The sequence below is a fragment of the Apteryx mantelli genome, chromosome 1 (genome assembly GCF_036417845.1).
Source record: "Apteryx mantelli isolate bAptMan1 chromosome 1, bAptMan1.hap1, whole genome shotgun sequence".
Classification (NCBI taxonomy): domain Eukaryota; kingdom Metazoa; phylum Chordata; class Aves; order Apterygiformes; family Apterygidae; genus Apteryx; species Apteryx mantelli.
The window spans coordinates 204,967,485-205,101,829 of NC_089978.1; the positions used below are offsets into that span (position 1 = coordinate 204,967,485).

Consider the following 134,345-nt stretch of genomic DNA (forward strand, 5'->3'; position numbering starts at 1 on the left):
TCTTGAAAATCTTTTACTTTAATGGATTGGAACCTACACTTGAAATTTGCTAATAGTGTCACCCTGGTGGCAAGAAAGTGCCCTGTAATTGTCTAAAAGCCCCTTCAGGCAGAGTTACAAAGCTGTAAAAAGTCTTACTTTTCTTAAACTCAATAAATACAAGAGTTAGTATAATAGTATACATGTTAGAGTTTACTGTTTAACTTGATACTTAAGTTTGATGATAGTTTGATACCTGAACTATCAAAAATTGTCTGCCTGCCCAGGCAGTTACCGCCTCCTAGAGCTCTTCTTAAGAATTAGACTGTTTGTGTACTTTTGCAAAAAAGCACATGGGCATGCTCCAGCCAAGGTCTGCATGGGCCTAGTAAAAAGCAGTGTTTCTGCAGCTTTGGTAGACTGGAGATATCAGCAAAGCACAGTTTGCAGAAAGAAATATTTTATAACAAATGATATGGTTGAGGGGTGGAGAGAAGAGAGAAACCTTTGGATGTTCCCAGCATTTTCTCAGTTCTGCCTCTTCACAGTTATCTTTGTCTACAATTATGGCAGGGAAAGACCCACTTTTTCAGTCATTTTTAACGGAGCAAACATTTCCTATACACCCACCACACACACCTTGTCGCACTCAAGGCCATCAAGAAGGTAATAAATCTCAGATTCCTGCATTGGTCTCTTAAACTAAGAGGAAAATGGTTTCCAACCATTTATCAACCTAAGACCAAAGCTGCCCACTGCCAGAAACCTTTATCATTCTTCCAGATATGAAACTTCTAATTTCTTTGTTCCTTAGATGGAAGCAGATGGATGAGAGGGGGGTCTCATCCCTCACTGAGGATCATAATTAAAACAGGAATAAGGAACTAATCAAAGAAATACAGATAATCAAATAAGTATTTGAGTATACATATAAGTATATGTGTATCTGTAGGTGAGAGTCACAGCTATAACAGCTTGAAACAAATCATGTTTAGAATTTTTCACAGTTACAGGTAGTTTATGCAGAGAATATGGAGACAGATTCCATCCCTTGAGGAGTACAATATAAAGTTCTTGCTATATTTTTAATAAGGCCTCTAATCCTGCCACTTTTGGTTCTCTAAATTTCCGTGGATCAGGAATAGTAGGAAATGTTTCCCTTCTCAAGAAAACAAATAATCTTCTGGATCCATTCCCACACCCTCCAGTATATCAATAACTTTGCCTCAATTACCTTTTAGTTCAAATTAAAAAAGGCTGCATTCATCCTTGTTGACAAGCTTTTAGAACTGTTTTCTCCAGACCGTTTCCAATAATAACTGTAATCAATACTTTTATGATATAAGCATAAAAGTGCTGTAAAATAGCTTAGGTATTTTTCTAAAGAAAATGATGTCATTCTTTCCATAAGCTGCAATAATATTCCACTCACTATTTTGTCTTTGTTTGATGATGGGCAGAAACATTAGAACACAGTCAGTATTTTGATGTTAAAATGAGCTATTTCCCTCTGTTCATTATCTTTGTCTCTTAGTTTCCATTTTCCAAAACTATTTCAGACAAATTTGGCCTTCAGGCTTATTCACGCAGTTATAATGGGAGCTGCATGTGTGTACTTAAGGACAAAATTTGGTTCAAAGGTAAGCACTTCAATCTTCCTGAGATGCACTACGATTGAAATCTTTGAAAATTCCCAAGCAGTTGTTTAGAAACTTTCTTAAGCTGTTCTGTCTACGGAAGAGAAGAAATATTCTTAGTTATCAATGAACAGTGAAAAATATGCAAAGCAAAAAGTTCATCTTGATGTTGGATCCAGTTTTAAATTCCTAAGTGATTAGATTAAAATTTCAATTCCACACCAACTGTCCTTCTAGCTGCCATTTGGACAACACTGAGTTGGTTCTCACGTAAGTGGTCAAGGGGAAATACAAGAACCACCTTTATGGATCTTGAACATCCTTCTCTTCCCTCAGTGGGATTGAGCACCATTGCAGATGTTTCTTGAGCTACTGAGAGGTGTCATAGGGCTTGGAGCCATCTCGCTGTGTCTCAGCTGATAGAAGGGCCTGGCTCTGTTGGAAGCACATGGGGTACTGTCTCAGTGGTATAGCTGCAGAGCTCCATAACATGCTTGTAAGTAGCTATGTTTTCTGAAGTTCTTGATAAAAAAAATTGTGATTCCCTCTTACTTCCAACACTAGTGGAAAAATTACAGTGGATTGTGATTCTTATTTGATCTCTGGTGCAATTTTGTGGGTATTATCCAGCTTTCATTTTGGTTAAGACATTTTATATTTTATGTTTTTTCACTTTAGAGCTCTCTTAGATAATGTTGGATACACAATGCTTTCTGCTTCTGCCAAGGGCATACTTGATTTTCACTGTAAAAAAAACAGTTGCAAGGTCGTAAGGAAGAAGTAAACCTCCAGAAGAGTTGGAAGAGAGCCACATTATTATTTTGACAATGGCTGAACTCATTTGATCCTTCTCAAGATAAACACAGGACTACTTTGCAATTTGACGCAAGTTTGTAATGATTTAAATCAGTATTTTGTTAATGCAGATTATACTGAAGAACATCTGTCTGCTCCTCTTGATTAAAAAGATGTACCTGCTTAGAAGTACTCCTTAATTGATTGCACACATTTTCATGTAATGATCCTGTTCAGTACAACATAAAGTTTCTCAGAGTAACTACTTTTATAGAGATGAATGACCTATTATAAAATCAGACACTGGGGAGAGAAAGGTGGCTTTAAAAGTTATGTTGTTTGCTATATATAAAATAAATGGGTCATAGAGATGTTATAAACCTTGTAAATTGTGATACCTTCCTGGACTTTTTTTTTCATTTGACATTGTGAATTATACTTGTTATACAGTATATTATTGTTCCCAAGTTAACTACAGTTGTAACCTTTCTTGTGGCCTCTTTTAGACCTGTGAACAAAGTGATGTGCTCTTGAAACCATCTCATTTCTTGGGGTGGAACCCTGGGATCAGCTGTCTTCAGACCAAGAGTTTAGGCTATAAATCCTGCAGTTAACTAGCATCTCTGCATCTGCACTTCTGTCCCCTCAGTGGTAGTTAAAGGCTTATGTAATAACCAATAAAACAATAATTGACATACACATGCTTTAGTATACCAGGTAGTCAGTCATTCTGTAGAAATTCTTTCTTACAGTCAGGAAAGAGAATCATAAAATGCTAAAACTGGGGGAAAAAAAAAGACTCTGTTGGCTCAAAGTCGACCTTTGCTTTTTAAGGACAGAAGCAAATTTTTACATTCAGAGGGCTATAAGAGAGTGCCAGAGCAGATCAACACACTGTTAAGAATTCCTGCAAGACATTCCTGTAGCAGTGCAGAGGAGCCCATATCATATAGCAAAACCCTATTATGCTAAAATGTTGTGCAAGCAAGGAATAAAGGGACTTCTTACATAAATGACAAATAGGAAATGTCAATGCAAAATGCTAGAGAAACTGGTAGTGACTCTTAGTAGACTTTCAGTAGGTCATAAAATGTTATCAATTCTATGTTTTAACAATATAAGGCTTTAGCCTTAGCTAAGTCAAAAGGGTTGTCAAGAAAATAAGCATTAAAGGAAGTGGTTGTATGTAAGGGCAGTAGAAAGAATGAACCTTTTACCTCTTCAGCTAGCATTGAGCACACTATAAGAATACTGATTCAGGTGACTATAGACAATAAAAGATTAAGAGGAAAAAATGATAAATAAGTACCTCCACTTACTGTTTTTAATAACACAGCTTTATATTAGCGATCTCTTGGCTCCTGGAGTATGCCTGAGGGAGTCAACACTGAGTCTCTGTTGTACTGCGAGTATTAGCATTAGACTGTGATTTTCAAGCAGCTGTTCTGCCTTGTGCAAAGGGTTACAAATAGTGGAAATGGAGTGTGTTAGGTGTGGTACAACCCAAAACAAAAACGATTCCTGGCCCAAGGATTTTACAGTCCAAATGTAAGAGACATGATAACGTGATGTAGGTGGCAAAATACGAAGAACCAAGGAGAAAACATTAATGACTGATAAGCAGTGGGTTTAGCAGTGGGTTTTGTTAACAATAGACTAATTTAATTTGAGCCTCAGTACAAAGAACTTTTAAGGCAAAGAACTTCAGAGGTGTTGGGGGGGGGACTCAAAAATGTAAAAGGCAACATACTTGACAAAGCGCTCCCCTGAAAATGTGGAAGACATCTTAAAAAATAAAGCAGACCACATCATGTTTTTCAAGGCCAAAAGAAAGGATGTTGCGATAATAAAGTATAAGATGACAAGTATGTATGGAACAGAAAGACTGTCTTTACCAGGTAACTTGGATGATAGTGCCTAGCTCATTTGTTTTCAGAAAATGAAATGCGAGTACAAGTTCAGAGCAGAGCTCAAGTGCAGAGAGAGGCTTTTTAGACCTGTGCTGGCTCTAAGCAAGCCAGGTGGTGTGCCTGCATCATGCTCTCAGAGCTGCAAAGTGATGGGCTGGTTCAGGATAGGACCTGCTCCTTGCAGAAACCAGCAGCAAGTCGCAGCAGTGGCAGAAGTGAAAAGGGTTGTGACAGGCCCTAAGTTGTAGGGGCAAGGAGCTGGACCCAAATAAGAACAGACCATCGATTTTTTTCTCAAAGAAAAATCCTCTGTGGAAAATATTGGGAGCCAGTAGGTTTAGGGTAAGTTCTGAGGCAGAGCAGTTGCCTATCTCTCTTGGCCAGTATTTTTGGTAGGATGATGATGTTGTCTAAAGTGATAAGGTCCAGGAACACTTGAAGGGGAGCAAAGAATTAAGAGCTTAATCATACTGAATTATTGTCAACATACTTAAGGCAAACCCCAAATTTGGGCTTCTTTAGGAAAAAAAAAAAAGCAAGATTAGACTGAGTGGTCTGTGGGCTCATCCAGACAAATACAGTCATTACATTTTCGTTGTCTTGCTAAGTTCAGTAGTAGTGATAGTTGTTTGGATGCTCCAACAACATGCATGAAAGAACGTGGAAACTTCAGTGTTTGTGTAGAAATAAGTTTCTCTGCATCGAATCATTCTTTTGAAACTGCTATTTTCCCTGATGGCAGGAATTCGCATGGCTGGCGTTTACGACGTGGATTAGAGAGCAGCAGTTGCTGCTGCAGGAGAATCCAAGCGGGGCGCAGACAAAGCGGCCCCGCAGCCGGCGGGCGGGCCCGGCGCTCCGCGCCCGCGGCTCTGCGCCGCCAGACGCCGCCGCGAGGCCGAGCCCAGGCGCCCGCCTCGGCCCCCCACCCCGCCCGTTCCCCCGGGAGCCGCGCGGCGCCCCGGGCCCGAGAGCTCCGCAGGCCCCGCCCGCCCGCGGAGGCCGGGCCGGGCCGGCAGCGCCGGCCTACGCGCTGACGCCGGCGCCCCGCCTCGGGCGCAGGGCGGCTAGCGGCGGACGCGGGGCGCCGTCAGCTGCCGCGCTCGCCCCGTCGCGGCCGGCGCTCGTCCGGCGGCGGCGCGCAGCCTGCGCGGGCCATGCGGTAGCGGGCTTCGCCGGGCCCGGGCTGGCGCGGCCATGGAGCAGCCGCCGGGCGGCCGGCGGCGCGGGCTGGTTTCCTCGCTGGCGCTGGGGCAGCGCTCCTGCGAGGTCACCCTGGACGAGGAGCGGGGGCTGCTGGCCTGGCGCGGCGGCGGCGGTGAGTGGGACCGCGGCGCGGCGGGGGAGGGGGAGGGGAGGGTGGGGGTGGGGCGCGGCGGCCGTTAGCGCACCTGCCGCGCCTCGCGCCGGGCCCGGCGGCCTGGGGGGGAGCGGCGGCGGCGGCGGCGGCCCCGCGCGGCTGCGGAGGAGCGGTTGGCCTGCGCTGTCCCGCAGCGGCTCTGCGCGTGCGAGTGCTCTCAGCACCGCTCAGAAGCAAGTGTTGACTGAGGGCGCGGGCCGCGGCTCCTTTCCTGACATTGGGAAGGACGTGGCTGCGGTCGGGTTTCGCACATGCTGCCGGTGCGCGGCCGCTTTCCTTCAGGTCGCCCGCCGGGTGCTTTCAGCAGGGCTCCGGTGCCCTTTTCCCTCCCGAGGGAGAGGTGGCGATTAGTCAGCGCGAGCGGAGGCCCGTTGGCGGGAGGTCGGAGCGCGGCGCGGCGGGGTGAGGGAGCGGAGCGCGCCTGAGGGCCCCACCGGCCCGGGGAGAGCCGCGCCCGCACCCGGCAGCCCGGCCTGCGTGGGAAGGATGGCGTGAAGAACAGGGCAAAATAACGACAAAACTATCGCCTGTGGGCAGCTGGCTGCGTTGAGCATATCGACCGATTAATCAGCTTGTGCATTTCAAAACAAAGCTGAAAAACCAGTCATGAGGCGCTTAGACGTTACACGTGAGCGCAGTAAGTTCCTTATTTTTCAGAGAATGTCATTTAAGTATCCAGTCTAAGAATGTGCTTTTGATAACAAAGGGAGAAAATCTGTCCCCGTAGTTGGATGACAAAAGCACTGGTTAGTGTAATTTAACCCTCTTGCTTCCTGGCAATGTTAGTATGTAGAAGCATAAAGCTTTTAATGCTGTATTTAGGTTAGTTTTAGCAGGACATGATACACTTCTGCAACTTTAAAAGTGACTTTTTAAATTACATGACGGAATTATGGTTTAAAAACCACTTTCATGCTAAGGTAGTGTTTCAGGCATTTATTATCTTTTAAAATAAGTTATTTTTGAAGCTCTTTGCTTACTGAAAGACCTCATATAGCTTTCCAAAGAAAGTTTAACTTTTGTGAGATCCTAGTTTAGAAAGGTTAAACATAGGCTAATGGTTTATTATGTGGTAACAAAATTGTTTATAGTTCCCCATTTGAGCAATCTGAAAAGTGCTTACTTACAAAACTGCAAATGGGAGAGAGTGCTGTTGAAAGGAAAGTACCTCACAAAATTTCCGAATAACTTCTGGGAACTTGTGTACATGAAATATGCAAGCTTTAAGTGTTATTTTGTCAGATTCTCTGAATCTGTGGATTTTTAAATAGCTATTCTTTCTGTTATTTATATAGCCTTATCAGTATGATATGTGAACATCTGAAAATGTTTAATGTCCTTCTTTTCACAGCAGCTGCTGTAGAGTGAGAAATTGCTGTCATCTCCATTTTAGAGGTGGAGGAACTGAGGCAGAGAAAGAAAAACTAAGTGAATGATAGAAAGGTTGGCTAGAAGTTTATTTGAAAAAGGTTGACTGTAGATGTCTCCAGTCCCAGGCAAGTTCCCAGACAGTTAAATAGCCCTTCCGTTCTTATCACTTACTTTTCTTAAATATTTTTCTGTTTTTATTAGAATATCTTAATGACTTGAGGCATTTTGAAAAAGGGGAGGGAGTGAAAGAGAAAAGACCCCAGAACACATGTAAGAATTTGATGTTGCAGTTTACATAACTAAAAATTGGTCATGTTTTAAATAATTCTTTAAATAATTATCTTCTAATTCCTGAAAACATAGAACACTGTATTTTATTATCCTTCCCTTGCTATTGTGTGTATACATTCTGATGTACTCTAATTCTTTTCATCGGTACTGCTGAAAATTATTTTAAAATTCCAAACTTTAGTTGCCCAACTAACTGAACTTAAGACTCCAAAGAATTAGCTTTTTAATTCTGCTGAGCTTAATGTATTGTTCTGAAGAATAAGCTGTATGCTTCTGTAAATAAATGAGTCTAGGGAAATCTATCTGAATGTTGAATTTAAAATATGAAATTTCAAAGCCTTTTTGCAAGAGTTGCTCCCATTAGGTAAAGTAAACCTTGCTTTGGAGAGAATACTGTTGAATTTTGGAAAGTCTTTCTAAAAATGGCTTTGCAGAGTTACTAATCGACTGACATGTGGGTCAGACCGAGCTCAGTGGCAGCTTCATTTTACTATACAATAGTTCTTCAGACCCTGAAATGCTGCCATAAGATCCCACTGGCCCTATTGCTAGTGCTACAGCTGCTTATGAATAAGTTTTCTCAATTTATTCCCCGTTGACCAAACTGAGTAGGAGCCTGACCTGAAGGCTGTTCCAAAGTGAATGTGCATGGTGGTAATGGTAGAAAAGAAGAGGGACCCATTCTGTAGCAATACCCACCAGGTTGGAGCTTCCTGAGATGACAAGCCTGGTTACTGAGTATGGCCACTGTCCTGTAATGTAGCTATTTACAAGACTTTAGAAAATATGAATTGGAATCAGAAGAGAAATGAGAGGGTGGGAGAAGAAAGAGAAATGCCTGAGTGTTTTGGAGGCAAAAATACAATTTATCTAGAGAACAATACGACAATGCATATCTTCTTCTTAACTTCCTGATTTAATGTTGTGTTTCCTGCACTGGTGCTTTAATACCATCTCAGTTTTATATTGTTACTGCCTTGTTGTCTGTCAGCTTTTTTGAGACCTGGAAAAGTTCATTGTGTTCTCTACAAATATTTTGGAAATATGAGCAGCATACATGATGGTATATAAATAAACTTTATAATATAGAAGATGGTAAGTTAGAAGCATATAATTTAAGAGGTGTAGCCTGACCAAGATTGATATCTTTCTACCATTTAGCCTTTGACTGTGTGACTGCTGTGCATTATGCCTAAATACGCTTAATTATGCAGTATAAAAATTCTATATTTTTTGCTTAATATGTAGTCATTGCAGTGAAACAGTCTTTTTTGAACTGCACAACTTGGTGAGAGTTGTTTATCTTCTATGTATTCATTACTGTCTGGCATTTAGGCACATGGGAAAAGATGTTTTGGTGTATTATTATTGTCAAGGTTTTCAGACTTGCACAGATAAGAAACTGGAGCTATAGTGGGTTATTATAAAAGTGATGAAATATCTGACTTTCCCTGTTGCATCCAAATTCAAGAACAGACAGGAAACAGTAGGGACTTTGCTGTCCAGAAAAATGTAGTTATGTGGAGTATGGGGAGATTCCTATGGTTTCTCATCTTTGCACAAAAATATTAAAATATTTTTTGGAAAATCCGTTCTGTCAGAATGCTTTTGTGAAGAAAAGTGTTAATTCAGTGGAATTATTTTTAATGCAAACCTTGGAAGAATGCCAACAATAACCAAATTTTAGCAGGTTTGTTCAAGTCATGGTATGTTTATAAAACCTTAAATCCTAAGTATTGTTTATTTCCCTTCCTCCTGCTGGATCTCATTTAACAGAATCGTATTTTCAAGTGCTCTCTTCAATGTAATGAGGTTCCCACTTCCCTGAGAGACTTTTCTTTTCTGTTAAACTTGTCTGAACTTTCAGGGAAAAACTTTGTCTTAAATTCTTCGTGTTTTCTCCATTACTTTTAGCTATACACCTTTCCTTTTTAGATGTGTCTTTATTTTCAAGTATTCTAAAGAACATTCTTCTTCAGCCTTGAAACACAGGTCATGAGATTTAGTTGTTAATCATAAATAGCTTATGCAAAGCTGGGCTAATCAGTTCTATTTTATCCTCCTATTGATGTCACAATCAGTTTTTCTGGAGTAACCCCTTGAAAAACTTGCATGCCAAATTTGGTAGAAGATTATGTACTGCACATATGTATTTATGGGTACTTAGAAGTCTTGGCAAAGATTGTATGATGTCTAGCACTAAGAGATCACAAACACCAAATGGGCTTCTCTGTCATTTTTCTGGTTTTTAATTGTGAAGTGAAAGCATGAAGGGAATGGCTGAACTAGGCACTGCTCAGTAAACCTTCACTTATTCTGTGTGCTTTCTTTTAACCCTTCTATTTCTCCCTTCAGTCTCCTCCTTCAACCCCTCTTCTCAAGCTTCCACCCCCCCACCCCCCCCCAAAAAAAACCCCAGCCACTTAAGGGAGTATGCAGTTTTGCGCACTTGGCCATCCAGCTTCTCTTGTAACACTTCTTTGGGACTGCTGCTACCACTCCTTTACCCCAGTGGCTCGTTGCCTAGTCCCTAGTCTCAGCACTAGTACTAACAAGGCTGTCTGATGCAATTCCCATGTTGTGGATTCTAAACAATGCTTGATTTGAAATATTGTGCAGAGGCAGAAAAGGTGTGCCTGCTTGGAAGCAAGGTCTGTGCAGCACCTGCAGTATGTTGCCACATCTTTAGTTAAAGAGTATCTTGCATCAGTTGTTCCCAGTTGGCAAGCTTGTATAGAAATCTGAACCAGGTTCTTCTCTAGGCCATTCTGATGATTACACTAAGCTGGTAGGATGTGGAGGATAACAGCTCTAGAATTCATTGTTTCTTTCACTGGAAAACATATTATTTAAATATAGATGCATACAACATTAACAAATGCATGGTTTTCTAAATACACTTTTTTCTTTCTTTTATGGTGAGCATGTGCATCTTAAGTAACTTTTTGCTTTACTATTGAAATACTTATAGCTGAGTTGAAAAGATTTAATTTGGAAATTAAAAACAAGCAGGAAAACATCTAATACTTAATATGTGAAATGCAGTAGCAACTGTGTGTCTGATCTGGTTCATGAAGTATTTGAGGGTTCATTTAAAAAAAGAAAAAAAGTTCATATATCATGCTTGGTTGTATTTTGTGAGATCATGGCCTTCAGCTGTTTGTGTGTCCCCTCCGCCCCCCAGTTTTGAATGAAATCATTTAGTCTCATGACTCTTTTTTTTTTTTTCCCCCTAGTTTTTTTTCTAAGGATGTGAATTCTATGAAATTGTGCTCTGTTTTATTATGCACCATCTTCTTTCATTCTGGTTTTTATTAGACTCGTCTTTCCCTACTGTATAGTCAATATAATGCAATGTACCTTCTGATGGAAAGCTTTTTTTTTTTTTTCCTTCTCTTAGATGAGGGAAAGCTTAAACTTAAGATAACTTACTATTCCTGAAGTCTGCAAAAGTAAGTTAATTCTTACTGACTGAAAAAGAATTCACTTGACACTTGTATTTGTTTTTAAAAATACCTTTTCTTTAAATCTGCACCCAAGCTTTTTAATCATTCGTATTTTTAGTTACAAGATTAGGCTAATAATTAATTTAATTCTGAATGTCAGTGTATCCATGGGGCTGAGAATGAACTAAACTTCTCCACCTGCCATGATCAGAGGTGTTTTTGTGCTACTGCACATTGAACTAGTACCTTTTTGAGGGGGGAATTTGGCTTGTAGGATAAGTGGCTGGCAGTGATGAATGAACAAGGCTAAACAAATCTTGACTTTGGTTCTGAGTAAGTTTGTTTGTAAACTTGGGAAATGTTCTGTGGGAACATGCAGACATGATGCACCAAAAAGCCTCTGTTGGACATAAAAAGACACTTCACACCTGCCAATTCCTCTTTTCACAAGGAAGATCCATTGTTAGTGTGCTTACCTTGTATTTGCGTGGTGTTCCCCCTCCCCCCCCCACCCTGCTTGGGAAAGCAAGTGGGGGAGGGAATAGTATTATGCATCTAACACAATATTTTGCTAATCTGTCAGTTTGCACTTCAAGAAAAGTGTGAAGACACTGTAAGACACTGTAAACCTGTAAAGCGTTGTGAGCTGGACCTTCAGTTAGTGATGACTGGCAGAGCCAATGTACTGGGAGGATTGTCACCTGCCCACTGTGGTTCGTCTGGATTTTTTTTCTTCTGCCATTCCTCTCCATTCAACTGCTCCGGCTTTACAGCTCACTGTTCTATTTAGCATGTCATTTATGTTAGACATTGAACATGGTGAGACATGAAAACATTTGTCAGATGTGTATAGTTCTTTGAGGAGATTGTCTGAGAAATTTGAACTGTACTTCAGCATTTCTGAGCTTGAAACTTGGTCTCTTGAATCTAGGGCTGTATATTGGAGCAAAGTTGTGTTTTGCCTGGAGTTTTGCCTAGGATTCTGCTGTGTGATATGTGGTTGGGTGTATCATACTGAGCCAAGTAAAATTGTTAGTTTATTTGGTATGGCTTGTGCTCATAGTTCAACTTCTTTCATTAATATTGATCAAGTAGTGCTGGTGTCAGTATAGTTCTTCGTAAAAGTAGCAATAAGGTTCTTCATATTTTGGGAGAAACTCATAAAGGCGAACACCAGATATGCTAAAAAAATGAAAGAAATGGTTCATGCTACTTGATAATAGGGTCAGTGCTGGGGGGAATAGGTGTGGGAAAAGGATTATAATCAGTACAGTACATTAAGCTTGCCAGCTTCTCAAGAGAGGGAGGGATGGACCTTTCTGGTTATTGTTATGGGGTTGGTTTTGGCAATTATACCACGTGACAGTTGGCAGATAAGGGCATGGTGTTTATTGGAGCAGGATTTTGCTGCTTGTATTGTGGATCTGTATTTGATTTCCTGATGGGGGGAACTTCTCCCTTTTGGGGGTGAGGGAGAGGAAGGCACTAAACAGTTTGCTTGCCAATAAAACAATATATTGTATAACTTTTAAGTCAAATTGTAGAAGGCATATTTAGGTTGCTGGAAATTCTTAAGCTCCATCCAAACACAAATGCCATTACATCCAAGTTTAGTTTTTGTAGGCTGTAGGGAATGTTAAAAATAACATTCTCCTATTTTAGATAGCTTTGCATATTTTCAGCCCCATGCGATTACTGTATTATGGAGTGTGAGATTTTTTGACTAGCTTAAGATTGAAGAACTCTGTCAGGGCAGTGGAGTTGCTTGATGTTTGTAAAGTGTCAGGTAGTACTGAGGGGCCTTATGGCTGGCATTCATAGAAAAGAAGTATCTCAAAGACTTTCCCCAAACCCTTAAGATTTATGGAGGGAAGAAGAGATCCCACTTCTCATGTTCAGGAATTTTTCTTTTTTTTTCCAGGACATGTAACTCACATGGCTTAAGATTAAAAAAAAAAAAAAAAAAGCATGTATTTAACTAAATCCATGTATTTAACTTTGCTTTTTTGCTGCATCTATGAAGAGATTACCTGGAAGAATAGGAATTTCATAATGATGTGTTTCTGAGAGAGAGAGAACATACCTGAAGAACTAGGAGAGCTTAGTAAAACTGTCGCTGGCTTCAAGGTCTAAGGTTGTTAGTGTAAGCTGTGTAATATGTGCACCAAATAAATGCTTTCAGTGATACTGATTTGAAAGTGTGTTTTAACGTATTTGCAGGTTTGGACAGCTATCTCTTTATTATATAGAAAATGCATAATAAAACAATGACTTCTATTGCTGCTCCTAGCATGAGTGCTAATAAGTATCCAATACATAAAACTGTTTCCCAAAATGTTCATTACAACACTGTCATTTAAATTTTGATTTAAATGTAATTTCTTACTTTCATATCATATCTGTGAGCAATATCAAAATGATTTATCATTAAAGTGCAATCTTTATAAATGCAACAAAGCTTTCTTTCATATTCTGACATATGGATAGGTGGCATAGCCAATAGAAAAATAAGAACCAAAAGCAGTTCTAGAAAAGAAAGGTTAAACAGACTTCACCCTTCTCTTAGTTTTACATTCCTTCTCTGTTCTGCATTTTTTCCTTGGATAAATGGATAAGTGGATAAGCATGCTGAGATCCCATAAAATAAGCAGATCTTTTCTCTATATGTCAGGAAGTTCAGTTAATTGTTACTGTCCAATATTAAATACTTGATGTAGTCATACATATGTATGAAATGTGTGTGTGCATGTATGTAAAACTTTTAGTGAGTTAGTCTCTGCTCTTGGATCTTTATCAAGAGATGCTGTAACTGCTGCATCTCCTCATCATGCTTTAAATATAGTAAATGCAACTATTACAAGCTGAAATTTGTTTCACGAGTAATTAACAGCATTTGAATACAGCCATATTCCTAAAAGGAGGTAGTCATAAATGAGGTCAGTGTAAAGCTGGGAGACTGCTAAGATTGGGAGATTTCTTTAGAATCAAGCTTAAAAAATCTTGGAAGATAAAATTAATAAAGGAATGTGCATTGAGTAAAATAGTAAAACACCTGTAAAGGAAAAAGACATGCTTGTTTAGTCTGACTGTCAATAGAATATGCTGTTACATAACAGCTAAGTGTGTTTATTGACTAAAACTAATAAATTGGAAGGGGAAAAACAATTTGAACTAGTAACAAATGAATTGTATTCATCACTGTGAAGAGGTCATGAAAAAATCTTGCTTATTTTACATTCCTCACCACCAGCGTGGTACTTTTGCAGTGGTGAGAAAGATGAAATGTAGGATAGAACAAAAGTAACAAAAGTATTACTGTTTGGTTTTAATGTATCTCTAATATAAAAATACTGTGTGTGTACATGTGCTAACTTGTATGTAAATACATGGCATATGTTTTCAGGTTCACTTCCTTTTTTGAGATCAGGTGACCAGAGTATTTAACGTGGAAACAGAGAAATTTTGAAGTCAGTAGTGAAAATGAGGGGGAAAAAAGCTCAGTTTGAGAAGGATTGAGAAGACAGTGTGTTGAGGGACAATGAAGGGAAAAAAGATTGAGGATGGAGGTAATTCTTTCAAAATATAAGAGGCCTTTAATACTGAGAAACAAAAGTTCTTAAGTTGACTCAAAGGAAATACTTCTAACAGTACATTATCATAATGTCTAGAATTGGATTTAAAAGCTTAGTAGAACTTACAAATTTAAATGAATGCCTTTCTTTCATCAGCCAGCTGGGAATAACAAATAGCTTCTATAGTCACTCTGCCACTAGATTTAGCTGCACCTTCTTTGAAAAAGCTTGTGCTATTCACTATCAAATATCTGGATTAGGGGGGCACTGTAGGGGCAATCTTCTTATTCTGAAATCGGTGTTCCTGGATTTTGACTTCATTCAGAAAAGTTCTCATACTCACAATACCTAGCTTTCTCAGAAATCATAGACATTTTAAACAGTAACTGAAGTAGTTCATAGGTGGTTATGGATAATGTGCTTTGAGTAAAGGCAAAAGAAAATTGGAAATATTCAGCAAATTTCTTTTTATGCTCTTGGTTGTGCTTAATAAGCAGCTGCTCTGATTGCATGTCTATATTATGTTATATGTAGAAATAAGCATTCTGATGCTATTTTAAGATATTAATGTGTAGGATCTTGTGTTCATACAGAAAACTGTTTTGTACCAACATCTGAGATAATTGCTGTAGAAGAAACCGATCTTAACAAGAAACAGCATAATAGTGGCAAATGGCAAAAAATGGCAAAGCCACATGCTTTCACAGGTAAGGCAGTTACAGTTTCAGGATGCTTGTGCTAATTACTTTGTTGGAGATATTTTTGTGTAGACTTGTATGCAAAAGGAATCTTTAGAAATAGTTTTTTGGGTTTTTTTTAAGAGAACTGACACATAAAAAATATCAGTTTACTATATAAGGCTCTTTAGTTTAAAAAAAAAAAACTTGCTTTCAGAACACATGCTGTGTTTGGTTATATAATTATGTGCTAACCTGTCTCTATGTTTCTGCTGCTAAATGAATCTAGAGTAGGATAATTATTTTCTACTGCTTAACTAGAAAATCAGAAAAGAGAGACTGGAAAAATGAGTCCCTTTTGTTATTATTATTATTTTCTTCTTATCCCTATCCATCAGAATGTGTATATGTGAATGTTCTTTGTGTTGTTGATCGCGTTCTTACAAAAAAGTGCCAAAAAATATTGTTCTGGTTGTTTTTGTGAAAAAATCATGACCTTCTGTGCTGCAAAACTTGGAAAAAATGAATGCTCTTATGCCAAAGGTTTATGCTGTAGAGTACTTTCATCACATTTGGTCCTTCCAGTTATGATGACTGGTGATACTTCAGATGGAAAAGTAAGAGTTCTTGTCTCATCAGCCTAGTTGTTAAGAGAGATTTGGAATTTTCTTTTGCATTCTCAAATTTCAGCTTCATGAAGTTAAGTTCACCCAGGTCTGTAGGTTACATGGGAGCTGTTGCAAGGGCTTGGCTTGTCCTCCAAGCTCATGGTCTTTTATATAATGTAGACATTGCAGATTTTATTTAATATGGTTAAAGAAATATATAAGCTCAGTTAGCTTTTGCATATCTCTGTCTGTGATCAGTTTAAGGATGATGGATTGTATTTCGTTTAAAATGAAATGTTTATGTATTTGCTATAAGGTTAAAAAAGGTGAAGCAAGTGCTTTCATTTATGTTTTAATTTTTGTTATTTACAAATGTTGTCCTATTCATCCTATTCGTGCTCTGAATGCTTCTGTCATTTGCAGAAATGTGTAGTGGGGGTTAACTTACCCCCCCCGATCATTTTGAAATGTATTTGTCAATTCACAGAAAATACAGAAAATATGGCATTCTCATTCTCCTCCTATTATTTTATTTTGTTTTTTTTAATAGTGTATTACGTGAAAAAAGCCCGAAATCATCGCTGGCGGTGTAGTGACGTGACATTTTGGTGTGTTGATGAGCAGTTGTGTAACCAGTGGATACAGGCACTGAAAGAATTACTTGAATTGCAGAGTAAGTTTGAGTAAGTTACTAAAATTTGCAGCATAATTTTCCAGGCATGTACATCAGTTAAGATTGTTTTGATATATCTGCTTTTTTGAACTCTTAAGACCAGCTCATGCTCAAAAGGTGAGGAAGCTGGGAGTTGAAGTGTCTCATTTTTGTTGCCACTATTTTGCATTTTTATAATCTTTAACCTGTACTAAGTGTTTTACTCCAGTCAGGGCTATAGGTTTCTTGTACATTTTTTCCCAGAGATAAATTACTCTCACAAAATAAGGACACACTAGAAGCTTAGCAGAGGTTTTAATGAATTTTAGTTTTGGAGGAAGTAAAGAGCAGATGTAAGCTCAGAGATCTGAGGTCCTCTAGAGATCGAAAGATTGTAGTATTTGTAAGATAAGTGCACAGGTTTTTTTGTGTGTCTGCATCCCTTGTCCAGTCTCTCCTGTCAATAGTATGCTTATGTAATAAATGTTTCCATTATCTGCTTTTGGGACTCTCATCTGCGAAAGCTAAAAGGAGTTTTGCAGGAGTTCTTCCTGAAAGAAATATCCTGACACATGTTAGGGAAGAGCGGGAGCAGGGCAACTGCTCGAGGGAAGGCGAGCTGAGGGTGAGGACAGCGCAGGTGGTGCCCTTGCCAGTCGAGGAGCAGTCCCACTGTATCTGAGCAGGGCAGGCAGAGCAGGCATGTGGACAGCAAAAGGTCACTTTGAAAGCGTAGACGAGGTACAGTAATTGAGTGCAGGGAGGCCAGTCAGGAGCAGCTGGAGACAGGACTAGAGACAAGCTACCTACAACACAGGTCTGAGGCCCATCCGAGAGACAGCGCCAGAAACAGGACTGGAGGCAGATACACCTACAACATAGCTCAGGCAAGGACTGAAGCCCAGGCCTAATCTTAAATGGAGGCCCCAGACCTATGGGCAGTGTGTGCATGGATGGAGGTCTCACCTGACACCGGTCAGGGTAATTAAGGCCTATTGGTACACTCAGGGCCCTGTCAACAATACATACATAAATTTCATAAGTTAGCAAGGTGTAATGCAATTTAAAATAGTCTTTTCCTCTGTTTCTGCCCACTCTTCCAGATATCACAAATTTAAGCAGCAAAGAACTTGGCAACAGTTCCTATTTCCCAATTTTTTCCTCTTGTTCACATTTATAGTTAAAAGTGAAATCAGATTTAAAACTGAACTTTTTTTCTGTGGGTGTTTTGTGCAGAAGCTAATACAATACTGGTACTGAAAGGGCCTCTAGATGCAAGCCAGATATAGATATTTAACAAAAAATGTTCTGCTGTACAGGCATTGGAAGCATATATCTTATTAATGTTTTTCTTTTGTATACACTATACATGAAGTAGCTGGCTTCCAGTAAAATCTTCAGCCAAATTCTTTCCTTGAATGCAACTAAAAAAAAGGAGGAAAAAATGCAATCCTGTTCTTGTGCACCCATTCACTGCATAGGAGAGAGATGTGGCCTGGCCAACAGTAGCTGTGGCTGGGGGGTGGGGGGGACTTCACACATGTAACCATTCCTGATTTGCTTTACATGTCTTTATAAGCTTAACACAAAATAACATCAATCTCAGTTTGAGTGCAGATGTTCATTCTGTTGGTAATAAACCCTTTCAGAAAAGGTGTAACAGGTGCTCAGGTGCTCTCGGAAGAGGACAGTGTTTGGATGCGTGGCAGCCTTAAACCATTCAAACAGTGTAGCATGGGTGGATTTCTTGTATGAGTGTGCTGATCTAAACTCTGTTTATTTTTTTTTCTTTTAAAATAATAATTTAGAATGCTCTCTGAGGAGATTCAAATCTTATAGCACATCTTTCTGTTCCACACAAAAAAGGAGGGTCTTTAAGTGTAGCAAGCATTACCATTTCAACTGTTTGTCAGTACGGATATGTAATAATTGTTTTGATTGACACCGCTGATGTAAATCCATAACTGTTTGAACAAAGTTGATAGTAATATCAAAGGTCTTTTCTTGGGGTGGGAGGAGAAGGAGATTAGATGCATAGGGCAAGCTGTTGCTGTACAGCATGTAGTTCTGTGAGGTATTTTTATTACTGCTTTGCCACATGAAGGAACTGTGTTTAACCTATGTTACAAAAGCAGGAACTATTGCTTAAATTTATTTAAGTGTGCCTCAACCACAAGTGCCTTTCCTTTGCTGCCCTTGCTTTGTCTTTTGTTCTTTTGTGATCTTACTGTATGCTTGTGATACTAATTTTATCTAGTGGAAAAGCACTGTGAAAATAATATGCATAAGAATGTGAAAATAGTCACATGAAGTCAGACCAAAGGTCCATATTGGCAAATATCCTGTTTCCAATGGCCAGTGGCAGCTTAGGAAAGAGCATGCGAAGGCTGCAGTGATGCTTCCCCAGCACAATAGTCCCGCTTCCAGAAATCTGTCTGAAAGGCTTCCTGAGCCTGAGATTGATTCAGAATGGTTTTTATCCTGCAAGTTGAGTTTGCTCGTTTTGGTGGCTTTGGGGATTTGGTTTTTTTGTGTGTTTTTTTGTTTGTTTTTGGGCTGATCTAACTTGTAAAACTACAATATTGGGAGGTAGAATTCCACACTTCAATGATGTACTATATGCTTATTCTTTGTTTTAAATTTTCTATCTGATGATATTATTTGAAACCCCTGGTTCTGCTGGTGTGAAAGAATAAGTAATCAACATTACTGATTCTGAATTTCATTTCCCCATTCACTCAGTCCTGAGTATACTCAGTACAATAAACAACTTAGATGAAACGGGTTTCTATAACTCTTTAATAAAGAGTTATTGAATTATAAGAGTTAATAAAGATTATAAAAAGGTTGGGTGCTGTGTTCACTTTAGTGTTTTTCAGGTTTGTTTTTGTATTGCTTGTTTAAATTTTTATCTTGTGTACAGAAGCAATGTATTGCAATTTTTTTTCCGTTTGACAGAAGCTAGACCAAAGCAGTTGCTTGTGTATATTAATCCATATGGAGGAAAACGACAAGGGAAGAGGATTTATGAACAGAAAGTTGCTCCACTATTCAGTCTGGCTTCTATCTCCACTGATGTTTTCAGTGAGTAATGAGCATTTTAGTTTCTTAATAAACATGATATGAGTTCTTTGAAACATCTCCATGTAGCTTAAGTTGTTTCTGTTATTTAGCTTTACTTGCCAAGTGGATGAAAGATGTGGGAGAGAGGGAATGGCTTCTAATTAAAGCATGGGTAGCTAGGAAAATGAAGATGATGCATCAATTCTCTATTTACTAAGTTAAAATTTTATAAGTTGTTATTTCTGAGCTATTTGATTTCTTCATTTATAAGACACTGCTTTTTTCCTCTTTTTAAATTTACTATTTAAATATCAAGATAATATATGCCTAAGCAATTAAAAACAATTGTTTTTATTTGCCCAATTTTTTTAATGAAGTATTTCTTCCATGTATGTGGTAGTACATGCCTCTTTCAGTTCTTTCTTTGGCATAAAATTGTTTGAAACAAATCTTATAGGTAAGCTGTTTTTATGGTCACACTGTAATAGAACCATGGTTATTAATGAATACTGTTCTCTGTGAACTATTTGAGTAAAATTGTTTTATGTGTATATTTCTTCTTAGTAACTGAACGTGCTAACCATGCTAAGGACAACTTATTTGAGGTTAATATTAATAAATATGATGGGTAAGTAATTTCATTTGCTTTTTTTCTTCTTCTCTGCTAGCTGATATATTGTGGCCTGTCCTATTCTTGTCTCTCTTGTCACCTTTATTGATATTACATTCATTGCAACAGACAAAAGTTCTGGAGTGCATTCCTTTCTGTAGGAAGAGCTCCACATTTAGGAGGAGCAAAGGAAAATTGGACTGCTTCAGTAAACCTGTTTAATATACAATATACTGAAATGTAATATAATGATATTTACGTTGTTTGTTTGTTTCTTCACACAAATCTCATGCAAGGTTTTTTTGCTCATTCAGAAATTGAGCATTCTAATATTATGTGGCAGCCCAAAAGATATTCTGAAGTATTTTGAGATACAGGTGAGCTTGACATATGCATGAGTCCAGCACATTGCATCAGTAGTGTTTGGTCAGTGTGTAAAAGCTGTGTGCAGTTTAGAAATAAATAGCTATGTTTGAGTTAGTTCCTCTTGTCATGTAAGGTCATACAAATAATCACTACATCCTTTGGCTTTATTTTTTCCACCTATTTGTTCTGTTGTAGAATTACTGTTTTAAAAGTACAGTAAAGACTTAAACAAATGTAATTTCACTGTTCAGATATTAAATTTGCAGTAGAAGCACAATATTTCAGTAAATAGACTAGTCATTCCAGTTCTGTTTCATGACATGAAGAGAGTTACATGACTATGTAGGAAATGATTAAAATGTATGCAGAACCTATGCAAGTAAATTTTCATAACTACAGTATGTTAAGATAGTATGTTGCTGTGCTTGTAGACAGACACATTAAAACTGGAAAACTGCAAAAATAAAATGTTTCATATTTTTTACAAGTACTTATGCTAGAGGAGCATACCTATATGTATGATATTAATCAAGTGAGGGCATGATGTTGACAAATTGTGGTAGAAAGTAACTACACTCACAGATTGAGTTCCTAGACTTCACCTGCTTTAAAATGAGTTGACCTATGTAAACAGTTTTGACCATACTGGGATTTTTCTTAGTTTTACAGAAGTGCAAGGAAAGGAAACGGGGATCCTGAAAGACCTATTTATTTATGTATTTTCTCTTAATGTGACTTATGTGATTTGAAGTAGAATAACACTGAAGCTTGGTGAAATTCCAATACAGAACAGAAAAGGGAAGAAAATGAGTCAATGTCTAGAATTGTCTGTGCTCTAAAGAGATGCCCAAAGTGGTAATAATTCTGGCCTGCAAGGTTCGTCAGGGACTATCAAAACAAGGTACTCTCATGTGAAATAGGGGAAGAACATGTAGCTGAACATTTTGGTGTAGGTGGGAGGATTTTATCTCAACTGTAATATTTCAGCACTTACTGGGCTAAAACTAGAAAACTAAAGTATTGAGAAATAGTTCAGCATGCAATTTCTAAAATTTTATATTGATATAAATTAAATGTGTCATCACAATCTATGCATATCTGTTTTCTCATTAAGTCCCTGTACCATTTCCTCAGAAAACTAAAAATGAATATTTTTCAGGAAATACAGAAAAATAAATCATTAAACAAAGTTTGGGTTTTTTAAGCTATATAATTTTAGGGAGAGGAGCTAAAATATTTAGGAAATGTTATAACATCAAAGTGGGGGGAGGAGAAGAGAATGCTTTCCTCTTTAAAAAATAAAAATAAAAATAAATAAATAAAATTTAACTCTGTAGCTAAAAAAACCCCCCTAATCTCAAGATGCAATATATATATTGCACTGCAGAAGTTGGATGTTCTAAGAAGTCTAGGGATAAGAGAAATAACTTGAAGCTTAGCATTGGCTGTAAGATAGGCTGGTGAGTTAGGTTCCAAACAGAGGTGAATTTACCATCTGATTGAGGCTCTTTGTTAGAATCGACAAAAGGGAGAGAAGCCTTCTCACTTCTAAATATGCCTCTTAAAACACTAAAATTCATTCTGAACAACTTTTTTTTAAAAGGGACATTGACTGAGTGTAGTGGTACCTGAAGCATTTTCTGTAGACTCAAATTATCTCTTCCTGTAGCGTTTTGGTGGTGGTGGTTTTGGTTTGTTTTGGGGGTTTTTTTGTTTGTTTGGTTTTGGGGGGGGTTGAAGTATTAATAGGAGAACTGCTTCAGAAATCCTACCTTTTTAATATAAGATCACCTGGTTATAGGGAAGATTTTAAAAATAGTTGGACAGTGTAACTGTGCTTGTTTTCATGAAGTTTTGTTGACTTTTCTCACATATAAGAAAAGTTTGTTTTGATTCCTTCATCTAATTGTTGTCCACCTGTCCTCTTAGATTAGTTCTGATAATAAAGAGAAAGTCACTTAAATTATGAGATTCTTCATTTAATCTCCAGATTTCCAACTTGGGAATGTCATGATTGCAATTTCAAAGCTAGGTATAGGATTCTTAAAGCTAATCACTTCACTGCCTTCCAAGTGCATACTTGAGACCACTTATTTATACCTGTTGTGAGTTTCCTTTTTGTTCTTCCCATTTCCCCTTGTAAGAATTTCCTTTGGTGTGTGTACTAATCCAACAGCTCATTGACAGAGCAGCTTCCCCTTGAAGACAGCTGCTTAAAGTACTCATAACATACCATATAGCAAGTTCTTGTATATCACTATGCAGAACAACTGCAGTGTGCTGTAATATTGCACGAGTAATGACTGTGTTTAGAATAACTGATAGAGACAAATCACTATACTTCCTTATCCATATGCCAGTTTCACAAGTCTTTAAAAACTAGAAAAAAGAAAACTTTGAAACAATTTGACAGAGTAATTCTAAAACTCATTTGTTTTGTGTACCAGAAGTCCTTTAGTAACAGTAAATTGAATGAAGCATATGTAGTTTACTGTTATTATCTGTGGGATGCTAGTCTGTTAGAAAAAAATGCAAAAAAACACCCTAGCAAAATCTCTTTTATGGTATTTCTTCACTAAGGGTTAAGGCCTTGCACATTGACCATCTGATGTTTGCATTTGATTTGAACATACTAATATTGTATATGTGAATTTCTTTATCTGTCAGCATTTACCCTTGGTAGGCATAGACATCCATTTCATTCTGTCATTTCTGAAACTGAATATACTATTTGTTAAGAACAGAATAGTATTGATTTTTTAATTTCAAACAAGATTGATACAAGATTGCTCTTAAATTGAGGCAGAAATTTGTGCACCCTTAGTATCTTTCTTAGAATCTGCGCAGAAAGATGAAACAGGCTACTCAAGTTGAGGAATAATGTAGCTAAGCTTTGAAAAGAGAAACTCATTATAAAAATGAAAAACAAACGCCCTCTTCTCTCGCAGTCTCTTAGGCCTTGACTGAGAGATGGACAGTGTATATTATATGACTGTCCTCTTCATTCATTAAACAAATGGCTGTTTTTTTCAGAATTCCTTTATGCTGAAGATAAAACAAAGATAGCTAAATTTAAATCAGCAGTACTTAAAAGATAAAATCAACTGACCTGTCCTATGGAACAAGTGCTCGTTCTGCAATATATATTGCTGACTGTGTGAAAGAGTAAGTGTTAGATTATGCATTGGAAAAGATTGCTAAACAGTAAACTTTCCTAATCATGTATGCTGGGGACTATATGCATAATTTTGGATTTGTCATGTGTTCCTTCAAAGTGTATTTGAATTACAGCTTTTCAGTTAAAGATGTTATGCTTTTAGAGTACAGAGTGTGTATTTGATTATTGTGCATGCAATTTATACTGCTGTAAAATAGTCTTTTACTTAGTATTTGCTTGACTGTGGACTTTCTGCTGAACTTTAACATGTTGAGGATCTGTGTAGCTGCTGCACCAGCTATGACTCGAATCAGTTTTACAAAACAAAGTTTTTGCTGGTAATGTTTAGAACTGTGTTTCATTATGAGTGGCTCTGTAAGTCACATGCCTTCTGTCTGTTTTATGGGCTTCTGAAGTTCAGCATGTTCAAAAGAGCATGCAAGCATGCACTTGTCTGTTTTTGACTTTTGTATAACTTATGGCCCTGTTAAATGGATAGTGCCAAATATCACACTTCTGTCTGAAGCTACAAATACTAACTTAACTTTCCTTTTTTTAGTAAAGGTACCATATTTACATTTTGTTTACCTAATATACTTACAAAGCTGTATGTACAGTCCTGTTCTGTGTTTTCCTTGTATAATGAGTTTCCACTGATATTTGTCGTCTGCACATAGCAAAAGAGAATAGAGAATTATTTTTTTGGTTGCATTCCAACATTTTTCTAACATTACAGAAATGTCTAGGTACATTTGCAGTTGAGTAGCTTGAATTTGTTTTTTCTCCTTTTTGTTTCATTCCAAGTTGACTGTGTGCTCCTATAATCTGTAAAGATGGAGAAGGAGAATAGAACAACTTTCTCTGATGTGCAGTGCATGCCCTACGTAGGATACTTGCTGTGTTGTTTATTGACTGTTAGTGTGCATTCTAATTTGTGTTTCCTGGCAGTGTTGTCTGTGTTGGTGGGGACGGCATGTTCAGTGAAGTGATGCATGGTCTCATTGGAAGAATGCAGAAGGACTCTGGCATAGACCAAAATAATCCCAAAGCACCGTTAGTCCAGTGCAATATAAGGATTGGCATAATTCCTGCTGGTAAGAAAGGGTTAACTTTCAGTTTACTTTATTCATTTCTTTAACTTCTTGATAGTAGGCCTAAATGTAAAATATGAGCAATATTATTCCATAAAGATTCCTAATTAAAACTGTTGGTATCCCAGTATAATTACTGATCATATGCAATCCTATTTGGAAAGGATGCTAGAAAGCAAGTCTAAAATGTGCAGTTTTAGAATTTTTAATAATGAAGTAGCTAGTTGCTTCTTTTTTGTTTTTATTTTATGGCTTATTTTGTAGTAATGCAAGATAAGATATTGACAGTAATACCTTAGCCCATCTGAAAACATTAATGAGTGAACTTTACTGAACAGACACTTAACTGATAAACACTTTTCCAGTTCAAAATTCTCTGCAAATTTAGTTAAAATTGCAATGAGAACCTCCCATAAACCTGGTAAATTCATATAAATGCTAAAATTCCTTCCCCTAACCTCCAGCTGTCATTGCAAGAAGCACAGAGCAACTACAGCTGAGGAACAGTTCGCAGGTTCCAGAGTTGCCCTTGCTGCTTTTTAGAGGTGCTATACCTTCACACTTTTAAATGACAGTCACTTTTTTAGGAAATCCTGACTACTGGTGTTGGGAGGCATTGATGAGAACTCTTTCTCAGAATTGAGTTCTCTGATAAACTGTGTGGTGTAGGGGTGTGTGTGTGTGTGTGTGTGTGTGTGTGTGTGTGTGTGTTTTAGTCACCACAGGCACTCTTTGGATCAGTCTTGCAGTTCAGTTGAATGGCCCAGGTGTTACCTCACCTCTCCAAGTAAAAGACTTGATTCCTAACATTCCTTCAAAAGTGTAATTATGAGATGATTTCCTCTCTCAGAATTGAATTCAAAGTTGCAGCTCTTTAATAGCATCTACAGTTTTAAAGTCTGGATGAAAAGACAAATGGACTAGTCAGTGTCTCTTCTATGCTGTGTTTTTTTTGTTTGTTTGTTTTTTTATCAGATGGTTGAGATTTGAATTAAACTGATATGAGATGACCATTATGAGTTGCTGACTAAAACACAGATTTTGAGAGCATTTGACACAGGTTACAAGAATATACCAACTTGAAGTAAAATATTTTTAACCTTATCTTTAGGTGACTGATTTTATGTTTCTTATATCTTTGAAAAGAATGTATCCAAACCTAAATTGTCTGAATTGCTGCTTGGAAAAAGCTTAACCCTTTCCATTTGTATTACACCAAAGGTTAGATACATAAAAGTTGTGATGTGAATACATTTTTATATTTTTTTAATTGCCTCTCTTTCATTCCCGTGGTTAGCTAGTATATAATTACTATATATAGAATTAAACTCTGATTTTATTTGTTAAAGCATTATATTAAAATCAATTTGTGTATTAAACTTACAAAAATAGAATTGGAAGTGCTCTGCCATTCCTTTCCCTTATTCAGGCAAATTTCTTCAAATAAGGGCTTTTGTTTACATAGTTTGCTTTCAGAAGAATTTGTCTGCAGGTGATATTCATGACGGTTAGAAGATACAATTAAAATACCAGAACCTCAGTATTAAGAGCTATTTCTTTGCCCTGAGGAAAAGGAAACGAACGATAAGCATCATGAAAGATTAATCTTGCTTTTTCAACAATTTTTTAACACATTTTTTCCAGTTGCACCTAAATACTATGAGCTTCACTCATATTAAAGTATTTCTAAAATGTATCAAGTCACTTTCTTCTCTTACAATGTTTTGGGTTTTGTGTTTCATTGTAGTGAGTTGCTACTCGAATGTATACTGCATGCTCTATGCCTGAACTAACATGAGGTGCAACGTTGTAATCAGTGCTATAATATAAATATTTTTCTTCAAGTCATTCAGATCCTTTAAAAATTCTTTATAACAGCATCTAAGGAAGCTGGCCTTGAAGTTCTAACTAGCATTTAAGAAGTCCAGAGGATAGTACACATCTTGGTCTGTCCGTATGCTGTACAATATTCAAAATGGTCCCATTTTAAAAGTATAGGAAGGTTCTTCTAGGAATATAGTTTTGGTGAATTTACCAAAAAAGAGAATCTACTTGCTGAATAAATCTTACCCTTTCTTAACATATCTGGCTGTCCCAGTGACCTGGAATCGTGTATGAAATGACCAAACCCGTGTATTGCAGGGTGGTGGGGAAGGCAGCATGAATTTTTTCCAGCCATTAGTGATGCAGTTCTCTCTGGTAACCATAGTGCTTACCTGACTGCCACATGATCATTACCTTTTCTGTAGTCTAGGTTGATGTGATGGAGCTCTGACCATATATTAACCCCAGGGGATCCCCTGGTTCCCAGACTAGTGCAAGGGGCTTGTTCCAAAAGAAGTGAAATTCTTAAAAAGAATTGAATTTTTCCTGAACTTTTCACTGACAATCCTAACAATACGACAAGTAGAAAAGAATAATGCAGTAGAAATCATGCATATAGGAAGACTTTGTGCATAACTCTTTAGTTCAGGATTTTAAGAAAACATTCGTTATACTAAGAACACACTGATGGAGACTAAAAGCAAACATTACTCAGGTTTCAGAGGTTAAGTTCTAAAGCTCTGTATGTATTCTTGTCTTCTGATAGATGCAGACAGTTAACTCGGTGAGGACAGGAGCCTAGAGTAAGGTAACACCATCTTAGGGACTTCAGCTTTTTTATTATTTAGCCCCTAACTGCAAGCTGTGTTAGCCTGAACAAAGGAAATTGTTGCGCTTTTGTTGCTGTGATTAAACTACATCTTGCTGGTTGAGCTGAAACGTGTGCCTACTTGAGGTTGGGTTGTCCCCCCCCCCCCCCCCCCCAATTCCACTGACACTTTTCTCTAGTCTTTTTTCCTTGCTGAGCTCACTCTAGCTTACCCCTCCAAGAAGGCCCCTAAATGGCCTACTCACAGAGATGCCAGGTGCTGTCATGTTAAACACATCTTCTTGTTGATTTCTTAGTTTGCTACATTCACAGTTCATTTCTCTAACATAGTTTTATACTAAAGAGTTCACAGCTTTACTGTAATAACTTATCTACCTCAGTGCAGTTTAAGATAGAATTAAAATCTAAAACCAGAAAATAGTGGTTTCAGTCTTGAATCATCACGTGTCCACAGGATTTCTGTTAAGAAGTCTGTTCCTTGCAGATGTTTTTCATAAATGTGTTCTTTCCTTTCCCTTAAGATGAAATGAAAACATGGCAGCTCACTCCTGCTTTTTTTTCTTCTATCTCTTCAGTAGTAGAGTTCTCTACTCTTGCTGAAACTGAAGCTACTTGAGAACTGGGTAAAGGAAAATTGTGGCCCAGAACCAGTATCTCAGTTGGGCTTGGTTCTTACATAGAAAATTCTTCCTCTTGAAGACCTATTCTTTCCCATCTCCATCCAAGTTCACATACCCTGTTCTCCTTTTCCAACTGGACTTAAGAAAGGGAGGGAAAACCAAACTTTCACATAAATGCAGCCCAACAATCCCTATTTTTCATGTGTCTCAATTTCACTATTACCTGTTCTGCTTTTCTTGAAGGGAGGATATAGATGAGCCACTGTACTTGTACAGCCCATACTGTTTAAAGCATGTTGTGGAGGAATCCTCTTACTTGTGTAAATTCCTCATGGGTCACAATTTTTATTTTTCTTTCTCCCTCATTTCTCCTCCCTGCTTTCCATTTTTGAATCGATACCTGTAAACATAGCACTCTTTAATTTTTCTTTTTTTGCTGCTTAAACCTTACCTCATTTCTTCTAGTCTGCCTTAGTCTTCAAGTAGTAATAAGACACACTTAACCTCTTCATCACTTAGGAGGTATCTCTGTTGTGTAATCAAGAACTGACCATAAAACCAATGTATGAAGCATAGCATTTCATTCAGGTTTCATCTAGCATCTGCATTCAAACTAATGCTCAATTCAGCAGGCTTAATTTTTGCTCAGAAATTGTCAATTTAATTGCACAAACATTTGAAACTAAAAGTGAAAGAAAGATTTAATACTAAAACACTTTCACCTGTATGACTTTTTTTTTGAAGAATTAGCTTTATTTCATAAACAGAAATCTTCAGGCTCTTTTTAAATATTAATGCTGCTTCTAAACCATGATTTGTGCTCTCCAGAGCAAGGACTTATCGTGATCGATGTGTGTCTAGCTAGTCTATTTCCTTAGTGTGACTTCTGGTTAAAATATCAACAATTCTTATACTTCATTGTACTTTGCTTTATTAAATAACTTGTATTTTAATTAGCATAAATAAAGGCTTCTACTCAAGTGGCCATTTCTGACTGCTGAACTTCTGTATTAGCTGCAGCCATTCTTCAAATATGCCAGTGTAAATTGAGATAAATTAGACTGATTGGTGTTGCAAACAGATTTGTTGTTAAGAGTACTTAGAGGCTGTGGCAACTTGAACAAGTTTTGCACTGTAGTGTGGAAATTACAAGTCAGTGCACCTACAAAAACTTTGAGTTATTACTTCTTGCTAATGCCATCTAGCCTTAAAGCACATCCAGCTGTGGTTTCTTACTACATTCAGGGTGGTAGTATACTGCCATAGAACTTAAAGAAATGATTTTCTCTGGTGTTAACATACAGCATTGAAGTTTCATCTTGTTGCTTTAATATTAAAACTGTAGTCACTAGAGAAAACCCAAATAGCTTTGTCCAGCTGTTCTATGCCAGGTTTAGTAATAAGAATGAGTTGTCACTGTTGTCAGAAGCACCTTTAGTAAAAGAGAACTGATTATATTAAATGCCCCTATGATCTCAGCAGCTGGAAGAAAAATACTACTGCACTCCGTGCTATGGACTAATATTAATGCAATCATTCTCTTTCCAAAAACCAAGTCTGCTAGTCTCCCCTGGGAATAGGGAAAAAATCTTCCAAGCACTAGGGAAGATTGAGGAAAAGCAGAAAAGAAGTGTTAATTGCTATAGTAATTTAGACTTCTAGTGTTTCCAGCTCCCTCTCATTGTATAATCTTTTGTTGCAGTCAAGGATATGATCTCTGTAATGTGAAGTATTGAAACATGCATTGTGATTTATAATCAGAATGTTAACATGTGGTTGTAAAAGTTGAGAATACTGAAGATGACACCACCAATTTGTTGTGTGAAGGCTAGGTAGAAAAATAGTTGGGGATTCATTAACACATTTCAAAACGAGAAAGAAGAAAGATCATGAAGCATGACTCAACTCCTATTCTAGCTTTCTCTAGGCTGTAAAATTTTTCTCGGAAAACGTGTTAAAGCATACTATAAACAGCTTTTTTTTTTTTTAAGGACTGAATGATGTGTCCACAACCTTTCTTGTCACAAGGTTTGTAATATTTAATGATCTTTGTAGTTTAATTAGCGTTTCATTTTAAGGTTGTCCAAGGTACGTCCAATTTCAATCCTTAGGTCTGATATTTTATGTTTCTTCTTTAGCATTTTAAATCAATTATACTTCTGGAAATGAGAGTCTTAGAGCATTCAGTATTGTGGAGCTACTATAAAGACAACTGAATCAAGATTACTTTTACCTGTATTGATAACTTCTCCTTTTAAATTTATCAGCATTGCATTAGCCATTTTTTGTTGTACTGTGGTACTGAACTTTGCTGAAGTGATTATGTACCAAAAAAAGTAAAATAAACAGCCCAAAGTCCTTCTGAACTGTTTCTTTTTAAGCAAGTCTGACATTCTGAAGACATTAAACTGCTTTCTTGGTTTCTGGATGCTAAAAGGAAGGTGTGTAAAACTTTAAGTAGAAGCACAACTGTATGCACAGGCCATTTATCTCTTCCTCTAAAAATAATTTAATACCCTCACTTTTGAATGTGTCAGTTTCTTGTCATTTGAAAATTGCTTCCCAGAAAAGATGCCATCTAGACTTTCAAAATACTAAATGGTGCTGGACTAAGAATAATTCTATATGCAGTTACTCTGACAGTAGCATGACTCAGCTGATATTTCTTCACTGGGGTAACTGCATGAACTGTGTGACTTTGCAAAAATAATCAAAATGGACAGAACCCCCATTGAAGCTATTAATTTTACATATTTACAGTACAGAATTCTGTTGCCATGCTAATTTGCCCCTGAGGAGTCTGAATATGCTAAAGGAGCACCTGCTCCATAACCAGACGTGTCAGAAGTATCTCACATAGAGCAAATGCTCATGAACACTAAGAGTATTTCTATTTCTTTACTAAATTTGCTATTTGTTCTAGGATCAACATCTAATTGGCTATTGCTTCTGTCATCCCTCTAACCTTTAGTAGTTGGAACTACAGTGGCAGTCTTTCAGTTCTCTGGAATTTGTTTATTTTTGTATTTAGTCATTAAAAGCAAAAAAAAAAAAAAAATAGTCCAAATAGCATGTGTATGTTTTGTTTTAAGAAAACTTTTTTGTGAGTTAGTCATTCTAAGCATTTTTCAAAGGATTAATTTTAGCACTTTGCCTGTCCTCGTTTGTTACAGATGGTAATCTTTACATTTTTTGTCCACAGTATCGTATGGTATGAACTCTTCCATGCAACCAGTAAGAATGGTCTTGCATGTCACTTTAGTGGCTTAATGGCCAATTTAAAGCTGGTGAGATGCTTGTCTGAGCACCTGTCTGCACGACTTACCTACTTGCTGTAGTTCAACAATATTTGCATGCACAGAGAGGGGTGTGGGGAAATGACTGATTTACCTTAGTTGTACCTTACTCTATGCAGTCTCATCCCTTTGCTTTCTTAAATCTTGCTGTGGCAAAAACATGTTTGAGGAGTATGTACTCTTTTTAATATTTTAAATACATATCTTGACCATTTCTCTCTGTAATTAGTTAAAAGGAAGAATTACCTTGATTAATTTTTAAATCATTTTTAATACAAATTTTGGGAGGAAAAGAAAAAGCATAGAAGAACTTACCTATGTAGGAACTGTGTGGCTACATGATACCTTCTAATAACAGACTTTGGGGAAATAGAGTAATAATGAAACAGGGCTCTAGTCTACATAAATGTATGGTAAGGATTCAAAACGACTGTATTTGTTCTACCAAGGATTAGCTACTGTGGCAGCTGTTGTGCCCTTTACACACTTACTGATCTCAATAGGCTCTTAAGATATCTGAGACAGGAGTTCTTAGTTGGGAGACTTCAGACGTTTAGTTTGGGATTTAGCTATCTACATGTGGCTGCTTAGTGCCCTTTGAGCTGTACTAGCACTATGCAAGACATGTTTTATACTAGAATAGCATTTGGAAGCAGAGCAGAGTACTCTACAGCACTTGAACATTGGTGGTTGGTGTCATTTTTAGGGGAGTTACCCTACTTACAGTAGGTTTCAATTTGAAATTCACACACACATTTTAATGCCTACATTTAGGTATCTGCATGTAAGACAGGTATCTAAACTCATGTTATAGCTTGGGGATCTGGTCAGTACAGCCCGTAGGTCCTGTGTGCATCTGCCCTTCTTGTGCAGATGTCCTGCTTCCTGAGGCACCTCAAATGGTGTGAGATGCCTGTGTGTGGGCACCCTGAATCAACCTCAGGCTGCCATCAACCCTCCTGACAAGATCTCATTGACCAAAATGGGAGCTTAGACATACAATCACATGTCCATGTACACATGTAACTACTTTTAGGTGTGTTCGCCTGAAACTCAGTCCTGCCCTTGCATACTGTTTTTTACCCTTCCAGTACACCAAAGCAAAATGTAGTTTGCATACAGAAGACCTTTCTTTTTTAATGAGTTAGGGTTCAGTTAACATGTGGATCAACTGCTTTCTTCACACTTTCCTCTGAAGGGCTGCATACCTCTGTACAATCCATGGAAGCCTCTTTTATTTTTCTCCACTCTCTTATGCTGTTGCCCTTGAAATACACAAAAATTCTAGCAGGATGTATTATCACATTTTCTCTTAGTTTAGCCAGAACAAATAACATCCATCACCTAACATTAGCCAAGAATCACACTTTGTGTAAGCTTCTTGCCCAGACTGAGTGCTCTGGCAACCCTAAGCTGTTAATCATTCCAGAGAATAGAAGGGATGTAAGACAAATTCTAGATTTACATTCTAATCTCATTTTCCAAATTAGATATATATGGATGAAATTATCTAGATTTTGGTGCATTTTGCATGTGCCTCTACTGTGAGTGCTGTTTGGGAAGTAGTAGATTCCAAATCTATTCAAGACTGTTCTAATTTAAAACTAAGAAGAAAAACATGTTTTGTCCAAAATGATGTAGAATTTCTATTTAGTTATGAAGTGTTCAAAGAGATTCAAATCCTTATGCCTTATGATATATTTCAGATACTGGTTGAACATTTTTGTGACCTTGAAACTAGCACTGTTAGGTTCATACTTGGTGTGATGTGGTGTTATGACCACTTTTATTCTCTTGGAATGTGTGTAAGGAAAAGGACTGGTTTTGTTGCTCTGTGCTACCAGATCTGACAGAGCAAAAAACCTGATATTTTACTGTTTGTAGCTAAGTTAACATTTTATATTCCACTGGCATGTCTAAGAAATAGGGATAATTTGACTGTTGGTAAACATTGATGGTATCTTTCCCCAGCCTACCATTTTAGAATCTTTGAATTAATTTCAGACTTTGGATCTAATTTTAGGTATTGGCTAGTTTCTCTGGCCTCCCTCTATAGTTAATTAATAGAAATGAACAGGAGTTCTAGAAATTGTCCAATGGATAAATCAGCTTTTTAAAATGACTACAGAAGAGTATAGGGAGACAAGCCTCCTGTGTTTAAATGCTTGTGTGAATTCCCCTCTTCTCCTCCCACCTAGTGTTTAAGACTACCTGGAAGCTCTGTCTGTATACATCTGGAATTAAGGTGAATTGGAGGTAATTCTAGCAGCAGGCTACAGGTTGATCTTGAAGAAATGAAAAATGTTGGTTGAAACATTAGGCTAGTATATTTAGCAGTAAAAGTTCAGGCCAGATCACTCAGTAACTAATTTTTTTGGTTTTTCTTTTTGAGAGCACTGAGAATTTTCTTTTCTGCTTAACTGAAATTCATGAGTGTAGGAGGCAAAATGAAATTGGCAAAATTGACAGTAACGCAGAGCTTCGGTATCTGAACTCTGATTGCTACTTTCTGCTATAAAACTCCAAATCTGGCATGATAGCATCTTCTGTATACCACGTCTGGTATGATACTGAGAGAGAGTGGAGTCCTGTTTTCTATGCAATAGCCTATACAGATAATGATACACTTGCACTATCATGTACCTTTGTCTTGTAGAGAGAGCGCTCTTTCTTTTGGTTTGCAGTTCTGTTGTATTTGTCTTTTCTTTAATTGGTTACTGGGGCTTCTTGTTCACTGTGACTCTCTTCTGCATGGTGTTTACCTGATAGTAGCTTCTTCTGTGCCCTTCATTGATAGGGGAAATTATGTCTATTTCCTGAGAAGCAAGATGGAGGGGGAAGGATTTTCCTTGCCTTTAGTGTATGCCCTGACTGCCTTCAAAGTGAGAAAGAACCAAAAGTGGATTTTAAATGATGATTGTCATTCTTCCATTTTTAGTTTTATATTTTAATTTGAATAGGCCTCAAAAAACTTTATATCTGAGGTATTCAACCTAGTGATAGCCAGTGTATCAATAGCAAATCTGAAAGCAGATACATGGAATTGCCAGCACTGACTTTAAATGAATTAGTTTTGAGGGCAGGGAAAGGAGAAATTTGATCTGGAGTTAGGTGTTGTAACAAATTATGTTCTTTGATATATCTGGCCCTGACTTCCAAGTCCCTGCTGCAGAGTAGAATTTAGAATTTAGAACTATATGTTAGATACTCTGGTTCTTCATGGTATTGGAGAGAGTTGGCTATCTCTAAATGGCACTTAACATAGCCAGCGTACTGAGTGTAGAGCGACCTAAAGCTAGTTAGTAGTGATGACTGAAAATATAGGTGAAACCTAAATCTTCCCCCTGTCTGCTTTTGGGTATTTTGCTCAAGACTGTAAAGACACAGCTCTATCCACTTTGCTTCCATATCTATAAACTAATTCCTGAAAGCAAGTATCTACTAATTTTCAAATAATAGAGTTAAGCAGGAGTCTGTGTTTTAAAATGCAGCTGGAGAAGGTGGGTATATTGACAGCCTGGAATTTACAGCACTTCCCCAGAAAGTGGGAGACTGGTCATAATATCCTCTTTTTATGAGATCTCAATGAGTAAGAAATCTTAAGCAGAGGAGAATCAGTGTATGCCTTTCTTCTCCTCCATCCATAATTGATTTAAAAAAGCTGTAATGTAATCCTGAAATCTTTCCTGTGAACTAACAACTTATTTCCCCTCACCAGCTGCTATACATTTATTGCATCGAATGAAAGTCTTTGTACTTTATATGGAGAGAGGTAAATTTTACTCATTGGAAAAAAGTTATTGTTCCAATTTAGATCATAATATTTGTATCTGTATAGACCAGATAGTGTTCTATAAAGTAAAAGGGAGCAGGATGAGAGAACATAATGCTTTTGTTTGGAGGAAGTATGACAGTAATACTTATTTTGAAAGGTATAAGTTAATTTCTAGTTCTTCATTTTTCAGGGTCAACAGATTGCATATGCTATTCGACAGTTGGCATTTCTGATCCAGTAACATCAGCTCTACATATTATTGTAGGTAGGTAGTTGCAGTTCACTGTTTTGTTATGAAAATAATTAAAATATCCCAAAATAGTAATTTTATTCAGGTCTTTCTTTTTACATGTCTGTGAAATATTATTTTAATATAATGGATAAATTAAAATATGAACTCTTTGTCCGGGATTAGGACTCTTTATGATATGAAATACAGGGAGGTTAAAAATGAATTGCTCACTGTACTGTAATTCCCTGTTTTCAGGGGATCATAACTTTATGAAACTTTGTATCTAGTGCTTAAGTTCTCATGGACTCTGACATGCATAAAGAATAGCAGCAAAATAAAGCAAGCAGTGTAAGTTATTGGAGTATATCTCTCTCTTAGAGAAGGTTATCATACATGCATGTACTTTTGAATAGTAATATTCTGTACTAATTGCCTACTTGTCCTGTGCATTTTCATGTTTCCATGCCGAGTTAGAAATGTGTCTTCTGCTTGACTGGAGTTAGCTGATAACTCAGCTGAAAGGAACTGGGGGGGGGGAAACAACTACTCTTCAGTAAGAAATGCTTCCTGACATGCTGTCAGTAGGGATGCTGACAGCCACCCTTCATTGCCACTTCTCAAGGTCCTCTGGTAATGGAGAGCTTGAATTGCACAGGGACTGAAAGAGACAGCTTCTTATATTCAGTGCATTGTGAATGGTGTCTTCCATTCTATTTGTCACATATTGAACAATCATAGTCACCGTGTTCTTATACTGAATTTGAAAAATTGTACAAGATGGTACAGTTTTTTCCAGACTTCTCAGTGGTGTCCAGTGACAGGACAAGAGGCAATGGGCACAAACTGAAACACAGGAAATTCCGTCTGAATATAAGAAAAAAATGGGAGGGTGGTTGAACACTGGAACTGGTTGCCCAGAGAAGTTGTGAAGTATCCATCCTTGGAGAAATTGGAAATTTGACCCGACACAGTCCTGAGCAACCTGCTCTAGCTGATCCTGCCTTTAGCAGGTTGGATGGATTAGGTCATCTCCAGAGGTCTCTTCCATCCTCTACTACTCTGTGATTCTATGCTTTTCAGCATAATAATGTTGTGTAAACATAAAGGACAGAATTTCTAGATGATTATTTCATTATCACTTGCTTTTTGAGTGCTTAACAGGTGCAATTTAGAAGCAAAGACTTGCAAACATGCTTCTCTGTTACTAATCTGTGATTCAATCTGTTCAGCATATGTAAAGTTTAGCTCAATGGACTAAGTTTAAACATCTGGATTCTAATATGTACATAGTATATCATAATATCTTAGCTGGATTATTAAATGTATAGATATATTTAGATTTTTAAAACAGTGTTTCTCCACTTATGTAAAAAGGCTAAAGATATTTAACATTTGTAATAGTTATGAGGAGGTTATCAAGAAGATGGACCCACACTCTTCACAGTGATAGGAGCATGATGGCAGGATGAGAGACAATGAGGTGAAACAAGAGATGTTCAAACTGATTCAGATAAAAAGAAAAACCTTTCACCAGAGGATGTCAAGCAGTGGCTTGACAGTGGTGCCAACCAGGTGGCTGTCCACAGAAGGCTGTGCAGTCTCTGTTCTTGAAGGTTTTCAAGACCTGGCTGGATAAAGCCCTGAGTAACCCGGTCTGATCGCAGAGCTGACCCTTCTCTGAGCATGATATTGGACTAGAGACCACCTGAGGCTCCTTCCAGCTTGAGTTTTCCTCTGATTCAATGAAATGTAGGATTCAGGAATACTCAAAAATTGTGCAGATGTGGTTTTGACCTCTTCTCCTATCAAATTCGCTACTACTACTACTGCATGGTTAATGAGTATGAATTCTTCATTATATATTTTTAGTATAACAATCCTTCTTTTCACTTATTTAATCCTTTTTAAGTATTAAATGTTACTAGTCTTCAAAAATATTTTTCCCTTTCTACATGTATGTTATAAGGGAACCGTCAGGAAAAGAAATCTATAACATTAAAGTTACTATGTCCTGTTTGCAGTTTGAAACAAAATTAGCCTTAATAGAAACTTCTAACCTTTATAGGTGACTCTCAGCCTTTGGATGTCTCCTCTGTACATCATAACAACACATTTTTGAAGTACACCGTGTCATTGTTGGGTTATGGTTTTTATGGAGACATATTAAAAGATAGTGAAAAAAAGCGGTGGATGGGTCCGATGAGATATGACTATTCAGGTAATTTGTGTAATTAATACAACCTTTTGTTTGCATGTAAGCATATTAGAACAGTTGATACCCTCTTTCTAAATCATGCTTCTCTGCCTCTCTGAAGCTTTTAAACATAAAAGTCAGACAGAACATGATTTTACACTCCTCCTTGCACCAAGCACATTGAATCACATAATGTAAAACTCTGTATCCTGGGGATAACATTAGTAGTGTGCTCATTAAAGTTATGTTGAAATTGACTGTTTCTATTAATAAATTAACTGTTAGTTAATATTTTCAGTGTTATATGAGCTTTATAAAGAATTAAAAAACTTATGTTGAACTGTAATAAATGATAGTTACTGCAATTTTCATATTGTTGGGGAAAGAACCTTCATTTTAACCCTTGAGGTTGTTGGAAGCAACCCTAATCCAAATTTGGTTAATTAGCTTTTCTTTAATGAATATAATTGCTAGCACTGTTCTATATTGCTAAAAGAAATGTGTTGGTAGATCTTACCTAATAATAGCTGCCAAAAAAGTAACAGCTTTTCTGTGCTAATCAGTTGAAGAGAGGTAGGCACTCCTCTGTCTTAGATGTTCAGCTGATGGGATGAATTATGTTATTAATGTCCTTCTTTTTTTACTGATTTTAGAGAGAGCTGACTGGTTTCATCTAGTTAGCTAATATTTAGATAAGTCCTATACTACTGGAAAATATTTTTTATCTTTGCTTTTTTGCTTTGTTTTGTGTTAGGAAAAAAAGTTACAAAAGCAGATTTTAACCAGTGTAGGCCAATTTTAAGATTCAACAGAGATGTATAGCTGAATTTTTTTAGTTGGCTTTTAAAGATATCAATCAAAGTAAAGGCACTGTAGGCCAGTTTTTAAAAGTCTTAGGTTTGGGGAGTTTTACTTCCTTTTCCTCTCCAATCTAAACATCAGAAAACAGAGAGCTATAAGCTTGAGAACAGCCGCTATTGTTTTGCAGCCCTTAGGGAAAGGGAGGAACAACAGAGAGATGTATGTAGTGATGTTTGCAGTGTGGATATATAATAACTAAATTCTACTTAATACCTTTTTTATGTAGGCTTCAAGACTTTTCTTTCTCATCATTGCTATGAAGGAACAATTTCTTTTCAACCAGCAAAACACACACTGGGATCTCCACGAGATAAAGATAGCTGCAGAACAGGGTAGGCCAATGTTTATCTCTGGATATTTGACATGAACTCTGTGGAAAGGCCCATAAGTAAGAGGTTACAGCAATTTTGTTTTTCTAATATCAAAGCGTTTGTCCTGGAAGAGACAAGCTTTTAAAAAAGAAGTGAAGTTTCTTGACTGATTAAAGAGAACACCTTATTTTAGCAGGGCAGTTTAAAAAAAAAAAAAAAAAGTAACTCCTCCCCCACTCCCTCCCACTGAATTTTAAATGAAGCAATATAACAGCACAGTGCTCAATTGCCAGATGCTGAAGATTTGGTACTATGTTACTGCTAATAAATGAGAAGTCTGGATGCCTTATAGCTTCAACAAATAGAAATAATTATTCAAAATTGCTCAAATGTTGACATTTTAATTGGGTCAGCAATTTCAGTAATTGTTTTAGTGTCATGACAACAGCTTGTTGTCCTGAGGGTAAATCCTTTCAGGAATCACTCCCTATTTAGTCTTTTTTATGGACTACCAATATCCTGTGCAAATCATGTGTGATAATCTTCGCCTGTTTCTCCAATTGGGTGGCCTGATTGAATCTCCTAGCCTTTCTTCCTTTCTCTTTGCTTTCAATTCCTTGAAGTTATGCACTAGTATTTATTCTTCTTCTTTATATGAATGAAGCTGACAGAGAGGTAGCAGTTGTCACAGCAGTGAACAGCAGGATACAGAGAGGCCCAGAAACTCTGCTGAAGACTGTATGGAACTTCTTGAGCCTGTGCAGTGCTGGTGCAGTGACATACTGCAGAATATGCTCTCCAGCACCAACTGGAGCAACTGCCCTGACACATCAGGTGCTTTGATGCAGGTGGAGCTCCAGAAGGAGGATGACACCATCCAGGTCCCGGGCCGGGAGTAGGGAGTGCCTGGTGCCTCTCCCTGAAGCTGGGCCTGAGGGTAGTGGTGGCCTTACCTGTAGAAGGCGTGTTTTGGTCAAGACACAAGAATTGCCAGGTGAAGAAAGGAGGTGAGCAGGCTGCATAGCATCAGAGGGGATGAACAGTAGATTGAAAGAGTCTTTGCAGAGACCCTGCAGAGGTGAGAGCCCCAATCCTGCAATGGAAGGGAAGACAGCTAGAAATTTTGCAGAAAGGTGGAGACCAGCAAGATGGGAGAGACGGGAAACCTGTTCCTTCTGCCAAAAGAAGGAAGGCTCCTTCTCCACGTGTAGGTCTGAAATTACAGAACAGACGCATCCTGTGGGAAAAAGTGAGGAGAAACAAAACTGATCAGGGGAGGCAAACGAGCCTGAACCAAAAGGCCACATCAGCAGGGAGAGGCAGGTGATAAAGGAAACCATCTGTCAACCTGACGTGATGTCTCAGGAAGTTTGTTGTTTGCCAGGGGCCTGAATGTTAAGGAGAGACTGTGAAGGCCTGTCAGCCCTTGGATTGTTACTCCTTGCTGCTTATCCACATGAGCACCAATGATTCTTTCAACCCTGAGCATATCAAGAGTGACTCTAGAGCTCTGAGGACATGGGGACTATGTGGTATTCTCCTCAATCCTTCCCGGGAGGGAAAAGGTTCAGGAAGAAGGGGTTGCATCCTGCCAGTCAACACCTGGCTGCCAACATTAGGTGTCAAAGACAGGGTTTTTGCTTTTTTAACCATGGCATACTCTTAGAGGAACAAGGACTGCTGGGGAGGAATAGGACCCATCTGGCAGAGTAGGACAGCCTTTGCAAATAGGCTTTGTAACCTGGTGAGGAGGGCTTCAGACTGCTTACATTAAGGAAGGGTTACCATACCATGAAGAGAAGAAAATGATAGAGAACACTGAGAAAGTATCTAGTAACAAAAAGGCAGGAGGCTCTTACGCTCCCCTTGTGAAAGCAGCATGACTGAGGGTCCATCTCAAGTGTCTGAACGCATGCAACATAGGAAATGAAAAAGAATTATAAGTCCATGTGCAGTTGCAGAGCTATGATCTCATTGAGATGGCATAGATGTGAAAGGATTGCTCACATGCTGTTTGGATACAGGCTGTTTAGGGGGAGAAAGGAGGTTGCACTTTGTGCAAAGAAGCAGCACCAATGCATGCAGCTTTGCATTGGAATTGGGGAAGAGCTTGCTAGGAGCTTATGGGTAAGGATCAGGGAACGGACCAACACAGATGACTGTGGCTGGCATCTGCTACAGACCCCTGATCAAAAGGAGGAAGTAGATGAAGATGCCTTTAGGCAGCTAGAGGAAGCATCATGAGTGCAGGCTCTAGTACTCATGGGGAATTTTATCCACTCTGATAATTGCTGGAAGGACAATAGGACTAGGCACAAACAATCTAGGAGATTTCTGGACTGTGTTGATGATAGTCATCGCACAAATGATTGACAAGCTGGAGAAATGCTCTTCTGGACTTGTTCCAAACAGGGAAACTGGGGGATGTGGCGGTCAAGGGCAGCCTTGGCAGCAGTGACTGTGAGATGATGGATTTTAAAATCCTGAGAGAAGTGAGTAAGACAAATAGTAGAGTTGCTACCATGAACTTCAGGAGAACAGATTTTGGCTTATCCAGGGATCTGCTTGGCAAGATCCCATAGGAGACTGCCCTGGAGGGCAAAGAGGCTCAGGACACCTGGTTGATCTTCAAGGATGATCTTCTCAGACCACGAGAACTGTCCATTCTGACATGAAGAAAGTTGAGCAAGCATGGCAGAAAGCCGACATGGATGAACAAGGATCTCCTGACTGAAGCCAAACGCAACTGAGAAGTAAACAGAAGGTGGAAGCTGGAGTGGGCTGCTTGGGGGGAACACCGAGACATTGCCCAAACATGAAGGGATAGAATTGGGAAAACTAAAGCTCAGGTGGAGCTGAAATCAGAGAGGGATGTGAAGGGCAATAAGAAGGAATTTTGTAAGTATATTGGTTGTAAAAGAAGGCTAAAGAAAATGTGAGCCTGCTGCTTAGTGGGGGAGGAGACCTAGTGACAAAGAACATGGAAAGGACTGAGAAGCTCAATGCCTTCTTTGCCCCAGTTTTCACTGGTATAGTCTGCCCCCAGGCCTTACATGTCCCCAAGCCTGTGGACAAGGGGAAACATACACTACACTGTACTATGTACTACATACACTACATACACTGACTTTAGCAAGGACTATGATACTGTCTCCTGTACTATTCTTATAACCAAATCAGTAAGGTGGGAACTGGATAAATTGGCTGGTTCTTGTAGTTGGAGGTGTTGTGAGTACCCAGTCCAACTGGCAGCCAATTAATAATGGCATCCCTCAGGGATCAATACTGGGCCAGTCTTTTTTAACGACCTGGAGGATGGCATAGAGTGCACTCTCAGCAGATTTATGGATGGTACCAAACTGGGAGAAGTGGTTGATATGCTGGAAGTCAGGACTGCTATTCAGAGGGACCTTGAGAGGCTGGGGAAATGGGCTGACATGAACCTTGGGAAGTCCAGGAGAGGCAAATGCAAAGTCCTTTATTTGAGATGGAATAGCCCCATGCAACAGCACCAACTGGCTGGAAGGCAGCTGCGAACAACAGGTAGTACATGAGTCAGCAATGCACCCTTGCAGCAAGGAAGGCCAACCACATTCTGGGCTTTATTAGCAAGAGTGTAGCCAACAGGTGAGAAGAAGTGATTCTTCCCCTCCATTCAGCACTTGTGAGGCCACATCTGCAGCAGTTGTCCACTTTGGGGCTCCCCAGTGTAAGAAAGACATTGGCAAGTCCAGCAGAGGGTTGCCAAGAGGGTTGGATGGCTGGAGCATGTGACATTCGAGGAGAAGCTGACAGACTAGGTGTGTTCAGCCTTAAGAGAAGGCAAAGGATAGATCTTAGTGCTGTTTACAGCTACTTGATGAGACATTGTAGAAGATGGAGCCAGGCTCTTCTTGAAGGTGCGCAGTGGAATGCTGAGAGGCAATAGACACAAGTTGCAATGTAAAAAATAAGAATATGAAGATAAAAGAAGAAATTTTTTCACCAGTAGGGTAATCAGATATTGGAACAGGTTGCTCAGAGAACTTTTAGACTCTTCATCCTTGGAGATATTCAAAACTTGACCAAACAAGACGCTGAGCAACTTCATCTATTCGGACCTGCTTTGAACAGTTTTGGACCTCCAAACTGCATGATTTTATGACTCTGTGACATGTTATTTCTCATCTCCAGTAATCTTAAGCACAGCACTCTACTTAATTATCTATACTGCTTTCAGGGCTATCATGATTAGTGCCATGTCAGGGTCATCAGTGCCATGCTCCATCTTGTGGTGTAGGAGTGTCTTGTAATGATTAAGTAAAACACTGTATACTTAAACTGAGTATGTTTGTTTTCAGATGTCACATTTGCAGACAAAGTGAGCAACAGCTGGCAGAACAGCGCAAGAAATGTGGATTAAAACATGAAGGTAATTTATGATAAAAAGTAAGAGGGTGTAGTATTATATGACTTACTTGTTATACAAGTTTTTAATATATATTGGTTCAAGTGTGAGGATTTATGTTTTTTTTCCCCCAAACTTTGTGAATTACCAGATAATCCAGCATTTCTTTAAGTTTAAGAAAAATATGTAGGTAAAAAACAGTAATAGCATCAGTGTCTCCTCCACCCTAATCCCATAAAATTCTAGTAATATTGTACTAATTATATTTATAGTTCAATAGGTGAGGCTTCTTTTCTTGAAGACAAATATGTTCTGTGAGCTATGACTTTTTAGTCTTCTTTTTGAGAGTAGGACTCAACTGATATACTGTGAGCTAGTATAGAAGGAAGCAGTTCATTTAGCTTTTGGAACAGATCGGGATTAAGATTTTTATTCGTTAGCACAAAAGTCACACAATAAAGTTGTTTATTAAATAAATATGAGGCATTAACCTTGGACAACTAATAACCTATTTAGTGGATTTAATGTTTCTGTGCAACACCCTTCCATTACTCAGTATAAATAGTAAATGAGGTTTTTTTCCTCCTTTTCTAGTTACACTATCTTTATCCTCCTTCTCCTATTCCAACCCTTACACTTCTGTGAATTTTTGTATGGACATAACTTTTCCTTCCTCATGTTAAGCCACTGTGTATATACTGGATTCTGCACAGTGGTTCTCCTAGCTATATCTCTACATGTCTTACTACTGCTTCCTAACTAGAAGCACAAGTCTTGATACGTTTGTAGCCCAACAGTTAAAATGCAGCTTCAGTTGGCAGTTTAGCATCTCATTTCAGTTTGTGTTCTCGGATAAACCTTCTTAAACAGCAGTCAGCCTTCCCATGCTTACCTCTGCTCTAATTCTCTTTTTTTCTTTTAGAGCCCAATGCATAAACCCTGATTTTCATGATTCAAGCATGTCCTTATGACCTAGATTGCCTTGTAATTGCAGTTATTTTGTACAGCATCTGTGATCAGTTCTAGCCATTTGTTAGGGAAAAAAAGAGTATCATCATTCCATGGATACTCTTTGGTAGCATAAATCCTGTATGTAGATTTCTATATTAACTTTAATTCTTGTTACATGTGCTTTTTGAATTTCATTCCAGCTAGTGTTTTCAGCTCTTTGATATAGCTAACAGATGGCCAGATTAGAGTGTTTCTTGAGTTGCTTTAATTTATGCCCAAATTCAGCTAAAGAGATTACTTTAAATAATACTTCTTCAGGAGCTAAATCTAATAGCGGGATTTTTGTAAGAAAGAAATTGTATTGTATTTTGAGAAATAACTATAGTTACAAATTGCCAGCCTTTTTTCTTTTGTTTTATTGATTTTTATTTTTATTTGGAAATCTGCCTTTGTGTTACTTTTGATCCAGTAAAAGAGCAAAGGCTGAAGAAAGCGAGCTACAGGTTGGTGAGCAATCGAGACTATTCTGTTCAGCATATCACAAGACATCAAGAAGCTGATTGTGTAGGACACTGTTTACTTAAATCCATTTTTCTTTCAGTAGCTGGTTCTCTTTCCAGCCTCATCTCCATGCAGTACTGGAAAGCAGACGATAGTAATCCACTACTCTTTATTTGCAATGAAAAGGATTTTAAATTGCCTCCTCAGATAAGCTTTTTACTCACCAGATTGTGTTGGCTAAACCCTTCATCATGCCTACTTACTTTGTGTACAATTCTGATATGTTTAGAAGGATGCTTGCATTGACTGTCACTAAACATATTTCTTTGTACTGTGCAGAAATCTTTATGCCTGCACTGAGCAAACTTTGGGTGCTAGCACTTCAGGCTGATTTCAGCAACTTGCAGTATATACACAATAGACAGTTGAAATGAGTGCTCTACATCCTCTCCTTGTTTATTATTGCTCCATTGTTTGAAAGATATTTTGGGTGAACAATTTGTGGCATAAAAGTGTGATGCAGCGTGCAGAATGGTTATGCAAACAGTTGGTCAAGTAACATATGATAGATACTCTAACTTTGTTCTTACTGAAAAGTGAAGCCTTTTGCTGTGATATGCTGAGATTTATACTGGATAGTACCTTTCCACCAGGTGAAAACTAATCTATTATAGTAATGTATATAGGCATTCTACTTTATGTACATTGAGACTTAGTTATGACAATGAGCATACCTGAAAAGTTAATACATAGGTAGGCACACTATAGACTGACTATTAATACTGATCAGATAAACAGCAAAAGAATTTAGCAGTAAAGGGTCTTGTTTTCATTTTGGTGTTTGTGTATCAGAGCAAATTCTTATAAATTTCTTGTAAATATTTTGTAAGTAAGCATATTTATAGTTCTGGACACAGATGTCCGCTAAGCATTGTGTGTGAAGTAGAATTTAGTATTACAGTTAGTTGAGATTCCCATTTGATGAATTTGGCCCATTAAGTCTGCTAAAGGTAGCAGAATCCAGTGGACTTTAAGACTCAGAGGGATCCCTCCCCTTCTCATCCCAGCTGGATACAAGATTGCAGCTTTTCCTGTTTCCAAGTCCAGCCAGTAGCAAGGCTGAGTGTGTTTTCCTAGTAGACACACAGATACACAGTACAGACATGGCTGGCCTCAAAGACATCAGCCCAGACAGGAGATCAGTACCTTTACAAGCACCCCCATAAACACAAACAGCATCGACATAAAACATGGACACTACAGCTAGCCCAGTCTTGTTCCTCCTGTGCTCCTGATGAGGATTGAAGTTTGCTGGTGGAACATGCATACGCCCTCACTCTCTTGATTCAGAAGCACACTCATATTCGGGGATACATTGGATATTAGCATGGATTTTAAGTCTGTCCAGTATCCATGTCCATATCCATGGGCCTTTTACCCAATCTCCAGTTCAGACCTTGGGTTTTTCCAGGTGCTGGTCTCCTCCTAGTTTTCAGCTGGTCTAATCTGAAGTTTGCTAGCAGAACACGCACCCAGTTTTTCATCTTGTATGCCCACTCACATGTGTAGGTCCTTCAAACTCTGGCCTGGACTAGAAATCAATCTAGAATCCATGTCCAGACACCAGGCCCTGTTAGCTAGTCTCCAGCATCCAACCTTTGATCTCTACAGATTCTGGTCTCCTATTTGCTGGCTATTCCAGCACTAGCAGATCACACACATTGAGTAGAGAGCAAAGGAACACAGTTTAATAAGAAGATGGAATAAACTACAGTGGTCAGGTGCAGGGCTTGGCCAGACAAGCGTACTGACCAGCAGCTTGCTTACATTCCACCAACCCCTTTTATCACCCCATTTTCCATGCTTGTCCTTCCTCGATCCACCTTGATCCTTCCTTTATTTCACCTTTGTCCCCTCCCAAATAAACAACTGCCCCTAACTATGTTTTCTTCATTGGCTTCAGTTTTGCTACATCTATACCCAAATTTGATATTTCTGATACCATTACCTAGGTAATTCCAGCCTTATGTGATAGTACTGATACAGTTACATGGGAGCTGCTAGTCTTGCAAGATTCAACTCCCCAGGAGATCCTCAGTGCTTTCCTTTTGTTCTCTGCACAGTTTGACTGTCTCCTCCTTAACCACCTATGAAATCCAGGCATCTATAGCTTTTGTCAGCTTCTCTAACTGTTATCTGTCGTGTCCAAAAATTTCCCATGTTACATCCAGTTGTTTCTCATGTTCTGTTCAGTTAGCTTAATCTCAGAGCAGGACCTTGTCATTTGCCTGCAGCCTGAGCAAAGTCCTTTTGCAGGTTGACATATAAATCTGCTTTCTGCCCTCTTACAATACATCTTTTAATCTGAGCAGTGATTTCTTTCTGTAATGTCCTGTTCAAAAGCAACATGAAAGAAGATCAGCATTGAAGCAAGAATAATTGATATTAAAACCACTTTGGTAAATGATGCAAAAAGTTGAATTCAACAAAGCTGTATTTCCCTTTGATTTATTACTGATCTGTTTTTTCAGGAGATAGAAGAGGATATCTCTAGATGGAAAAAGAATAAAGTTTTCTAATCTCCTTTGTCTTCTGTCACATTGTAATACTACTCTACTGTTCCTTGCATTCCATCTTTCATAGTTCTGTTGCTGAAGAGTGAGTGGGTAAGAGGCTGCAATAAATAAAAAATTCAAGGATACTAGAAAAGTTCAAAGAGCAAAGAAGAGCTACAGAATATTTTCCAGACTTTTTTTTTCCTGATGTGTAGCTTGGAAAAATCACCTCAGAATGAACGCAGCATAGAATATATATCTAACTTTAAAATTATCTAGGCAACTATAATAATAATTCTCTAAAGTAAATGTGAAGTTTCCAGAACTAAGACAGTAAAGATTATCAGAATTTCAGGACATACGAAATATATAGCATATATGTCATATGTAGTCTCATTGAAGAACCCCTTTGAAAACATAATGTTAGATTTTTAAGACCCTGTTAGTTAATATGCCTCAAACCCTCTGCCTTACCATAGTTCGATGAAACTTGTTAAACAAGTTTATATAAATAAACTTTGTCTTTTTTTTGTTTGTTAATTTTGCCTTCATCATCTGTAATGGAACTTCACTCCTTAGCGCTAGTCTTAGAACCGTGTGCATCACCATAGACTATTCTGAAATCATTAGTTCAGTGGAATTGTTCATTTTAAATATCTGAGTCCACTTACATATAGAGGAGAAAAGGAGTGTTATGGCTGCTTTTTGACTTTTTTATTGTAGTGAGGAAGGAAAATGTGTGTAATCCAAAAATGCAAAGGCTTTTTTTATCTGTTTTTACCCCATACAAGAAAAGAAATTTTAGACGATAACTCTGTGCAGGGCCTGACAGTGTAACAGATCTTTCTTCCAGAAAATCTCTCTGCCTCTTGGTAGTATTCATGCCATTGCACATTTAAGCTTGGTCTTGGTGGAATCTCCAACAGCATAGTTTAAACTCGTTGAAAATAGTCTTCTGTATTGTTTTCCAGGAATCTTCAAGGATTTAAGCACAGACAAGTTCAACTCTTTGTTAATACTTTCCATCTGCAGAAATTAGGGTGAAAAAAAAACAAAAATAACACCAAAAACCAAAAATGGACTCCTGATCTGCTACATTCTGGTTCTTACTGAACCCTGAGTCATATCCTCCCTTTCTACCACTCTTTTTTAAATATAGCTTGTGGCATTGAAGAAAAATAGGGATACTGGTCTAGAAAGCAAATGCTAAGCCACTATGTCCACGTCATTATTTATTTAAGATTAACATGTTGAAGAGCAAGATTAAAATTTAAAATCCCCTCAACTTTTAGCTGCAAAAGTTATGACCTGTCTCTGTCTTGTCCCTGCCTGAAGTTTTATAGGTTTACTCAAATAGCTTTGGTCCCAAATTTGACATGCATATGGCAGAAATGGTCAGAAGTTTTAGTAGATAAGCATGATCTCTGAAAGGAGGAAGCAACTTCTTCTGTCAATATATGAAAAATTGATTTTTATTTTTATTTTTTTTAAGTAACTTAGCTATGTATTGACAATGCAGGAACATGCCCAGTAAAAACTTAACTTGCCAAGAATGATTGCTTCTTACTGTTCTTGTGAGTAAATCAAATAACCTATTTGCTTGCTTTCATTTATGTGTTTCAGAAGATGAAGAAGAATGGAAGGTTATTAAAGGAAAATTTCTAGCTATCAATGTGGTAAATATGAGCTGTGCCTGTCCACGAAGTCCAAAAGGTCTTTCACCAGCAGCTCATTTGGCAGATGGTTCAGCTGACCTCATTCTAGTTCGTAAATGCTCCAGATTTGATTTTCTAAGGTATCTTGTCAGACATACAAACCAAGATGATCAGGTGTGTTTTCCGTTTGACTATGAAATCTTCAGAGGCTGTATAAGTTGTAAATACTGACATTTTTATATGACAGAAAAAACATCTGCAATACAGATTTTAAAAAATGCTCATATATTTTGCCTGAGATAATCTTATCATGTGTACCATAAAAAGAAAATCCCAGGACATTTTAGCTAACTCAGAACTTTAGCCATAGTGTCATAGCCAAATTCCACCTTTGCTAATTGAACTTTATCTTATAACATTTTCCAAATAATTGCTGTTTGGATGCTATTTAAAATGAGTTTATCACTTATATGCACTTGTATTTGGCGTGAAAAACACAGCAAAATGATGCGGCTGAGGTAGTGAGGAATAATAATTCACTCTTTGTAAACTGTGGTTTAGAATATTGTTACCAGAACTGCAGTTTGATCATAAACTGCAGGCTTTCTGCAGTATTTTAATACATATAGGTGACCATGACATGAGTTCTATGCATTCAGCTTCAAAATTCTTCCTCACATATGTTGTTACAGCTGTTAGGATTAATGACAAGGGAAGGTTCATCAGTGGTTTTAAGTGTAGTATCAGTTGAAAACATAGCTATGGCTATCAGTGATATGTGTATGCATAGCTATGGGAATGCGCACATTTAATATTTGTCACAACTTGATATTATTAACATGTTCTGGTGATTGTCTGAACAGTGGAATAATGGCATATCTAGTTATAAAAGGAATAATTAAACTCACTTGTTCATGTTACTACCTTCATCCTCCATAGAAGAGTTGCTATAGAATCTCTTTCCTGTATTTCCTCATACCATACCCTAGGACATTGTGTATGCCTGTATATCTGTGTATGCCTGTGTATTTGAGCCGCTGCTCCAAAGTGTGGAGTTTTGATAACTTCAGGTGTTTGCTCGTGGTTAACTACAGATGATACTTACTGACATAGGAGATCCCTTCAACTCTGATGTTTATACTACAGCCACAGTGGCAATCCCAAAAACCAGACAAGGGAAATTCCCATTCCAGTGCTTCCCCACTGTTTGGTCTAGTCCAAGCCTTTTTGACTTTATGATTTCATCTTAAAATAATATACCCGTTTACTCATAATCTCAGAACCTGTTGCCTGATTATGTATAAAGTGGCAATGTTGTAGCTACTTAAAAAGTATCATTGAAAAGTCAGGTTGCAGTTTCACATAATTTTCTTTGACTTGTTGCGTAGTCTTTTAAAACAAATCACTGTATATCTCAAGGAAGCTTCTCTAGAAAATTGGAGTGGACAGACTTTCTTGAATACAAAATGCTGCTTGCTGAGTTGTTCTATGCATCAAATATATCCAGCTAGTTGTAATTGCTTGTGTTGATTTTTACTTTTTCTTTGTAGTTTGACTTCTCATTTGTAGATGTTTATCGGGTGAAGAGTTTTCAATTTACATCAAAGCTTTTGGAAGACAATGAAAGTGATGTCACGGACATAGGAAAGAAACATTTTGGCCGGTTCTGCAGAGATCATCCAGCCTGTTGCTGCAATATTGCTAATAGCACCTGGAATTGTGATGGAGAAACTCTGGATAGCTCAGCAATTGAAGTGAGGTGAGCATCTGTTTTTCTCTGTGTGTACCAGAAGAGATATTAAGCCTTTTTGGATTTGGAGGTAAAAGAGAGAGATATACTGATGAAGGTGCCCCTGCATAGCAAATACAAGTCTACTGTAAAATTACTTTTTTGTAACTTTTTTAAAAGAATATATCAACCGTATATTGAAAATGATCACCCTGAGATATCTATTTATACATACATATGCATACACATGCATGCATGCATACATATATATATATATATACACACACACACGCACATACATATATACATGGTCCTACTTACTTCTTAGAAATTGACATTGCATGTTTGAAGTGCTGAAGTTATTAAGGAGTTATTGTTGGGAAGATTTTTTTAATGAATGGAATACCTCATTACTCTGAGAACTAGTTTCTCGTATTAAACCAATTATTATTCTTCACTTTTTAAAATGCATATAAAAGCCACCTGATGGATGCTTCTGTAATGGGATAATCATCTGGAAGGCCTGCTTGACTACTCAGTAAAACTCAGTGCAAATATTTGTGGATATGAACATTTAGAAAGAACACTAATTCAAATTTTACATTTCTGTATTAAACTTGCACAGCTTTGAGCAAATTCCACATGAAGTTACACTGGAGCGTTTACAGCTTTCTCTTTGGATAGGGTGATATTAATCCTACTCAAAAATTTGCAGACTTCTGGATAAGGTCTGTAAGAGATGTCAGTATTCCCAATAATGCTTTCAGTTTTCCTATATAAAATATTTAAAAATATGTTATTAAAAAACTAAAATAAAGGTAAAAAAATTTTTAAAATTAAAATATTATCCTTAAGCTAGACGACACCTTAAAATATACAATTGGCTCTGAAACAGTACTTTTCAAATGGTTCTTACTTTGAGATCATCATTCATATTCTTCCTAAAACTAACAAAAATCATCCAGTTTTGATGTTTACTTCTATTCCTAGGAATTGTTTTAATCAGAGATGAAGGATCACAGATTTGATTATTAAAAAAAAAAAGTCTCTGGAGAACTGAAGTTATTGTTTTTTTTAAAACAATCTACTAGCAGAAATTTTGGGTGTGACACATACTTTGAATATTTTGTTACGCACAGAGTCTTACTTCTAACCTTGGCATGTGAAGAAAGAAGTCTACAATTGTGCAAAAAATCAAATCAAATCAGAAGGAAATAGTAGTTTGTGAAATTTTAAGGATGTTTTAAGCACGAAAAAAAAATACAACACAAGATATTTACATCCAAGAGTGTTCGGTTAAAACATAATCTCTTAGCAGTCCAAAGTGAGATTTATAAACACAGTGTATATAGTATAAGACCTGTTTATCAAAGCGTCCGTAGAACTTTCTGTGTGGAGAAGAGGAGTAACAGGAGTGATGAATGTATGAAGTATCCAGCCTTCTTTACAGGGGAGGATTGTATCAAGAATAAGAAAATGTTTTTGCAGTCTGAAGCAAGGAGCTTTGCCCAATTGCTAGAAATGCATGGATTATTTGAATTAAATATATAGTACACATTTACTTCTTAATAAAAAATACTCTGATTATTTGATTTCCTTGTTTTTCAGGGTTCACTGTCAGCTAATGAAGCTATTTGCAAGGGGTATCGAGGAAAACTGTAAAGAAGCTTCCAGAAACCAGAGTAGAGTTGAACAATTACTATAGATACTGTTCCTCAAATGAGGAGAAGAAAAAATAAAAGCTCAAGGAAATTGAGTAAATATGCATTTTAGTCAAATTGACAAGTATTTTAAAATTTGAATTTTTTTTGATGGATTCAGTATAATTTTAGACATTTTATTTCATCTGTGTACTTTTTTAAAAAAAAAGATTCTGAATCATTAAAATACATCTTGGAGTAATGTAATCTAAGTTATGTATGTTAGAGAAGAGAGGATTGGTGTATGTATATATTCACAATAACAAATACTTTATGCTTTTCTAGAAAGCTAATTTAGCAGTTGTATTGCAATAATATCTAAATGCTATAAAATACTGGATTTCCCATTGACATCAAGACAAGATATTATTGGTGTCCAAGATGATGTTCTCTGCTGAGAGTGTTCTGTAGTTGCATATGACTTAAATTCTGGAAGTTAGTATTGTCATTTACATCATTTTATTCTCAGTTTTTTGAGTAAAGTCTTTCATTTTGTAATTCTGTCTATACCTTGCAACTTATCAATGCAATTCAAAGATACATTCCTGGCTTTAAGAAATAATTATAAGAGTTTAGAAATATTTTGAAAAACAAAAAGCACACCTGTATATACATCATACCTTATATACCCTATTTATAAATGCTTCCTTGCATGCTACTTTTGGGGTTATAAAGGGTTTTTATGACTGTTTGGATGATACCGAATACCACACACTGCAACTGAAATATCTTGCAAGCAGCTCACAGGGATACCTACAGTACCAGGAAAGAATAGGCAAGGGAAAAATATAAATATATTATAAAACACCAGCAAGTTTTACATTAAAAAAAAAAAAAAAAGTTTATCATATGAAAAGTTTCCCTCTTCAGTGCATAGTTCTTTGGAGATTATACTACATACTTTAAATTGTCTTTGTAAAATAAGATGTTGGAATTTTAAGTTTAAAAATATGATTTAATGATTCAAAGTTTTTTAAATAATGTTTTATTTAACTAAATATGAAACAAAATAATTCACATTGTGAAGTCAAGGGAAGAACCTGGAATCTGACAAATCACCTTTACTATGCTGATTTGTTTTTATAGCAAAACCAGATTATCCTGTACAGCTGTGGAGTGATTAAGTTGTATGTTAATTTGTGTACTGTGACGTGTTCTGTGTACAGGCTTGGGGCTAAATTTTGCTCTGCTTCTACAGATTTATGCCTGCTTGGTGAGGATCAGAAGTTAGCCCCTGCTCTCTTCTAACTTTTTTTTAAGTATGTACATCTCTCTAAAACCCACTACGTCTTCCTTTTTGCGTCTGAACAGCTACTGATTCACTATTCATGTATATTTATTGACACTTCTGTCATTCAGCTTGTATTAGTTTCTTGTCTCCTATATATTTCTCTGTGTAAGCCTTGATGATTGGTCAGTTTATTACTAAAGCACTTAAAAGTACAGTTGATGTAAAAGGCTATTTTTTTTCCACTGAAAAGATTTACATTCCAGTCTTGCATAATATCAAAATGGTGTGCTGTCATTGCTACAAAGTGTTCATACTGCTGTATATGATAAAACACATGCACATGATTTTTGCTTAAAGTACAGTAATACAAAGTTTAGGATCTGTTTTTCATTATATATAGTATTTCAGGAAAATACTTGAATACTTTTCCAAAAGTAGCACTGTTTACTCTCTTCTTTAATGCAATGAGCTGAAATGTTGATGAATCCAGTGTTTTTCAGACAACATAAAAATGTTATTTATGCTATATTTTTAAAGCCATGTTTAGTAAATGAAACCTTTTTTGAACTAAGAACCCCACTGAAAATGAAATTATGCAGTTCTAAAAATGGAAATATTTTGTAAAACTGTCATCTGTTTAAAAAGTTCTACAGTTAGCTTGATCTATCAGTGAGTATTGGGGAAAAAAAACAGATTTCAAGCTATTTTAATTCTTGGTAGGATATGTAGGGCACATTAGATGTGTGCTTAGCTCACCAACAGATGACATTTATGAAGCACTACAGCTATCCAGGTCATTTTCTCATTTCTGAGATCAGAAATAACTACTAACCAGCTGTTCTGGTTGGTTTACTAGCAAATTATGAGGCTCTTATTTGGAAATTGGAGGATGAATCTAATTGTGAATGAATACAGAAAAGCTTTGAAGACCTTTAATACCTGAAACTGTGTGCTTGGTATTTCCAAAGAAACCCACAATGAAGGCCCTCGTTCTGAGAAACAAGCCACCAGAAGAGAAGGAAAAGGGGGTTCTGTAGTATGGTAATGAAGTGTAAAGAAAATAATAAGTGTGTTGCAACATAAGAATAAAATGTTTTAGACAGTAGACAAGGTGCATAGTTGTATTTGAATAATTCTAGCTAGCATGATAATGAAGTGTAAAGTAAATAGTAAGGATGTTGCAACATAGGAATAAAATGTCTTAGTAGACAAGCTACATAGTTGCATTTGAATAATTCTATCTGTAGCATATTATACCAACAAAGCACCATATGTGAGTTGTATGATATGTCCGGTTTATTTTTAAGAGAGCTGCATAAGTAGTGTCTGCTTATGTTTTAAGTCTTGGTTTATTCTCTGAATGTAGTCTCAGTATGGAAACTATTTATGGGAACACTAAGTTTGATTTTCCTTTTTTCCCCCAATCTTGCTGGCTTCAAGATTAGAAAATGTGTTTTGTTTTATGAGGCTAAATGAATTCATTGAAAAAATAAAATTATGTGGTACAGTAATTCTGTGTTTTTCTTCTTTTCACAAGTTGATTTGAAGCAATGTCTGTCACTAGATATCTTCCTAATAAGGATATCAAGCTCAGTATAATCAAAAAGGGCAGATTAGACCAGACAGAGAAGTAATTCATAAGCTTCCATTTGGGTTGACTAAACTTGGTAGCAAGTGTGAGTGTGAACAAATACCAAGAGTGAAGAAAAGCAACTAGTGAGGTTAGACTTCTAGTAAAATTAGCCAAAAATTTAAGTAACTAACTATATAAGATGAAGATCGAAGGGGGAGAAGAAAAATTAGTTATAATGCAAGAATTTAGTTTTATTGATTATGTAAAACTCTAAACTATAAAAAGTCAGAGAAAACTACCATTCTTAGGAGCATGAAAAATATAAATAGTACCTGTTACATGCCAAAAAGGTGTATTCTTAAAATGTCACTTTAATAATTATTATTAAGTGCATTTGCTACTAAGAAGTGAAATGTTCTTTGTAGATGAACAGTGGGCACAGTATGAGAATATGCTTTTCAGCACTCGAGATACTTATTCTCCTTTTGAAGTTATGTAACAAGCCAGTGTTTGCAGGGATGTTGTACAGCTTTATAAGAAATTTGCATTTATTCATCTACTGGAAGATGGTATGTAGAATCAGAAATGTCTCTGAGTACTTCTGTCTTGCAATTCAGATATGAACTTCAAGATCAAGTATTATTTCCTTAGAACTCCTCCCTTAATCCATATGAAGTAAAAGAGTAATAGGAATTCATCATTTTATTCTCATTAGTCACACTGCTATTATTTCAAATTTACTGCAGGATAGTTAAGTCCATTTAACAGATTTTTAACTGGAATTTAAGTTGCAGCAAATTAATTCTGTCCATAATGAAGTCACAGTCACCCCAGACTTCTGTCTTATCCTCTGACACACACGCAGCGTACACCTTGCAAAGGTTTAGGCATGTTCTTAATTAGTGTATGACTGGTCCTATTAATTTGAAGGGGGGGGGTGGTTTCCTGCAATCAGTTATGCCTTTCAGATGCTCTGAAATTACAGGACTAACAATTTTTCATTTCCTACTTTATAGAAATAATTCTTAAGTGTAGAACAGGAAAAACAGGAAAGAATTATTCATAAAGGAAAAATAGTGGAAAAATAACAAAAGTCACACCCACACACATGCATATGCACACAAAAACATGGAGACCAGAAATCAAATCCTGGAAAGAATGAAGATAAACAGTGCAAAAGAAATTTTAGAAAGAGGAAAAGTACAAAAAAAGAAGAAATAAGAAAACAAAGTAAAAGAAATGTTTGGGTTTTTTTGTTTTTGTTTTTAATTTTGCTGGAGAGCATTACCTGGTCATGTGTACTTTAAGTGTGCAGTAAAGCTGGCACTAAAGGTTTGAGTAGGTTGCCTGAAGTTTGACTATTACAGTTGGTAGGCAAAATAAAAGCTTTATCTCTGTTGTGAAGACACATTGCTAAAAATAATAATGGTTATGCTTTATACCTCTGCTCACAAACTTTAGGAAAATAGGTAGCATCACTAGAACAGGCATTAAAGGAGAATGGCAGAAGCAATTTCTTGTAGTGATGTGCAGTATTCTGAAATGGCTATTGTATTTAATCTGCCAAATATTTATTTTTCATGTTAATATTTAGCAACTATATTTCCGGAAGGGGTGATTGGGCAGCAAGAGGAAAGGTTAGTACGTCAATACTGAAGTTAAGGCTGTGTGATAGCAATTCACACCAGCTAAGCATCTGCCCATAAACCTTGTAACTTCAGGGATGGAGGATCTGAAGTCATGTAGACCATCCTTCCCCACAATGCCCAATTACACACATACATACCTATGCCATTCCTGGTAGCTGTTTGTGAGCTTTCAGAGATGTGGATTTTGTGAAGTAGTTTAACTATCAGAACAGATTGCTTTAAAGATCTTTAAAGTTAGAGTTACTAGAGTTACTCTGTTACTATCTTAACTGAATCTCCCTTCCTGTATTTAAGCTTGCTTGTTCTATTCACAGTGGGCACTAAGAACAGTTCCCTTCAGGGAAATTCCCTTACCTATGTTATTGTGTTCCCTCTCAGTCTTTTGTTCTTTGCCTATACAGTATTAATATTCAGACAGGCAAGGAAAAAGACAACAGAATATTGATATCAAGAAAAACTGCTCAAAGCTGATTTCTATTTGCCATCAAAGAGGTGACTCTAGACAGAAAGCTGGTATTGACAGGTATTGATTGCTTCAGAAAAAGGTTTACATATCTGCATAAGGTCTTCAATCAGATCAGGTATCGTGTTTTCATAGAGTGGTGTCTGAAACTCTGATGGATGTATTGAGAATAGATATCTCACATTAGTGATACCTATCAAACAAGTAACAACTCTGAGGGTTACAGTTTTGGTAGAGTCTGTCATGCCCCATCCCAGAAAGAAACAACCCAATAAAATAAGCAGCTCTTAGATGGTTGAAGGGGGCATCTTTGGAATGCCATTTCTTCTCACAGTGCTGGAATCTTGGTGGAAAATGGGCAAAGTCTGAACACCCTAGTGTTGCTTTAGCTGCAAGTTCCTATTAGTTTCTCAGAAACTCCTCAACATATTGGTAGCAGAATAAGGAAACAGTAAACATAGGCCTATTCCCTCACCAGAATGGGCTGATGGGCTGATTTTGCCATTTGTTCTCTTCTGTTTGGAGGCAAAGCTGTAGGCCAACAACAAAATTTGAGTCTCAGTTAGTGCAATTTTTCCTAGATAAAAGATTTTACAGACTCAGTGGAGGAAAAGTGAGCCCAGGGAGAAACACAGGCCTACTGCTATCTGTCCTTGGAGGAGTCCACCCTGAGGCTATTAAAGTGAGAACAGCAGGCAGAGGCTATGCCTCATTTTAATGCTTCCTCTGAATGGACTAGTGCAGAAGAGGGATGAGACGAGCAGGAATATCAAAAGATCTGTGGCTATGCAGACTCAGCAGTCCAAAAAAGTCACCAAAAAGTTGCACTGCACCTCTATAAATTGCTTGAATTTTTGGACTGAAGGCCATTGCTGTCTACTCCGCCTTATTTTTTGGAGGAAACTTCACTGGTCTAGGACAAATCTGTCCTGTAACACTGCTCAGAAAAAGCACAGGAGAAATTTATTAGCAAAGTAGACTGTGCTCATTTTCTTCATGAGAACTTATAGAGAAAAAAGGTGAGGAAAGGTTTGCTGACTAGCCCAATCCCTTATGAAAGACTCTAACACAGTACATCTTACACATGCGAGGGGAGTAGGAGACTGCAGTTCCTTGTTCTGATTTCTGCCAAGGTCCTAACAAAGGCTACTGAGATATCAGAACCTTTTCCTCTGCTTGACATGGTTGGGGACTAAGGAAATGAATGTTGGCCAGCTGTAGATGCATTCTTGGGCATGTTCTGAGACCTGTAAATAATTTCAGGTATTGTGCTGTAACCTTATCTTCCTCTGACAAGATCTTGTTTTTCAGTCTTCCCTATGGTGTCTCTATGGTTCCCTGTGGAGAAGACTAACTTACACTGAGGGCTATTAAACATCTGTAAATGGCGCAGTGTTTCAAGTGTTGTTAACTGGCCTATGTTGTCAGAGCTGTCTCAAGAGAAAAAATGCTCAGTGAATTCTGAGTCTAAAAGATAAAGTGACACATCTATGGAAAATTGCACATGCAGAAGATTTGCTTTTAGGCAGAAGCAGATTATTTTGCACACAAATATAACAGGATGGAAGACAGCATAGATAACTGTGCCTATTGTTCTCTGAAATGCGAGTTATTTGAATCTCTGAACCTACAGTCTAAAGTTACCTATTGCAAATATTGCCACTAACTTTCAAAAAAGAAAGAAATATAGCTTTGTTTTCTTTTCATAAACTCCTTTGTTATCTCCTTATCCTAAGTGGAAGTGGAGACTTCTAGAGTTAAATCATTTTATGGTAATAAACTCTCTAGTACAGTTTAATAATTCTATGTGTTAATGTAAATACTTATTTTCCCACCTTACTGCAATGACTGTTTTTCTGTATTTAAGTCTCACTTAGTCCTGCAGCTCCCTCTACTGAACATTATTTCTCTTGAAAATAATTCCACATTTAAAAAATACAGCATTCATTTTTAAGGTAGTCTGGCAAATCCATTTCTTATAGGTTCCCTCCTGATGAGATGTGCCATCATATGCTTCAATTCAAATTATATCTATTTCAAAATGAGATTTTCAACTTTTAATTTTCTTTGCAAAATTCACTGTGTTCAAGCAATGATAGATGCTGCACCATTGTTTTTTGTCCCAAACAACTGAATGATTTGAACAACGTCTTCATTAAAAAGGATAGAAGCATAGCTCAAATCAGGGAAAAATATAACTGTAAATCTCAGTATCTGGGATCCTTAAATTCTTGTTCAGGTACCAACCTTCTCAGCTCCTGGAGAATTTGCCTGTGTTGTAAGTATGTCTGGCACACTGGTAAATGCATCTTAAATCTTCCTTTCCTTCAGATCTTATGTAGTTCTAGTCCCTGGTTAATGAGGGTTTCACTATGCTCTGCACTAAGGCAGAGTAAAAGAATCTCATAATACAGCATAAATATGGAAAATAAGCCTATATTCTGCAAGATCACATGCAGGAAATCACTCCCTCACTGTATCATATATTATTTTCGGTCAGTGCCATGTAGCATATGGGAAGCTGGAGCAAAACTTACTAGATCTGGTGTTGCTTTTCCTCTTCATGATAATTCCTGGGTCTAGGCTCAGCCCCATTTGCTTCTTTATGCTTTAACATCATTTCTGAGTGCCGCTGTTCTCCCCCAGCTTTTCCTATTGCTTAGCCAGCTTACCCTGACATGTATGCTCTCAGCTTTTCCAGTTTTTCACTTTTTCCCTTCCCCATTGCTATCTTGTTCTTTTACTATTCCCATTGCCTTCTTTTACTGGTTCCTCCTTGTGTGAAAACAGGGTTCCTGTAGTACCCGTCTGATTACATTTCTCTCATCCTTTCATCTCTTTTGGTCCATCTTTGATGCTCCTCTGGTCTAGCTGCCTATTGCTCTGGCAAACTGTGTATCAAGGCCTTCTCGATGTTGTCTCTGTTCTGGAACTTTTCTCCTTGATTTTGGGATGCAGACTTAAATCTGAAACAAGGGGTCTGCTTGTATGCCACTGACATGAGATGAGAAAATTGTTTGGCATCTGGACATGTCCCTGACCACCAAAGTGTTTATGTTAGAGTATATACAAGACATACTGATTGGCTTTTGATTTGTAGGTTTGTGAATGTTTTTTGTCCGAGTGCTTGAAAATTATTCAAAACTACTTTCATCAAAGGGAAATATTGAGTGTATAATAAATGAATGACTAGCAATATGAAATTGTTATTAGTTATATGGGATTCAGTGTACAAATAAGTGTATATTCTCAAAGGAAGTATTTAAATACTGAACATCACTGACGTGAGGTTGCATAACATCACCATTGGGATAACACATTGGCATATTCATACTTCTTTTCTGTTTAAAAGTGTGAGTTAAGAAAAACACATCACTATGAATGGTGAGTTTTCCTTACTTATTTCTACATTAAAAGGAATCTCCAAGGAAACAGAAGTACAGTGTGGTGCTGCTAAGATGTTTGTTCCCACTCTTAACCTTCCAACAGCCATTCTTTATTGAAAGCCATTAAAAATAATGATTTCTTTAGCATGTGCAAGTATGGACAATATAAATGTCAATATTTATGCTCTACATATTTTCTCCTGTATAGTAGAGCAATGATATATGTGTAAAAGCAATTTTGCAGAAAATGGGACAGTGTGATTTCAGTGCAAATGTTCCTAACATTTATTGCTATGAGCTGTCTTGTTTACAATGGGATCCAAAATCCACACAGCACTTGATTGAAGTGCATCCTAATGTTTGTAACTGGATTTCATCAGAAACCATAAACTCTAAAAGGAAAATGGCTGTTTCTACTGTCAAAAGGGTTGTGTATTCTGTGCTGAACATGGACATTTTTTAAATTCAGCAGTATTAAGATCCCTGGAGCCCATAGTGGAAAATGATAAGAGAGAACACAACACTATCAAAAAGGTAGAAGGAGAAGTACTGTTCCTTCTGCCCTTGGGGGAGCAGTGGGGAACACACATAACAGAGAAAAGTACGGATCACAGCCAGGCCTCCACAAGCATATCCCGGTTTGTATTCAAGGCTCAGCCAGTGGCATATTGATTACAAAATCACAGAATCATAGAATCGCTGAGGTTGGAAGGGACCTCTGGAGATCATCTAGTCCAACCCCCCTGCTCAAGCAGGGTCACCTAGAGCACATTGCACAGGATTGCATCCAGGCGCGTTTTGAATATCTCCAGAGAAGGAGACTCCACCACCTCTTGGGGCAACCTGTTCCAGTGCTCTGTCACCCTCACAGTGAAAAAGTTTTTCCTCATGTTCAGATGGAAGTGTCTGTGTTTCAGTTTGTGCCCATTGCCTCGCGTCCTGTCGCTCGGCACCACTGAAAAGAGTCTGGTCCCATCCTCTCGACACCCTCCCTTCAGATACTTGTACACGTTGATAAGATCTCCTCTCAGCCTTCTCTTCTCCAAGCTAAACAGGCCCAGCTCTCTCAGCCTTTCCTCATAAGAGAGATGCTCCAGTCCCCTAATCATCTCTGTAGCCCTTCGCTGGACTTGCTCCACTAGTGCCACATCCCTCTTGTACTGGGGAGCCCAGAACTGGACGCAGTACTCCAGATGTGGCCTCACCAGGGCTGAGTAGAGGGGGAGAATCACCTCCCTCGACCTGCTGGCAACACTCTTCCTGATGCAGCCCAGGATACCATTGGCCTTCTTGGCCACAAGGGCACATTGCTGCCTCATGCTTAACTTGGTGTCCACCAGCACTCCCAGGTCCTTCTCCGCAGAGCTGCTTTCCAGCAGGTCAACTCCCAACCTGTACTGGTGCATGGGGTTATTCCTCCCCAGGTGCAGGACTCTGCACTTGCCTTTGTTGAACTTCATGAGGTTCCTCTCTGCCCACCTCTCCAGCCTGTCCAAGTCTCTCTGAATGGCAGCACAGCCCTCTGGCGTATCAGCCACTCCTCCCAGTTTGGTATTGTCGGCAAGCTTGCTGAGGGTGCACTCTGTCCCTTCTTCCAGGTCATTGATGAAGAAGTTGAACAAGACTGGACCCAGTACTGACCCCTGGGGGACACCGCTAGCTACAGGCCTCCAACTAGACTGTGTGCCACTGATCACAACTCTCTGAGCTCTGCCATTCAGCCAGGTCTCAATCCACATCACTGTCCACTCATCTAACCCACACTTCCTGAGCTTGTCTATGAGGATGCTATGGGAGACAGTGTCAAAAGCCTTGCTGAAGTCTAGGTAGACAACATCCACTGCTCTCCTCTCATCTACCCAGCCAGTCATTCCATCATAGAAGGCTATCAGATTGGTTAGGCATGATTTCCCCTTGGTGAAGCCATGCTGACTACTCCTGATCACCTTCTTGTCCTCCACATGCTTGGAGATGGCTTCCAGGATGAGCTGCTCTATCACCTTTCCAGGGATGGAGGTGAGGCTGACTGGCCTGTAGTTCCCTGGGTCCTCCTTCTTGCCCTTTTTGAAGACTGGGGTGACATTGGCTTTCTTCCAGTCCTCAGGCACCTCTCCTGTTCTCCATGACCTTTCAAAGATGATGGAGAGTGGCTTAGCAATAATGTCCGCCAGCTCCCTCAGCACTCGTGGATGCATCCCATCAGGGCCCATGGATTTGTGGGTGTCAAGTTTGCTTAAATGATCTCTAACCCACTCCTCCTCCACCAAGGGAAACTCTTCCTTCCTCCAGACTTTCTCTCTTGCCTCCAGGATCTGGGGCTCCTGAGGGCTGGCCTGAGCAGTAAAGACTGAAGCAAAGAAGGCATTCAGTAACTCTGCCTTCTCTGCATCCTTTGTCACCAGGACACTCACCCCATTCAGCAAAGGGCCCACATTTTCCCTAGTCTTCCCCTTGCTGCTGATGTATTTGAAGAAGCCCTTCTTGCTGTCCTTGACATCTCTCGCCAGATTTCATTCCAAACAGGCCTTAGCCTTCCTCGTCACATCCCTGCATACTCTGACAACGTTCCTATATTCCTCCCAAGTGGCCTGTCCCCCTTTCCACTTTCTGTATACTTCCTTCTTCAGGTTGAGTTTTGCCAGGAGCTCCTTGCTCATCCATGCAGGTCTCCTGCCTCCTTTGCTTGACTTCCTACTCATAGGGATGCACCGCTCTTGAGCCTGGAGGAAGTGATGCTTGATTATTAACCAGCTCTCTTGAACACCCCTTCCTTCTAGGGCCCTAACCCATGGGATTCCTCCAAGGAGGTCCCTGAAGAGGCCAAAGTTTGCTCTCCTGAAGTCCAGGGTTGCGATCCTACTTGGTGCCCTGCTGCCTCCTCGCAGGATCCTGAACTCCACCATCTCATGGTCACTGCAGCCAAGGCAGCCCCCGACCTTCACATCTTCCACCAGTCCTTCTTTGTTTGAAAGTACGAGGTCCAGCAGCACACCTCTCCTTGTTGGCTCCTCCACCACCTGTGTCAAGAAGTTGTCACCAATGCTCTGCAGGAACCTCCAGGACTGTTTGTGCCTAGCTGTGTTGTCTTTCCAGCAGATATCGGGGTGGTTGAAGTCCCCCGTGAGAACCAGGGCCTGGGATCGTGAGGCTACTTCCAGCTGCCTGTAGAAGGCCTCATCGACTTCCTCATCCTGATCAGGTGGCCTGTAGTAAACACCCACAACAGTGTCACCCATGCTAGCCTGCCCTTTGATCCTTACCCATAAGCTCTCGACTCGCTCTTCATCCACCCCTAGGCACAGCTCAATACATTCCAGGGGCTCTCTCACATAAAGAGCAACTCCACCACCTCGCTTTCCTGGCCTGTCTTTCCTAAAAAGCACATAGCCATCCATGACAGCACTCCAGTCATGCGAGCTATCCCACCATGTCTCTGTAATGGCAATGAGATCATGGCCCTGCGACCGCACACAGATCTCTAGTTCTTCCTGTTTGTTCCCCAAGCTGCGTGCATTGGTGTACAGGCATTTCAGGGAGGTGATCGAGCATGCAGGTTTCCCAGGAGGGGTGCAAGAGGGTCCTCCATAGCCACATCCCATGCGCACTTCCCTGGCTGCATTCACCTGTTGGAGGCATCCTGACTTGAGCAGTCTTTTGCCAACTACCCTGGCACTATAACTCTCCCCTTCCCCCGTCCTTCCTAGTTTAAAGCCCTCCTTACCAGGTTGGCCAACCTGTTGGCAAAGACCCGCGTGCCCCGCCTCGTGAGGTGGATCCCATCTCTCGCCATCAGTTGTCGATCTTCAAACAGGGTCCCATGGTCGTAGAAACCAAAACCCTGTTGCCAACACCAGCGGCGCAGCCAGTCGTTAACTTGGAAAGTCCGTCTCCTCCTCCTCTCATCCATCCCCCTCCCTGGCAGGATTGAGGAGAAGATGACCTGGGCTCCCAGACCCTTGACCACCATCCCCAGAGCTCTGAAATCCTGCTTGATGGTCTCCAGTTTGCCCTTGGTGTCATTGGCACCCACATGGAAGAGCAGCAGTGGGTAATAGTCCGAAAAATGGACGAGCCTAGGCAGTCTTTGCATGACATCTCTCACACGAGCCCCCGGCAGGCCACAAACCTCTCTAGACAAGAGGTCAGGTCTGCAGATAGATGCCTCCGTCCCCTGTAGCAGGGAGTCCCCCACAACAATCACCCGCCGCTTTTTCCGGGTGTTCCGGCAGGGCACAGGGTCTGTTGTCCCAGGTACTTCCCTGGCAGCCATGCCCATCTCCTCCTCATCCTGGAGGGCACTAAACCTGTTCTTCAGCTTCAGGTCTTCAGGAAGAGTAGGAGCCTTTCTCCTCCCACGAGCAGTGACCAGTTTCCAGCCTTCTTCTACGATGTTATGATGTACCGTTTCACACGGCACAGAGCCCTCTGGCAACTCCACTGCTGCAGGGGGTTGGGACTCCTGGAGCTGTACAGTCTCCGAGAATACCCTGTCTATCTCTTGCTCTGCTTCTCGGATGCTGCGCAGCCTACTGACCTCCTCCCGTAACTCCCTTACCTGACGACACAGCTCGCCAACAGCAGCACACCTCCTGCAGGAGAGCTGGCTGCCAGCCCAGGCCTCCCGGAGAGGCCCCAAGCACTCCCTGCAGCCTGAGACCTGTAGAGCCGCATCTGCTGTCAGAGGGTCGGTCTGGGTCCAAGCCTCTGACACAGCAACTCCAACAGCCACTGGGGAAAGCACTGTGCGGCGTGTCACAACCATACTTGAGGAAGCGTCCACCACAGGGAACAGAAACGAAGGTACCTTCGTGCATCCCTTCTGCGCGCCCTTCTGCGCAAACTGCTGCCTCTGTTCGCTGCGCTCTGTTCGCTGCGCTCTAGGACTGGCTCTTATACAGGCCTCTCCCTAGCACTGACTCACAGGGTGCTTGACCGCCCTAATCAAGGGCCACTGGGATCAAAGGCCCCAACTCCCTCTGGTCAGGGGCAACCCAGAGAGCTCGTTAGCAGCAGCCACTCCTAGCTAGAGCTTTTCCCACGAGCTTTTCCCAGGAGAAGTCAAGGCCTCCTGCAGTTGTCCTTGCCTAGCTTCCCCTTTCCTGTTCACAGCGATCACCTTCTAGGTCCTCGGGGGTCCTCAGAAAGCCCACAACTTCCAACAAGATCCTCAAGTTCTAGTCAGAGCCCAACCACTGCCGCGCAAACTGCTGCGTCTGTTCGCTGCCTCTGTTAGCTGCGCTTTGGTAAATCCAAACTGACTACGCTTTGAAGCCTTTGGCATATGATCATTGCACTTGAACAATCTTATATAAATGTTTTGAAAATCAGCCACTCCTTAAGAGAGCCTTTGGAGTTAAGTAAAACAGTGGCAATTCTGAGAGCAACTGGATTTCCTCCCCCTCTCAAGGCACGAGCGGTAAATCATCTAAATCCTCAACTGATTTAAATCAGCATAGCTCCTTTGATTTTTGATAGAGCTATATCAGCTTACCATAGGTGAAGATCTGCCACTCTGTTTAGTCAATATATATGCTTAATCCAAGCATGTATCGGGCTATATTTCACCAAAATTGTGAACAGTTTTTGTGTCTATGATATTACTCCCAGAATTGTTTTCTGTCAGCTCTAGCAACAAGCTCACTTTTTATTCTGCTTTAATAGACTCTGAACCAGAGGTACTAGTCTAATAGAAGTGTTAGGTTCATTTCCAAATGAGTCCTGAGTAAGGCAAATTTGCATTTTCTAGTGAATACACAAGCTCATCTAAGCAGAGGAGAGGAGAAGACAGTCTATTGACATTATGTAAAGGAGGCATATCTGTTTAAAGGGTTCTGTTTGCTAAGAAGAGTGTGAAGGAGACTATTTAATTACCTGTCTAGGGTTGACAAAGATAAACACCCTGTTATTATTCTAGGTATTTGCTTGTAACTCAATTAAGTATGTGTACTTAATTGTGTCACCAATACAAAGAAATAAATGTCGAGGTGTTTGAAAGCTAGAGGAAATGAGATGTCCCTCAAGAAACACGAAAGGTCAGGGTGTAGAGAAAGCAAGGAAGCATAAAATTATGGCATTGGTATTCAACTAAGATCAGAAGTGAAGGGCTGCATTATCTGAATTCCCAATTGTAAGGCTGAATTGAGGTGTTAACAGGTCTTGAAACAGAAAAAGTACAGACTTACAAAGCAGAGGGACACAGCACAGCAACATGAACTAAATCAAACACTTCTAGCTTTTCTATCAGGAGTGAAGGAGAACTTACATTCTAGTTATTTCAGTTACATCAAACCTTTTCTGACAAGCCTACAATATATGCTGTCTTCTGCATACAACACTTCTTGAATGATAACATCCAGTGTATGGTAATAGGTGATTAGCTTATTTCATTTTTCTGCTTTCCCATATTAATTTTGCTATTAAAAATGCAGAAAGGACAAAGGAGACATTGATTTTTTTTTAATTTCATAATTTTTCTAGAGGGCTGTCTGATCATTTCCCTACTTGTCCCTTTTAATGTGCAAACTCTTTATGATGGATGATTACTGCATATATCATATAAGCCAAACTGGTTAGCCCCATCTTCATTGGATACACATTATGCTTAGCTTTTTGAATAGAAAATACACGGGAACAGAAGATATTTCCGTGTGAGAGCTCTATCCAGCAAAATATGTTCTCTGCAAAACCTGCCCCTCAAATGCCTGCTCTTTCTGCCCCTGATCAGGGAGATATTCTGCTGAGACAATCTCAGCCCATCACTATCAAGGCAGCGAGAGGAAGAGTGTACGTGTATGTTGATAACAGCAAGGTGCAGATGCTTGTTGCCACTGTCTTGTGACCCTGGTGTAGGACAGCCAGGGTTGGTTGATGTTATATAATTATACAAAGAACTGTAATTTTCAGAGCAGACTCGTGAAAGTAAGATATCTGATGAATTTTTCCTGTTTTTGACTATTGTTTCTCTTTCTACAGGGTCAGGTATTCTCATCAGTGCAAGTCTGAGGGTGACAGAACACAGGCAGGGGACATCACTTGGCCATATTGATCTGGAAATCATACTTCTGGGATGCTGTAATAGCAGAGAACTGAGGGAGAGGTAACTTCCCTTCTTTTCCATCTAATCTTCCTGTGAACACACTTGGCAATGCAAACATGTTCATTAAAATCCCAGGAGACTCCCTTAGCTGCAATTTATCATTGAAAATGTTTGATTCAACTTAGTTTTTCTCTTTACATATATATTTTTTAAATTACCTCAACACTCTGAGAGGAAAATACTTTTTTCTTTTTTATCAGTAGATCTGATAGCTGACTGGAGTTTTTTTTACAGCATCTGACACAGCTGACACCGCTGTTGTTCTTATCATAAATATCTGCCACATTTTTTTTAAACTGTGATTAAATCTGCTCTGCATTCTGCTGGCAAGGTAGCTGGACCTGCAGGAATTATGATAATAACACCGCAACTCCTTCCTGAGAAGAATGTTGTTTCTGTAGCTGTGTCAGACAAGTGCTACCTTTAAGAATGATTGTTCAGCTCTAAATGACTTTCTTCCTTTCTTTAGAAAAAGTTATTTTCCTGGGATTTTAACTAAAGAACGCTAACATCCCTTGAGAAGGATTCTGTTTTCTCAGCACTGGAGCAATTACCTTCAGCTTTATCAAGCTCCAGATGTTTAAAAGTCTGTATGGTTTCATAGATCCAAGGAATGCCCTTCCCTTTGGGACTCCTAACCTGGCTTCTTGGTGGTTCTGAGCACTCCCACAGTTTCAGAAGTACATAAATGCATCACCTATCACCTGACCAATACTCCATTGTCATTGACCATTTATGAAAAAATGAATGAACCATACCTAAACTAGAAGACAGTTATACTCAAAATTGAGGCAGGATATGTATGTAGGTGGTTATAACGCCATCATTTAGAAGGCAGAACATTGTCTGGAACAGATATTCTTGTACAGGACAATGACTGACAAGGATCTCTCTGGATACTTGGTTCTTTATTGAACTTGGTCCAAGGGTCTAACTGGTGATAACTGATAAACTAAGCTTTTCCCATTCCTAACTTGACCAATATAACATTTACCCACAACTCGTTCCCTGATATGACATTCCAGATCCATGAAACACTTTCTAATTAGCATTATTCTATTGCTTCTGTCTGTCACATTTTTGGGGCAGCAGAAAGTCAACCATTTGGAAGCAGTAGAAGAGTTTATCTTTCTTGATACTGTAGCAAGCATTACCCCAATCTGGATCAGGCTTCCCTTGTGCAAACTCATGCAAGGGCATAATCAGGATTCTGAAGATCTTGTGATCTTAGGAATAGGTACATTGAGGCAAGGGTCAGCTGTATACTCCAGTGAGCCCAAGACAGCACACAGCAAAGCTGCTGCAGGGAGGGGACAGGGGAGTCACAGAGCCCTCAGAAGGACATCAGCCAAAAAAATCACAAATCCAGTAGGAGCTGAGGAGCTTTTGCCTTGCATAGAGGCAAGGTACTGCTGACTGACAGCATCTTACCTCTCTGAGAGGAAACATCTGCCAACTCTGTTGAATTTCTACTGGCCAGCTTAGCCTGCACTTTGACAGACTGCCAGGAGCACCGTGCCACACTGCATTGTCAGGACTCTGGCACTTCTAGGAGAGACTCAAGAACATTTATTTGCTCCGTGGCTGGGCCTCATGGTGCCCTGGCATCCACATGCAGCTTCCCCCAGCTTGGTGAATCCATATTGCTGCCCAAAGGACACCTGCAGTTTCGGCGTAGGTGCCCATCCTGCTGCATAGGTCTTCCAAGCTCAGGCTGCTTACAAATCCCATATGTCAGCTAAATGGAAGTGACCACACCAGACACTGCATTTCCTACTGTCCCACAAGTAGACGTAAGTTAAGTAGACATACATTTGGATCAGCACAAGGCAGCAGCACTGGCACACATCTTGCTTACTGGTCTCTAACACTGTCTTAAACCCATTCCTCTGCAGTTGACCTGTGCCTTGCTGAAAAGGACCAAGAAGCAGGAACAATTCCAGGCTCCCTACTCATCCTTTCCTCAAGAAGCAGGTGCCTCTGAATTTACAAGCAGAGCTGTGATGGCACCATTTCCCCTCTCAGTAGCCTGCACTGAGCACGAGCTTTAGTGCTGCGCTGACGTAAGTTAGGAGATGAGCAATACAGCAATAGAACCTCTGCAGCCACTCCATATGTGGCCACAGTGGCTGTACAGGTAGCATGTGCATTCCTGAACAGGGCTAACCTTTGTGACTGGAAGAAAGGGAGCAGGAACACAGAGCTGAAGGCAGTATGCCCTGTCAATGAGAAAGCTTGTAGCTGCACTATTAGTTTATTGCTGACATGAATCAGGATCATATTGACTAAGAATCCGTTAAGAAAAAGTCTAAAAGCAGAACTCATAAGAACAAAAGTTGTATGTAACCAGGTCAATCTATAACTCATACATACCAGAGGCATTTTGACACCCAGTTCTTGCCATACTGAATAATTAATATATTCTTTGTGCTAGAAGTAAATAATATACATGAAATGTATCATGAAAGAAATGGTATTAAATGCATAAGAACATGCCATTGCCATCTTCCCATGCCAACATCTAAAAAAAGCCCTCCACACACAAGAAGAATCAAAAACAATGACAAAAAAAAATGATACTGATAATCAGGGTTATTCTTAGGTGGTTCAAATTTTCACACAAAACACATGGTCACCAGCTAAAGAGCTAACATTAGGGGCTTGAATTCTGCTGCAAATGAATTTGTTGCAGTGTCTTCCCATTCTTTTGCAGCATAACACTTTAATGTAAGCTTCCCACATCTACACAGACTAGTTACTCGGGCCCAGAGAGCTTAACCAGGTGGAGTCTACAGCTCTTGCCATAGCTGCAGTTTTTTTGAGTCATGTGCTCAGATAAGATCTCAGTTGTCATTGCCCTGATCTGTGTTGAAATCACTTGGATTGGAAAGTGTTGGAGAAAAAATAATACTAAACTTCAAAGCAAATAAAATCTATTGTACTTGTATAAATATCCTGGCTGCATACTTTGACAGGATTCATCTGGCTGGGGACAGCACTAAGGCTGCAGGACAGGGACATGGGTTATACTCTACATGTAGTTGGACAGGAAAGGTTGGTGATCTGGGCTTAGGGCAGGTTCTGGGCTAGGAAGCAAAAGGAATAGAAGGTCAATAGGGAAGAAAAGCATGTGAAAAGGGTGTTGTGCATGGGGACACAAGCAGTGAGAGGCAGAGGACAGGACCTGCATGCAAGCTGCCATAGTTGTCCTGGTGCACTTATCACTAGCTATCTCTCAGAGGAGCTAAAGGAGCAGGCCTGCACCTGGCAGGAGACTGCCTGGTTGCTAAACCCTTTGACTTTCAACTGCAAACCAGCTTTCAGGTCTCACGGATAAGGCCTGAATCAAATAGTTCAGGTCAAGCATGGCATGTGCATTATGCAGTATCTTTGTGATGGTCTTTAGACACTCTCTCAGCAGAATTAATGTCATCACCTTTCCTGAGATGTCTGTGAACCCTACCTTAAGCATTCTGGCCACTGGCTTTTTTCAGTGCTTGACCAGGCTAATGACTAGTATCAGCTAGTCCATGGTCTCCAGGGAAATTTGTGAGCATGCTCTTCAAGTACATCAAGCAATTAATTTGTTAGCCTACCCCCTAATATGAGGCCCCAAAATTAGACCTTGAATTCCTTTGTTGTCCATCCCACTCAGCCAAGGATGAGGAATGGAAGATACCTGACTCTAAGCCATCCCCACAGTACTATTTCCACCATTAGATGCCATGACTGCAATGGCTATCTGCTGTGACCACCTGCACTCATCTGCCAAATTCTTGCTAATTCTTGCTGCCCTTCTGCAGTGGTCAGTCCCAGTCTGCTCTCTGTCACTGATTCAGTCTGAGAGATATCCACACTGTCTGTCCCCATAATTAACAAGCCCTGGCCAACCCTCTCTTGCCTAATGGATGTTGCTCCCACTTGTTGCCCTCAGACGACAATAACAGGTGCCATACCTAGACCCCTCCTTACTGCCCCCATGTGTGCTAAACACTAATAAAATCCCCTCTCTCTTTTTCATTTCTTTTTCCTCACCTCCATTAGCTCTTTCCACATGTATGCTCTCCATCCCTGGCTCCTTACCTCCTCCGGGCTCCTTGACACTGCCTCGAGGAGGACCCTACTTACCAATCACATCTGCTCAGCCTGACCTCCCCAAAGTGGAATAGCATCAGGACCTACCCAGCCTAAACGGAGTTATGCCACACTCCCTCCTGAGGTAGCTGATCCCTGACACGTCACTGGAGCAGTGGTTCCCCTGCTCCTCCTGGAGCTACCTTCTCCCACCAGACATCTCTGAACAAGACAAGTACCAGGCTGTGTCTCCATGTTGCTTACTGGATCTTCTTATTGTTAGCAACTGCCATTTCAAGCCATTGTGTTTGGCATTGTCTGTGTGCTGCAAGGCAGCTAGCAGCAGCCAGCACCAGACATCTGACCCCCGCCAAAATACTGAATCACTGAATCACTATTGAATCACTGCCTGGCACTGTCTGAACTGCATCACTTCTGAGTTAGAGGTCCACTGAATATTGAGGTGTTGATTGCCTCCTAACTGCCCTTACGGACCAGCCTCCCAACAGTGCTCTGCAACTGCTCACCTCCGGGGCTCCCTCTGTGATGAGGACAGCTGGAAAGGAGAAGCAGGTTCTGTGCCATTGTCCCAGCTTGCTTGCTGGGGATGTGGGCAGGTTGGTGTGTACATGTGCGAGTGTCTGAGCACAGGACAAGCAGAGGTGATTGATTGTCCCACATGTATTCTGGCTTGGAAGGATCCACAGGTTGTGCACATTGTTTGTGTGCCTGGGAAGCCAAATGTGTGGGAGCTTCTGCCGAAAGAGGAGAAAGACCCCTCCCGTTCTTAAGTTTCAAGAAGAACAGTCCCAGTTTGAAGGGCTGTAAACAGTGAAATCAGTGAAAGATATGCCTAGATAGTACAACTACCCATGATCTGGTCCAGGGAGAGATAACAGGCAGGGCTGGGTCTATCCACATCACTTGTCTGACTAGGAGACAGCTCTCCACTTTGGTCCGTGATGAAGAATGGGATATAGAGTAGGCTGGTGGCTTGATATGAAGCAGGACCACTGGGGGATAGGGCAGAGCTGGATATTGGAGAGATCTTTTGTCCTACCTGAGAAAATCTGTCAGTATGGAAATCTGTCAATATCGGCTTTTTTCTCCCTCCAGTGTGATCTGTGATGGCAAAGTATTTCAGGACACTATGAATGGGGGAAGGCTTGCCATAGTAATTGGATGAGTGGCAGTGCTTAAACTCCTGATGAATGGCAGTGCTTAAACTCCACCTGTGATGTGCTTGGAGATGCTGAGACCTCTGACTGTGTTCCTGGGCCATTTCCTTGGCGGTACCTGTAGAAAAATGGACAGCTGAGTATGGGAAATTCTTTACTTTCTCTAGGATTTCCTTCCCTTGGCCCCATCTTACTCCAGGAGAGTTATAGACCATGGTTCAAGCAGGTTTCTATATTTTTCCACTGACAATGTGGGAATTACAACATGGGCTAAGCACAGGGGACTTACTAAGCAAAGCTGGAACATGTCCAACAGTGACAACCTGTCTTTTTGGATACTGGGTGCTGGAACAATGCTTGTGGCTAGGGAAAATGAAGTTTGGCAAGCAGCACTGTCCTTGATCAGGATTTCCACAGATAGCTGTGACTTTGCCTTCAGTTCTGTGGCTAGCCCCTTTTCTGTGCACCTTTATTGCCTGCCGGACACTTGTGATATGGGAAGGCTTTCTGCCAGAAAGAAAGCGTGTGTCTCTAAGTTTTTTTGTTGGTGGTGTTTTTTTTTTTTTTTTTTTTTTTGCAAAAAGAAGTTGTAACAGCTGTGAGGAAGAAATGGGTCTGTGTAGAGCGGTTGGGAAAAACAGAGGACAATAGTACAGTGTGAGGAACTTGCATGTCTTTCAATCACATTTCAGGCATGAGGGCGTAGGTAGTAAATGAGCCTAAATGGGGCTGAACTGCTAGGAATGAATGCCTAGACATCTGGAGGTGGTGGTGGTGGTGGTGGTGGTGGTATTAGGAATCCAGGGAAATTAGTTCTGTGGTCTGGGGCAATTTCATTGTGTCTAAATGTAGGCTCACACACAGAGGGAGAAGTTTACTCTACCTTGGAAGCCTAAACTGGGGCACAAGAAACTCAATCACTGTGTCTGTATACAATGAATAATACTCTCAATACATTTAAGTCATTTTTCTCTTTGGCTTTTATTCCAGAACAGACATTTTTTACTCTTGTATTCATTTTCTTATATTACTTAAAATAGTAATTCATGTGCAGAGTAGATTGCTTATGATATTTTTTTCACTGCTCGATGTGGCTTGATGAAATTTCTATGAAAGCTGCCTCATAGCTTGAAGGAGCAGTGTGAGACTGAATGATGCCGCTAGAAGTGCTTCCTTCCTCCCCTGTACTGTAGGAAGGTGCCTAGCACGTACCCAGCCTGGGGCAAAGTCTGCCCTTAGGAGGAACACAGCAGAATTATATTCTCTCAAAAGTATTACAAACATCACAGGCTTTTATTGATTCTGTGAGTTCTTAAAAATCTGGCAAATATTTCAATTTCTATTACAATCTATGATGTCTTGAGGGAACTTGGCCATTTGAAGGCAAGAAGGTCGGGATTTTACTCCTTGTTTTGGGGAATATTGTGTCATTTTAGCTCATTTATTTTCACTGCTTTGTTTCTGCTCTTAAAAAATGTTTCATGTGGCTGTTTTGACCTCACTAAACAGAGGCCTATATTACTCCTTGCGGCTTCATTGGGGGTGGAGGAGAGCTGCTTTCTGTGACCATTATGGGAGTTATTATTTGAGTACAGTTTATGCCTGGCTAACGCAGTTTTCTCCCCAGCCATCACTTTCAAAGCATCTTTTTAATTTGACAATGTTCCCTTTCCCTAAACACTGTGTTCAAAGTTTTCTTTTTATGTTTACTGTCTCCCACCTGCTATTCAGGACAGGTCTCAAAATAAAGGTAAGTAAGTACCTTTCTGGACATAGGCTCTACTGGACATAAAAGTGGCCAGCTGTGGGCTGTGTTGCATAAGATCAGTCATTTAAATTAGAAAAGAAAACAGGAAAATTGCATCATTCCTTTTTTGTCTATGCATTTTTTATGAACACTTCTAATGATTTCTACATGTGCTGTACAAATAGGAAAGTCCAAAATTTGGACTTGAACAGCCTTAGAAGTTATATCCCACAGTGTCCTGAAATAAGACTTTGCTTTCTCTCTCTTAAGAAGTTTCTTATGAAAGCCCCAAAGAGTCTGCATCTCCCCATCACTCTCAGGGGCACCGAGAAGCTAGTGATGACTCCCTCAGGAGCTTGCTGTACTCTTCCTGTATCAAGCAAAGCAATAGCTTTTTTAATGGATATGGTTTACTTCCTCTGCAGATGAACGTAGTGTGTTACTCTGAAAAATATCTCTCTCTCTGTAAGGATATATCTGTGTATATATATACAAGGGAAGAGAGATGGTTTTGCTGCCACAATCACACTCTGGTTTTCATTACAATGATAATTAAGCCTTCACATATTATAACTCATGTCTCTAATTCCCAGCCTACTTGGTGAACTACTTTTTGCTTCCATAGCCCCCAGCAATACCATGCAATCTAACTTTATGCTAGCTATATTGTGCTTATGTACGTACCAAAAGTGCTGTTTTGAGGTGTTCTGCAGTTTCATTTCCACGACCTGACTGGTCACCTTCCAGACAACAACGGCTGAGGGGACAGTAGTTCTCTGAGAGAAGTGGATAGACGCTGATCCATTATTCAACATGCACTTAAAAACCAACGCCTTTGTCCCAGGTGTCTGCTCTCTTTCTTAGGAAAAAAAAATTCTTCTCCAGTCTTCACCGAATTACCGGTCATGCATTAAATTTTCTCTAGGCAAGCAAGCTGAGAAACTTCAAGACTACATTGCTAACTTTTTTTCTGAAAACTGAAAACTTCCCTGCCCTTTCAAAAGATTCCCCAAGTCTTAACAAAAGATCTAAAGTTGTTTCAAAGCCCTAAACCCTCAGCACTGGCACTGGATGAGCTGCTGTGTATTTAAAGAACTAGTGTTCTTCTTTGCTATGCTATTTGTATTATATTTGCTACTTTATCTTTTTTTATTCATTTTTTATTCTTCTTTAACAATTTCTGCCCTGATTCCTTTTCATCTTCTTTCCACTTCGAGCTCTATGTTGTTCAATAAGCCAACCATGCTTCTTAACCATCATACCATGAACTTCCCCATTCATCTCCATAAAGTCCTTTTATTCTCACCTTATTTATTAGTTACACCCAGTTTTTGAGCATGCATGAATATTCCATGACTGCTGTCGTTCTTTACTTTGCCTCTCCAGAACAATGAGCTCTGGTCAGGATGGGAAACGAAAGCTTACTTCCAACCCTACCATGGTTGAGCAGTTCAGCACCTTACCTGTGCTGGACTCGGGATCCTGCCAGAAAGCTCAAGCAGCCATCACTAGGCTTGGCAATTTACCTCCTGCAGCTCTAAGATGAAGAGGTGGGTAAAGTATGTATCATAGCTATTAAGAAAAAAATGGAGTACTTGCTTCTTTAGGTGTTCCTCTCCTACCATTTTCTAATCTGAGAAACAAATGGTGGGCACAGCTCAGACATTAACCCTCACACACTCACGGAAGGTCCCAGATGAGTCCAAAGAAGGATGGCCTAAATTAAACCACATCCTTCACATCTGTCTTTCTTCCCACTCAAGTGAGGATCAAACTTCCTGACACTTACCGACAACAAATAGTTGAATACTTCACATTCTCTTTGGCACCATGACGTTTTTTCTTCTTCTCTGAAAACCTTCAAGTTACTCTTGAATCTCAAAGGAACTGGTCTGTAAAAGTTGGTGCTCCTTTGTCTTGACCTGTGCAGGTCAAATTTGTTCATAACCAAAGTCAGTCTTGGGGATAGAGCATCCTGGGACCACCCAGCCTCCCAGCTTCACTCCTCCTTCCTTTTCTCCTCTTCAGCAGTAGTGATGCTTAACTTCTCTTGATCTTTCGTTAAAGGTACAAAGATTTCAGCCAGAATCAGACTCCCAAAGACTCCTTTCTGGTATCTCATATTTGAGAAGGACATGGCATGGGAGTGATATCAGTAGGACAAGTGGAAATTTGCAGCTGGGAACAACCTGACCTGCTCCCGAAGGCTAGGACACTGCGACTGCTGCCGGTTTGCCCTGTCCAAGCTTGGGCTCACTGAGGCTTAGCCATGCAGTTCAAGAAACTGTGGGCCTTCAGCTGAAAGTTACTACCTTCAGAGATGATATAACCAAATGCACTTGTCTACATTTTTACAGGTTTACCCTGAGGATGGCAACTTTTTAAACACAAATTTGATTATAAGAGCATGTCTGACTGTGGCCCCACACAGCTTCTGTGTGTTTTACATACAATACATTTTTAAACTATGCAGTTGTCTGCAGTTCAACCTATCCAGAATAAATTCTCTAATTTCCTGATAGCAAAATACACATAGCCAAAATCTCTGTATCTATTATTTTGCTAATGCAAGGCTATTGGACATTGTACTGTAACATTTAACAAAATACAGCTTTGACTTGACATTTACATTTATATGAATTCTAAATCCTTGATTTCTTCTTTATCTTGAAAGCATGGAGATTCATGTCATTTATAGCATATAGCATATGGCAGATATTCCATATGTGAGAAAAAAGGTCAGTGCAAATAGATATTTATTTGTTTCTGTAATATTTCCCAGATGAAACTTTAAGCCTAACTGCTGTATGTACTGGTACCTATTGTACAGACACAGCAGAGAGCCTATTAGCAGGTAATTAGCAAAGACACGCACATGTATGCATATACACTTAGTGATAGGAAGAAGCCCAGTTCACAAATTAATGGAGGAGAAAGATTCAGACATATTGTGCTGAGTCTGCTGACTTCAGTAGAAGCTGCTTCATCAAGCCAGTATCGAACTTAAGTTTTCACCAGACTCTCTGCTTATGAACAATACTGAAGATACATTCATGTTTAGAATAGCAGGTCACAGAACAAATCAATAATTATAAAATAATGCATTACTATAAAAAACAAGGCAACAAATAGTTGTTTATAAATAACTAAAAATAACAAAGTAAGGATTATAATATAGGAGACTGCTAAAATAAAAGCTGAAATTCTCTTCAGAGCAGGTATATGCAGTGCACTGTTCCCTCTCCCAGCATGGACAGACTGGGTTATGGGATACAGCTGTGGCTGGGCAGATGTGCATAGGCTGTGTTTGCCTCTGTCTCAGGTACCCAGAAGTTGAGTTTAAAAGCTGAGCTGATCTGCTGTGACCACAGCAGTCGGTCATCATAAACAGCCCTTACATGCTGCAGTTATCAGGATGTTTGCAGACTCTGGGCATTGGCACTGATTTCACGCTAGGATCATTTCCTTCCCTCACAGACAGAAGGGCTAGAAAAGTAACATCATTTGAAATAGAAAGCTTCAGCATTTGAAGGAAAATTTTGGCAAAAAGAGATCTTCAGATGATCCTGAGGCTATGGAATATGAGTGCTCCTCTGTAGTGCATTCTGTGAGAAGGGAAATTAAATATTTTGCCAGCCAGAATTAAAAACAAAAAGTATTTATCCTTCTTAATTCGACTGTAGAACACATATCATTAGCCTCCCAAAATGCCTGTTATTGAAAGCAAATTGTTTTGAAAACACTTTTAATGTAACTTTTTCGCAACTTACTGAAATTCTTACATATACATGAGTTAGGATGTTAGCTGTTAAATAATGACCATAAAAGATATTTTGCAATTATGTTGCTCATACATTTATGTGGCTTTGACTTTTGTCAGATAGTTTCTCATCACAGAAACTTAGTTAACTGAATGCTAGCAGCAATGACAACTGGCGACTCTAATTACACTTGACAGAATACAAGACATTGTTTTTTCTTTCTACCAGATGCTTCCACTGCTGCAGGCTCTCACGTCTACTAATTCCTGCCCCTGGTAGAACTTATTAAGACACGCACCTGTCTTCTGGGACATCACAAATACGTGGCAAGACATGTAAAGTGTAACAATGTGCAGCAGAAGCACCAAAGTAAACAGCCTCTTTCTGTCACAGAAGACTACCTTCAAAAGTGAGAAATCACACGAGGTAGACACTTGTCACTGAGGTGACGTGATGGGTTCTGCAGCACTGGCAGCTGGGGGTCACATCCGAAAAGGTATCAGGGTGCCTTGCTGTCCAACTGCTTTAGTGCTGATGTGCTCCTTTAATCTTCACACAGTCATTTATGCGTCTTAGCCACCCAAGTGGTTTAATAGACTCATGCTTGATTAAGTAGCTGAGGCAGACAGGATGATCTGATGACTGCTGTGATATGATACTTCAAGGTACACTGACTCGATGTTTTCTGTTCCAGATAAATCACAACATAACAATCTGTCAGCATGCACAGATACATTTTTCCATTTTTGTTTGGTGTAGGAATTTTCATTTTAGTATCACATTAGTTTGCCTTCAATGTATAGAAGGAACTGACCTAATTTTTGCTGTCAGGCACAAGGAAGGCAGAGCAATAAAGGTGCCTGGGGCAGGAAACCCCCTCATCATATTTCAAAGATCCCAGAAGAATCTTCTCGATGCAGAGAGCAAGACCATAAGAATAAGAAATAACCATATGCTGGTAAGTTTACTAGCAAGATGCTAACAACTTAAAATGTCATATTATTGGGAAAAACCCAAGCAGTACTTCACCAGTTGATTGATACATCTGTGATTCTGACTAATATACATCAGCATGCAATATTTTCCTCTCCCCCCAACTGCTATCTGTTACTAACGCTTACTAATGAATTCTAATAAATACTGAGGCATGCAGATCTTTGGAGCAAGTTTGCCCAGGAAAATTGCAGGAAAGTTTTGTGTTATATTCCAAAGGGAACATAACATAAATAATGGAATTGGAATGTCAATTCCAACCAGAGTCAATCCCGATCTAATCGGGGACAAGGCACGTGTGCTGGCGTTGATGGGAAGGCAATAGTCCCTTGTCTTCTTCTTCCTAACAAACCTGCACCACACCATACTCACAATGGAAGAATTGAAACTTTTAGAGCATTATGGGCTACTATTTCTTACACTTCATATGGACTGAGGTTTTGGGAAATCTAGAAGGGCAGCTCAGTGATTTCCTGCTGTCTGGGGGAAGCAACACCACTGCTACATCATCTCTTATTTATATGCTGCAGGTAAAAATCAGGAAACTCTTTCTCAGTTTTGTTCCTATAGTTATAAGACCTAAGGCAGGCTGTGAGCTTGTTACAAAGAAGCAAACAAACAACAAGCAAGCAAAATTAAAACAACCTCTTTAGAAAATTTGGGAGAGAGTTTGATATTTGGGGAAGTATATTTTTCATATCTTTTTATCCCAAGAGCTTAGAGCTTTCATGATTACTAGTCCGTATATTCTAAGCCCAGAAGTAGTCGTAACATTTCAAAAATAGGTTTTATATGCTTAAAAATAATTCATGCTTTAATGCTCAGATATCTCAAGGCCTTCTAGACCTGGGAGACTTGGAATTTTTTCTTTCCATTGGCATAAAGGTTTCCCATTTCTAGTCATACTCAATATAGTATATATAGGACATTAAAGCTATGACATTTCTAGGTAAAGAAAATTTGTCACTATAGTAGCACTGATTTTTACCTTTCCAATAGCTCACACAGGTGTCATTTTAGGAGAAATTCCATGTCTGAAATGAAAAATTGGAAATATTAGCTATAGGAATCTGTTCCCATTTGGGGAATGTTGAAATAAATCCTAGGTAATAGGGTCTGAGAAGCAGATAAAGTGGTCAAAGGTGTATGACAAATTCAAATCTAACATATCACTGTAATTTGACACCCCATCTCAAAATATGCCACTGTGTGTCACAGGTTGGTTTGTGACGCCTATCGATCTATTCTTGAAGAACTGGAAGAGGCGGCAAACACAAAACTGTCCAAAGGACAGAAGTTGTTATCACGGCTCTCCTAGTTAGGGCTCATTCCCGTGGGACTGGTTGCCATATCGGCGCGACCTGGCTATCCAGAGAGCCTGAAAAACAGCCCAAGTCACTCTTTTAAGCCAATCCAGAGCCAAAGGTATTTCACCATTGGAAAGGTTAAAGAAAGAAGTTAGCAGAGGAAAATTGCAGATAGGTAGATCTCAGCTAGGGAGTCAAGATCATGGGGCACTTTAAACATCATCTAGTGCCCAAATCTCAAACCTGGCTAGCTCCTGTTGGGGTGGTGCTTTGAATCACTGCACATAGGGAACTTGCTCATCCTATTTGCCCTCCAGCTGCTCTTCACTCTCTTCACTCTCCTTTGAGACGGAGGTAATTTCCAAGGTCACTTCCAGCTCCTAAAATACTGCTTCCTTTCCCTATTTCTTTTTTCAACCTTGCTTTTCTCTCTTTCGCTACAGCGTAGGCTGCTCCACACCCCTCTCTCAGGAAGCAAAGTCTCCTGGGCTCTTGCGCTCCATGACGTTTAATACACAGGGTACAGAAACATGGTCGTTCAGACTCATTCTCACCTCAGCATGCCGGCCCCTGTGGTCTAAAGGAGAAAAAGGGGCTGGCATTCTGCAAATACTGACTTTCTTTTTCCGGCCACCTTCCTAATTTTCCTATCAGCCTTGGCAGCCAGGCAGAGCTCAGGGAGGAAGGACTATATAGTACTGATATTACAGCAGTGCTTAAATGGTTTCTTTGGGTCTGGACTTCATGAGGCTGGATGACATAGTCCCTACCCCAAAGAAATTACACTCAAGAGAGCTCATTTGCTTTAGTGATTATTTGTTTACCTTGCTAGTATGTACTTTCACTGGGGGGTCAGGAAGATAACACATACATACACTCTTTCTTAGTTTTTGTCTATTGTAGTTTGCTGATGATAGGGTGGAATGGAAGAATTCATTTTTGTGACATCTTTTATTGTGAGTGGTACGTATAATTTGTCTATATTTTCAACTATAGGTAATTGAATTATCAGGATGTTCTGATATTAAATAAGTAAATATATAGAATGCAAATACATAATGCTGACTGGTCAGTTCTCCTGACTTTTTCTGTACATGTAAATCTAGCCCAACACTTAGTGCCTTTACTTTTTCTATAAAAGCAAACTACTTTTAATGATAATGTACTCCCTAATTTGTTCTCCCACTGGTTTACATTTCCTGTAGCTAGTTTTTCAAATACGTAATGACACTCTGGAGCTCAGGCAATTATTTCCAATGTTTGGGCATATTTATCAAGTGGAGTCCAAGTACTGATCATCTGTAGAGAAAGTCTAAGCACTAGAACTTAGAACTGCCCAGCACTGTCTCCCTAATGCTTCACTCTTTAGATCTTTCAAGCACATGCAAACAGCTATTGCATTTTTGGACACTGTGTGGGGCATCTTAAAATATTTAGCCCTTACAGTTTTTCTCCATGAATCATTCACAATAGCCCTTATGTTAGCTTTTTTGTTCTTCTTAAAGTTCTTTATAATTTGTCATCGTCTTTCTAGGTAGGTAGGTGCCCAGGACCATGTGCAAGCTGTAATTTGTACAAACAAAGATTCATATTCATAATGTTTATAGGCTTCACACAGTTTTAAATTCTGCTCCATGCCCTAATTTCACCAGTAATTGTATCTTTATTTTTCATACCTCGTACAGAAAGAGAAGTGAGCAGCTTTTCTGTTTAATTAGTTTGGTTTCTGACAGCTTTAATGTGCAATATTGTAAAGAACTGAAAGGTTAGGAGATTTTCATAGGTCCACAGAATTGCAAAGAAAAATAAACATATTTTGCTTATAAAACAGAAGCAACACTGTATGGGATATTAAAATATTTTCCTCTCTTTGTTTTCTCAAAGTGCAGAACTGCTCATTTTACAGTGTAAAATAGGAATATAGGATTGTCATCCTAGCTCCTAAAATAAACCACACACAAATGTATTCATAGTAGCATGCAGATATTCTTCATGACAGTCAGATGTCACATGCAAAATGTTATCTATTGATATTCCTAGTGTTAGATGTCACTGCATAGTAGGAGCTTTTTCTGCATAACAAAATGCATAAAGAGAGTATAGCTGCTACTTGTTATATTTTGGTAGAAAATTCTGTCTGGGAATCCGTAAATGACATATTTTAACTGAAAAAATATATATGCATGGATCGATAATAATAATTGATTCCAGGTTTTTTTTTTCCTGTTCATAATGTGAGAAACTGTATGAAAAAATGAAATGTAGTTCCAGATCCAAATTTTGGAAATGAACCTAATTGTGCTAAAAATGAGCCACACCAATACCTAATGGACTTCAAGATATTTTATGACACAATTAGGATGAAAATAACCTGGGATGATTGTGTGTAATTATTAATAATAGTGATTATGACTGTGATGATAATAATAGTAATAATCAGAACAAAGTTATTCAGAAGCTCAAGTCAGGACCTGGGCTCCACTGTGCTATACAAATACAAAATCATTGTCATATACCTATCACAGGACCACCTGGACTCTCAAATTTTTAACAGAAAGAAGGATAGCTGTTTTTTTTCCTTTGTGTGAGCAGCATATTTGAAGTGCTCTAAACACAGCTGGTATCATATCCATCTTCTCCCCTCATTCAGTACAGTGAGATAAAAAATATGAACATGCATGTAAGGAAAAAATATATGAAAACCACAGATAATATCTTTTATGAATAGCATGGTAGAATCAAACTTTCAAAAAGATGTCTCTATCACCTCTTCTTACTGTACTTTCACTTGAGAACATTTAAACCTCTGACCTTTTCAGCAAAATTTTAGTATCGTCAATATTCATTTCCTGATATCTGGTTTCTGTCTTGTTGAGTGGCTGCTGTTGATTGACGTACCAAAATCTAAAATACTGTCTGAAAATTCCAGCTCACTTAGAGCTACTCATCTGTGTTAATGTAGTAACCTTCCTTCTTTCACTCAAGCTCTTTTTTATCCAAACAAAGCAGGTCACAGAGGAACACCAACCAGTCCAAAGACTGTAACTTTCTTCAGCAGTTCCTTAAATTAACCATGTGTTACACACTGGGAGCTGGCTATAGAGCACACTGTGATCTATACTGCTTCTACGCGAAAATGGATAAAGACTGCAATTTCAGGAGACATTCTGTTTAAAGCAGATGAGCCTTTCACCTCCATTTTGATGCTTTCTTTTAGATCACATTGTACCTATCTGCCATGGAAGGCCTCCCGACAAAAAGATCCCAAGCATCACTACGGTGAGAGATAAGGATGAGTTTGAAGAAGAAAATGAGGATTTTTTTCCCCATCTTTTAAATGGACGGGGAAAAAAAGCTTTAATTTCTTTTTTGGGAAGGAGGCAAAATATCAACATGGGATCATAATTTATAAGTCTAAAAAGAGATTCAGGGAGGCCAGGTCTTCAAGTTAAGTTATAAGAGAGCCAGACTACCACTCATACCTTTGCATGACTATCATGAATGAGTCATACTTGCTTACAAAAGAACACAACCTGCACATGAGAAGACAAACATATCAATGGTCCAATACAGGCCCCTGCTGAAGGGGATTTATGTGGAGACTTTTCTCCTGATTTTTCTTTTGAATACTTCTGAATACCAAAAGAAATTCATTGAAGAGAAACATCCTCAATTTGTAACAATCATATCTAGAAGACTGCAGACAACTCCTGGAGTAGTGTTGGAAGTAATAGCAACAAAGCAACTGTTTTTCCTACGTGACACACAGCAAGGCTGGATTCTGGCAGGATCTGGTGTTCCTTAATACTTGGGGTGACTAATCTGAATGGGATCAAAATTCAGCCATGTCAATGAATGAAGAATTTTGAAGGTTTTTTCCCCCATGGAAGCACCTTTTTGTAATATTTGAGTGACTTTATGTTGGCAAAATTCCTGCCTCTTTGAGCTATCTTTCTGTAAACTTTTCAGTTATTAAATCTGATGTGAGTGTTCACAGACAGTGCATTTCAACACCTATGCTCTTCTTATACCTTACTCAGCAGTGTAAAACCCAAAAGCCTTCCCACAGCACATGAAGCAATTTGATTACCAACTGTCACATTTGCTCTGACCATCTTTCTCCAGAGAAAGAAATCTGCTGCGGAGTGTGTAACACTCCTGCACACGCAAACACATACGTGCCTGCTGATGGGGTGTGTTGTGGCTGACAGTGACAAATGCTGGGTAAGGCCCCAGGGACGGGAACGCATGTCTGTTCCCTATCTGTTGGGAGCAGGAGACCATCTGCCAATGCCTCAGCACTGGTTTCAGTCTGTATTCCAGAAGGAAGCCAAATTTTGCTGAATCTTAGGCAGTAGCTACCAGCTCCTGCTAGTGTTTTTACAAACAGATCTATACGTGGGATGGACCAGGACTAGCATCACAGTCACCAGTGGAGAACTCATCCAAAGTAGAGCATGTATTACAACTAAAGCCTGCCTAAAAAGAACATCTAAAATGTTAGAATAGAAGGAAATGCTCTCTTCTGAAAAGCTGTGAGGGTTTGACCCTCAGATTTAGCACAGGGTTGAAATTAAAGGAACCTGAATCCTAATTCCACTTCCACCACTCAGTTGCACACTGTAACTTCTCTTCTCAGCAGATCTGTTTTTGTGCTGCAAAATGCAGACAAGTACATCCTTTCCCCCACTGTGGGGTGCTTTATTGCATCATGAATTCGTAAGTAAAAGCTAGATATTACTGATCCTCCTTCACTGTAGGGTAGTAGTACAGACAATGGGGAAGTGGCCAGCAAATAAAATAGGAAACGAAATTTAAAAAAATCCCATTTATAGAACAGCTTTGCTCTACCAGCTTTGAAACTTGTTTTACTAAACAGAAAAGAAGAAAATATTGTCATACCTAGCAAGCTGTGGTAAGGAAAATCAATAGGCAAGAACTCAGATGAAACTGTTCTGATATAAAGGTGTTGCCTAACAGGCAATTTGTATTCTTTCCAATACTGCTTATATCCTAATCTTTACCACAGGAAAATTAGACATCAGAGAAAAGTCTCATGATCCACTGAGTTGGACATTTAGAAAATAATCACCATTAATTCAGGGAATAAATTATCCTGTAATTCATCATAACTTCTCAACTATAGCTAGTTAACAGGACTCTGTGCTCTCAATCCCCCCCTTTTTTTCTCATTTGCATTAAAGTCATTTTCATTTCCCTTCAAAACCTTCAGGTTCTGTTTAGTAAAGTGGATACTTTACATATGGGACTCCTCATATAACCAAGAACGGCCAGGAGCTCTTCCTTAATTAGCTCTGCTAGTGCAACCGTGCTTTTTAATTTCAATACTTGACTTCTCTCCCTCTACTTGTGAGAGGTGGCCTTCATACACGTTTTTACAGTAGGGAAACACAAAAAAAGAAAAAAAAAAAGATTTCCTAACCACATTTCCTCTGTTACATTAGCATACATTTTGGAATAAATCTGACTACCTCATGTTTAACATTCTTCAGAAATATTCTGTGATTAAGTTCCAGTGTTTAGTACTGCCACGAGACCAAGGAACTGATGTGCCAGGGAGCAAGAGGGCCTCGTGCTCTCTGTTTCTCCTAGTAAGGATCCATTTGCAGGATTTTGTCAAGCACTGGGAACTGTGCGACTAGCAGTCATCCTTAAACACACGTGAACAGAAATGTTACCGTCATTAGTGTTTGACTGGGTATGTTGTTCCCTGGCACCATGCACAGCATTCATAACCCACAGGTCTGATGCTGTTTCCATAGTAGTCAGTGGAAGCCTGGTGCTGTTAACAAGGAGCAAGGCCCAGTCCAAACACATCTATTTCAAATACACGCAGCATGCAAAGTTGCTGGAAGAAATAAACATCAGCGGGCGGTGCAATACGATATATTTTAATGTAAATTTATTCACTTACCAAGTTTGGGGGGAGCGATCAAAAAAAGACAGAGGAAAACCAAATTGCCACTAGACTTTCACCTCAAAACAGCTAACAAAGCTAACATAAATTTGAGCAGTTGGCCGCTTTGGAAGCACAGTTGCTCAGAGAAAGAGAGAGAGAGAGAGAGACAGCGCAATGCAAAAATGCTTGACACATAATGCTGTCACTGTTAGTGAGCAGGGTTGCCCCAAGTTGGAAGAGCAAGGTGCCCAAGCCAAGGACCACCTCAAAGTCACATAGCTGGAAATAAAGCCTGCATAGCCTAGGCTACATTTTATCAATAACTTAGCATCTTCAGAAAATAATCTCCCTTGCTGCTGGAAGACAGTTGCTGTAGGTAAAAGTGCTGTCAAAGCCCTGCACAAGAGGCTCTTTACACAAATGATAATGTCAGTGAGAACTGGGCTTGGCGCACATAGACTGACCAAAGCGCTGAGCAGTCCGTGTCCCGGTGACACCCTCGCAGTCCAGGGCACTGCAGCTGGAAAAAAGCCTTCCTAAGGCTTTGGCCACACTCCTGCTCTGTGTCACCCAGCCCCACGAAGTGCTGAGCCCTCGTTTGACTTTAAGCAAATGACCTATTCCAGTCACTGCAATAAAACCAGTCAAGCGCTATGTGACAGCCAAAATGAACTGAGGCCGAGGAAGCCACCGGGAGATTTGCCATTCATTCAGAGAACGGTGAATCTCTTTCCTTCTTTCATACTTTCATAACTTTCATAACTGCCTGCTGACCTGTTTATGGAGCACTGCGGGAGCACAGGCATGGTGGCTGATATTGCTGAAGCCAGCAAAATTTGGGCTTGTTACTACTACAGTGTGTGTGTCTCTCTGCCATGGAGGTATTGTTCTCACGCTTTTTGTCTCCACTGAACGCTCATCTGTCATGTGCCACTGGTATATTTAACAGTAGCATACTGTGACTCTGGTTATACTTTGCCCTATAGGGTAACTACTGTGATTTAGAAAACTGTAATTCCTACGCTGGGTCTGACATGTGGCAAAGTAATAAAGTGCTTCTCATTATTGTCATAAATGGGGTTGTCTCAGAGGTCCAGCCTATTACATAACATATGTCTTTAAGTGCAAAAGGACACAAACACCAGTGAAAATAGCTTTGAGCTCAACCTGAGTCTTCTCCCTAGGACACTATAATTCTGATTAGTTGATACTGCAGACAGACTTCACTTACTTGTCAAACAAGCTCTGCTGCTTAATGAAGTGAACAAATGCACCTTTGAGCCTCAAAGGGGAGTTAAACTTGCTGTTTCTTGAAATTAAGCCTTCATTGCCTCAAAACTCTATTGAAGTGTCAGCAGGTATATTCCAAAAATGGCATATACAAAAATGACTGCCTTCCCCTCCTTCTATTCTCTGTTCACCCATGTAGAATCTAATTCTGAAAAACAAAATTATCTGCTAATAATGCTGATCTAATCTCCGTTCCCATATCTGACAGTCTGCAGGACTGGCTTTTACGACCTTTGTGCGGTGATTACAATTCAGTGATGTACCAAAAGATGGGGCAGATCCACACTTTGTCCAATTTGCTATCTTGCTTCGGGCTGCTTCTCAAAAGTAGTGATTTATGTTGTGGCACTGTCCGGTGTTGCAGCAAAAAATTACTAGGCTTTTTTTTTCATTCTTTGAAAATTAGTAGCATAGTGTGCTGCCATATCTCATACCTGTCTTTATTTGAAGGGTTGTGTCTACTTTTCAATTGTTCTCGTGTTGCTGATGCCTTAATAATAATTACAGGGAACATCAGCCTCAGAAAGCATTAGTATAACTGATTGCAGGAAGGTAAGGGGTATTCTCCCACTGGTATATGGATGATGTACGTACATAATTTCCACAAAAGCTTAAGGATTTTTTTTTTTTTTGCACATCTATTCTTCCTGCAGAGATGAGCCACACTGTCTGACACCCGCCTGGCTTCAACTGCAATAGCAGTAGTTTCGTTTGCCGAAACTGGGAACAAACAAAACCCAGCAGGTTCGCTTGAAGACTGAAGTCAGACAAATCTTCAAGGAGAGGTTTGTGAGGCCAAGTTTGATGCTCCTGTCTGAGCAACAGTGCTGCTCTGAGAGGCAGGGTGTCCTTCAGGCACCGCTTTTGGCTTTGGAGACGATTTCCTTCCCCCCCGGTTAAATCCCATTGCCCTCGTTGCTGTGGGATGTGAAGTGTCCTGACCACTGCCAGCACCGCGTTGCACAGCACACTTCCCCTTCTCTGCCTCTTTTCAGAGGGGGTTTTGAGATTATTTTCCATGAGATCATGTCACAAATCTGCCAAAATAAACAAAACCACTTCACAGGGCCATCCCCAGCAACACGGCTGAGTCTGCTGGTGGGGCTTCTCTGCACCGGGACCCTTTGTTGCCTTCTGCAGGATCCTGGTGGCAAAGTCCTCTCGCGAGCACATTGTGGAGCCGCTCTGGGCCACACAGGGCCCACTACAGAGTGTGACTGGACGAGAAACTCATTTTTTAAAGAAATCTGGCTTCTTTACAATTTTTAGTTACTTTTTTTCTTTTCAATCAAACAAAAACTCTCTCTCTGTTCTAAATGAAATGGAAACTCAATGAATTTTATTTTTCAGGAAAAAATACCCTGCATAAGTGTCAATCTGGGTGAGATTGTGTATGTTTAGCTATTTCTGTTCTGAGAGTGTGGAGTGCTCTACATCTAGCTGCACATTTCATTCTCGACCTCTCTTTAGCTTCTGGTAAATTCTGGAGTCCCATTTTGTAAGGCAATCCAAAGACCTTTGAGTATGTTGTCTCCTTATGTGTATCTACTATTCATAAACAATTTAATGATATACACCAGATGATAGTACAAAGAGAATGATCGTTTCAATAATTACATTTTCTAAAAAAAGGTTCTGTTACGCTGCTCCCACTTGGCACCTTACAACAGTTTCTAAGAGGAAAATTTATTCTGATTTAGAAAGAGTAAAACATTGCATTGTAGAAATGGTAAATCACTGCCTTTCAATTTACTTAATGCCATAAAACTCTATAGCGATGCTCATTCCTGCTTTTTAAAATGTCGGGCAGTAAGAAAAGTGAGAAATAAATGGCATGCTATATAAATGGCATTACTGAAGCGCTGGCTCTCCCCGGGGGTAGCGCAGGGTGGAAGGGAGCTGCAGTTCCCACGCCAGAGCTACGTGGGCACCGCGTGGAGCCACAGGCAGCAGGAGAACTGGGCCACGAGCCGGCAAAAGCCCCAGGGAGCTGCGGAGCAGAGCTGCCACTGCAAAACAGCAGGAGAAATGGCCAAATACATTGACACCAAGAGGACGGGCAACATGTATGCATGTAGAGCGTCCGGCCAGCCACCTCCGATCTCCCCGAATATAGAGGGTCTACACTTGAAGCACAAAGTTCTTCAGCTGCAGAACAAAAACCCATGAGTGCTACGGTCGCAATCAGTGCTCTATGCAGACACGGGAGATATTTGCTTACCTCACTGTGTATTGCGGTGCAGCGAATAAAAATTATTTTTTCCCCAAAGATGGATGTATTGCAATCTTCTTTTAATAAAAATGGAATGCAGCTCGGATAAAGTTTATCAGAGGGCTGAACCGCTTGGTGAGACAGGATATGCACAGGTTTAAAGAAAATTATTTTCAGGCAGTTACGGGGATGATAGTTATCTGTGGATGAAAAAAAATGACACAGTAGCAAAATATACTAATCTGAATGGGTCCTGCTTTCCGATATATATTGAGACTGTATCTGAGATTACTTGAGTAATCCTTAAAAATTGCTTGGGCGATGTGTTTGGAATGAATACAGGAGTATTTCTTCACTGATTTGTGTTCATCATATCCTGGATAAGAAAGATCATGTTGTTCTGGCTGATTTGTGTGATTTAAAATTTTAAATTCAAAACACGTGTATAAAGCCATCTTCTTTTTAATGGAAGTTTTAACTGAAATATCTTAAAATCAATCAACAAAGTGATCACCTCTACCTGCTCCGACTGAATATCAGAGTTATATCAACAGCAGTATTTTAACTCATGTAAGACAACCAAATATTATCTTCCCAGAGAATCAGTATGTGCTGTGCCATCCTCCTGTCGTCGGAGAGGTTCACCTCCTTCCTTTTCCCACGCGGGGCTCTGGGCTTAGCCCCTTTGGCTTTGTGCCCGTTCTCATTTGCAACAAAACAAACCATGGACACGAAACTTTCTACTAGTTTTCTACCGCTGCTGATGCTGCGTGTTTCTTGCCTTTTCCCTTGCAAGGTTTCCATTTGCAGTGGCCTCCACAGTTCCCTGTTAGCACTTCTCTCATCTGTTTTATTAGCCAGCTACTTCAGAAAAAGGGGGGGTTATATTTAGAGTATTTAAGGCACTGCAGCAATACGTGCAGCAATTAAGAAAAACACAGCGAAGGAAATGGATCTTCGGTTGAATCCAATTATCCAAGTGTGAACGTATTTGTACTCATTTTAGATCTGTACTGGTACATCCCAGGGTGGATACAGCCCTCCTCTCAAAGTGCCTTCTTACAGAGCTGGCGTTGACAGCTAGATGATAACTGCAGTTTATAAACTCATATCTAGCATGCTGGGCTTTTTACAGTCTTTAATTTCACTACTGCTTTCCCTGTAGCTTATTTCTGTACAGTTTCTCTAGTTTGAATTCATTGTTCCCTGCCTGCTTTTTTTCAGACTGAATCTCATTTTATTACCTACTTATATCTCTAAATTCTGCAGGTCTCTTTTTATTATTTTGCCATCTATCCTGGGTTTTGCAACACCTTACAATTTAGTATGATCTGTAAATTTAATTAATGGCATGTTTGCCAAAGACCATAAGGAGTCAAGTCAATTACACAGCCAAAAAAGAAGAAAGGAAACCTTTATAGTGCTATAAATGTTCTGCTAAAAATCCTGCTCTATCAGGAAACTTTATACATTTTTTGGCCTTCATAGATACAATTACAAAATGGCCTGTTTTATCCACACTGTTTCTGTCATTTAATAATTTTAAAATATATTATTATCAAAGTAAATAACAAAAAAATTAAAAATGACAACTTAAATCCTTTCTCTGGAAAGCGCTGAACAGAGTTAGACAAACATTCATAGTATACATTTTGCTATAACATCTCAATTAAACTCACTACTCTGTTACTTGAATAGAAATAGCTTGGATTGGTTCAGACATTATGGGCAAACGCAGGCAGCCAATTAATAATTGATTTTATTTAGAATGCTTGCTTTTTTTTTCCAGTATTTCCATCATGTATTATATATACAGTGCAATTATGTGATGCCTCAGCCCAGTCTGATAACATTTGAGCAAAGTCTGTAATTCCCTATCATTATTATCTCTAGACTATTATGATGCTGGTAGGAATTAGAGCAGAGCAACTTCCATCATTCTGCTAGGAATAACAGCAATTACTACTTTGGTCTCTGACTGAGGTCAGAACAAATAAATCAAGGCAGATAATTGTTACCATTTCTGAAATTCATCATTAGCTGTAGCTCCATTTCTAATGCAGAAGGACACATTATTGGGGCTGACCATGATAGCTCCTCATGGCTTAATCTACAGAAAAATTACAGAGCTCATTCCCTCTGTCATTAGGCCTTTTGTTCTTAAAGTGTTCTGTGAGGGTGAAGTGAAGATCATCTGGAGCACACTAACAGATTTTAACTTTTACAAAGTAATTTGAGACTTTGAAAATCAATTCTGAATGTTTAGTCTGAGCACCTGATTTTCAGACAGTGCTGCTCTCCATTGGCAGGGAAGAAAAGAAAAGGGGGGAAGTTTACTTCTTCTTTATTGTTTTAAAATTAAATCCTAACTTTTGAGTGAGATAAAATATATGCTTTTTAAAGCATGGGGCAGAATTTGTTGTTTATTTTGTTAGTGAAAGAACATAAATGAAGGTGTGTGATCCAGCAAATCATGAATGCACCTAAGTTCAATTAACATCAATGATACAAGCTTGCCCATTAATTCAATGTGCACACAAATTTCTCCAAGGAAAAGTTGAAGTCCTGTCTTACTATTTTTATATCCTTAGTTTAATCTGTAATTAATTGCTTTTACTTTTTTAGAATTTGTTTCCATAACTTATTGACCTGCAGAGATGACACAGGATCTCCTTTTCCTTACAGATTTGTGCCTTTCCATAGGGGCAGCTCAATGGTCTAGGCTGCACAGCCTAGGTTACATCAAAGGGCATTAAATACCTGTATTTAGACTTAGAGTAGCATTCGGGATGTCACGATGACTGCAATGATTCTGAGCATTCAGACACATTAATTTTATGCTTGGGAAATGGTTTATCCTATTTTTAAGAGAGAGATAGCTGACACAGACGTAGAATTAGCAAATTCTCCTCATCAATACAAGCACCTACTGTCAGTCTAAGAACCACTAGGTATTATTTACTGAACACGGCAGACGCGTCGCTCCTGTGGGTTCACAGTAGAAACCCCTCAGTCCTGCTCAGCCGTCAGCCCACACAGCCTCCCCACCTTCATCTCACTTCTCACCACTAACAGTCGCTTTGGGGAGATGCTCTTCATTCCACAGTTTCAAGTTTCTGACTTTAGGTTCTGCCCCACAAACTCTTAAATGAATCTTCAGCTAATTTCTGCTCGGAGCCACCTGTGGTACTGTGTAAACAGCTCTTTTCACTCCGAAACTATCCAAGGAGAATGCTCTCTGCCTTTAACTTATGATAAAATGTGTATTTATCATCCACACATGGGAGGCAGTGCAGACGTTAGAGCTGGGGTAAAGAGGGGTAACCTAGGGTATTTGAGGGTGCAATCATATAGAAAACCAGAGCACAGCAGCCCCCAACAAAGTAGCTATCCAGCAAGTAAGAGGTGAAACGGTGGGGATGAGAGAGAGGAGGAGACGCAGTGAAATCCATGAAGGACTGATGCTCGTTTTATCATGCACTGTCTTTCTGGAAGGCGTTCCGATGCCACGGTGATAGGCGCAATGATTAGAGGAGGCCAGAGAAAACCGCAGACTAAACGCAGCCTTCTGCAAGAGCCGTACGCTCGGGAGGCCTCGGCGGGCTCTGGCGCGCTCGCACACGAGGGGCACTCGGGGAAGGGCGACGGCCGGAGCCCGCACGGGAGCTGCCGACGGGCGCCCGCAGGCACACACCACACAAAATAGCACACTGCTTTCTTTTCTCAGAGACAGGCACAAAGCGCATGAGAGGCAACAGAAAAATCAGCATGTTAGTTGAGCTGTCTGACAAAAATGCTCTAGCTGTCACTCAAGCACCTCATCGCTGCTCGGAGAATCGCCAGCTACAGACAACGGTGCTGCTGAGCCGCTGTTGAACATCAGTGAATTGCAGACAAAGTTCAGTATAAGCTGTGTTAAATGCTTTTTCTTTCAGAAATGAGCACTTAGTTCTAGCACGGGCAGAGCCACCGAAATCTTATGTGACTAGCCCAGGTCTTCAGGGCTGATGCATGGAAGGAAGGGGAGGACCCAAAAGCCACATCCCTCCCTCCTGGTGGGAAAAAACAAAAGATTGAAAAGTGATTCACTTGTTGAAAAGGCTGATTTGTTTGATTTTATAGGTAACAATAATATTTTAGTAATTCTAATTACAAGCAGTAATTATGCAGCTGGGCCAGATCAGTGTTGGAGCACAAACACCTGTTTGTGTGCTTCCAGCTGTTATCCACTGGAATTAATTAATAAATACATTGTATAGATATTTTACAGTTATTTTATGATCACCACCATTTTCTTTCTCATCTGTTCTGAAGCACATGCTTTACTGTAGAGTTTCTTTAGACGGAGAAAGAAAGCGGGTGCTTGGGGAGCGATAGCATTTAGTATTTCCCCAGCTTTTCTTTCCTTTGTGTAATCACTTTTCACACCTGAAGGGAACACAACATGAAAAGGAGACAGAGGTAGCTGATAATGAAACAACAGCTTAATTCAAATGGGTGAGGGAGGTTTATTCATTTCCAAATGAGAAAGGATGCCAAAAGTCGGCTGTAAATCTGAATGTCAAAATTGCTCAGAGCCCAGTATACCTCCACACCAGCAGCAGGCTTTCTGTGAAGCTTTATGACACTTACAGAGCTATTCACAAATATTTCTAAGCAAAGGTTGCAATCACTTATTATCCTGTTTATTCCAGAAGTGCTCAGGGGCTGACTGAACGCAGAGCCCCGTTGTGCTGGGCACCGCGCAAACAAAGCCACGGAGACAGCCGCTGCCTTGCTGGGCTTACCGCACTATTATTCTGCTGAAATGCAATTTAAAATGTAGTGCAATTCTTCTGGCTCCTAATGAGAGGGGAAAATGTTATTTCTTGATCTGTGTCAGTTTGTTGGATGGGTTTAGGACAAACAAATACAAATGAAGCTATATATTTTAATATATTTGGAACAAATGTTTAGATAAAACCAACAATTGGCATAAGAGTCGCAATGCCTTTCAGGCTGAAATCACCCCGTAGGGTAGGCGAAACGTGGAGGTGGTGGAGGTGACGGGGAGGGATGGTGATGTTAAATGGGGCGCTGTGTGGCCAGGAGACAGCAGCTGCCAGCTGTGTTCCGCAGGCTGGGACACAGCGGCCCGGAAAGGCAGCGGCTCCCACGCTGCCCCGAGCACAGCCACCAGCAGCAGACCCCGGCTAAAGCTTTTAGCAGAGCCACCACTCCAGACAATGTTCTGCGCCCACTGGGAAAACTGGGGAAACTACCTTTTGAGTAGTTTAGGATCCTGAAAGGATAGACAAACACTGTGTGGGATTTTTCAAAAGCAGTTCAGAAACAGCTGAAAATCGCAGGGGTACCTTCCTGTATCAGGAAATCAGAAATCCCTACCTACCTATATAAAATGTGGTCCTTTAATAGCAAAAAACTCCTTACTTTTTCCTCTGAACAGCTCTGGAGCATAGATTCTCAATGCTCAAAAGGGTAAGCAGCCAGACTTTTGTCCTAAAAGGTTAAAAAAATAAAGGAAGGGGAAAAAAAAGAAAAAAAAAGTTTCCAAGGTTTTTTTTTTATTATACAATTTCAGGCACAACTGGCTGAGGGAGCTGCTGATGTCTCACTACTTGAATGCTGCATTTCTTTAATTAAGGAGAGAAAGGAACCAAACCTGCACCATCCAAATAGCTTTTTAATAGCATTCCTTTCTCTGTATTCTTTTAATTCAACCTATACCATCATTTTTTTCACATTTGCCTTTCTATTTATGTTGCGTTTAGGGACGATTTGTTATGATTGGCCAAAAGAGATGACAGAGAGAGTCCTAATGAGCTCTAAAAGCAGCTCGGGGCCGGGAAGGCAGGTGGCTCAGCTGGGTTTCAGGGTGATCACACATATTTGCGGCGTTGCTTCTTGCGTCCACCTCTTGGGATCAGAGCAAGGTGAAGGCAGCCGTTGCACAGCTAATTTCAGCTCCCAGCACAGCATCAACCCAGGGCACCTCAGATCGCCCGGCCAGGCTGCATCTCCAAGCAAAGGGCACGGAGCCGCTGGCCCCTGCAAGCACCAGCCTCGGCATACAGCAGTCGGACTAGATGTCAAAGTCAGTTACTGAATCTGAACTTTTCTCGTAGGAAAGACAGCCAGCATCCCTACCTCAGCAATGCAATCTGCCCTGGACTCAGACACGGTGATCTTTGCACCTGGGACCTTCCCTAACTTTTAGCAGACCCATGGAGACAGGCTGACAGTGGTATGCAATCCAGGAAAAAAATTATCGCAAAACTCTGTTCTAGTTAATAGGCATCTAAACATACTTGGCAGAAGCATTTGAATGTCCATCAAATTACAGGCGAAAGTGCTGAAATAGTCTAATCACCTGGGGAAACAGCCCTGTGCAGAGCTGGCTGTGTACACGAGGCAATAACACAAACCACTGCTAACTACTTTTATGCCCACCCCTGGGGGATCTCCTGCCCAAACGAACAGGCGAGGCATCAGCTGTGCCCAGTGCTCAGGTATCTGAGGTCCAGAGCATACAGGAGGAATGAAGTTCGCTTGCTGGAAGTCAAGGACTGATGGGTAGGATGCCTGAGAGGAGTAAGGCGAGCGGCGTGCTGGCTCTGCCTCTGTCGTGAGCAGCTCCACAGCCAAGGCTAAACCATTCATCTTTTCTGCTCCTTCAACCAGAATGACACTTAAGGCAAATGAGTATCCATATTGATCAGGACCCTACAAGAAAGGCAATTTTTAGGGTGATGAAACTCATTGAAAAACATTACTTTTTATTACTTCTTAAAATATCTACCAATGACATGATATCATGGTATGACTTCTTAAAATATCTACGAGTACATCTTCTGGCACCACGGTGACCCCGGCATGTTTTTCACAAAGGAGAATTTTCTTCAGCAACTTTCTGTTTTGTATCATTTGTCACGAAATGTTGAGCATGTGTTGTTTAATGTCAAGCAGAAGCACAACTTGGATATTGCTTATGCTCATTCCCCATTTCCCTTCGCATCAAATCTGCTCATTTTCTGAGCAAGTATTTCTTTCGCCCATGTGTTTGCGATAAGCACTGAACAAAACCTATCTGTTGTTACAATACCTCCTGGAGAAAAACAACACAATTACAATTTTATGACTAATGAATTTCAAATGACCCCAGGAGAAGTTCCTGGCAAACATCAAAATGAAAACTGGGGTGTGTGGTGACTTTCTCTTTAGCTGCCTTTGCAAAGTGTGTTGGGATAAATCCTCTAGCAGAAGTATTGTCTCCTTTGGGGCTGCGAAGGAGACATGCTAAACATTCACTTCAGCTTTAATAGAGATGGAAGCTTTTCCCAGGTAGTGGATTTCACATGTATAATACTTGCTGGTAGCCACCAGAAGCTATGATTTCTGTACTTGTGGGATTTCTCTGTTTTTCTTCCTCCAGAATAAGAGAAAATAAAAACGAATTGACTTTACAAGATCCAGGAATACAAGCATCTGTGACACTGGTAAAAGATAAGATCTAAATAAAACCTTCTCAAAACCAGAGAGGAATAATCATGACAAGCAATGATTTTTGTTTTCTAATAACACATGGCAGCTGGATTAAGACATCAGGTCACCCATGCCCCGAGCACTTACTCCAGTCTCATTTCCTAAAGTTCAACTGGCAGCAAGTGCCTCTGTTTGAGTTATTTTGATATCTTGAGTGTTAATCCTTGTGGCATGCAGTAAATATCCTTTCTGCAAATGCAAGTCACATTCTTTACCCACCAAAATATTCAAACCTCATTTCTGATAGTCTGTAAAGTGTACCGGAGGTGGCTTTGAATCAGGTGACAAATTTATCTTCCAAAAACATCTGTGCTTAAATCGCCCACTAAGGTACCTCATACTGCTTCCTATCCAACAACTTCTGCGAATTGCTTTCTTGCACTAAAAACCAAAACCACAGAAACGCTGATTATTCTAAATCCAAATGAGATCGTGAAAACACATTCTGCAAAATGACAATTAAGCAGTAGAGTTTTATTTATAGTTGTGAAATAAACATCAGCTAATCATCACCACAAGCCCCAATTTCTAACCCCAGTTTAGGTGAGATTTCAGATGCCTAATTCATTATCAGCTTTCAGCAATGCCTGCTCATCAACAACAGTCGTTTCACTTTAGACAAAATACAATGCATGTGATACGGCTGTAATTAAATCATACTCCAGGGAAGAGATAATAGTGAATTATAAGATGCCTTGAGAAGTGATAATAATTACTCCATGGGGGTTCTTTTTATTAGAGTTTAAATACTTTTAAGACTTCATAGAAAAGACTTAATTTGAAAGAACTGCTAAAGATGAAAGTAAACAAAAGCTAAGCACTGTTAGTCCTATCTGTCACACACATCTCTGGCAGTATTTTTCAGCTCTTTTGCTTCCACTTTAGCCCCAAAAGATTAGCCGTTTGCCTTCAGAAAACACTATATTATTCACCAAAATTCCAGGTAGTCACCTAAATACATTCAATTAATTATGGATTGAGAGTTGCTACGCAGATGAGAAATTTAAGGGAGAAACTCCTCTGGAGAGTTCCTTGGGAGTCTGATCTCTGAAAAGGTGACCTAAAATAAATAGAACGATCCAGAACATGGAAAATACAGAGCTCTGGAAATGGAAGCAGAGGACAAACCTACCGTCTCCTTATAAAACTGGTACTATTCCGACCTGGAAAAAGGCTGAGACTTGTCTTGAGTTCCAGTTTTGTGGAACAGCGCTGGATCTCAAAGAGTCATATGTGTGCCTCCTTAAAATTCTGGTTTGCTTTATTGGTTGGGCACCAGGAAGAAAATAGGTCTGCAATGTTTGAGAAGAAAATGTCTCATTCAGCCTTAAAGCACCGCTTCATTCTGATTGGAGAAGATGACATTGCATTATTCAGTTTGCAGCTCTGCCTAAGTCAAAAAGCAGGGAGCTGGGTGATGGAGCAGCTCCTGCGTTCAGCCCTTCAGTAGGGATTGTGGTGTAGGCCTACTCCCATCAATGCCAATGAGCTGGGGGGGTTCATTTGCTCTTGGTTTTGTCCGAAGCAAAACTTCATGCTTAAGGAATTGTCATTTTATGAACATTAGGTAAGATATTCATACTGATGCCATTTATGCAATAGTCTAATATACAGTAACTGCATTAGACTCTCATGAGTTTTAAGATATTTCATAAAAAGGGTACTATGTAGGTTAGAGAGACCATACGGGTGTCTTTCATCAGTGTTTATTGGGATGAATTTGAGACGCTCAGATCTTACCACAGCTTATTCTGTTCTTTATATGGAGTTTTTTCTGGTGGAGAAATCAGACTTAGCTGTTTCAAAGGACCAGAGCCCTTCTCCTATTTGCCACCTTCTGTTTCTCTGGTATGGTGGGCAATTTTTGAGAGTTACTGCAAACCCTTGGACAAGCACTTTGTGATCCTGATGATTTGCTACCACTAAATATGCCAGTCTATTTTAAAACCACCTCAATTAGCATTTCAATGCAAGACATTTCCCCAGTAAGAAAAGACAATGTTCGTATATGGGAACCTCACCATCCTCTTCCATAGTGAACTCTGATGCAAAAGATTCATTTTGCTCTTCTGCCATGTTGTTATTCATCCTGAGTGAAAGTCCTTTTACACTCTGTTTATCCATCAAGCCCTCTAATTCTTTGGCTGGTCAAAGGCAAATGCTAAAAACAAGTTATCATCACATGGATATGAGTGAATGAATGAGAAGCATTGCTCAAATTATTTGCTTTCCAGCTTTATGAAGTACTGTGTTTCTGTGGAACTCTGTACATAATTTAACTGCATTTTCGACCTATAAAGACCTGTTAAGCAACTGAAAACTATACCATTTCTCTGTGAAGAATTAAACTCACCTGACACTCTTTCATAATAAATACAAATGAAAAGCAACTTACAATGAAATAAAATATAATTGAGTCCAAACAGGTGAGAATAGTGAATAGTGAAGTGATAAAAATTCCCTGCCATGCTTTTTCAAGGATATGAAAGAAATACGGTGCCCCTTCTTTGGAGGCTCTTCTCAGGAGACAAGTGTTTTGCAAATTGCATTCCTCTGATGATAGAGAAGCATTTCACAGAGCTGGCAGCCGTGCTGCCACCGGCTTATTAATGTTGCATGATAATAGATCAACTCTGAGTCGCGAGCATTGTTGCACAGGTTTAACTCTGTGCAGTTTTCCAATGCCCAAGATGTTTGAATGCTAGCACTCTCTACAGCATAACGTTTTCCCAGTTGCCAAGTAACAGGCACCAAGCAAGTCCCCATGCATGAGAAACAGCAAAGCAAAAGGCAGTGTCTCTCACGACCAGGGTGACAGCCAAATGCCAGCTTACTTGCCCTGTGAGCGTCTGGATGCTGATGGCAGATCTGTGTGCACCAGTGATGCTAAAGGGCATTTAAGATCCTGCTTAGCTCTGAAACCACAGCAGGACATGGTAGTCTTCTGATAACTCTGAGGAGACACACAGATCTAGCACTGTCAGAGATACAGAGCTGCATGCTTATGCCGGGCTCTCCTGGCTCGCTGGGAATGGTCTCCTTTTTAAGGGTCCTCTATTGCTTTCTAAGAAAGATTAAAAAATAAAATAAAAGTTACAAGTGCTGTTATGTAAGCTTATGTATCATTCCAAATTGCCAGGCCATTTTATAGTATTTAGAGGGCTCTGCATTATTTTATCAACATTTCTCTAAAATCCTACAAAATCTATTTGCACTGGACAGAGGTGACTAGTGGATGGCAATGCAGAAGAACAATGACATGTTTTAAACTCTGAGGAGATGAACAGCAAGTGTCTTTTCTCCTTAGAGCCACACTAGAAAAGAAGCAGGAAAGTATTGACCTAGCAAAAGCCGGATGGCTCTGAAAGCGCACCAGCATGCACAAGTGCGGAGGTTCATTTCTCACATTTCATGGGCCTGTATATTTAATGACTGAGTTTAGAAGCACAGGTATCAAAATACAGAGAGAAAGCCTTTGCTTGAATATTTTTGACTCAGGAAACATCAAACGAAAACCCGATCAAAGAGGCACAGATAAATGTCTGTAATATTACCTTGACTGATCTCCTTCTGCACCTCCAACATACACATTACATGCCATGTGAGTGCATCCCTGTGCCTTGAGCAGATCTAATATATATTCATATGCACTTGCAGATTATCAAATCTTATTTTTCCCTAATATTTCTCCATTAAATACCTATTTATCCCAACCAGAATTCAGGTTGTATTCGTTATTCTTGAAAAATCCCTGGATTAGCAGAACACGAGAGGGAAAAGCCTTGTCGCTTGCATGTTCTCAGCAGAATAGGTTTTCCCCAGTGTCTGCCCTACACATGCTGTGAGAATGGGTTGCTCATTCATTCATTTAATAGCCTGTTAACTGGGCTTGCTACCTAGGTTCTTAACTTCGCCATAGGGAAAAAGGGGCACTGTGGTATCTTGAGGCCACTTGAATTTAGCAGTCCCCAGGGCTAATCTATGCTTGCTGCTTGGACTCACCCTTGCCACAGGGGAGGCAAAACCGAAAATGAGTGCTGAGCCCTTTTTTCCCCTTCTTCTGCAATATTCTAATAAATCAGGGCCACAGATGGGAAGGTCTCCGTGCTATTGAGGAGCCCTGTGCTAAACCAAAGCCAAAGGCAGGCATTTGTTATGCATCTGCTTTCCTTCAGCGGTGGGTGGGGAGCCGGGGACTGCTCTCAATAGTTTTAATACGTGAGGGAAAGTTCAAATTTCACCAAGCGTATCCATCATTAGCAGGGTCAGTCCTGGCTTCTCATAGACTCCTCCTGCATACATGTAAATGTCGTCTCCGCCACCCCCTGCCTCCCGAGAGGTGCCAAAGTCTGTCTCTTCGAATCACTACGTCGCCCAGTCACTGGCCAAGTTTTGTCAGAAAACTTCCCCGTCAGCGCTGCTCTCCCGCTAATCCGTCCTTCCCAGGCGATCTGCCCTCCCCTGAGGATTTTCTCAGCGCTACAGCTAGGCGCACGCCCCGCATGTGACTTTCGCTGGCACAGGGCTCTAACGAGACCCTGGGAACCAGCCTCGCTTTGCAAATTGCTTGAGAAGTTCACTTAACCGCTTGCTCTGAATGTGATTAATGCTTCCTCCTCTCCACATTTCTGCCTGTACCTGCGTTCCCTCGGCAGGAGGCAAAACGAACAGTCTGGGAAAGGTGTTTCTGTTTGAGTGGCCACGCTGACTGGCTCCAGGATGCATGGGTTGTCAGCCAAAGGCTAAAGGTGATTGTTGGCCAAAACATCCGCTGTTGAGCTGTTTCGGGGGCCCTGTTCTACACCACCACGCTAGGTCTGCCTCCAGCGGTGGCTGTGGTCCAGCTAGGGCGTGTGCTGCGGTGACACCGGCCACGGTGGGCCCGTAGCTCTGCCCATGCTCTTTCACCCCCGTAGGGAGCAATCAAGGATTGCACCTCTTTGCAAGGTCCGCCCATCGGGTAGTTTGGCCTCCAGATATAGCAGCTGGCCAAAGTGCCTCAAGATTGCCCGGGTTTTGACAACCAAAGCCAAGAAAAATTGCTTTGATCTCTGATTCCAGCTGGCAGCACTTGGGCAGCTCTGCAGGAGAAGTGAGTGGTGGGCAAGGCTTTGCCCCTCGCTTTCTGCTCCCAGAAGGGCTGCTCTGCGCATAGAGGCATTATGGAGATTTCTAGTCCAACTCTCGGCCAAGCATCACCTCTTCACAGCAGCCAAGGAAGCACTGAAGTGTTCTGGCCAGCAGCAAACTCGTTTTAATTAGAAGGTGAGCATTAATCAAAAATCAAAGTCTGAACTCCCTAGCTCCAAAATTTCACCATTTCCCCAGGTTTAAATTTCATATTTTAATCTTCTCTCACGCCAGATAATGGAACTTCAGCCAGGCAGGGGCAGCATCTTTTTATTTCTGTTGCAAAGTTCCTGGAACAGTTTCAGAAGCTGTGAAAATAATCACACTAGGCATTAACTCAAGAGCCAGCAGCTAGCTCTGTAGGTAGGCAGCTGGCTCCACTACCTCTGTGGATGAAGGAACATGGCCCAGCAGCCAAGGCTGGGAGAAATCCATATCCAAAACCTGCTCAGCTTGTAGTCCCTGTGTGATCAGGGGGACATTTTATCTCACCTGCCTGAGATGGAGTTTTCCCATCCATCAGATGAGGATAAATGACATTTTTACAAATGTTCTGCTACGTGCACATAAATAGCGCTCAGCATTGCTGGCCCTCTCCCTGCACTTCATTAACATGTACTTTAATTGCTGCATTAATATTTGTTCCGTTGTTTCACTCCCACTCTCCAACGCCTTTACGGACTGTCTTCACGGAATAATATTTTTCAAAATTGGCTTTCCAAAACAAAACTCCCCACTTTTGGGGGGAGGTGCAGATCGTTTTGCCTGTTTGTGCAGTTGTTTCCCATCCACCTGGCTGCCTCTTCTTCATGCCTTCCACAGCTTGTTAAAATTGGGCAATACAGACTGAGCACATTTCTTCAACATGCTGCACTCACAACGAGGGTTATTTATCAAGTGTACAAGATTCAAAACTGCAAGACCCTGAATTTCAGAGTCATTTGCAGCGTCAGAAGCCACTAATGGCCCATAAAATTTAGCAACTTCTCCATAAGCTGCTGGTTAATGAAAAATCGGTTAAATTGTTCACAGATCAGTTGGCACAGCGCCCTCTGATTCACTGGAAGCTTTGGCTGGCAAAGGTTACATTAACTGCAGGCACGAAGCAAAGAGAGAGGTCAGAAGGATTTGCCAGACCCTGTGGCATCTCCTATCGGGATTTAAGGTCTGCATGCACCCTCCTGCAGATGCACGGCGGCGCGGCGCTCGGCTCAGGTCCCCCAGGAGCCTCCGGTCGGCTCTGGCGGCAGAAGGGCCGTGCTTCCAGGCGTCCCTGGGCACAGCCAGACAAAGCTGCTTGCATCTCGGCCAGTTCGGAAGTTACAATAATGGAAGTTAAAATCATTAACGAACAGCCAAACAGCCCCAGCCACGGCATGGCAACCAGCTACTCCGTCTGCAGCTCGTTTGGCTCTGCCAGCGGCGAGCGCATCTCCGTCAGAGCAGTGAGCTTTCTCAGGCACTGCCCAGACACAGGTGCTCAAGTTGCCGATGCCACTACCAGGATTAAAGCCAGGCTGCGAGATAGCAGAGGAGTTCAGTTTAGCGAGGCAGTTTTGTTTGTTGACATGTATGCACACCCAGGCAGTGAATCCCTGTTCTGCTCTTTAATTGAAACCATAAGGCAGAGCCGGCTTTCCTCTCTCTGGGAAAGCTGCACATGGAGCAGCAGAGACAGTCGCTGGCTGCGCGTTCCCGCAGCTCTTTGGGGGATGGAGGCTGAGAAGAAGGGACGTCGCAGCACTTAGTTGGCCTCCCGCAGAGCATACATTTGCCTTTTACTGCCCCTGCTGCTGCCTCTCACACCGATTGCTGCTTTAACTCGTGGCAGCTCTGCAGAAAACGCATGCTGCCCTGCATTCGGATGCAACAGTCCGGATGCAATGCAGAGCAAGGATTTGGCGTGCAAGAGGAGGAAGCGGTTTGATGTCAGCACAAATTAATGCCGCTCACCACACTGACATTGCGAGGCCTCAACTGTCAATGCTGGCATTTACAATGCTGTGCAGTTTAACTAATTAGGCACTCGCAGCCCAGCCAGTGCAGCCCATTCATCTTCCGAATGCTGAATGTTTTTGCACTGGCATATGCTACAATAATGAAAATCAATGTTGCTAATGACTTTGCCCTGCCCATTTTTCAGTCACCTTTGCAAATGCACATAATGCTGGGAATGCACATAGAAGAAAACAGTGGCTTTGAAATGCCCAAGGTGTGCTTCTGCAGGACAAACCCCTGATATGCCTCTCTCTGGCCTGTCTGGAGCACTGTGGAATAGGAGCTGCTACTCCAAAAGAAGCTACGTGACTCTGGGAAAGCAATTGCTACTGAAGGCACTAGAACAGATCAAATTTGTGGAGTCAAAGCCCTTAAATATGTTGCACTGAATCTTTCTTTTCCTAGGACAAGTTTTCAAGTTTTTGCTGCTGCTGAGTAGTTGCCCCCTTTTTCTTACACCAATTCACAAGTTAAAAATGCTCTCTTTCCCCGACTGAGAGCGCACACAGTGCCAGCATGTCAGGCTCCTAGGACGGCCGGCTTTCGGCTTTAGTGGCTAGGAAAAGAAGCATATGCCCTGCAGCAAGAAAGAAAAGAGAATTCCTTCCTTCATGTTCAAAAGCACCATCTAGTCCTCAAGAGATTTACCAGATGTTCTGATTAAGGCAGTTCAATTGCAGTGTTTAAAAGCCTATTCCACCTGCTCCCTGCAATCTCCTCTCTGTGGGCAAGAGGAGCTCTAATTAAAAATTCCCTCCTGCTGCGACGGCTCCTCCCTCACCTTTCCAGAAATCAGTATTGTGCAGACACCCCCCAGGGACCGCTCAGCAGAGGATGACTCCTCTCCTTTTTGTTTTTTCCTCCCCCGCAGTGGAAATCAAAATTGATGGGATTTGAAGGCCAGTCGGTGCAGGACAGGAAAGCTCCTTCCTGAAGCTCTCCCTCCAGCACTGGCCAGCAGTCAAAGCCTCCCCTCCCCAGCCTCAGCTTGCTTGTGCCCTCGAGCTTTTTGGCAGCCACTAACCCATGAAAACACACCTGCACTCAGCTCATAGGAAGAAGCCTGAACCCTCATAAACCTTTAACATCCAATTTGCAGTCTTACTTGCCAGCACTGAGACAGCTTCCTGGCAGTCAGCATGTCACAGCGATGTACCGCAGTCAGGCGCTTGCCTTGCGTGGCTCTTCAGAACCAAGGGTCTTGCTCTCGCTGTCCTCTCTGGGGCTGCCTTTGGAGGGAGGCGCCGGTCTGCTGAAGGCACCAAAATGTGGCCTGAGAGCAGGGGAGGTACAAAACCCAGTGTGAAACGTGCTGATACAAAACTCAGGGTACTCCTACCTTGTTGCTGACTTCCCTGCTCTTACAAGAAAAGCTGTAGCCCTTCCGTCCTGAGCAGCCCCCCAGCTCCCAGGTATACGTAGATATTGGGAGCCCTACCATTGCTCCTGCCCCTCTTGATATGGTGAAAAACCTTTGAGTACTGCTGACACCCCCAGATATTAACCCCGGCTCAGACTGCGTGGGGAGTCCTCCTTTTAAAGCCCTTCCTTCATGCCCTCCCTTTTTAAACATATTCCAAAGGAAATGCGATCCTGGATTGTTTTACAGATGCCCTGGAGGTCCTGGCTCTTTGCCTCTGAGGATCCCTATCCCACTGCCGAGTGGGATACAGCAGGATCAGTAAAACACCAGCCCTGCCCTTGAATCTTCCCACTGGCACAAGTTGCAGTGGGACAGAGCCACTGTCCCGCGGCACTGGAGGAGGTGGTGGCCTCAAACTGCTCCAGCCCAGAGTTGCCCTCTTCAGACAGTGGGTCGCGTACGCTGTCCTTCCCCCTTAATCTGCACTCGCTGAAACGCTGTACGTTGCTCTCCACGAGAGCGCCAACACCACAGATGCACTCGCTTGCGCCTCTCCTTTGGCTGAGCCTCCATTTTTTCTTGCGCTGCACTGATGAATTTCTGTAAGCTGCACCCAGGCTGCCGGCTGCAGCCTCATGCTGCTCGGAGAAGGCCAAGCTGGAAACCTTCTTAACTGAATCCTCTGCTGATAAGTGCTACTCAGATGATGGGATTAATATTTTCCCTATTTTGGAATCACTCAAGCATGCAGGTGAATATATGCCAATTTAGCATCTTCTTGAGTAGTAAATATGCTTTTCCCCCCCGAGGGGTTTCTGCCTTTTAGCCCTTGCAGAGTCGCTAGGTACATGCCTCTTATTTCACTGTCACACAACTCCTAGGAGCCAATCCCCATAGTAACAGGGCAGGGATGCATGAATTTAAAACTGCAGCAGGGTCTGAGCACTGCAGCACTCAGCATAGGTATGTGTTCAGCATCAGGGGATATGCACATAAGTATATATAAAAGCAACCTGTGCTTGCTCAGCACATATAGTCTGTGCGCAAGTCAGGTAAATGCTGGTCAAATGTGAGCCCTTCATGTACAGAGCCCGTACATGTGCCGTGGCTGGTAAGAGTAAAAATGACTGACTAAGGAATTAGAGATCATTCAAGAGACTGTTCAGTCAAACACGCCTAGCACAGCCCTAAAATGATCAGAGGATGATTTCCCAAGTTGTGTTGTTCAAACAGTTTATATTTGCATATTTTCATCAAAGAACATAACCCTTTAAAATAGGATCCGTCATAGCCCTAACATTAATTTGCATGGCAGGGCTACAGAACTGTGCAACTAGCACCACTTACTGGCAAAGCTACAGACAAAGACATTTAACAAACTTATTTTACTGCAAGCTTCTAGCACAGTAGACTGAACACAAATCTTAGCACTAGCATTTGTATATAATAAACAGATGTAGAACATCAACTCTTCTCTTCCCTGCTGAAAAAAGATAAAGCAAGAAAAAAAAAAAGGAAGAAATTTCCCTCTAAAGCAGCCTCCAGACAGCTTCCAGTAGCTACTGTTCCTTGCAAGAAATAGCTATATGCTTTGGCTCAGTTTGTTATATCCCCCTCCTCTACTGCAATGGGTACAAATCCTCAGCCAGCTTGGGAGCAGGGAGAGGGGTCTGCAGGTCTGCACCTTTTCTCTCAGTTCATCAAAGGGGTGATGTATATCACTCATATGCATATATATTTATATACATGTGTGTGCACCTCTGCCAGGACCATGGATAGGCAGCTCTGTCCATCATTTTTAAAACAGAGAAAATGAATCTCATTTGGAGGCATTGCCCTCCCCTGAGATATCCTTCACAATTGCTCAGTTGACACAAGGCTCTGCAGGTCCTGCTTGTGGGGGAGATGCCTTCAGTCATTCGTGTTCCTTTAATCATGGCCAGCATGTAACACACAACAGTTTTTCTTCTTAACAGAGGGTCTTCACAGGCATCCTCTTTGCTGTCTCCTGCTTTGGTAGCTGTGATTTATCTGGGAAACAATGAATCAGTTCAGAGACAGTGTGGTGTCTTCAACTTACAGGCCCCCCTACTGTACTTCTTTGCATTGCTGATCTTGCTTTACAAACATATTTTTTCCAGCCCTGTGCTGTTTATATTAGACTCATCTTTTAAAATTCAAAATCCCAAAGCAATAGAAAGGAAAAAAAATGTTTAAGCTTCTCAAAAGCTCGTGCTTAGGACAGAACTTATGCCAGTTTTGTAAGCTTTTTGGAAGCAGCTGGACATCCCATTTTAGCCCACCATCCATGCAGGTGACAGCTAGCTCACTGCTCTCATGGGTGGCTAGGACCCCCAAAGCCCTGCTCCTGCTGCCCATGCAGGGCTTCAGTCAAGGGGCGAGTTTCACTTGTTTCATTCTCCAAATGGAGAAGGGTTTTAGGTGCCTGACCTTCAATAAATACAAAACCCTCACATTTTAGAGCCCTGTCGGTTAGAAGGATCATCTTGAAAAGGAAGATTTACTAATTAGTTACACTGGCAGTGTCTTTAATTAGGCATTGCTGAGTACCTTCAGTCTTTGTGATCTTCAGCATTCTTAGCTTGTTGTACTTTATTTACATATTTTTTGGACATGTACGTAATTCCTAATTAACACTAGAGTTTACTCCAGCTATTTCAAGATGTCACGTACTGTAGATCTTCAGACGTGTTTACCGGATGCCTGCTGAATTTCAATTACTCCTTTAATCAGTCTGGAAAACCTGTGTCCCTTTTTCGGGTACAGGAACACCCATCCGAGGCATCCAGGGGAAGGTAATCCTGTTTTCATAAGGTTTCAGCATGGGAGCAAATGAAAGATGCTTATAAAATGAAAGCTTTCAGAAGACATTTCTGTCAGGAATTTTAAAAAGAGAATTTGCCTGCAGGGAAATTCGTCTGACAGCAGGCTGTCAAAGGCACATCCCCACCAGGGTGGTCTGCCGGAGAGCCGAATAGCATGGATTGTGTTGGGATTTAAGGAGACCCAGGCAAATGCTATGTTTCTTAAAAGGAAGTGGAAGCTTTTATAACCTAATGGAAGAGCAGACGTTTGTATATCCAATGTGAGCCACGGGGCTCAAATGATAAATCTTAACAAGAAGGAATCTGAGGAAATAAGGGGTGCTCCTCTAGTTTTGTGTCCTTCCCTTGTATTGAACTAAGCTAGCCTTTTAAGAAAGGACCATGTGGGTTTTTTGTAGCTGTCTCCCTCCTCTACACCAGTTTGGCCAAACTCATTTTTGTTAATGCCTCCGCCCTGAAATCCAGTTTTTCTCTATTCAGTTTCTATTTCCTATTTTTAGAGTCAGTGGAGAGAATATTTTGCAGGGGACAGTCCTACAGAGACAGAGAAATGGAAGAGAGGACTAGAATATTATGTCTCCTCCCTGCCTAGCTTCCCTGATCCTTACAAAACTCTGTTTTATGCCGGCTAGCTTTCTCTGACCTATCTGCCCCAATGCTATCCATCAAGGTAGTATTCTCTGGTCTTTACAGTTAATGAGAGCTGTGGTCAATATACAACAATAACACCATCTTTCTGAAATGTCTGTGCTTTCTGTTTATCTAGACTTGCCGCCCCTGCTTTCTTGAGTGGGTCGGATTTAATCTTACCTTTAGTAGGTGCTTATCTCTGCTGAGAGAAGGCCTGAGCTTATACTTTGCACTGCCTGGCTCCCACCCTTGCGCTAAGAGACGATCGTATAAATAAAACAGGTGAATATTTCTGCACCAGCTCTGCAGCTTAGAGCACCCCTATTCAGAAGCACACTAATAAAGTCTGATGAACAGTCCTGCCAAAAGCACCCTGGAATATCCTCAGATATAAGAGAAAGAAGGAGGATATGAATAAGGCGTGCAAATGACAAATCTTGCCCAGACATTTATGCGAAATGGAGCTGGAAGGTCTGAACCTTGCAGTCTGCCCCCTTCCCCTCTCCCTGTTGCTAACAGCTTAGTACAGGGAACTAAGGGAGGCTGAGCGCCCCCCCCTTCCCCCCCCCCCCCCCATACACACGCAGGTTACTGGTCTTAGTCAGCACCCGCTGGGGCTGCAGTGCTACTCGAAAAATCCTGCTGAGGCAGGCCTCCATCTCAAAGGGCAGGAAGCTGAGAAAAGACTCACAAAGTAAAAGCCATAAAGTAAAGTTTTTTACTGCAGCAAATCTTCTAAATTCTGTAAAAAGGAAAACGCCCAGGCTTCTCACATATGCACAGAGCTGCACCCAGCAGTCCCTTGGCAGAAAACAAAATAGCTGTTTGGGAGGTGAGTGCTGTAAGGAAGGGGCCACCCTTTTATCTGAGTATTTCTGCAGTGTCCAGCAGTTAGGAACCTTGGTCTGTGTGTGCAATGATAACACAACTAGGTAAATAACAGTGACAGCGGTAATAAGAATACTCCTTGTCCTTGGGATATGGAGACATTAGGATTTGGCAGCTAACATGGTATTGCCTTTAATGAAGAATGTTTCTCAGGCCTAGACTGGCTCCGTGAAGTGAAAGCAAGGCCTTGTTTGAATCAGATACGTCTCTTATCAGAAACCCCAAAACCTGCGGTAGCAGAGCCCAAGTATTACAGCTGAGTGCTGGCTCTGAGCAATCACCTCCCTCTGGGAGGGAGCTAGGTACTGGGTTCTGCTTCTGTTTCCTCACTAAAGTGAGAAATCTGCACCTGGTGGAAGTCTTTGGAGGATCATGGCAGAGATTTGTGTCTCTGCATATCCTTCCCTCTGGAGAAGGGAGGGACACATCGCCCACATTGTCTGGAGGCAAAAGTGATGTCCTGGAGAGATTTTCCATGGACTAAAAGATGAAGAAAGGGGAAGGGGATGGAAGAAGGGCAAATCATTCCTGCCCAGCCTGATTGCCTCTGTGCTGAAATGTCTAGCTCTGTGGATAAGGGCATTGGACCAACAGGAACTCGTGAAGTTTAGCACAGGTAAGTGCAAAGTCCTGGGATGAAATAACCCCATGAAACCCTGCAGGTGGGGAACTGACTGAGCAGGCAGCAGCTCTGCAGAAAAGCCCTGGGAGAGTCAGTGGACAACAGGTCTTACCCGAGTCAGCAGTGTGCCCTTGAGACAAGGAAGGCAAAGTGGGCTACGTTAGCATGGGTGTAGCCAGCAGGTTGAAGGAAGTGAGTATTTCCCTCCACTTAGTAGCAATGAGGCCACATCTGGAATACTCTGTTCAATTTTCATCCCCTACCTCAGTGTAAGAGAAATTCTGATAAACTGGAGCAAGTCCAGCATAGGGCCACTGAGATGGTTAAGGGGCTGGAGTATATGATCTATGAGAGGATGCTGATGAAGCTGGGTAGATTAGCCTTAAGAAGAGTAGGCTAAGGGGAATTGAATTGCTGTCCACTACTACCTGGAGTGGAAGTACTGTCTTCCACCACCACAGAGAAGAAAAATCCACACTCCTCTCAGACGCATAGAATGAAAGGACAAGAGGCAATTGTCACAGGCTGAAACAAGGAAAATAACAACTTGATGTAACTAAGAAGAAATTTACAGTGAGAGTAGTTATGCACTGGAACAGGATGCCCAAAGTGGTTGTGGAGTCTCCATCTCTGGAGATGTTCAAAACTCAGCTAGGCAAGGTCCTGAGCTACCTGCTCCACTTTGATACTTGTCCTGCTCTGAGACCAGAGACCTTCAGAAGACCCTTCCCCTAAATTATTCTATGATTATGTGATTTTATGAATTGATTTCCCCTTCACATTAGAAATAATTATTGAATCAATTGATGTGACAGGCATTTAGCATCTGAGGACTGGATTCCCTTCATAGGGTGACATCACCCTAACAGAGAAGGCAATCTTTGCATTACCAAGCTTCCACACCGCTTCATCTCACACTACACAGTACCACTCTGTCTTATTCACTATTATGTGCCACTAAACATAAACTTGTGTGAAAATGATATGTGGCAGTGAATTTGGAAATACACCTTCTCTCCCATAAAGTCCACGCATGGCATTCATTATCACAAGAGCTATATATGAAGAAGACAGTAAAACATTTTCCAGACAGATGAACTATACAGGTTGTCCTGCATAGCCAAAGTATTATTCAGTTGGTTATCAGCATCATACAACCTTGAGAAAACTCAGCTGACACAAAATATGTCATACCGTAGCATATATAAAGCACAGCTGCCTAGTTTTTCTTTACATTCCAGTGCTCATAATTGTCAGTGGAGGGGAAGACCACTGGAGAAAATTAACCAACACTATCAGGATTAGAACCATTATTTTAACATGTGGAGCTGCATATTTTAGAGCGTACTCTAATTAGCAGGATAATGCTAAATGGAGGAGCTTTTCTTTTCACAGTAATCCAGACCTCAGAAAGCAGTGTAGCTGCCCATGCCCTTACTAGATGGTTTCTTCAGTGATATCACACTGCCAACTGTTTTTCCTTAAGGAAATGAAATCAGTGACATAGGGTCAAATTGCTGCAAGAGAAGATGGTGTTGAACTACAACTGTCTTTAGTAATCTCATTTCTCTGGCATTTATTTTCTTAGAAAAGTTTCTCCTTCTTGATTACTTGATCATGTGTACTGAAAGAAGAAAGCCCCCCAACAAAAGGTAAGCTTTCCAGAGGGGATAGGGTTTTTCCCCACTAACCCTGGCCAAGAGCAAAATAGCCTGAGCTTCATAGGCAGCAGTTTAAGGGCAATTCCTCTGCAGAAGGAAACCCAGGCAGTCCTTCTCTAAGGGCACAAGGTTCCATCTGCTCTCTGGGAGATTCGCTTAAAGTTATCTTTAAAATGAGTAAGGCTTTAAACTGTCAGTGCCAAAGGTACTAAATCAAGGAAAAGGACTGTTGCTTTGCAGCAGCTGCTGAGCACAGAGGTTTTATGGTCTGTGAAAACATTGTCTGTAGTGGGAAACAGAATGTCTCGCTTAACTGTTGTATTCTCCGCCCATATTACTTCCATTGAAAGCTGCCTTCTGTAACTGGGGTGATGGCTGGTCTCGTCTGCCGTCACTGCGTACTGGGGACTCATTCCCACCATGCCGTATTTCCTCGGTCACTGGTGGTAACTTCAGCACACTTTTAAAATTGGGTGTAGGTATCAGGGGAGTTATTTCTGTGGCTGAAACAACAAATCCTCCCACAAATGGATGCTTATCTTGTGCAAATCATCAAGTATTCCTTTTGTTAGTGGTATGAGAGAGGGTGAATACGAGTGCAGTTGTTGCCATAGGGGCACAGTGATGAATTCATATGCTGCTATAAAAGTCTTCAGCACCTGGGGCAGCTAAGATAGGTGGCTCCAAGAGAAGGAATGCATTTACTGTCTGAAATGCAATATGAAGCAATATAGTCAGATAAGTCAGTGCCCTAATCACATTACTGTGTGCTAGAGCTGCTGAAGAGTTATTTAAAATGACTTGAGATTGCAGCTGAGAAAAGCGGCTCTGGAGGAGTAGCCTGGGGAAGAGACTCTGTGTCACGGCTGTCAACCTTGTCCTCTTCTAGAGGGAAAAAAATAGAAATAACCCCCTGAAATAAACACAGCAGCCAGGAGAGTCTGTCTGCAGGATTAATGTGACCTGCATGTCACCACCTGTGCAGCAACCAGCCACCTTCACTCTCCCCGGCGCCATGGGCACAGCGTGGAGGTTTGCAGTAGGAGCTGTTGGGTGGAAATGCCTGGGTCCCGGCGGGTGCCAGCAGCCCCTCGGGAGGGCCGGGCTCTGGGAAAGGAGCCACGCTGCCACTACCTGAGCAATGCAGTTTTCTCACCGCCAATTACTATTCTCTGGGCTTCTCAACCATAAAGAGTTGTGCCAGCAACTCCACTGAAGCTGACACTAAGTAGTAGGAACTCAATGCGTTCCCTCAGCTGCCCGGAGAGGGAGGATGTTCTTTAGTTAAGGGAAACTCAGTTCTTAGCATTACATTTTGTATCTGTTCCATGTGTGACCAATGACAGATTTTTAGTAGCAACTTTGAGCCTCAGTTTCACCATTCTAAAACAGAGTTGACAATATTTTTGACATCAAGATGCTAAATGTCTGTGTGAACATTACAGCTTTGAGATCTTCAGATGGGAGGGAAAAGAAAGATGTTATTTTTTTTAGGACTTCAATTTCACTGTAAACGCCTTATAAAACAAGCACCAGGAAAGTATTATCAAGAATATTTGCTTTCTAGATGTTACCTTCCAGAGTAATTTTGCTGTCTGACAGTGCTGATACATATGAATCTTCACTATTCAAGGATGGATATCTGGGAATGTCCTAAGCCAGCTAGGAGGTTTGGATTGCTCCTGCTCGTTCCCCTCAATACGAAGACATGTGCAAGCCTATATTTTTCATGGGACATTACTGAATGGGTGAATCAAGGACAGATTATTTATCTAGTATTATTTACTAATAGTAATTCAAGCTCCCCCATGCCCCAAAAGGGGTGCTGTACTGCCTCAGATTGCTCTAGCACTTTAGTAACAACACCTCTCAACTGGAGATTAAAGCATCCTGTCCCGTAAACATAAAAAGATGTGTTACCATCCGTGCCGCTGTGGGCTTTCTGGCTCAGCAAGGGCACGAGGATTTGAGCTATCTGGGTGAGCAGTGGGCTCTGGATTATGTCAGTATAATGTTGTATTTCTAATAGTGTGTTTTTATCCATTTTACAATATTCTCAGTGTATGGCTTACTTCTTTCACTCTCTGTAAATCCCTGATGGGTGGAAAAAAAAAAAAAAAAGGAGAGAGTAGAACTATTTACACACAGAGATATTATTAGGAGTGAAAGTAATGAGAACATTAAGGACAGGAAAACTCGGAGACACTGAAGGAGAACCTCCTGTTACTGAAATTTGATTTGATTGTTAGCCTCCCAAAGGGAGTCTCCCGAAAGCAGCACTGGCAACTTCATCCCTCAAGACATTGAAAACTAAACCAGACCATGAGAACTGCTGGAAAAACACTTTTTATACAATACTTCTGTACTGCTGGGGAAACAATACATTAACCTCTGGGGGACATGTGCACCCCTGCCCCAGGGCAGTCGCAGGGGCAGCTGTGTCCACCCTGCAGCCCAGCAGGAGCCCGGAGGGAGAGGGCACCCAGCGCCCCCGGACTCCTCTCTGCAGCCTGGTGGGATGTCTGGCAGCAACCCAGGTGGAGCTGCCAGCACTTTGGGGCTGACCCAGACTGTGAAGTTTCACTATACAGATTCCAGGCTCAAGGTGTTCTCGGAGGATTTCGGATTGAACAAAAACTGAAGTATACTCCATGAGTATAACCAACTGCAATAGGTGAGGAGTTGGCCCCCAAAGATAACTTAACCACTGCTATTCAATGCATCACTGATCGGGGTGAAATATCAAGTCACCACTGACACATTTTTAGGACAAACTGCCCACAAGTTATTTCCCAATGAATTATATTTCCCACAGGGTCCCCAGTGTTCACAGTGCACTTCTCAGTTTTTAAGGGGGGGTATTTCAGTTCCAGGGTGATCTTTATGTTGCTGCTAGAGAGCAGGAGGAAATAGACTATGCAGTACCTTTTCCCTTGTAACTCGGAAGTATTGGTTAACCAGTGAATACCATAGAACTAGTTATATATTGAAAGCCTGACTATTGCTTTTGATGGAAATTTGTAAGAAAGAAGTAAGTTTGCCAGACCTTAAAAATTGTGAATGTAGGAAAAAATAATACCAAGGGTATTGTTTTCATATACTCCTGTGCAAAAATCGTATGCTGATAAAATACACACAAAACAAGTTAAATAGCTTATCACCAAAGCCACCCCATAATCTTCACCCAGCATTCATAGTAAATGTATGCTTAAACAGATTCCTACAGCTTCTTTGCCAGCAAAATCAGCCTCTGCTCTTTACAGCCAGCTGGCACCCCTGTCCTGCCAGTGGCGCTGCTGATGCGGTGAGCAGAGAGGTTAGCGCAGCCTGCATTCAGCCGCTGGCAGTGCCGCTGGTTTCTGAGAAGTGGCCGCGCTCTGAACTCTGTTATCGATCCACAGCACCATCAGGTCAGGCCCAGGGGAAAGCTGCTGCTCCCGCAGCCAGCGCTCCCTGGCCGTCGGGCGCGCGCGTGCCCTGGGGTGCCTGGGCGCTGCGGGATACCTCTCCTCGCGCACGGTGCCCCTCTGCGTGCCGGGCGACAGAGCACCCTACCTGGACCAACCACACAGTGTATTCCTCCAAGGCCAACCTTGACACGTCATGTAAAGCTGTCACCTTCTGCAATGTGTATGATGAGGCTACGGTCATGTGTGCACCCTCATCTATATTTTTAAGAATGTGCCATCAAATATTGGGAAGCACTTATGCAGCTGCATAATTCAATTCAGAGCAACCCATTTCTGAATGGAAAATAAATTGCTTGGTAACTTGCAGTTCTACCTTTATTAACTATTTCATTAACTCTCAAGAAACAATCCTCTTTTTTAAATTCTGAAATAAAGAAACCTCTCAGGATCTGTAAGAATTATGTTATTGTTTGTGTATTTTCTGAATTGATACTCATCAAATATTTCATATCTGACATAGCTGCCTTATAACTGCCCCCAAACACCAGACTTTTTAACTCTAACAGTATCACTCACAGCAATCACTGTTTGCAGAACCCAAAGACACCAATCATCTAACCTGGATGCTTTTCAACATATTCCACCCACTTAGAAGTTCATACAAAAAAAGTTGTGAACCATGTTGGAATAATGTATAAAGTGGGTGAATAAGCCAGTGCTGTTATTAACACAGTAAGAGGTAATTTGCTCATTATCATAACTTTTCTTCTGGACAATTTGGGTGCAAAAAAAATCAACCCCAAACTCTCTCAGCTTATCTTGGAAGAAAGTTGACAAGAAACTTAAGGAGTCTGCTACCTGGAAAATTGTTTAAAGATGTTATCTTAGCATTCAGGAAGATCCTACGACCTTGCTAAACATCATTTTTGGTCTATTCTGAACAACTACAGTTAGTGTTGTAAAGATACATAGCAAATAAGTAGAAATATGTATTAGGGCAGTAAAAAAGAAATATTGCTTTATTCTGTCTCTTGGAATTTATTCCCAACATTTATAGCAAACTGAATAACAAAGTGAGTAAAACTGTACTTCAGACACAGTATAAATTCAGCACTAATCTGATTATAGAAATAATTCTTTTGCAGGGAGGGAGGTAATATCTTGACTGAGACATAAAAACTGAATAGGAAACAGAAATACAGGTCAAGAAAGCATATATCTGTGATACAGATTAATTACAGGGAAGTGCGTAATGCAAAACCCCCCACCCCCCCTTTAAAAAAAAAATACCAAAAATAATGCAAACTGAACATAAAATGGGAGTAATCCTGCTTATATGCAAAATATCACTGCAGAAACTCCAGAAAATGGTGGAAATGGTTGTCTCTGCTGAGCAATCATGCAGGCTGGGATGTCTCACAGCACCCCGTGCACATAACCTCTCTGCAGTACGACTGCCCATTACAGCTTCTGTTATGATAAAATAGAACGGTGCAAAACCCAGCAGTTCTTGTTGATAGGATTTCATCCCCCTTTGACTTTTATTTTTCAAACTGCTGCTTTAAGAAACCCGTCCTCACCCAGAACTGCCTTCAGGAACACGGGTTTGGGGCAGTCTTATCTGGGACGACCCCCCCCCCCCCCCCACCGAAGCAGGGACAGATGTTGCTCCTCTGCTGCAGATGTTGCAGCTGGGGAGCTTCAGTCTCGGTGTGAAAGCTGGCATTTGGCTCATGGGGCAAAGCTGGTCCTCTTTGGCTGCTTTTTTCTGCATTGGCCCACTGGTGAGGGGGTGCATGTACCCCATGAGGCTGCCGTCCCTTGAGCATCACCAACATCCCTCCTTGGGGAATTCTGATTTTTAGTCCCTCACCTGGTGCTCAGCCCGGGAGCAACTTTTTGATGAGGAGAGGACAGTTTTGAGCCTCTTGCAGGCACACGTTGGGCAGAGTAAGAGGGAAATGGTGACGGCTGTGAAAGCGCCAGCAGGGCTGGGCTGTGCACTCTGGTCTTCTGGGCAGCTGCGCGAGTCTAGGTGCTCAGGACTATGCGTTCAATGCTTCCTCCAATCTTATACTTACTATATTTACAATTTAAACATACGTATATAAATGTGTTGTTTGCCCTTAATCCCAGTTATTTGCTGCCACTCATGTTGTGAATCACAAATCTCCTATTTATAAGCTAGAAATTACTACAACAGCATGGGATTGTATAAAGTCAAATGTATGGTAGCTCTGCAAGGCATGGCGTGGCTGTGGCTGAAAGTCATGAAGCTGTGCTAGCGCAGGCTGTCAGCAAAACTCAAGGGCCTTCATCACGGAGGAAGCTCGCACAGATAAACCTGCCGTTATGCAAAAACTTGGTGCTCTGTAGATATACGAAGAGACCCTCCTCGCCCTTCCCGAGATGAGGTTAGTATGGACAAATGCTGCAGGAGCTCCCCCGTTAGCAGCGCCCAGTGTGGGATGCACGCTCAGGATCACGCGGCGTGCCTGTGCTTGTGCAGCTCACCCCTCTGACCTCTGCGTTGTCTCCGTCTCGAGCACATCTTGGCTCAGACCTGCTCTAGAAAACAAACACGAGACACCTACTGAGACAGTGCTGCAGACCAAAGACCGGGAGAGGTGAAGATCAAATCAGAAAGAGGATAATTCGGATTACAGCCCGCCAGCCAACAGGGAGGTAGAAGAGCTGGTGAGAGCGTGCAAAGGTAAAGCCTCAGCCTCAAGTTAGGTGTTGATAGAGGTAGAGCAATCTCAAGAGAGACTGCGCAGGTCCCGTCCGCCAGAGGCATGTGCGGGGTTTTGCAGCTGGCGCCAGCTGCAGGTGGAGTAATCTGCCGGCACTCCAAACCCATGCCAAAGATTGGCCTGACAAGCTGATTTTTCAGTCACTCGTATCTTCTCTCCCGTAAAATCGTTCCCTAGCTCACCAGCCCTTGCTGGTGGGGGAGAAGCAAGGGTCAGCTTGCTATGATTTTTTATATTTCTTTATAAACAGGTCAGAAGAGTAAAAAATAGTAAAAAAACCCATGATAGTAAGGGAGCTAAACAATTCATCATGTTACGTTTTTTATATTTATAGTTCTGCAGGATACTCACCACAGTGCCACAAAGAAGAAAAATAAAAAGCAATTCATATAATTCACATGTTAGTAGCTCATATATTCCAGTAAGAGAAAAAAAAGGGATAACATTACCAGAGAGCAAACATAAAAGGTCAAGGCAGATCAAGTTGTTGATTGAACACAAACGAAGTACTGTAGAAATTTGTATTTAAAGAAGAACAAAATAACAACAAAGGCTTTGAATAAAAAGCAGGTGAGCATTTCATTTCCCTGATCAAAAAGTATTTTTCAAACGTATTTGTTCTCAGATACAAAGAATGGAGAAAGCAGAGGAGCTAGTGTTGGCTAAACCAAGGCAGATATCAAAACGTGGCGACCGTTCCCGCGATGAATGCTAAAGTTTAGCAAGACTGAAGGTCAAATCCTGTTACCTTCCTCACATTTACATGCAACTTTTGCTCACGTTTCTTTTCCGTATGTGTCACAGAAAGCATCAGTGGAGAAAATGGGAATGATGGAAACTTGCGGCTTTACTAAGTTGTCAGGATAACCTCAGCCAGCCTCATCTTTTGCAACTTGGTTCGCTGTACTCTGTCCAAAACGCTATCATTGCTATTCACCGCACGGCTGCATTTTAGAACTTTCACCTGCAAATGGGATTACAAATGCAATCATTAGTACAGATTCCCCGAGAAGCTTTCACAGTATTACAATTAGATTTCCCATTCTAGCAGCATCTAAATCAATATGATATGATTAGTTACTCTCATGGATTACATGCTGCTGTACAAAACCTTCACACACAGAAATCTGGGTAATTTAATCAGGCAGTAATGGATTCTGGGAATGCTCCCACTGTCTAGAAACTTAAAATGATTCTATCTCTATAATAATTTGCCATTATGCACCTGAAGCTAAATTGCCTGACATACCTGACAGTGGACAGCAGTGATTAAAACGGGTCACATCTCATCATCAAAAGTGGTAACTCTGCTGAATTCACTTAGAAAACTGAATTTGAGAGAGAGAGAAAAAAAAGCCTTTGGTTGTTTTTTCCTGGGCTATAACTTAAATGTGAAGCTCTCTTTTTAAAAATGCATACATGGATGTTGGGAGCGGGGGGGGGGGGGGGGGGAGGGGGGAGAGAAAGAGAGAGTACAAACGCTATCCATTTCTCATCATTTTATTCAAGGCAAGAGAAATATATGAACTAATGCTCCTGGGGAAACGCAGCAGACCAAGACACAAATGAACACATAATTTTATTCCTTTGAAGGGGCTCAGCACTGCTGAGTGAAATATCAGGAAGGAGGAACCTTTCTGGAAAGGTTGTGAAAACACGGAGTGCTCTGCTGTTGTCAGCGGCTTGCCGGAGAGAGCGGCGCTGTGCCCAGGAGCCCGAACTGCTGGCACATGCATTTGGAGGATGAATTTGCACCTCGTGTTTTCCCAGCTTTATGTAGCAGCTTGGCCGTGCACCTCAATGCTAAAGCAACCTTCTCCTGGCGTTATCCTCAGATTGCAAGCAACCCTAAAAAATAAACTGCCGTGCTAAGGGCAGCTCACAGCAGTAAGGGGAAAAACAGTACACAAAAGTACACAAAAGACCAGCTATAGTTCCATTTGGGAAATTAGGCCTGTATATTTTTAGACACACAATACTCCAAAATATACTGCAGTTCATCCATTAGCCTACTGGTATGTAAGAGCTTATGCCCCCAAAACACAACTCTCATGTTACAATTCAGCGTGGTTCTTTTTTCTGCAGCAATGATGTCCTGTTGAAATATTCCTGATCCATGGTGCCTGGGGATGCATGCTTTTGAGGAGAATTTTTCCTATGGAAAATGGATATTTCAAATAGCTGCCTGGCAAGAAAGGTGAGAAAAATAGCCATCCATGGGAACTTTCCTAGGCGATAGTTGCCAGCGAACTCTGCCCTCATTATAAAACTTGACACCGCTCGCCGTAAAAAAAAAAGCCCTGTGATACACATTACTTTTCACCTCTATATTCTCCGTAATAGTCTCGGTTTTATTATTCCGTTTGGCTGTGCTAACCAGTTAGAGCGTTAATCTTCATCCTCTTTATTGTTCGGCACCAGGCGCCGAGCGGGAGCCGGTGTGCTGCAGAGCGACTGGATGCCCCGCGGCACCACGGCATTGCCCGGGGGCCGCAACGGGCCGCCCCGGCGTGCGGGGCGGCCAGCGCGTCTCGCCTCAAACGTTCGCGAGAGAAATCTTTCGCTTTTTTTTTTTTTTTTTTGCATTAATTAGCAAAAGCATTGCTCGCCGTGTTTGTAGGTGCTTAGCGCAAAGGGCAGGCGGGGAGGGTACCTGTGATGGGCGCACGGTCGTGGCTCCCCGCCACTCCTCTGCAGTCATCAGCCTGCCGCAAAATGAAAGAGCTGACATTTAACATCGGACCGGAAATTGGACCAGTGCATTACTATTAATAAACAATAAAGCTATTAAGGCATATTAGAGCTTCACGATGAACTTGTCAAAATGGATGATCTATAAATCAATATAAATAACAGTGACAGGCAGTAATTGAATTCCAGTAGTCCCTCAGCGCATGCTAAATATGAAGGGACATGACATGCTGAAAATAAAGGAGGAAAGCTGAAAAACTGATGACATAACATTCTCCTGGTGAAATGTGGCATCACTTTGGCTTTTAATGGGGGTCAAACTGTGAATATGTATTGGCTTTTTCTTTTAAAGCAAGAAAATAACCAGATAAATCTAAGACTTCCCAAATTAGAAATTACTGCTCAAACATTCGCAGTCAGTCTGGACATGGTTCTCACAAAGCAGCAGCCGGACACAGCCCTCAGGTGGATTCACTAGCGGGGTTTGTTGCTTTGCTTGGGTTACAAGAAGCCTGGGGTTTTCGACAGTCCAGAAAGTCTCTGAAGCTGGTGTCAGTGGATTCATCAGTTTTCATCTTCCATAAAGGACCAGTAAAAGTAAGTTGGTCAGGAAATGTTAATGTTTGCATGCTGTTGGGCTCTGGATGGCCACATATCTTTCAAATTCAGATATAACAAGCCAGGCCTCAAGTTTGAGCAGAGGACTAGATGATCAGAATAGAAAGCAATTGGTGAAGTCACAGTGAGCCTTTAAATGGAAATTCAAAGAATAGTGAATAAGTCAGGACGGGTTCTTTGGATGACATCAGGATCTCATTTTTCATTTCCTCATGATGGGCTTAGCGAAGGATAATCCAGCCTTTCTTAGCTGATTTTTTAAAAGAGAGTCCTCTATTACTGGAGTTTAGGAACTGCCCCCAAGGGAGGATGAGGCCATATTCTTGAGGACTATTTTGCAGGGGCAGCCTCACTTACTGAGCAGAGCATCCGTGATCAAAAATCATGAGTGATCTTTGCACTTTGAGGGTTTCTCTGTGCACAGACAGTCAGAAATAAATACACAAATGGCTGCCTGTGTGCGAAGTGATGACACCCTCTCTAAGAAGGCCCTAAAGAGTCGTAAACGGCGGCGCTGTAATAGGAGCTGTTTGTTGATGCAGGTTCAATAAAAGTGCCAAACAGCCGCCCAGAGTGCTCAGCCTGGCTACCATCGGAGGTTAAAACTCCTCTCCCGGCACAGCAGCCAGCTTGCCAGTGCCACAGCTCCCCTTTCCCAAAAGAAATCCCTCCCTTCCTAAATTCCTTTCACTCCCGTCTGGAAGCCCACTGATATGAGAGCTGTGTGTTGACTACCCATGCCTTTCAACTGGCACAAGCTGGAAATCATAATATACAACAGTAGACCCAGCTTTAATCAGCAGAGCAGGACTGACATATTGTCCACTGAAAGAGATGAATTTTCCTTGACTTTTCTCTGCATTTGCATCATTCTTAATTTTTCTTATGTGAAGTTTTTTACTGTCATTTAAAAGGTGAGAATGTAGTCAACTGAATGCTGCACTGATTAGCTCAGTATTATAATTGTGTTTCATGGACTCCTACTGCTTGTATGTCACAGCTCTCCAAATTCCCATTATGCTATTATTCTAGGTTTTATGGTACTTTAGAACTGAAGTATTAAAAAACTATAATGTAAGTGAAAAAATCACAGTGACAATTTACCAAAGAGCTCGTATGTGGTATTATGAAAACAACAAAAAACAAAACAAAGGACCCTGCTTGTAAAACCTAGCGCAAGTCTGCTGGCCTGTGAGAACAAGGCAAAACAGATGTAACATGGCAATAACTTCTTTTTCAATGCTCTCTACAATGCCTCATCATCCTAGATTCAGAGCTACGCACTCGTTCTTCAGTGCAGAAGGGAGAAAATGATGGCCCAAAGGTAAATGAAGGGAAGGTACATGAGACCACTGGGAAACAATTTAACAAAATCCAGCCCTCTCTGTTGAATTTCCTTTCTGCGATGGGTGGGGGGAAGATAAGGAGGCTGCTGTGATTGGGTTAATACAGTCTCCACATTTCCATTTGCTGTTTTCTCAGCCCCCATGCTCAGAGAGGGGTTTTATAACATAAGAGAAAGCTTTATTCCCCAAAGAGGCTACTTCACAAGCATCTCGATTACTGCTGTATTTGGAGTATCATTCTTGTAAGCATTTGGCCAAGAATAACCATACTAGACCACTTGCTGCAGCAAAATAGCATACAAAACTGCCCCACAGAGCCAGAGGACAGCATTGCTTCACTGACCTCGCTATGGCTGTGGATAAGCTCTCAGTCTGGGTCTTTTACAGCTTTCCATACCCGGGGCCAGAAATGGGAACCTGTAGATAGAAAAATGGCTTAATAAGAAGTAACCAACATTTGTTTGATTAAGATGAAATCTTATGAGGAGGCATGATAAATCTGTCTCTGCTTCATCTAAATTTGGAGCGAAACCAGGAAACAAGTTATTTTTTACGGGAATGCAGCACTTCATTTTGTTATGAAATAATCAACTCCTTGCTGCAGACCAGAAAGAGGTTTCCTTGGGGATCTTGGGAGCTACAAAATCACCAGGGAGCCTTCAAAAAGCAGTAGCTCCCTGGGCAAGGCAAGACCTTTCTCATTCTGACAACCCTAACCCAAGTCCTAATGCTAATTCTACCCCTACCTCTTGTCCCAACCTTTTCCCCTAACCCTAAAACTATCCCTACCCCCAGAGGAAGAGAAAGAAACAAATTTTAGTCTAATGCAAGTCTTGGGGCATGTTGTCTGGTTCTCAGCCCCTGCTTAGGGTTAGGGTTGAAAGAAAGAAATCCTAGAGATCACATGGGAGTGAGGCTGGAGAGGGACTGCCAAAGGAAAGTGGAGGCTGCAGAAATACTGGCTGTGAGAAATAGTCTGTGTGGGCACTGGCTGGGGGAAAACTGACAAGAGTTCATTCCCAGTTAAGTTTAGAGTTAAGGTTAGGGTTGACAGAAAGAGAAAGCTAATGTTCTAGTTGGAGTGGGTTGGAAAAGGGCTACCAAAGGAAAAGGTAGGCTGCAGCAGGAACCTGGCTGCAAGAAATTTTTAGTGTGGGCAAGGTGTTGGCGACCTCATCTAATGCTCAGCTCGTGGTTAGGGTTAGGATTGAGAGAAAGAGAAAGCCTAGAGCTTCAGCTGGAGTGGGGCTGGAAAGGAGCCACCAAAAGAAAGCGAAAGCTGCAGCAGCAAAATGTTTCAAATGCATCTGTGACATTAATCCTCATCAGCAAATTGTGAGGTGGTGAGAAAGAAGTGATGCACTGCTCGGCTGTGCCTCTGCACCCAGTACCATCACCCACCAGAAAACAATGCCTGGAGAAGAGTGAAGTGTCCTTCTTTCAACACCAGATTCCATACAAAGTGCCAAGATACGAAACAAAGGTAGTTTTCTTTCATTAATGTTTAAGGACTCATTATCCACCAGCTATATTACCTGTAAATACAGGTGAATAGCCAGTCCCAGCTCAGTCTTCTGTGCCAAACACACTGTTTGCTTGAAAACAATAAAAAGACTCACAAAGGATGCTTTGCTTGAGACACCTATAATGGAGTATCACAAAAGCAAAACAGGTGCTACACAGAAGCAAACTGCACTGAAGCACATCTCCTGTTGTGCCTGGTTTCATTATTCTTCCTAGCTTCATTATTCTTCATTTGTTTATTAAGAACAGCAATGTTTAGTGTCACTGGTCTCTTGAGGCTCTCGAACTGGAACCTGCTGATGGTTCACCTGTGACACAGTCCAGGTGCAAAGAATCCCTATAATGCTGCTTTGGCTGCCTAGATGGCCGTCCCTGCATATCAAAGACCTACCGACAAAAGCAAGATCTCTGATTCTTGCCAGCAGAAAACAATTGCAATCTTATTGTCTCCTGGACATGAGGACAAATAGCTATTTACTGTGAACTGCAGATGCAATGGAAGAAATCAGATCTTTTTGGTGGTTATGAATGTAAATACACATCTCTTCTTGAGATGAGACTCACAATAAATTACAGGAATTCTTTCCAACTTTATATTTTGGAGGGGTGGCCAACTCCAAGCTTGAGAAACATACAGCTTGAACTGAAGAGCCCTGTTTCCTTCCTCTCTGTGATTGCTAGACAAGGGAGGGGGGGAAAGCAGGCTGAGTCCAACTGTGGCAAATCCCTTGGGAGAATGTGCAAAGCCATCTTTTTGATTACATAATGTCTCAGCAAACCCTTTGCCATTAAAATATGATTAAAAGTGGTGGCCAGGAGGAGTTCACCTTTAGAAAATGACACAAGAAATCACTTCCCAAACAGCTAGTCATTTGAGTCCCTGAGATGAAGAAGAGGTTTGATGGATGAGAAGGCAATATTAAAATGTCTCCTCACATAAGAAAACAGAACGAGAGCAATCATCAGAATTTATCAGCCAGAGAGAAGCAGAGTGTTTTCTTGGCACGAAAGGGACCTGATATACTAAATCAAAACCAGAACACAAAAGAAAGAGAAAGATGTCTCTGCCATATGAATACCATATAAATGAACTTTCTGGAACTGGGATCTTATTTAAGCACACATGACAGTGACACCTGAGAAAGAAATAACGAATCAAAGCAAAGCACAAACTTAATATCAACACTGGAATAGCAGCAATTTGTAAAGAATAATGCCCCATCTGCCAGCTGCTCTTGGGAGTTACAGCTTTCTTATTTTGTGTCTACTGCATTGCAAAACTTCAACTCCTTGTAACACCAAAACCCACCCAATGAAACACCCAGTTGCATTTCATCCATTTTGAGTACAGTCACACCAACATTTAGGCCAGGTTCGTCAAAGGCCTGTCTTCTGAGGCCAGCAGGACTGCCCTGTGAAAACAGGAGCGATCTAGTTCAGTGAGCTGTGTTGCAGGAAGCTAAGGCTGTATTCTCAGCATCTCCTGGTGCATGGCAATGATGCATCCCCATCAGTCTCAGAAAATAAGGGCCACACTGAGACTGCCAGCCAAGGTGCCTGATTTTACTGGCATCACTATTTCTTTCCATTGCGTGTGCAAGGAGTCAAGGTGGGGCAGCAGTCTGAATCACTCCCCTCTTTCCTGAATTAAAATGCACTGCAGTCCTAACCCTAAGCTACTCTAGAAGGCACTTTGAATATGGTTCTGTGTTGATACATGTATTACTTTGATACTATACATAAGCTTCTGATGCTATACATAAGCCTGTGCGGACTGGCCTCAGAACTGAGGATGGATATTTAATTTGTTGGGGGTAAATATTCACACTATGTTTTAAGGTTCCCCATTTTCTACAGCTAGTGTCTTTGGACATGGCTGTTCCTAAATGTATAAATACCTCCTGTTTTATCATATGCCTAATAGGAAAGTGTGACCACAAACTTTCTTTTATGAAGATAAATTGAATCTTAAATCAAATCAGATTTGAGCCCAAATATGGATTTTGCATGGCTGCTGAATGTTCACCCACATAAAATATAAAACAAGACTTCTGTTTCCTAACAGAGAGATACAGACTACATGCGACTCCCCTGGATAATACTGAGGAAGAAAGAAGTAGTGCATGGCTATGTAACAACTACCTGAGTGAAATGCACAGGGAAAGAAGTGCTTAGTAGGGCTTTTTGTTAGAATAAGATCTGAGAGCATGCAGGTATCACTGGGAGAAATCAGACAAACCTCTACGTAGGAACCAGTGAGCTAGAACCCACCGTAGCTGTCTACATTAACCTTCACACTGACAATGATTAGCCTTAATTTCCATCTCTGGGAGAATACTCTGCAAGTAGTATAAGGCCTGACCTACTTCTGGCTTCTTAACTGTAAAGTTTAGTTACTATGATTGAATCCCTTATGCTCTGGGTTTCTTACAGTAAAATCTCAGACTTTTCCTCACTTTTCAGAGGCAGCAAATAAGCCCAAGGTCCCAAAATTTTCTCCTCTGGACTAGAGAGGAGAGGGAGGGAAAGGAAGTGGTCCTGGAGGTTACCCAATGCGTTTCAGCAAACTGTAAATCCTCAGTGCCTGGGTGTTTGCAGCCTCCAAGAAGCAGCACGGGCAGAAAGAAATGAAGTTTGAGAGGAATGACTTACACATCTGGATGAACACATCTTGCTTTTTACAGGCAGGAAATGGCTTTGTAAAGAGACAGGGAAACTTGAATAAAATGCTTGACAGCACATTTATTCAGTGGGAAATTTTATACAAATGCCATGTGTGGCTGAACTCATTTTAATGCCTTGAAGGCTGAGAGGAGCTGGAGCTAACAGGTAAGGTCATCAGCTACTGCAAGTAAAACTTGTATTTCTGCAGCTTGAATATTCAGGGACAGTTATCCAAACACGAAAAGTTTTGACATTCAGCTTTTCCAAGAATACATCACCTCTTTGTCCCAATCATTAGCAATTGTGCTGCAGTTAATACGGTCATTAGGGGAGTTAGGATAAGAAAACAAATTAATTAGTTCTAGAAGTTTGGATTTCTCCTTATGGTTTGACCATTTATCACTCCTTAACTTGAGGGGTTTTTTTGTTCCTCTACAGTCATGTCAAAATGAACTTCAAATCTAAATGGAGCCATAGTGTTGTCATCCCAGCCAGAAGTCAGAAAAAACTTATCTGCATGATGTAGAAATAGCTGCCAAATAATTTCCTATTAATAACACTAAATAAGACAGGAGATCAAGAGAAGTGTCCTGAGTGATATGCCATATCTGAAAAAATGCAGCAAGGAATTTCCAGTTCCTTAACCCTTAATTATAAGGTTGATTCCACTAAGACCAGTGGGAATATAAGTGCGGAGCCATAACAGAATACATTTTTGGACTATATGTCATGCACAGTTGTATGCACAATGCTCCACCCTTACCTGGAACATGGGGTCCACTTTAAATTTTTCCCCACAGTGAGGCCAGTATCATGAAAAACAAAGGTGACAGCAGATGTGTTGGAGCTGGGATGTTCTTTTGATATAATGATACAGATCGTAATACCTATCCTGACTGTCTTCAGTATTGTGCTGTAACATGATTACTAAATCAGCACATAAAAACTCTTGCGAGGCAGGTGGCAGAGTCTGGTCATGGTTTGATGAAGTCATTGAAAGACAAGCATGATTTATCTCAGAAAATTATAGGGGATTTTCTTTAAAGATTTTGAGGTTACTCCCTGTTACAGCAAAATCTGCTACTGCCTGTTTTTTATACAGTTCCAATCAAAGCAATTAAGAGATGATGAAGATATTGTTTGCTCAAACATAACTCAGATTGCAAAATTTGTTACTGTCCAGGAGTCTTGGGAAAGTTTTTGCAGAGGCCACATGTGCAATGACAGTAACTTCATGGTGGCCACAGAGCCGACAGACAAACTACACCTGAGTAACGAAAGTACATATTTATTCACTGTTTTCACACAAAGTCCTTGATTACATTCTTGAAAATCAGTGAAGCACTTCAACTACTATAGTTATGAATAAAAGGGCTGAATAATTTTATGGCTGATAATGGCATTTTTACTCATGCAAATAAAGGAATCTCCCACATCAAGCAGAAAAATGATTGCCACAGGCATTTAAAAGAAATGAGCACATGTGTGTAGCACTGTGTGGTGGACCAAGTTCATAATGCTTAAATGAACACAGCCTAGAATTTTCTGCCAAAATTCAGTTTCATTTTCATTTCCTTCAGATAAGATGACTCTGCTGTATCCGAGAACCCAGTATGGGCACTGCCACCCTGGACCGCTGGCACTGGGTGGTGAAGGTTGCTCTGCAGGACATTTAAGACAATGGTGAAGAGAGGTAACCATATCTCTGAAGCCATACAGAGGTGTTTGATTCAAACACTTTCCCTTCTCTCCTTTGCTTCTGTAGGGAACAAGATAACTCCAGGGAGATGCAGGCCATACAACTCTGCTGAGGATATAGGGAACCAATGTGAGGTCTGAGACACTTTCATCTAGTTCTCCAAACCTCTTCTGGACAGGACACTTAATGTACAGGTCATGGTCATATTTGTCATATTTGCCTTGTTTTTACACCCCTTGCCTCAGAAGTGGGAGGCTCTAGCTTCTTGGACCTGTCTTATTGAGAACCATGCCCCAGGAGTATTTCCTTAATAGCAAATTCCCCCTATAGGGACTAAAAGAAAATACACTTTGTTCCCACTCTTGAAGTGAGACCCATACAGAAAAGTCAAAGTCAATGGTGCAGAAAGAGAGCAGACAGGCTTCAAATATAAGAAAGGTTGCAAGCAAGGAGGAGCCAAGTTTGTCAAGTCCAAGAAGAATTGATAGGCTCAGTGTGAGGCAAAGAAGTTTTAGGTTAGATATGAGGCAAACTTTCTAACTGTAAGGATAGTGGAGCATTGCAACAGATTGTCCAGGGATATTACAGAGTCATTTTAATGAAACATTAATGAAACATTAAGACTCATTAAAAAGACTTAGAAAACATCAGTCAGGAATGTCGTAGGTAGAGGTGACTCTGCCTTGGCCAGGGGAAGGACCAGATAACCCCTCAGGTGTCAGTCTGGGCTCTAGCCCTTAGCTCCATGTGTGGGATTCAGTTCACAAACCATGTCAGGTGAGTAACTAAACTCCCACTGTAGCCTATGGAGATCTAGCTGTTGATTCACTCACCCATACCTACAGGTCTGGTGCTGTTTGAAATGCCCAAGGGTGCCAGAGGCATCACATAAAGCTGGCAGACCTGGTGCAGGACGCAGGGGAAGCCCTTCTGAAGTGACATCTGTGGGCCAGACGTCTCAAATGGCACCAGAGGGTATCATTAGAGAATTGAACTGAGCCCCTACTTAATGTAGCCAGTAAAGCCTAGAGAGCAGTTCAGCTCACTCCTATAGACACATCCAGGCAACTCAAATCACCTTCTACATTTTCGCATCTCAGCCTGTGAACTAAACCCTGTCCTATGTTTCTGTGGCTTTCTGACACCTGCCATGGCCATAAGGAATGGCGCAGTCTGGGCACAGCTCACCCAGAGACCTTCCTGGCCTCTGCACAGCCATCTCCTCTTCCCTCTTGGCCATACACGACATCCTGACACAGGGAACATCGTTGCCATCTACCTGTTATTCTCGGAGTCCCCAATTCTCACCATCAAGTTCCTCACCCAGAAAGTGAGACCTACCTCCCTTCTCCCAGGCAGCCGCTACGCGTGGGAGCCCAGGATTATTGGAAATTTTCCTTCTCAGCAGTCCTGGAAAAAGATTCTGGACAGGAACCAAATTCTTCTCACTACCTGCTGCCTGACTCTCTTGCTTTAATTCTCTGCCTTCTCAGCTCCTAACAGCCCTCTTTTCTTATCATTGCCGAGATACAGTGAGTGCTGGAAAAGTTATGCTCAGGTTGGCATGCTCCTCCACAACCAGTGAGAGTACGTGGGTGCTTCCAGGTCATATAAAAAGATCCTTGTGCAGTTTGCTACAGATTTCATATGAGGTCAGTGAGATGTACCAGATATCAAAGCTCATTTTGAGTCCTGACTCGTACTACCATAGACCTCAGTGGAACAGTCTAACACTGTATTTTGCTTTCATAATTTCCCTTTGTTGTCTGCTATTAATCTTCTCTAAAGATATGTTTGAAGGAATAGCAATGTGCAGTGAGTTGCTGCAGACTGACCTAGAGGACAATGCATTTGGAGCATTTTGCAGAGGTGCTAACTTTTCAGCAGTGCTCACACAAGCAAGAGGGCCCTAGCGTAGCAAACCTCTCATAGGGGCTGGAGGAGCATCTTCTCCCCTAGCGGGAATACCCAGGAGTATAGTGCGGGACAGAAATACACCTGGCACATTGCTATTAACATTTCTACAGAAATGTTCTATAGAACATTTCTATTTCAGGGTATTAACTCTGGTAATGATGTCTCCAGTACAGAGAGAATATATTTCTCGCTTTCTCAGACTGAAATAAAAAGCTAGCATTTTGAGAGCTTTGCATATATTACAAGAATTAAATATACTACACCACAAATACTGTCATGATGCACAAGGCCTCTGCAGTAATTTGGCTATATATGTCTATAAATCAGGTGTTTTCAGGAGGGTGATCCCTCCATTAACACTATCCACCAACGCACATACTTTTCACTGCTCGATGGCAGAGTAGTTATATGGCTAAATACAGTCTCCAGTCCTATCTCAGGTAGACTACAGTTGCTGCCAGCCCATATCTCTATGCAGTTTTTAATGCATCTTTGCAGCTGTCATCAGATAATGACAGCTCCTTGTGGGAGCAAGCGCTCATGCAGCACCTAGCGCAATAGGGCCTTCCAGGTGTAACTGTGTCACCAGTGCTAATGCCTTGGCTACAGTGCTGTTTGCAGAGCTCTGCTAAACTCAATATTCAGTGGCAACTTCTCAAACAGCTTTTCCCATTTTGTGCCGTGTCCCTTCCCAAACTAACTATGTCCTTTTTGTTCCCTGCTGTCCCAGCTGCAGCCAGCATGCTCCGGTGAGGCAAATGGGAAAAAAAAAAAAAAAAACCTAATTTTCTCTGCTCTCCCAGGCCTGGAGCTCTACCAGGAGCAAGGAAGCAGGAACAGGTCCACAATTTATTTCTTTTGATCTGTGAATGCTGGTCCAGAGAACAGTAACTGTATCTTATCAAGGTTTATAAAGGAGTTGAACTGAAATTTCCTCTCTGGCTTGCTCTGGCACCCATTAGAGGTAACAGCCGAATAGCTGGTGACTCCCTTGGCACAGGATGAGGTCTCTGCAGTACAGAGCATCTATTTCTTTTCCTAAGAGGACAGCAAGAGGCCACTAGTTTAAGTGACTTGACTTAGTTCCTCGCACGCGGAAAGAATTAATTTGCACTGGCTGTAAAGCAGCAGGACAGCCAGGTGCAATCATGAATCTCGGCAGCTCTTCCTATTTATATTAGGCCCTTTGCAGCTGCTTTAGAGGCGCCTCACTAGCTCTGAACTTCCCCTGAATACCAAGTGACTATGGCTGCACTACTGGCCCTCTCAAGAACACATGCACAGGAGAAAAAGAGAAAGTAATCCAAGGAAGCGGTTGGGAAGTGTTTTCTTTCTGAGATTAAAAAGAGGGGTAAGCAATTCCTCCAGAAAAGCAGTGCGAGAGGGACTGGACAGCTGAGGTCAGGCCTGCTCTACAGTCGGGGCAGGCCACCAAGAACCAGGACAGCCCAGTTGGGAGGCCTGACAAGTTTTTAATCCAAAGTTGGAAGTAAGGATCTCAGCACAGACCCTTCCCCAGCCTGCTTGTTTGGGCTGCTATTTTCGGCAGTGAGGAAGGGAGGGTTGTCCTGTTTTCTAAAGAAAAACTGCTTTGCAGCTGCTGTGGCATCACATGCAGTTTTGACCTGAGTATGTGCATCCATGCAGGCTGATTGAAATGGGAACTTAAAGGTCCTGATAATTCAGGTGGTTCAATACGATCCTGTTTGTACCACTCAGCTCCTGTGGAAAGCACTGGAAACGCATATGTATTTGAAATGCTAGTAAGGAACTCAGGCATATGTTGAACTACTTCAGCCAATGCACGTCACTATCTGTTTGTGTATATGTGTATCTAAGTATGTTTGCATATACAGCCCATATTTTATCCAGTGGTTTAGGGCATCTCTGAAACTTTCTGAATAAATTTAGTCAATAAAGAGCAAAATAAATCTCAACAGCCTGCAGAGATCTGGAATTTCAATAAATAGATGTAAAGAGGAGGGAAAGGGAAATGTGAATGGTTTGATGCCTGGCCTCAAACTGTTGCTGCAGCTCAAATCCACTGCTTAACTAACTTGTGTCATCTGTACTTTTCAGCTCCACCTGTGCAATCATTTGCAGAAACATTAGCTGTTTGATTTTTTCCCCCAGTTTGCTTCCATAGCAACATCCATCAGGAAGAGAACAGCGGGAGCATATGGGGAAGTTACAAAGCACATTTTCTACAAGAAAAGGAGGCCAAAGCATTTAATAGACAGCACTTAGGTTTCCCTTAGTAACTGAAAATCCAAAATACCTCTCTTGTTTCAGTATGTCCCAGTATTAATTAGGCTGCTTAACGATGTACCAGCATAGAAAACTGCAGGCTGGAGGTAACACGGGTTGTCTTTAATTAATCAGAGTGCTGGAACATTTCTGTGAGATTTAAGCTTATTGCCAAAACACAATCTTGTTACGTTTTTGTGTGCACATGATGTTTTACAAGCAATGTTCTGAGCTGTTAGACAGCCTTTGACATGCTAAATATTGTGGAAGAATCTGTGCATAAAGTTTCAAAGAGAAATGCAAGAGCTGAAAATTATCTATTTGAATAGTTTGAAATCTGTCAGCAAGCAATAGCTGAAAACTTTCAGGTCAATTTTAGTATAAGTATGGAAAAAAATAAAAGCATATCTCCTGCTTAGTCATTTCTCTCCTTGCCTGTAGCATCCTATATACCATGCACAGTGATATTTTATTAATGAAAACTGTACTGGTGTTCCTCTTTAGTTTAAAATACAGCCCTTGAAACTGAATATGAAAATGTGGTTTTGAGAAAAAGGAAACAACACCTTCCTAGTCCCCAGTCTACGAGGGAAAGATGGAAAACAATTTGCAGCTTATCGGTCTTGGAGAAAGCTAATGGACAACTGTCTCTGCACTACTTCTCTCCGAAGCATTAGGAGTTGTTAGGCCTTTTTAGTAAATCAAACACTTCTGGTTAGATCCATGTTTGTGTCATTGTGTGCTTGAAGTGGAGGCCTTGATGTTTTGGGGTTTGTCATATAGTGCATAAGCATAACCAGACAGGGAGATGGATAAGACTGCAGTATAGTTTTGAATGGATGGTGGTGGAAATCGAATTAGGGGTGTCCAGGCAAATGCCCCAGCAGACATCATAGTGAGTGGTGGGTGCA

At 40.8% G+C, this 134,345-nt stretch overlaps 1 protein-coding gene across 3 annotated transcripts; it reads left to right on the forward strand.

The window, feature by feature from the left end:
- Nucleotides 1-5,493: 5,493 nt before the first annotated feature.
- CERK (ceramide kinase) lies at nt 5,494-54,747 on the forward strand. Of its 3 annotated transcripts, none has more exons than XM_067315899.1 (14): nt 5,494-5,639; nt 14,955-15,068; nt 16,197-16,319; nt 19,257-19,382; nt 19,926-19,989; nt 24,443-24,588; nt 35,120-35,194; nt 37,227-37,379; nt 38,443-38,548; nt 42,868-42,938; nt 48,545-48,750; nt 50,127-50,335; nt 51,914-52,061; nt 53,204-54,747. In XM_067315899.1, exons 1-13 carry the CDS (start codon nt 5,519-5,521, stop codon nt 52,008-52,010), a joined length of 1,611 nt encoding a protein of 536 aa, XP_067172000.1. In that variant the 5' UTR covers nt 5,494-5,518; the 3' UTR covers nt 52,011-52,061; nt 53,204-54,747. The 3 variants fall into 3 exon arrangements, with proteins under 3 accessions (XP_067172000.1, XP_067172012.1, XP_067172004.1); XM_067315903.1 differs by lacking the exon at nt 5,494-5,639 and adding an exon at nt 10,756-10,795; XM_067315911.1 differs by lacking the exons at nt 51,914-52,061; nt 53,204-54,747 and having other exon boundaries at nt 48,545-48,716; nt 50,127-50,221.
- The last annotated feature ends 79,598 nt before the right edge of the window (nt 54,748-134,345 follow it).

Bases quoted from the DNA above. Each gene is read 5' to 3' on its own strand.
- CERK (XM_067315899.1), top strand. From the start codon at position 5,519: ATGGAGCAGCCGCCGGGCGGCCGGCGGCGCGGGCTGGTTTCCTCGCTG. The intron at 37,380-38,442 runs GTAATTTGTGTA...TTTTTTATGTAG, and splicing joins GATGAGATATGACTATTCAG to GCTTCAAGACTTTTCTTTCT. The intron at 38,549-42,867 runs GTAGGCCAATGT...GTTTGTTTTCAG, and splicing joins AAAGATAGCTGCAGAACAGG to ATGTCACATTTGCAGACAAA.